General features: G+C 42.0%; 2 protein-coding genes across 2 annotated transcripts; both read right to left on the bottom strand.

The window, feature by feature from the left end:
• Positions 1–56722: 56722 nt before the first annotated feature.
• Positions 56723–65642, bottom strand: LOC134601879 (uncharacterized). The gene is made up of 4 exons (XM_063446382.1): positions 65587–65642; positions 58281–58455; positions 57555–57585; positions 56723–57159 (listed from the first exon to the last, which is right to left on the bottom strand). Exons 1-4 carry the CDS (start codon positions 65640–65642, stop codon positions 56723–56725), a joined length of 699 nt encoding a protein of 232 aa, XP_063302452.1.
• Positions 65643–82206: 16564 nt separating this feature from the next.
• Positions 82207–107523, bottom strand: LOC134601487 (E3 ubiquitin-protein ligase Rnf220-like). The gene is made up of 12 exons (XM_063445987.1): positions 107458–107523; positions 104491–105017; positions 97462–97582; positions 89625–89667; positions 89043–89126; positions 87566–87608; positions 87261–87304; positions 87025–87109; positions 85595–85670; positions 83909–83993; positions 82982–83056; positions 82207–82345 (listed from the first exon to the last, which is right to left on the bottom strand). The coding sequence occupies exons 2-12, from the start codon at positions 104999–105001 to the stop codon at positions 82274–82276; spliced, it is 1239 nt and encodes a 412-aa protein (XP_063302057.1). The 5' UTR covers positions 105002–105017; positions 107458–107523; the 3' UTR covers positions 82207–82273.
• Positions 107524–121896: the final 14373 nt, after the last annotated feature.

Raw genomic sequence — 121896 nt, forward strand, 5'->3', positions numbered from 1 at the left:
TTTCATGCTGTTGTGCCTGTTGAGGGACCCTCGTATAAAAAGGCTGAAGGAGAACGACCTGTACTGGGTGTCCACGCTACTAGACCCCCGGTATAAGCAGAAAGTGGCGGAAATGTTACCAAATTACAACAAGTCGGAAAGGATGCAGCATTTGCAAAATAAATTAAAAAGTATGCTTTACACAGCATATAAGGGTGATGTCACAGCACAACGGGAATCTAACAGGGGGAAGAGGTGAAAGTCATCCTCCTCCTCCCACGACCACGCCGGCAAGGACAGGGCGCTTTAAAGACGTGTTGTTGATGGAGGACATGCGGAGCTTTCTAAGTCCTACGCATCGCCACAGCCCTTCAGGATCCACCCTCAGAGAACGACTCGACCGACAGGTAGCAGACTACCTCGCCTTAAATGCAGATATCGACACTCTGAGGAGCGATGAACCCCTTGACTACTGGGTGTGCAGGCTTGACCTGTGGCCTGAGCTATCCCAATTTGCGATAGAACTTCTGGCCTGCCCCTGCTTCAAGTGTCCTGTCAGAAAGGACCTTCAGTGCAGCAGGAGGTATTGTCACTGAGAAGAGAAGTCGCCTAGGTCAAAAAAGTCTAGATTACCTCACCTTTATTAAGATGAATGAGGGATGGATCCCGAAGGGACTGACAGTGGGCGATACATTCGACTAAAAAAGGCCTGATAAGATGATCTGCCTTGGGCTAAAAATGGTCCACACACTGCTGTATTTTAGCTCTGAATGCCGGTTGACTTGCGTGACTTATCCGCCACCAACTAGGGTTCAAGCTTCAATGTTTTAAGGCACTTTCTGCCTGGGAAACAAACATAATTTTTTATGGCTGCTGCTACAGCAGCGGCTGCAACAATACGTAATTTTTCAGGCATGTGTACATGCCTAATTTTTCGGCCCTCTGGTGCTGAACTGTGGCTTCAAAAACCAAACGAAATAAAAGGCACATAACAGGGATTAAACTGATAGGAATAGTACTACTTAACACACCACTCCTATCTGGTGGCACATTAGATTGCACGCGCAGTGCCCCAAATTTGAAGTAGGAGGACCGACCAAGCATCTTTTTCCATCTCCCGGTTCCTAAAATCGATGCCATATACACGTCCCCTGATAGGGCGCTCGTTATTCTCTTGGGCGCCAGCTCGTTATTCTCTTTTTCACTTCACTAAGGACACTTTACTGCACTATGGGCACTTAGACCCACTCTTTGTCTTGCACACTGTTATTCCGAGCCAGCATCTGTGATGGGAAATCAGGCAGTCATCTAAACGTTTAGATTGAGCTTTAGCTTAGAACACCCTTGAAGGTGTTTAAGGAGATTAGGGCTAGTTAAGAGGATTCTTCTTAGACCTCTCTGAGTCTTTATAGCCCTTCTACCTATCCAGCATTTCTGGAAACTAGCTAAGAGAAAGGGTGGCTGTGCGTCTGTGATACATTTAACTTTATATCACCTTATTGACACTTTATCACTCCGGTCTCCATACTCTCTGCCTATACCCATCTATTTAGAGGGAATTTCCTTGCCCCTGCCAATATTATATAATAGGTAATAGTATTACCATTATTACACAATTAGGTCTCTGAGGACAGGTGTCAATCCATATCTGCCAAGTGACCCTATGTAGGGGGAACAGTCCCTCTTCTGCTCTGTGTCAGTGTGTATCAGGGATCCTTAGGATAGGTGTCAATCCATACCTGCCAAGTGACCCTATGTAGGGGGAACAGTCCCTATTCTGCTCTGTGTCAGTGTGTATCAGGGGCTCTGAGGACAGGTGTCAATCCATATCTGCCAAGTGACCCTATGTAGGGGGAACAGTCCCTATTCTGCTCTGTGTCAGTGTGTATTAGGGTCTCTGAGGACAGGTGTCAATCCATATCTGCCAAGTGACCCTATGTAGGAGGAACAGTCCCTATTCTGCCCTGTGTCAGTGTGTATCATGGTCTCTGAGGACAGGTGTCAATCAATATCTGCCAAGTGACCCTATGTAGGGGGAACAGTCTCTATTCTGCTCTGTGTCAGTGTGTATCATAGTCTCTGAGGACAGGTGTCAATCCATATGTCAATGTGTCAATATGTCATATGTCAGGTGTCAATCCATATCCATTGTGATTTAGGAATGTTAGGTGATTTCTGCCCTTTATGGATTAAAACCAGACTCTGCATCAACTGTGTAATTTTCCATGGGAGTTTTGCCATGGATCCCCCTCCGGCATGCCACAGTCTAGGTGTTAGTCCGCTTGAAACAACTTTTCCATCACTTTTGTGGCCAGAAAGAGTCCCTGTGTGTTTTAAAATTCGCCTGCCCATTGAAGTCAATGGCGGTTCACCTGGTTCGCCGGTTCGCAAACGTTTGCGGAAGTTCGCGTCCGCCGTTCGCGAACCGAAAATATTGTGTTCGCGACATCACTACTGACGATATGTATAAGTGCATAACAGAGCTCAACAGCCATAAAACCAATAGTGTGTAGAAGTGTATTACATAGCTCCACAGCAAGAAACACAACAGTATGTAGGAGTATATTACAAAGTTGCAGTGGCTGATTGCCCTCAGCAAATGAGCTAATCCCTGCACCATTCTGAAAAGGTTTGAAAACGTACATTGGTAGGCACAAGGATACTTGTACCATAAGGTGGGCTGTAGTGGTTATGATGCTTGGGATGTTCTTTTGATTACCAAGGCAGGGACTTTAGTTTTGTAGAGGAAATCAGATATGAATCAACATAAAGGTTATTGTGAAACTTTTCTGTCTTAATTAGCAGAAGCACTTTCATTCCAAAAATAAAAATTAGGAAACACTAGGCAATCAATGACCATGATTTTGCATTATTTTCAGGTCAACTTAAATAACAAATTAATTTAAATTAAACCATAACCCTTCATTTTAAAATAGTAAATTTTAGTGGCATGAAGGCATCTTTACTCATTGGCAGCTGTGATTGTTACTATGAAGATAATCCAGAGGATAAATGTGATAGCGTTAAATGAATGAGACAAAAATTCACATCGTAACACATACCATTAGTAAATAAACTCAAAATAAAATACAAAATACAAAAAAAATTACATTAAAACATTTAATTCTGAATACAAAACTGGTTGGAATGATATGAGCTAAACAAGAAAAATAAGAAATGGATAACCAAAGAGAGAAAGAACAATTCCAAATGAAACAAATATATTAGTGCCAAATAGGTTTGAAACAGTGGCGTACATACCGGGATCGCAGGGGTCGCAGTTGCGACCGGGCCCGGCCGACTAGAGGGCCCGGTCGCCCTGCGACCTGGTATGTATGCCAGTGTGGCCAGCCTCTTCTCCTAAGGGGCCCAGGAGCTGCCCACCTTAGGGCCCTCCGAGACTGGCCCTGGTGTCACCGGGCAGCCGGTCTTGCGGGCATGCGAGGGAGCACTCTCTCCTGAGCGCTCTCTGCCCAGCTTCCTCGCGTGCACTGCACTGATGCTGGAGCGTCATATTCCGGCTCCGGCATCAGTAAGCTGCGCGCGAGGGAGCTGAACAGGAGGATCTCAGTGCTCCCTCGTGCACCCGCAGGACCGGCCGCCCAGACACACCACTGGACCCCAGGGAATACCCTCAGCACTCCCAAAGGTAGGGAGGCTGGGGAATCACAATTAAAAAAAAAAAAAAAATGTGTATGTGTGTTAGTGTTAGAGTGTGTGTGATAGTTTGTGTGTCAGTAAGTGTGTGTGTGTCAGTGAGTGTGTTACTGTGTGTGTCTGTTACTGAGTGTGTTAGTTTGTGTGTGTCTGTTAGTGAGTCTGTTTGATGTCTGTCAGTGAGTGTGTATGTATGTATGTCACTGAGTGTGTCTGTCAGTAAATGTGTGTGTCTGTTAGCTAGTGTGTATGCGTCTGTTTGTGAGAGTTAAAACCCCTTCAGCCAAGGGAGTCCGGTGCTGGGGATCCCTCTGCCCCGATCCGCCTCTCAGCTCTGAATGCGCATGCTTTGCTATGGACGTCCAGCGTCTTATCGCGGAAGCGCCTCTAGCGGCTGTCAGTGAGACAGCCACTAGACACTGGATTAACCCTCAGTTTTCAGCTGCAGGGTTAAAACTAGATGGACCTGGCACCCAGACCACTTCATTGAGCTGATGTGATCTGGGTGTCTGTAGTGGTCCTTGTGACCCAGGTGCCCGCCGCCATGTTTTGCACGGAGGGGGCCCATGGATCAATTTTCACACCAGGGCCCCATGGGTCGTGTGTACGCTACTGGTTTGAATAAAAAATGTTAGTGTATTTGGAACCTGAAGCAGGTAGCAATCCTCCCAGCATTTCACATGGACAAAGAGAGTTAAATTTAGGGCTGTGAATAGGGGAGCTGTGACAAACTTTAGGTGATTTACCAGTAAAAAACGTATGCAACTAAAATTTTATTTAGTACAAGAATGGTGTATATATAGGGAGGTATGTCCTAGTGTACGTTAACTTTTTCCAGACCACATTAAGGATCTGATTGCTCATTGTTTCCACCAACTATAGAATGTGGTAAGTTAGGCTGATACTGCAGTATCTTGCGTGCCTTCATTTTGTGTCTGGGCCTTTCCCTAATCATAGAAACACAGAGCGCTGTTACTTCTCTATGCCATCACAATTACACATGGCAGCACAGAAACAGCCGTAGTGACCTCCTTCCCACAATACACAACATTTTATGCTGTGTTATGCCTATCAGTTCCCTGTAGCAAGTAATCTTTAAAATGCTATTTCTGTGCCAAGACTTACAGAGTTATGCACTAAAGTGTGAATTCAAAATAGATATCAAATTTAGGCCGCTATTGTCAGAAGGGGACATTTCTCTAATCTAGCTATACTTCCAGTCTGACTACTTTATCCTAAAATGTGTAATTTACTTCAAATTTTCACTTTAGTAAATAACCCTATAGGTGAGATTTACTTCAAGCACCATAACCACTTCAGCAGCGTTTAACCCCTTTACTGCCGGAGGTGTAGAGTGTCATCAGCCAGTCTAAAACTAGAGCTCTGGGCTAATGTCAATTCTGTGCAAATTTGATTGCACAGAGTATCATTCATTGGCTGAAAGCAGTCAGCTGACGCTCTCAGTCAGTGAATGACAATAGCATCAGAATCTCTGTAGAAGCTGGATGTACATCACCGAACCAGCAGGGAGCCTCAGAGCCAGGTGTGGACCCAGGGAAGAGGGTAAACCATTTTACACAGGATGCCCCATTGCCAGATTATAGGCCTAGGTACTTCCGGCTTCATAACCACTACAGTAGTTATGGTACCTGGAGTATCCATTTACGAATGAATTATGCTTTTAAAAAACAAAAAATATATTTCATTTTTTTATTACTATGTTGAATGACACAGACTACAATGCAAATGATTTTAACCCCCATGGTGTTGTTGCCGTCAGGGCCATCAGGACCTATATTTGCATATGGCACTATGGAATGTGAGCATATGTCCAAACGAAGTGGCAGCTCATGTGTCAAGGGACAATACACATGGAATTGCTGCAGAGATAAGTATGCTTACCTCTGTCATGGATTTATCTTTCCTAGCTCACCCAATGGGAAACTATGACTGATCGACTCCTGCTAGCACATTAAAGGGACACTCCACTTTACAAATCCAATAAATCTCCACCGTTTAGTATATATTCCCCCAAAGAAAACATGCATACATTTCCAGTTCTGATGCCTACATCCCCACAGAAGGCACTTATGGCAGTGGACATAGGTCATCATAGGTACTCTGACTGCCATGTGGCTGCACAGCCCCATACACAGCAATCTGCGATGCACTGTGTGTTCTGACACCTTTCTATCACGGCCAGCATTATGTTTTTCAGCAATTTAAGATACAGTATCTATTCGGTGTGGTTGAACCAGATGGTTTAGCCTTCGCTTCTCGCGTGTATCAATGAGCCTTGGGCGCACATGATCCTGATGACGGTTTACTGGTTGTCCTTCCTTTTGGTGGGTACTCAGGGCCGTCTTTAACAAGGGGCAAATGGGGCACCTGCCTCCGTGCCCAATTAGTCCTGGGAGGCACAAAGCAGCTGCTCTTTGGGACCCCTGCCTGCGACCAGGACCTGACAGGTTACCGGGATCTGAGAAATTTCCCAGTGGACTGCAGCAGGTGAAGTAATCAGGGCACCCAGCCCTTTAAGAGTGCTCCGGACTGGGCCCCTTTCTTTCGGCCTGCTGGGAGGAAGTGATCTCAGATCAAATGAAAATCAGATGAAATTCAAGAATTGACTGTTCACTTGCTGCCTAATATATCCCATTGCTTGACAGTTGCCATTATACCGATATAATCAATGGGGGCATTATGAAAATTCACACATAAATATATTTATTAAAATAAACAAAACTTACAGACTCATAAAGCAGCGTAGCTATTAAGATATGCTTATCAGAAAAGTATTTAGTATCTAGTTTATTCATAGAGATCTGAATTGTTTATAAATGTTATTCCTTATATAGGCTTTTAATACAGAAATGGTAATACCATTTTTAGTTAGATGGTTATGTTAATTATGTTATGCTAAATTAAATGTAGTGTTTCGACATAACCACAGAATGAGAGTGCGATGGTACTAAAGCAACATTTAAATTAATCTTTTAATGCGTTAAGTCAAAATCAATATTTGTTGGCGTCTTACGAGGCATCCAGAGAAGGTTCTCAGGACTGACTGCCTTCTACTTGCGAATCAGGTTGTAAATGTTTATATGCGTCATCAGTAGATTTGTGAGGAAGAGCTCAACTTATAGAGAAAGGAAAATCACAGAAAATATCATACAGTACAAGCTAAAATTAATGTGTTTTTCCCCAGGTGTTCATAACCAAATGCTTATAAAAATACCCTTTACACTTCTAACCCCAATAAACACTAACAGACGCAATAACATTTATTGTTGGAAAGGATTGAAGAACTATTACCACCAGACAAGCGACAGTTCCTCTTTAATATTTTTGAAGAACTATCAGACATAACAAAAGCATTGTCTGGAAACATACAATCCCTGGTGAAGTCTGGACATTGCTTGATATAGGACTTCATTGGACTGGGCATTGCTTGATATAGGACTTCATTGACCTGTAGATAATTCTTTTTTAAAAATGATACATTTAATGAGAGACGCTGAATTTAAACTTCAACGGACACAGTAAGTTTGGACCAAATATTTGACGAATAGCAGACTTACTGCTGGTCCACGTGACTTCTCAACACTTTCCTGTGTGATTGTGGTGTCACATATCTTTGAGAATGCGCACACAGCATTAAACTGAGCCTCTGTTAACTGAGCCTCCTTATAGTACAGGCTGAGATTTGGGAAGCCATTACAAAATAAGAAATATAGTTTGATACAAACAAAGCAGCAGTGTTGTGGTATCAAAAAATGGAAGAGAACAGACTGTGCCGAATAACAAATATGAATATAAAGAAGACAAGTTTACTGTGACGAAACCAACCTCACCACTGGGCATTGGAGAAACCTGTTTGCCCGCCTCCTACCTTTGGACTATGGCCCTGGGAGATTGGGCCCTTTAAAAACAGTGTTCGGCCCTAACAGAGTGCATGTCACTCATTCTGACCCTTTAATTACTGTGGGAGAAGGATTGGCACTTTTTATATGGCACTTCGGATGCACTTATATGGCACTTCGGACGTCGTCGAAGTGACCGGCATCGGACAAAGGACCACGTGGCGGCGGCCATTTTAACGTCGAACACCGCCGACCCTTACCATCGCCTCCACTTCGACACTTCGACTAAAGCTGAAGTTACCGAAGTTGTCGAAGTCGTCGAAGTGACCGACATCGAGATTGGAGATTGGATGTATGGTTTTAGAGTTATGAAAGTTGGGTAAAAAGTATGTTTTAACTGTACGTATAATTGGGTTTCCTCTCAGGATAAGGGGAGGGAATATGTGGGATGTAACTGTGATATGATTGGTTATTTTATCCTGTATTTGCAACAACTGTAATAAAAGCCAGACTGGGTGTGCTAGCACATCAGATCATCTTGGACCTTCATGAAGTTTCGGCTCATGTTTGGGGGATTGGAGAACTACACTCTGGGGATTGCTATAATCACTATACTCCCCAGGGTATTATCACTAAGCTCTGCTAAGAGCTTGTTTTTGTTTCTGCTCTCTGGAATTCGGAGAGGTCCACCTACTGAAGGCTGGACCCTGGTCTTGGGCCCAGAGTGGGTGGAGACGGTGAGACCCCAACCAAGCTGCGGTGTTTCGTGGGCTCTGCAGTGGTTATGGTGTCGGGCAGAGTGCTTGGAGTCCTCGGAAAGCACTAGGAGCATCCGTCAGCGGAGGGTACCTGGTCAGGGTGCCAGCGGTTCCGTTACATTTACATCTAATACTTTGAATATAAAGAACAATTTAAAATGTAATTCTTTGAACACAAAGCATTGTGGTATCAGCCTGTTTCATAATAAATGTGTGGCCTATTTCGAAGTATGGGTCTGGAGCTACCACTTCAGTAGTCCCTATGTTAACCTGGTGTTGGTGTGAGACTAGGATAGTTATATATATATATATATACTCAGGCTGTAACATCCAACTTAACCCAAAAAAACGAATTACACCAGGTTATTGGACATTTGTTCTTATAAATCAAAATAAAAAGGTTGAATTCTATTAAAATACTTAGCGTGACTTACATCTCGTGCTGGGTACTGTACACTTCAACCAGAGGCCCCGGGGAACGAGACCGTGAGAAAATATAAATCCATTGTGTCCCCAGCACCTTGTTTCTGTTGTCTTTTTATATTCCTTCTCAAAAATAAAACCTGTCCCAGATAAAAAAGGCCAGTATCTTCATATTGGAAAACTTTCTTAAAATAGATCACCCAGAACTGAAGAGGCACACTATGTGTCGACACTTACTAATATGTTTTAATCCATAAGCACTGCCTACATTTTTTTTCCTTTTTGGAATGTAAATTGATATATATTTTTTTGTTATTTAATTGTATTGCATTGGTATATACTTTTCACTCATTATCTATTTCATGGATTAAAAAGGAATGGGTCAACACCACTCAGGAGTATCTAAGTTGATTAATACACACAGTAAATAGCTCTCTCCACTAGATGGCAGACTAGCAGGAACTTAAATTGTAATATCACGTTCTAGTAAGAAAACATTCAATGGACTGCACTCCACAATGAAGGGACTTTCTCCTTTTTATTATAAATAACCCAAGTTTGGATGCATTCCAAATAGTGACCATGAGTTTTACAAGCATTATAATTTCCACCAAATTTTCCACTTCAGCAGAAAGAGTTTACCCAGCGGAAAATCACAGAGGAGTAAAAACGAAAGAGGAAAAGCAGATTTCATAGTTTGTAGTAGAACAGGAACACAGAGGGTTAAACATGACAACACAAACAATGGTTTGAATGTGGGTGGAAGGAGGAGAGGGGAAGTGAATGTGAGATGCTGAGATGGGGGAGGAAAGGTGAATAGGCAAGTGTAGAGGAATAAAAAGAATCGTTGTAATCAAATTATCAATATGTGGCACTAAATGTAACATTGTTGTTTTTTATCTCAGATTCTCGTGATAAATGAGCAGATTCTCAGGGGGTCTCTGGGTGAATAGGTTGATTCTCAAGGGGTCTCTGGGTTAGTGGGCAGATTCTCAGGGGGTCTCTGGGTGAATGGGCAGATTCTCAGTGGGTCTTTGGGCTAATGGGCAGATTCTCAGGGGGTCTCTGGGTGAATGGGCAGATTCTCAGGGGTCTCGGGTGAATTGGCAGATTCTTAGGGGTTCTCTGGGGGAATGGGAAGATTCTCACGGGGTCTCTGGGTGAATGGGCAGATTGTCAGGGGTCTCTGGGTGAAGTGGCAGATTCTCAGGGTTCTCTGGGTGAATGAGCAAATTCTTGGGGGGTCTTGGGTGAATTGGAAGATTTTCAGGGGTTCTCTGGGGGAATGGGCAGATTCTCAGGGGGTCTCTGGGGGAATGAGCAGATTCCCAGGGGGTGTCTAGGGGAATGAGCAGATTCCCAAGGGGTCTCTGGGAGAATGGGAAGATTCTCAGGGGTCTCTGCTGGAATGGGCAGATACCTAGTCTGAATGGGCAGATTTTTCAGATTCTCAAACTGAATGGGCTGGTTCTAAAGCATAAATGAGCAGGTTCTAAAGGTCTCAATGTGAATATGCAGATTCTTTGAGTCTTAGGGTAAGTGAACTGGCTCTCAGGGTCATAGGGTGTTTTATATATTCTCTATTTTCAGGTTATTAGCAGGAATGAGCAGATTCCCATAGTTATTCCCAATAGTGAGAAATTAAGGTGCATTCTAAATAATTTTCAAATGTAAATAAAACATTGCCAAACTGGAAAAAGTATCTAAGTCAGCTATGCGTAGAGCTGAGCTATTCTGGCCTTATATTTGAATTCTCACCATAGTAAATAATCTTGTAAGGTTTTGTTTTTTTCGAATTAACTAGTGATGTACCGAACTGTCCGCCGGCGAACAGTTCCCGGCGAAATTAGCGTGTTCGCGTTCGCCACGGCGGGCGGACACATGCGCAGTTCGATCCGCCCCCTATTCGTCATCATTGGGCAAACTTTGACCCTGTGCCTCTCGGTCAGCAGACACATTCCAGCCAATCAGCAGCACTCCCTCCCTTCCACACCCTCCAACCTCCCTCCCAGCATCCATTTTCGAGAGAGGAGGGAAAGTTTAGCTGCTGCTGATTAGATAGGGAAATTGATAGCTAGGCTAGGGTATTCAGTGTCCACTACAATCCTGAAGGACTCATCTGATCTCTGCTGTAAGGACAGCACCCCAAAAAGCCCTTTTTAGGGCTATAACATCAGGCTGCTTTTTTTTTTTTTTTTCCTGTGTAATGTAATTGCAGGTGCCTGCCTGCCAGCTTCTGTGTGAGGTTCACATTGGATACTGTGCCTACTTTCCCAGTGCCACCACTCATATCTGTTTTAACAATAGGTTAAGCTTTACATTTAAAATAAATATTTTTTTTTCACTGTAATAGAAGAGCAGTTGCCTGCCTGCCAGCTTCTGTGTGAGGTTCACATTGGATACTGTGCCCACTTGCCCAGTGCCACCACTCATATCTGTTTTAACAATTGGTTAAGCTTTAGATTTAAAATAAATAAATTTTTTTCACTGTAATAGAAGAGCAGTTGCCTGCCTGCCAGCTTCTGTGTCAGGTTGGATGCCTTGCCCATTTGCACAGTCAGTGCCACCACTCATATCTGTTTTAACAATTGGTTAAGCTTTAGATTTTAAATAAATAATTTTTTTCACTGTAATAGAAGAGCAGTTGCCTGCCTGCCAGCTTCTGTGTGAGGTTCACATTGGATACTGTGCCCACTTGCCCAGTGCCACCACTCATATCTGTTTTAACAATTGGTTAAGCTTTACATTTAAAATAAATATTTTTTTTCACTGTAATAGAAGAGCAGTTGCCTGCCTGCCAGCTTCTGTGTCAGGTTGGATGCCTTGCCCATTTGCACAGTCAGTGCCACCACTCATATCTGTTTAACAATAGCTTAAGCTTTAGATTTTAAAGAAATCATTTTTTTTCACTGTAATAGAAGATCAGTTAGTTGTCTGCAAGCATCTGGGTGTCAGGCCTACTTCAGCGTGTGCTCTGCAGACCTGTGCCAGCGTGCTTTGACAGTTGCCAATCATATCTGGTGTCTCTTTAGCGTGCTTTTACAAAGAAAAAAGGATTCCAGTGTAAGCTAATACCAGACAGTCAGTGTCCTTCAAGCGGCTCTGTCAGGCCTTCCTTCAGCGTGTGCCCTGCACAACCCTGCCAGCGTACTTTGACAGTTGCCACTCATATCTGGTGTCTCTATAGCGTGCCTTTACAACCAAAATTTTGTTTCCACTGTAATAGAAGAGCAGTTGCCTGCCTGCCAGCTTCTGTGTGAGGTTCACATTGGATACTGTGCCTACTTGCCCAGTGCCACCACTCATATCTGTTTTAACAATTGGTTAAGCTTTACATTTCAAATAAATATTTTTTTTTCACTGTAATAGAAGAGCAGTTAGTTGTCTGCAAGCGTCTGGGTGTCAGGCCTACTTCAGCGTGTGCTCTGCAGACCTGTGCCAGCGTGCTTTGACAGTTGCCACTCATATCTTGTGTCTCTATAGCGTGCTTTTACAACCAAAATTTTGTTTCCACTGTAATAGAAGAGCAGTTGCCTGCCTGCCAGCTTCTGTGTGAGGTTCACATTGGATACTGTGCCTACTTGCCCAGTGCCACCACTCATATCTGTTTTAACAATAGGTTAAGCTTTACATTTAAAATAAATATTTTTTTTTCACTGTAATAGAAGAGCAGTTAGTTGTCTGCAAGCGTCTGGGTGTCAGGCCTACTTCAGCGTGTGCTCTGCAGACCTGTGCCAGCGTGCTTTGACAGTTGCCACTCATATCTTGTGTCTCTATAACGTGCTTTTACAACCAAAATTTTGTGTCCGCTGTAATAGAAGAGCAGTTGCCTGCCAGCTTCTGTGTGAGGTTCACATTGGATACTGTGCCTACTTTCCCAGTGCCACCACTCATATCTGTTTTAACAATAGGTTAAGCTTTACATTTAAAATAAATATTTTTTTTTCACTGTAATAGAAGAGCAGTTGCCTGCCTGCCAGCTTCTGTGTGAGGTTCACATTGGATACTGTGCCCACTTGCCCAGTGCCACCACTCATATCTGTTTTAACAATTGGTTAAGCTTTACATTTAAAATAAATATTTTTTTTCACTGTAATAGAAGAGCAGTTGCCTGCCTGCCAGCTTCTGTGTCAGGTTGGATGCCTTGCCCATTTGCACAGTCAGTGCCACCACTCATATCTGTTTAACAATAGCTTAAGCTTTAGATTTTAAAGAAATCATTTTTTTTCACTGTAATAGAAGATCAGTTAGTTGTCTGCAAGCATCTGGGTGTCAGGCCTACTTCAGCGTGTGCTCTGCAGACCTGTGCCAGCGTGCTTTGACAGTTGCCAATCATATCTGGTGTCTCTTTAGCGTGCTTTTACAAAGAAAAAAGGATTCCAGTGTAAGCTAATACCAGACAGTCAGTGTCCTTCAAGCGGCTCTGTCAGGCCTTCCTTCAGCGTGTGCCCTGCACAACCCTGCCAGCGTACTTTGACAGTTGCCACTCATATCTGGTGTCTCTATAGCGTGCCTTTACAACCAAAATTTTGTTTCCACTGTAATAGAAGAGCAGTTGCCTGCCTGCCAGCTTCTGTGTGAGGTTCACATTGGATACTGTGCCTACTTGCCCAGTGCCACCACTCATATCTGTTTTAACAATTGGTTAAGCTTTACATTTCAAATAAATATTTTTTTTTCACTGTAATAGAAGAGCAGTTAGTTGTCTGCAAGCGTCTGGGTGTCAGGCCTACTTCAGCGTGTGCTCTGCAGACCTGTGCCAGCGTGCTTTGACAGTTGCCACTCATATCTTGTGTCTCTATAGCGTGCTTTTACAACCAAAATTTTGTTTCCACTGTAATAGAAGAGCAGTTGCCTGCCTGCCAGCTTCTGTGTGAGGTTCACATTGGATACTGTGCCTACTTGCCCAGTGCCACCACTCATATCTGTTTTAACAATAGGCTAAGCTTTACATTTAAAATAAATATTTTTTTTTCACTGTAATAGAAGAGCAGTTAGTTGTCTGCAAGCGTCTGGGTGTCAGGCCTACTTCAGCGTGTGCTCTGCAGACCTGTGCCAGCGTGCTTTGACAGTTGCCACTCATATCTTGTGTCTCTATAACGTGCTTTTACAACCAAAATTTTGTGTCCGCTGTAATAGAAGAGCAGTTGCCTGCCAGCTTCTGTGTGAGGTTCACATTGGATACTGTGCCTACTTGCCCAGTGCCACCACTCATATCTGTTTTAACAATTGGTTAAGCTTTACATTTAAAATAAATATTTTTTTTTCACTGTAATAGAAGAGCAGTTAGTTGTCTGCAAGCGTCTGGGTGTCAGGCCTACTTCAGCGTGTGCTCTGCAGACCTGTGCCAGCGTGCTTTGACAGTTGCCACTCATATCTTGTGTCTCTATAGCGTGCTTTTACAACCAAAATTTTGTTTCCACTGTAATAGAAGAGCAGTTGCCTGCCTGCCAGCTTCTGTGTGAGGTTCACATTGGATACTGTGCCTACTTGCCCAGTGCCACCACTCATATCTGTTTTAACAATTGGTTAAGCTTTACATTTAAAATAAATATTTTTGTTTCACTGTAATAGAAGAGCAGTTAATTGTCTGCAAGCGTCTGGGTGTCAGGCCTACTTCAGCGTGTGCTCTGCAGACCTGTGCCAGCGTGCTTTGACAGTTGCCACTCATATCTGGTGTCTCTATAGCGTGCTTTTACAACCAAAATTTTGTTTCCACTGTAATAGAAGAGCAGTTGCCTGCCTGCCAGCTTCTGTGTGAGGTTCACATTGGATACTGTGCCTACTTGCCCAGTGCCACCACTCATATCTGTTTTAACAATTGGTTAAGCTTTACATTTAAAATAAATAATTTGTTTTCACTGTAATAGAAGAGCAGTTGCCTGCCTGCCAGCTTCTGTGTCAGGTTGGATGCCTTGCCCATTTGCACAGTCAGTGCCACCACTCATATCTGTTTTAACAATAGCTTAAGCTTTAGATTTTAAAGAAATCATTTTTTTTCACTGTAATAGAAGATCAGTTAGTTGTCTGCAAGCGTCTGGGTGTCAGGCCTACTTTCAGCGTGTGCTCTGTAGACCTGTTCCAGCGTGCTTTGACAGTTGCCAATCATATTTGGTGTCTCTATAGCGTGCTTTTAAAACCAAATTTTGTTTTTCACTGTTATAGATTGAATAGCAGTTACTTGTCTTCAAGCGGCTCTGTCAGTCCTTCCTTCAGCGTGTGCTCTGCAGAACTGTTCCAGTGCACATTGCCAATCATATCTGGTCTCACAGTAGCTTGCACGCATAGTAACACTAATCCCCCAAAAAATGACAGGCAGAGGCAGGCCACCCCGCAGGGGCCGTCGTGGTCGTGGTGCTGTGATTCCCTTTTGCCCTAGAATAATGCCCAGTTTTCAGAAGCCACGTACCCTGAACTTGAAAAGTTCTGAGGACTTAGTTGACTGGCTAACACAGGACACCCAATCTTGTACAACCTCCGCTCGGAACCTTGACGCACCATACTCCTCCAGCTTAGCTTCAGGCACCTCTCAAGATAGCACTCACCCGCCTGCCGCCACCACCAAAACTAGCACCACAGCCGCTTTACTTGGTATGTCAGAGGTGTTATTCACACACCCGTTTGAAGAAATGAGTGATGCGCAACCATTATTGCTAGAGGATGTAGATAACAGGGATATGTCTCAGGCAGGCAGCATTAAACACATGGAGGTACGGTGTGATGATGATGATGTTGTACCCGCTGCTGCTTCCTTTTCTGAGTTGTCAGATACAAGCGAAGCGGTTGATGATGACGATGCGTCCATGGATGTCACGTGGGTGCCCGCTAGAAGAGAAGAAGAACAGGGCGAAAGTTCAGATGGGGAGACAGAGAGGAGGAGGAGACGAGTTGGAAGCAGGGGGGGGTCGTCGCAAGGAGCTAGTCCCACAGTCAGACAGCATGCATCGGCACCCGGGGTCAGCCCGACAGCACGCCAATCAACGCATGCTGTGTCCACCACCAGAATGCCGTCATTGCAGAGCTCAGCAGTGTGGCATTTTTTTTGTGTGTCTGCCTCTGACAACAGCGATGCCATTTGCAACCTGTGCCAAAGGAAACTGAGTCGTGGGAGGTCCAACACCCACCTATGTACAACTGCTTTGCGTAGGCACATGATCTCACATCACAAACGCCTATGGGATCAACACATGAGTACAAGCAGCACGCCTACTCTAAGCCGCCATCCTCCTCCTGGTCCAGCATCTTCAGCCACGCATTGCAGGCATTCAGCCGGCATTGCAGAGGAGTTGGTGACACCGCCACGAATTGCAGGCAGTCCTGCTGCCACCTCCTCTACTCCTCCTACTCCATCCTCTTCCATAACCTCCTCGGCTGAGTCCTCTTGTGCCACTGCTTCTTGCTCCACATCAACGGCACCACCCCAGCTCCCCAGGTACTATTCCACATCCCGGATACGGCAGTGTCACGCCGTCTTGGGTTTGACTTGCTTGAAAGCAGAGAGTCACACCGGACAAGCACTCCTGTCCGCCCTGAACGCAGAGGTGGAAAAGTGGCTGACTCCGCAGCAACTGGATATCGCAAAGTGGTGTGTGACAACGGAAAAAATTTGATAGCGGCATTGAAGTTGGGCAAGTTGACACATGTGCCGTGCATGGCACATGTGTGTAATCTGATCGTACAACGCTTTGTGCATAAGTACACAGGCTTACAGGACATCCTGAAGCAGGCCAGGAAGGTGTGTGGCCATTTCAGGCGTTCCTACACGGCAATGGCTCACTTTGCCGATATCCAGCGGCGAAACAACATGCCAGTGAGGCGCTTGATTTGCGACAGCCCTACACGTTGGAATTCAACACTCCTAATGTTCGACCGCCTGCTCCAACAAGAAAAAGCTGTTAATGAATATTTGTATGACCGGGGTGCTAGGACAGCCTCTGGGGAGCTGGGAATTTTTTTGCCACGTTACTGGACGCTCATGCGCAATGCCTGTAGGCTCATGCGTCCTTTTGAGGAGGTGACAAACCTAGTCAGTCGCAACGAAGGCACCATCAGCGACATCATACCATTTGTTTTCTTCATGGAGCGTGCCCTGCGAAGAGTGCTGGATCAGGCTGTAGATGAGCGTGAAGAGGAAGAGAAAGAGTTGTGGTCACCATCACCACCAGAAACAGCCTTATCAGCATCGCTTGCTGGACCTGCGGCAACGCTGGAAGAGGATTGTGAGGAAGAGGAGTCAGAGGAGGATTGTAGCTTTGAGGAGGAGGAGGAGGAGCAAGACCAAACACAACAGGCATCCCAGGGTGCTCGTTGTCACCTATCTGGTACCCGTGGTGTTGTACGTGGGAAGAACATACCTTCAATGACATCAGTGAGGAGGAGGAACGGGAAATGGGGCATCCAACCTTGTGCAAATGGGGTCTTTCATGCTGTCCTGCCTGTTGAGGGACCCTCGTATAAAAAGGCTGAAGGAGAACGACCTGTACTGGGTGTCCACGCTACTAGACCCCCGGTATAAGCAGAAAGTGGCAGAAATTTTACCCAATTACAACAAGTCGGAAAGGATGCAGCATTTGCAAAATAAATTAAAAAGTATGCTTTACACAGCGTATAAGGGTGATGTCACAGCACAACGGGAATCTAACAGGGGGAGAGGTGGAAGTCATCCTCCTCCTCCTCCTCCCACGACCACGCCGGCAAGGACAGGACGCTTTAAAGACGTGTTGTTGATGGAGGACATGCGGACCTTTTTAAGTCCTATGCATCGCCACAGCCCTTCGGGATCCACCCTCAGAGAGTGACTCGACTGACAGGTAGCAGACTACCTTGCCTTAACTGCAGATATCGACACTCTGTGGAGCGATGAACCCCTTGACTACTGGGTGTGCAGGCTTGACCTGTGGCCTGAGCTATCCCAATTTGCGATAGAACTTCTGGCCTGCCCCGCTTCAAGTGTCCTGTCAGAAAGGACCTTCAGTGCAGCAGGAGGTATTGTCACTGAGAAGAGAAGTCGCCTAGGTCAAAAAAGTCTAGATTACCTCACCTTTATTAAGATGAATGAGGGATGGATCCCGAAGGGACTTTCACTGGGCGATACATTCGCTTAAAAAAGGCCTGATGAGATGAGCTGCCTTGGGCTAAAAATGGTCCACACGCTGCTGTATTTTAGCTCTGAATGACTTTGACTTGCGTGACTTATCCGCCACCAACTAGGGTTCAAGCCGCCATGTTTTAGGGCACTTTCTGCCTGTGAAACAAACATCAATTTTTCTGGCCGCTGCTACAGCAGCGGCTGCAACAATACCACATTTTTCAGGCATGTGTACATGCCTTATTTTTAGGCCCACTGGTGCAGCACTGTGGTTTCAAAAAACAAACCAAAAATTTAAATCCTCCAAGATGGCACCAATATACCAGTGGTCTAAGCATCTTCCCACCTTGGCCTAAAAAGGGGAGGTGATTCAACAATTAAAAATCTCTGCCATTTACACGTCCACTGATAGGAGACGCGGAAGGTATTAAACTGATATGAACAATACTCCACTCCTATCAGTAGGTCCGTCCCATTGTGATTTATGCCCCCCACCCACCGCGCAGGGATGGGGGCCAGGGGGGAGGAAAGTAGGCCCCCCCATTGTGATTTATGCCCCCCACCCACCGCGCAGGGGTGGGGGCCGAGGGGGGGAGGACAGTAGGTCACCCCATTGTGATTTATGGCCCCCACCCACCGCGCAGGGGTTGGGGAGGACAGTAGCTCCCCCCAGTGTGTATCAGGGGCTTTGAGGACAGGTGTCAATCCATACCTGCCAAGTGACCCTATGAAGGGGGAACAGTCTCTATTCTGCTCTGTGTCAGTGTGTATCATGGTCTCTGTGGACGGTGAACAGTCTCTATTCTGCTCTGTGTCAGTGTGTATCATGGTCTCTGTGGACGGTGAACAGTCTCTATTCTGCTCTGTGTCAGTGTGTATCATGGTCTCTGTGGACAGGGAACAGTCTCTATTCTGCTCTGTGTCAGTGTGTATCAGGGGTTTTGAGGACAGGTGTCAATCCATATCTGCCAAGTGACCCTATGTAGGGGGAACAGTCTCTATTCTGCTCTGTGTCAGTGTGTATCAGGGATCATTAGGATAGGTGTCAATCCATATCTGCCAAGTGACCCTATGTAGGGGGAACAGTCCCTATTCTGCTCTGTGTCAGTGTGTATCAGGGGTTTTGAGGACAGGTGTCAATCCATATCTGCCAAGTGACCCTATGTAGGGGGAACAGTCTCTATTCTGCTCTGTGTCAGTGTGTATCAGGGGTTTTGAGGACAGGTGTCGATCCATATCTGCCAAGTGACCCTATGTAGGGGGAACAGTCTCTATTCTGCTCTGTGTCAGTGTGTATCAGGGGTTTTGAGGACAGGTGTCAATCCATATCTGCCAAGTGACCCTATGTAGGGGGAGCAGTCCCTATTCTGCTCTGTGTCAGTGTGTATCAGGGGTTTTGAGGACAGGTGTCAATCCATATCTGCCAAGTGACCCTATGTAGGGGGAACAATCTCTATTCTGCTCTGTGTCAGTGTGTATCAGGGGTTTTGAGGACAGGTGTCAATCCATATCTGCCAAGTGACCCTATGTAGGGGGAACAGTCTCTATTCTGCTCTGTGTCAGTGTGTATCAGGGATCATTAGGATAGGTGTCAATCCATATCTGCCAAGTGACCCTATGTAGGGGGAACAGTCCCTATTCTGCTCTGTGTCAGTGTGTATCAGGGGTTTTGAGGACAGGTGTCAATCCATATCTGCCAAGTGACCCTATGTAGGGGTAACAGTCCCTATTCTGCTCTGTGTCAGTGTGTATCAGGGGTTTTGAGGACAGGTGTCAATCCATATCTGCCAAGTGACCCTATGTAGGGGTAACAGTCCCTATTCTGCTCTGTATCAGTGTGTATCAGGGGTTTTGAGGACAGGTGTCAATCCATATCTGCCAAGTGTCAGGGTACTCACCAGTGAGACAGACGGCAAGACGTGGTCGCTCCTGGAATTCCCAACAGGGGACTTGAACCGGGGTACTTGTCTATCCCAGTCCTGCTCTCTACCTCTGAGCCACAGCGGCTTTACCTGAGACTTCCGATTCCGGCCTTGTTCATTCTGGCTTGGCTACTACTCCGGGGGCTGCACCAGGACTTGCCTGCTTCTCACCTGACTCTGATCTCCATTAGCAGGGTATTTAAACCCAGCCTCGCCCAGCACTCATTGTCAAGTCTTTGATCTTTGTTCCTGTGTCGTATCAGTGTTCCTGTGTATTCTGCTTCGTGTATTTGACCTCGGCTTGTGACTCGTTTGTTCTACCTCTGGCATCCTTTGACCTCGGCTATCCCTCGACCATCCTGCTGGTTCTGTCCTTGCCTGTCCTGCGAATTTGGTACTGCATCCTGCACAGCCCCCGTGCACAGACCCACAGGCCAGGTGAATTCTTACCTGACCACCTCGGCCTGTGGCTATCTGCAAGGGTGAGCGTCATATCTGCGCTACAGACTCCCAACTCAGGTAAGACCCTGACAAAAGACTTGACCAATATGGAGTCCGCAGAAATGTGCTCACCCTCACTCCAGCAAGTGTCCAGCTTGGCCCAGATTGTTTCGGAGTTGCAGCAGGAACTTTTATCTCTTAAAGGCGCAGTACATCCAGCTCCGGAACCCTTTGTCATCATGCCCGACAGATTCGATGGTAACTACACGTCCTTCCAGTCATTCAGGATGGATTGCGAGGTATTGTTTTCTTTAAAGCCTCGAACTTACGCCACGGATTTCATCAGGGTCAGAGCGGCTATCAACCTGTTGTCTGGACGCATTAAAACCTGGTCTTACCAAATGTTGCAGAGGAAGAGTCCTGTCCTTGTCAGCTGGGAGTCCTTTATTATTGCCTTGGACTCACAGTGCAGGATCACTAAGCCCAAGCCAGCTTCTACTACTAAAAAATCGCGGAGTCTACGTCACCACACCCCAGTGATACCCTCTTATGATTCAGTTCCCAGGAAAACTCCAGAGGTATCCTGTGTTCAACTTGATCCTGAGGAGCCTATGCAAATTGGACGTGTCCACTGCAAAGTCACACCGGGAGAGAGGGACCGAAGGAGAAGCCATGGTCTGTGCTTTTACTGTGGAGAAGGTGGACACTTCATCACCCTTTGTCCTGTTCGCCCTCCTAGACCTCCTGCTCCAGAGTCGTCTGCTGTTACTACCAAAGTTGCTTCCTGTATTACCACCACTACTTCCTACCCACTTGAAAAGGATTTACCCAAGGATTGTGTAATTTCTTCTAATGGCACTACGGTCTGTAAAAAAGACTTGGAAGTGTTCGAAAAAGCACTGCTAGCTGCGAGCACTGTCCCTCCCGAAGTGGTGGAAGTTTTTGTCACCCCTACCCGGAACCTAGACCGATCGTCAGCTGTACCAGAAGCTGGTACTGGGAAATCCCGAACTAATCAGGGATCCCATGCTGAGGACTTTCACTATGGGGACTCGACGGATTCTGAGAGTGACACTGGTGAGACGGATTACTTCGATGAGGAGCCTGCTTACGCCCAGAGGTCGTTTTTGAAGGGGGAGGTACTGTCAGGGTACTCACCAGTGAGACAGACGGCAAGACGTGGTCGCTCCTGGAATTCCCAACAGGGGACTTGAACCGGGGTACTTGTCTATCCCAGTCCTGCTCTCTACCTCTGAGCCACAGCGGCTTTACCTGAGACTTCCGATTCCGGCCTTGTTCATTCTGGCTTGGCTACTACTCCGGGGGCTGCACCAGGACTTGCCTGCTTCTCACCTGACTCTGATCTCCATTAGCAGGGTATTTAAACCCAGCCTCGCCCAGCACTCATTGTCAAGTCTTTGATCTTTGTTCCTGTGTCGTATCAGTGTTCCTGTGTATTCTGCTTCGTGTATTTGACCTCGGCTTGTGACTCGTTTGTTCTACCTCTGGCATCCTTTGACCTCGGCTATCCCTCGACCATCCTGCTGGTTCTGTCCTTGCCTGTCCTGCGAATTTGGTACTGCATCCTGCACAGCCCCCGTGCACAGACCCACAGGCCAGGTGAATTCTTACCTGACCACCTCGGCCTGTGGCTATCTGCAAGGGTGAGCGTCATATCTGCGCTACAGACTCCCAACTCAGGTAAGACCCTGACACCAAGTGACCCTATGTAGGGGGAACAGTCTCTATTCTGCTCTGTGTCAGTGTGTATCAGGGATCATTAGGATAGGTGTCAATCCATATCTGCCAAGTGACCCTATGTAGGGGGAACAGTCCCTATTCTGCTCTGTGTCAGTGTGTATCAGGGGTTTTGAGGACAGGTGTCAATCCATATCTGCCAAGTGACCCTATGTAGGGGGAACAGTCCCTATTCTGCTCTGTGTCAGTGTGTTTCAGGGGCTTTGAGGACGGTGTCAATCCATATCTGCCAAGTGACCCTATGTAGGGGGAACAGTCTCTATTCTGCTCTGTGTCAGTGTGTATCAGGGGTTTTGAGGACAGGTGTCAATCCATATCTGCCAAGTGACCCTATGTAGGGGTAACAGTCCCTATTCTGCTCTGTGTCAGTGTGTATCAGGGGTTTTGAGGACAGGTGTCAATCCATATCTGCCAAGTGACCCTATGTAGGGGGAACAGTCTCTATTCTGTTCTGTGTCAGTGTGTATCAGGGTGTCAGGGTACTCACCTGTGAGACAGACGGCAAGACGTGGTCGCTCCTGGAATTCCCAACAGGGGACTTGAACCGGGGTACTTGTCTATCCCAGTCCTGCTCTCTACCTCTGTGCCACAGCGGCTTTACCTGAGACTTCTGATTCCGGCCTTGTTCATTCTGGCTTGGCTACTACACCGGGGGCTGCACCATGACTTGTCTGCTTCTCACCTGACTCTGATCTCCATTAGCAGGGTATTTAAACCCAGCCTCGCCCTGCAATCATTGTCAAGTCTTTGATCTTTGTTCCTGTGTCGTACCAGTGTTCCTGTTTATTCTGCTTCGTGTATTTGACCTCGGCTTGTGACTCGTTTATTCTACCTCTGGCATCCTTTGACCTCGGCTATCCCTCGACTATCCTGCTGGTTCTGTCCTTGCCTGTCCTGCGAATTTGGTACTGCATCCTGCACAGCCCCCGTGCACAGACCCACAGGCCAGGTGAATTCTTACCTGACCACCTCGGCCTGTGGCTATCTGCAAGGGTGAGCGTCATATCTGCGCTACAGACTCCCAACTCAGGTAAGACCCTGACAAAAGACTTGACCAATATGGAGTCCGCAGAAATGTGCTCACCCTCATTCCAGCAAGTGTCCAGCTTGGCCCAGATTGTTTCGGAGTTGCAGCAGGAACTTTTATCTCTTAAAGGCGCAGTACATCCAGCTCCGGAACCCTTTGTCATCATGCCCGACAGATTTGATGGCAACTACACGTCCTTCCAGTCATTCAGGATGGATTGCGAGGTATTGTTCTCTTTAAAGCCTCGAACTTACGCCACGGATTTCATCAGGGTCAGAGCGGCTATCAACCTGTTGTCTGGACGCATTAAAGCCTGGTCTTACCAAATGTTGCAGAGGAAGAGTCCTGTCCTTGTCAGCTGGGAGTCCTTTATTATTGCTTTGGACTCACAGTGCAGGATCACTAAGCCCAAGCCAGCTCCTACTACTAAAAAATCGCGGAGTCTACGTCACCTCACCCCAGTGATACCCTCTTATGATCCAGTTCCCAGGAGAACTCCAGAGGTATCCTGTGTTCAACTTGATCCTGAGGAGCCTATGCAAATTGGACGTGTCCACTGCAAAGTCACACCGGGAGAGAGGGACCGAAGGAGAAGCCATGGTCTGTGCTTTTACTGTGGAGAAGGTGGACACTTCATCACCCTCTGTCCTGTTCGCCCTCCTAGACCTCCTGCTCCAGAGTCGTCTGCCGTTACTACCAAAGTTGCTTCCTGTATTACCACCACTACTTCCTACCCACTTGAAAAGGATTTACCTGAGGATTGTGTCATTTCTTCTAATGGCACTACGGTCTGTAAAAAAGACTTGGAAGTGTTCGAAAAAGCACTGCTAGCTGCGAGCACTGTCCCTCCCGAAGTGGTGGAAGTTTTTGTCACCCCTACCCGGAACCTAGACCGATCGTCAGCTGTACCAGAAGCTGGTACTGGGAAATCCCGAACTAATCAGGGATCCCATGCTGAGGACTTTCACTATGGGGACTCGACGGATTCTGAGAGTGACACTGGTGAGACGGATTACTTCGATGAGGAGCCTGCTTACGCCCAGAGGTCGTTTTTGAAGGGGGAGGTACTGTCAGGGTACTCACCTGTGAGACAGACGGCAAGACGTGGTCGCTCCTGGAATTCCCAACAGGGGACTTGAACCGGGGTACTTGTCTATCCCAGTCCTGCTCTCTACCTCTGTGCCACAGCGGCTTTACCTGAGACTTCTGATTCCGGCCTTGTTCATTCTGGCTTGGCTACTACACCGGGGGCTGCACCATGACTTGTCTGCTTCTCACCTGACTCTGATCTCCATTAGCAGGGTATTTAAACCCAGCCTCGCCCTGCAATCATTGTCAAGTCTTTGATCTTTGTTCCTGTGTCGTACCAGTGTTCCTGTTTATTCTGCTTCGTGTATTTGACCTCGGCTTGTGACTCGTTTATTCTACCTCTGGCATCCTTTGACCTCGGCTATCCCTCGACTATCCTGCTGGTTCTGTCCTTGCCTGTCCTGCGAATTTGGTACTGCATCCTGCACAGCCCCCGTGCACAGACCCACAGGCCAGGTGAATTCTTACCTGACCACCTCGGCCTGTGGCTATCTGCAAGGGTGAGCGTCATATCTGCGCTACAGACTCCCAACTCAGGTAAGACCCTGACACAGGGATCATTAGGATAGGTGTCAATCCATATCTGCCAAGTGACCCTATGTAGGGGGAACAGTCCCTATTCTGCTCGGTGTCAGTGTGTATCAGGGGTTTTGAAGACAGGTGTCAATCCATATCTGCCAAGTGACCCTATGTAGGGGGAACAGTCCCTATTCTGCTCTGTGTCAGTGTGTATCAGGGGCTTTGAGGATGGTGTCAATCCATATCTGCCAAGTGACCCTATGTAGGGGGAACAGTCTCTATTCTGCTCTGTGTCAGTGTGTATCATGGTCTCTGTGGACGGTGAACAGTCTCTATTCTGCTCTGTGTCAGTGTGTATCATGGTCTCTGTGGACGGTGAACAGTCTCTATTCTGCTCTGTGTCAGTGTGTATCATGGTCTCTGTGGACAGGGAACAGTCTCTATTCTGCTCTGTGTCAGTGTGTATCAGGGGTTTTGAGGACAGGTGTCAATCCATATCTGCCAAGTGACCCTATGTAGGGGGAACAGTCTCTATTCTGCTCTGTGTCAGTGTGCATCAGGGATCATTAGGATAGGTGTCAATCCATATCTGCCAAGTGACCCTATGTAGGGGGAACAGTCCCTATTCTGCTCTGTGTCAGTGTGTATCAGGGGTTTTGAGGACAGGTGTCAATCCATATCTGCCAAGTGACCCTATGTAGGGGGAACAGTCTCTATTCTGCTCTGTGTCAGTGTGTATCAGGGGTTTTGAGGACAGGTGTCGATCCATATCTGCCAAGTGACCCTATGTAGGGGGAACAGTCTCTATTCTGCTCTGTGTCAGTGTGTATCAGGGGTTTTGAGGACAGGTGTCAATCCATATCTGCCAAGTGACCCTATGTAGGGGGAGCAGTCCCTATTCTGCTCTGTGTCAGTGTGTATCAGGGGTTTTGAAGACAGGTGTCAATCCATATCTGCCAAGTGACCCTATGTAGGGGGAACAATCTCTATTCTGCTCTGTGTCAGTGTGTATCAGGGGTTTTGAGGACAGGTGTCAATCCATATCTGCCAAGTGACCCTATGTAGGGGGAACAGTCTCTATTCTGCTCTGTGTCAGTGTGTATCAGGGATCATTAGGATAGGTGTCAATCCATATCTGCCAAGTGACCCTATGTAGGGGGAACAGTCCCTATTCTGCTCTGTGTCAGTGTGTATCAGGGGTTTTGAGGACAGGTGTCAATCCATATCTGCCAAGTGACCCTATGTAGGGGTAACAGTCCCTATTCTGCTCTGTGTCAGTGTGTATCAGGGGTTTTGAGGACAGGTGTCAATCCATATCTGCCAAGTGACCCTATGTAGGGGTAACAGTCCCTATTCTGCTCTGTATCAGTGTGTATCAGGGGTTTTGAGGACAGGTGTCAATCCATATCTGCCAAGTGACCCTATGTAGGGGGAACAGTCTCTATTCTGCTCTGTGTCAGTGTGTATCAGGGATCATTAGGATAGGTGTCAATCCATATCTGCCAAGTGACCCTATGTAGGGGGAACAGTCCCTATTCTGCTCTGTGTCAGTGTGTATCAGGGGTTTTGAGGACAGGTGTCAATCCATATCTGCCAAGTGACCCTATGTAGGGGGAACAGTCCCTATTCTGCTCTGTGTCAGTGTGTTTCAGGGGCTTTGAGGACGGTGTCAATCCATATCTGCCAAGTGACCCTATGTAGGGGGAACAGTCTCTATTCTGCTCTGTGTCAGTGTGTATCAGGGGTTTTGAGGACAGGTGTCAATCCATATCTGCCAAGTGACCCTATGTAGGGGTAACAGTCCCTATTCTGCTCTGTGTCAGTGTGTATCAGGGGTTTTGAGGACAGGTGTCAATCCATATCTGCCAAGTGACCCTATGTAGGGGTAACAGTCCCTATTCTGCTCTGTGTCAGTGTGTATCAGGGGTTTTGAGGACAGGTGTCAATCCATATCTGCCAAGTGACCCTATGTAGGGGGAACAGTCTCTATTCTGTTCTGTGTCAGTGTGTATCAGGGATCATTAGGATAGGTGTCAATCCATATCTGCCAAGTGACCCTATGTAGGGGGAACAGTCCCTATTCTGCTCGGTGTCAGTGTGTATCAGGGGTTTTGAGGACAGGTGTCAATCCATATCTGCCAAGTGACCCTATGTAGGGGGAACAGTCCCTATTCTGCTCTGTGTCAGTGTGTATCAGGGGCTTTGAGGATGGTGTCAATGCATATCTGCCAAGTGACCCTATGTAGGGGGAACAGTCTCTATTCTGCTCTGTGTCAGTGTGTATCATGGTCTCTGTGGACGGTGAACAGTCTCTATTCTGCTCTGTGTCAGTGTGTATCATGGTCTCTGTGGACAGGGAACAGTCTCTATTCTGCTCTGTGTCAGTGTGTATCAGGGGTTTTGAGGACAGGTGTCAATCCATATCTGCCAAGTGACCCTATGTAGGGGTAACAGTCCCTATTCTGCTCTGTGTCAGTGTGTATCAGGGGTTTTGAGGACAGGTGTCAATCCATATCTGCCAAGTGACCCTATGTAGGGGGAACAGTCCCTATTCTGCTCTGTGTCAGTGTGTATCAGGGGTTTTGAGGACAGGTGTCAATCCATATCTGCCAAGTGACCCTATGTAGGGGGAACAGTCTCTATTCTGCTCTGTGTCAGTGTGTATCAGGGCTGGGCTTTGAGGACAGGTGTCAATGTTAGGTGATTTCTGCCCTTTATGGATTAAAAGCAGACTCTGCATCAACTGTGCAAATTTCCATGGGAGTTTTGCCATGGATCCCCCTCTGGCATGCCACAGTCCAGGTGTTAGTCCCCTTGAAACAACTTTTCCATCACTATTGTGGCCAGAAAGAGTCCCTGTTGTTTTTAAAATTCGCCTGCCCATTGAAGTCAATGGCGGTTCGCGCGGTTCGCCGGTTCGCGAACATTTGCGGAAGTTCGCGTTCGCCGTTCGCGAACCGAAAATTTCGGGTTTGCGACAACACTAGAATTAACTTAAGGTTGTTTTCTTGCGTAACATTACACTGAATTGTCTTGTGCTGCAAAGGGTTAATATTAAAGCTTTTCTATAGGGGTTGTTGAGAGAATTCAAAGGGAGCCAGAAAAAAAGACACATGGACTAGAATCTAAATAACACATCATAGTGGGATGTTCTTTAACTCATTTGGTTGTCATAAAAATCTTAAAATGTCTCTGTCAATTAAAGGATTAAAGGAGCACTATAGGGTCAGGAACACAAACATGTATTCCTGACCCTATAGGGTTAAAACCACCATCTAGCCCCCCTGTCTCCCTCATGCCTCCCTAAATATAGTAAAATCTTACTTTTATTCAAGTCTGGAGCTGCAGGCTTTGTCACTGTTTCCTTATGACCTGCCCACTGCCTGCTGCCATCAGCAGTAGTGGTAACCTGATCCAATCACAATCCTTCCCCATAGGATTGGCTGAGACTGACAAAGAGGCAGATAAGGGGCAGAGCCAGCACAATTCAAACACATCCCTGGCCAATCAGCATCTCATCGTAGAGATGATTTGAATTAATGAATCTCTATGAGGAAAGTTCAGTGTCTGCATGCAGAGGAAGGATATACTGAATGTTTGGATGCATTTTAGGCAGCCATGACCCAGGAAGGATCTCTAACAGCCATCTGAGGAGTGGCTAGTGAATTTATTACTAGGCTGTAATGTAAACACTGTATTTTCTCTGAAAAGACAGTGTTTACAGCAAAAAGCCTGAAGGTAATGATTCTACTGACCAGAACAAATTCAATAAGCTATAGTTGTTATGGTGACTATAGTGTCCCTTTAATATGTATATCTTAGAGTAAAAACATAGAAACAAAGAATGTGACGGCAGATAAGAACAGTTTGGCCCATCTAGTCTGCCCAATTATCAAAATACTTTCATTAGTCCCTGGCCTTATCTTAAGTCTAGGATAGCCTTTTGAATGTTTAAACTCCCTCACTGTGCAGGGGTGGATCCAGCACCTAATCTCGGGATGGGCACTGGTAGAGTATTTAAAAAACAATCCAGAAACAACAACCACAACAGCTCCCTGTAGTGGTTATGGTGCTAGGAGTGCTGTGGCTCCCTCCCAGAGTAAATAGTCAAACCGTTTAAGAACAATTTGACAACTTACATGGGGTCTTTCGGGATAGAGGCTGTAGTAGGTAATAGGGACTGTAGTAATTACAGTGTGTGTGAGAGGTGCAGTGTGTTTATGGGAGGCAGTGTGTGTGAGTGGTACAGTGTTAGGGGTTCAGTGTGTGTGTGTATGGGGACAGTGTGTATATGTGTGCATTGTTGTGTTTAAGGAAATTGTTTAAGGGCAGTGTGTGCATGAGAGGCATTGTGTGTATGAGGATGCGGTAGTAGCAGTGGGAGGCAATGTGCGTGTGTGAGGGGTGCAGTGTGTGTGTATGGGAGACAGTGTGTGTGTATGGGAGACAGTGTGTATGTATAGGACAAAGTGTGTGTGAGGCATGCAGTGTGTGTATGGGAGGCAGTATGTGCGTGAAGGGTGCAGTGTTGTGTTTGGTGCAGAGTGCATGTGGGACAGTGTATATATAGGGATGCAGTGTGGGAAGTGTGTGTATGGGAATACAGTGGGGGCAGTGTGTGTATGGGGGTGCAGTGGGGGCAGTGTGTATGTAGGGCAGTGTGTGTATGGGGGTGCAGTAGGGGCAGTTTGTATATGAAGCAATGTGTGTGGTGGGGCAGTGTGAGTATGGGGGGGGCAGTGTGTGTTGGGCAGTGTATGAATGGTGTAGTAGTGTTTGTGTGTGGGCAGGGCCGGCGCGTCCATAAGGCGGCACAGGCGGCCGCCTTAGGGCGCACCAGCTCCGGGGGCGCAAGATTTCAGTGATTAGCAGGAGGAAAGCTCTCCCTCCTGCCAGGCCGCCTTCTGGACCCCCCATGCGGCGTGCGGCAGTGACGTCATATTCCGGCTCCCACGGCATCAGTAGACAGTCCGCGAAGGAGCAGAGCGGGGAGATTAGAGCTCCCTCGCAGCGTCTGATCACACCACTGCCGCACGCCGCCCAGCAGCCCCACTGGACCCCAGGGAATGATTCATCATCCACACCAGCTCTCCAGGTAGGGAGGCTGGGTGGAAAATGTTTATTTATTAAAATAAGTAGTGAGTGTATGTGATGTGTATGTGTGAGTGTGTGTATGTATGTCTGTGTGTGAGTGTATGTGTGTCTGTGTGTGAGTGTCTGTGTGTCTGTGAGTGACTGTGTGTCTGTGAGTGACTGTCTGTGAGTGAAAGTGTGTGTGAGTGCGTGTATGTGTGTCTGTGTGTGAGTGAGTGTCTGTGTGTCTGTGAGTGACTGTCTGTGTGTCTGTGAGTGACTGTGTGTGAGTGTATGTGTGTCTGTGTGTGAGTGTATGTGTTTCTGTGAGTGACTGTATGTGTGTCTGAGTGACTGTCTGTGTGTCTGTGAGTGACTGTCTGTGTGTCTGTGAGTGACTGTGAGTGTGTGCGTGAGTGAGTGTATGTGTGTCTGTGAGTGACTGTCTGGGAGTGAGTGTGTGTGTGAGTGAGTGAGTGTATATGTGTGAGTGTGTGTGTCTGTGAGTGATTGTATGAGTGTTGCATGTGAGTGTATGAGTGTGTCAGTGTATGTGTGTGTCTGTCAGTGTGTGTTTGTGAGTGTCTGTCAAATCAGTGAGAGTATCTTTGTCATTGAGTCTGTGTGTGACTATCCGTGTGTCTGTCAATGAGTGTCAATCAGTATGTGTGTGTCAATGAATGAGTGTGTGTCAGATCAGTGAGTCTGTGTGTTTGTCATTGAGTGTGTGTGACTGTCAGTGTGTATACACCACCGAGTGTAGCGTGGCAGAGCGCAGTACAGGAGCTTCTGTTTCCTGTACCTGGCCAGACTGACCGGAGGTGCTCACTGAGAGAGCACTCCCTGTCAGTCCGGCCAGGTACAGAAAATTAAAACTCCTGTAGCGGATATCCTCCACTCGGCAATGCTACAAGAGAGGTAGGAGGCACACCAGGAAGGGGAGTGCAACCACTAAGGGGGTGGGGGGTGCACCAAGGGACAGGGAGGGTAGGGGAGAGAAACACCAAGGGACAGGGAAAAGAGGGGAGAGGTTAGAAGAACACTAAGGGACAGGGAAGGGAGGGGACCAATAATGGTCGGGAAGAGGGGCTGGTTAAGAGGCACATAGGTAAAGATGTTATTTTGGGGGGGGGGGGGGTGGGGTGGAAAAATACATCTTCACCTATGTACCCAAAAATGCTTGCACCGGCCCTGTGTGTGGGGTAGTGTGTAAATGTGTAGGGAGTTATTGTGTGTTGGGAGGGGGCTGATTAAAACAAATACGTTTTAAATAAATAAATTATATATATTTTATATATATGTTTTATATCTCTCCTCTCTTCTTACCTTATAACAGTCATGAAGCCCCAGTGGTCTGGTGGAGAATCCCTGGTGGATCTAGAGGTTAGAGTGAACTCTAGCCTGCAGGTCTCAGGCTAGAGTTCACTCTGGCGAGAACAGAGTGTTGTTGTAGTAACAGTGGCAATGCTCCGAGCTCACGAGAGGAGACCTGGCAGAGCTGCAGATTAGAACTCTTGGGTCTCCTCTCTCCCTCCCCTGCCGGCTGCCCAGAACTAAGAGCGAGTGGGCCGGTGAGGGAGATCTATGATCTCCACTCCGATCCATGAAGGAACACAGAAGGGTCGGTGCTTGGATTGCGCCAGACCTGCATGGACCGGCAGGGGAGAGGGAGCACCTCAACACTATTTTCAGGTTATGGTTACACATGTTAAATTTAGTCTTACTTGTAATCTGATTTTAAAGCTACCCTAAATGTAGTATCAACCCTTACCATAAACATTATTCCAACCCTTACCTGACTATTTAAGTCCAATTTTAATTTTAAAGCTCACCTTAATTTTAAATGCCATAATTGTTGCACTCACAAACCCTAGTTTTACCTACATTGCAGGACCATGGCCACCACACCTCTTCAAACCTTGTGTGGACACTTCAGAGATACAGTATTGGACGGGTATCTGATATCTACAGGTAACCCGATTCACCGTATGTTTGCTTGCTTTTTACAGAAAATGGACAGATAAGTCTCTGAGCATGATTCAGCTTCTCAATATGAGGAGAACAATGTTTTTGCTCAAGATCATGCTCTCCAAATACATTGGGCACCTGTTAGACCTTTCACTCCATGTCTCTCTTTACTTTTTAAGAGTTCATTTAGATTTATACATTATATGCCCCACTACTCTGATGCTATGCAGATGCTCATCTGACCAAAACATTATCACATGTTAAAGAGAAGGTGGAGAATTTTGATCCAGAACCAGAAAAAGAATGTGGAGTGGAGTGTAATGTTGACCTTATGACCACTTTTTCCGAATGTAGCCCCTTTTATAAACCTATACCATAAAACGACCCTATGACTGTCATCTATAGTAATATACCGTATTTTACTACAATAAAATGTTATGGTTTAAATAAAAAAATGTTATATTGTTCATGTAATGTCATCTGAAACATTAAGGTAGATTATATGTGAGATGTAAACATGGGATTAATGTCCTCTTCTTTACTTACACGTATCACACAATCTGTAAGTTTAATGGAGGTTGGAGTGCAAATAAGGCGCATAGAAGACTAGACTTTAAACTAAGCTGAATAAGATTAAAAAAACAAACAAACATGCAAATTTTCCCTTTGAACAAAACCTAAAAAGGAGAAGTGAGTAAAGCAATCCAGTGCTCGACAGGAACCAACTACAGTTGTTGACATTCTGGCAAAAAAAATCCCTTCCTTCACATCAGCAATGCTGCTCTCTTTGTCAAGTGACTTCTTCCCGAGCATTTTGGGACTTCCAAGCTTAATTTAAGATCTTGTAATCTCTTAACAATAAAATAATAACCTGACAGGCAACAGTGGATATTCTCTGTAGTGCCCCAAGGATCCGACGGACTGGTGTAATTCTGGATTAGAAGTAGTAAGTGGCACGCGCCAAAGTGACTCAACATTCAACTAACCTAAACACCAATTCTAAAACAAACATGGAGGGTGGATAAGAGCAGCATGGAAGAATACATAGAGGCAAAAAAATAAATTAGAAAAACGATTATTAATTTTACCAATGAAAACATGGGGGTGGTGGTTAATACATATATTTTTTTTAGTTAAAAAAGAGTATATGTCTCTTGGAAAATAATTCTAGTTTGTAATTACCTTATATTCTCACCTTATATTGTCATCAGCTCATTAAATACATTATCACTGGCCCTGAGCTCCTGGGTTTAAAAAAACAAACAAATTGTTGATATTTTTATTTAATTTCTTCTTTTCGTATATATGTAAACATCAACGACAAAAAAATATCAAAAAATGACAAAAAAAAACAGGATATACGTGATTACAGACAGATGGGGATATTCTGAGGAACCTGGGGTCACAAGTTGGGAATCTGCATTGGTGAGTTAGGTTTACAGTAGGCATGTGTGCCTCTTTTTATACAGCTTTAAAGTACGTCTATACCCAGTGTTCATGACAAAAAAGAAATAGTGCATATACTATTTACTAAGAGCAATGAATTATTATGAATGAGCAGAGCAGTGACCCATAATGAAGGAAGTCCAGATCTCTGCAGCCTAGCTATTTGATATTAGAGAGTTGAAATAAGAGTATCTTAGAAGAGCTAAGAATTTGGATCCTTCTCTAGGTTTGGCTATATCTGCAGTAGTTTTTTTTTTTAAACACTTCTAATTACAAAATTCTCCATCACGCTCTCTCCCCAACATGCTTTTATCTCCCGTGCACCACTCTATTATATGGACAATCCCTCTTTGGCAACCACATCTCTGTACTCTCGGTAGGTTGTGTAGTTTGTCGATGGATCGATTATATTTATACCAAAAATAATGCTTACTTAATGTAACATATATATGTAAATGAGCTGGGTAAATATTTTATTTTGGGCCTTTTCTTCAAGACTTCGTTCACTTCGTAGACTAGGGCCTTGATCACAATTTACAATATGATAATCATCAATATGTTTATTTATTTATTTATAAAATGGTGTACCAGGATGGATACATTGAGATTTCTCTCGTTTTCAAGTATGGCCTGGATCCACAAAACATTGCAGTGATACAATAGGGTGGAATATTACAAAAAATACAATATACAAACTATAAATATATATACACACATACACACATATATACATTTTACACATAACAGGTAATAAATATATTCAACCATGACAGGTGCATTCTGTACTGAGGTATATTGCCATACATCTCTTAAAAGATTTTAGATTGAATGAAGATTTTTAACATGTCACAATGGTGGATAACATTCTAGTACAAAGCGGCAGAACCAATTATATAACGTATTAAGTTTATTAAGGTGTGTTTGAGATGCAGGTTTATACATGACATCCCCATAATCAATGACTGGCATCAGGGCTGCAATCAGGGGGTGACAACCATAACGGTTGTCACAGGGCCTATCCACCGGGGCCCGCACGCTGATGGGGCCTATCGGGTGGCCCACGCACTTAGGGCCACCCAATAGGCCATATATCTTCAGGGGCCCAGTCAGCGCTGAGGCCGTGGTATAGCGCGACCGGGCCCCTTTAAAAAAAAAAAAAAACGCAGCCGCAGCAAGTGCTGCTGGGAGGAAGTTGTCACTTCCTCCCAGCTCACTCCGCGCAGGAGGAACGCAAGCCAGGCAGTGAGGGAAAGCCGCACCAACTCCCATCAGCCCCAACCACCTTCATGCAAAGAAAAGGTAAGAAACAGGAGGGTGGCTTGAAAATGAGCTGTGTGTGTCTGTCTGTCTGTATTCAAGTATCAATGTATGTCTGTATGTCATTATGTATGTCTTTATGTCTGTCAGTATGTATGTATGTATGTATGTATGTATGCTAGTATCAATGTATGTCTGTATGTCCTTATGTATATATATATATATATATATATATATATATATACCTCACCCCTCTGCCAGTCCTTACATTGGCTTCCTGTATGCTATAGGAGTCAATTCAAGGTACTAACTCACACCTATAAAGCACTGAACAACTCTAGCCCCTCTTATATCTCCTCACAGATCCATAGGTATGTCCCTTCTCGGTCTCTCCGTTCTGCCCGTGACCACCTCCTGTCCGTTGTCCGCACTCGTACGGCCAACTCGCGCTTGCAGGACTTCTCGCGGGCGGCTCCCTTCCTATGGAATAGCCTGCCTACCGCCATCAGACTCTCCCCTAGTCTTGCATCTTTTAAGAAGTGCCTTAAAACCCATCTCTTTAGGAAAGCTTATGGCCTCCAAGACTAACCCTTACCTCACATACCTGTCTCTTGCCCTCTCCAAAAGGGCAGCCCACCTTATTTGATTGTAAATTCCTGTCCTAATGTGTTTTACACCCCACCTCCTATAGAATGTAAGCTCGTTTGAGCAGGGTCCTCTTCAACCTATTGTTCCTGTAAGTTTATTTGTAACTGTCCTATTTATAGTTAAATCCCCCTCTCATAATATTGAAAAGCGCTACGGAATCTGTTGGCGCTATATAAATGGCAATAATAAATAAATAAATAAATATATATGTATGTCTGTATGTCAGTATGAATGTATGTCTGCATATCATTATGAACGTATGTCTGTGTGTATGTGTGTATTGATGTCTGAATGCATGTATGTCAGTATGTATGTATGTCTGTCAGTATGTCTGTATATATGCATGTATGTCAGTCTGAATGTATGTATGTATGTCTGTATGCCATTATGAATGTATGTCTGTGTATGTCTGTATGCCATTATGAATGTATGTGTGTATGGATGTCAGTGTCTGTATGTCTGTCAGTATGTCTGTATATATATATATATATATATATATATATATATATATATATATATATATATATATATATATATATGTATGCCAGGATGAATGTATGTATGTCTGTATGTCATTATGAATGTATGTCTGTGTGTATGTATGTGTGTATATATGTCGGTGTCTATATGTATGTCAGTGTGTATGTATGTATGTGTCTTTATGTCCTCATGCATGTGTGTATGTATGTATGTTAGTATGTGTCTGTCTGTCACTGTGTATGCCTGTGTGTCTGTATATGTATGTATGTCTCAGTATGTGTGTGTCAGTATGTATGCCTGTATGCGTGTATGTCTGTTTCAGCAGGGCCGGACTGGGAACAAAATTAGGCCCGGGCATTTTTCAATCAGAGCGGCCCCCTAAGAAGGGGGCGGGGCCAGAGAGGGTGTGTTTTGTCATCACTAATGACAAGCACGCCCCCTCTCAAAGTGAGCAAGTTGGTTCAATGCGCAGAGCCCCGCTGAAGAGCTCTGGCATTAGAAAAAGGCCCTGTATTTGTTCTGCGCAGCGCAAGCAAATTTAATAACATGCTTGCGCTGTGTTTGCTTTCAAATTGTCTCTGGTGTCTCCACAAGTGGGATACCAGAGGACAAAAGGGCCAGGAAAGTGTATGGTGTGTGTGTTTGGAGCCTGCTTGTGGGATTGCGTGTGTGTAGAGTGTGGTGTGGTATTGTGTAAATAGGTCAATTTAATTTGTGATTGTGATGTAATATGTGTGGCTAGGGGCTGTAGAGAGTGTGTGTACAGGGGGCATAGTGTTATAGGGGATGTAGCGAGTGTGTGCCTACTGGCTGTAGTGTGTGTGTGTATAGGTGACGTAGTGTGTGTAGGGGTTGTAGAGCGGGTGTGTAGGAGATCTAGTGTGTATAGGAGATTGTGTGTGTGTGTGTATAGAGGATTAAGAGTGCATATAGGGTAAGGGATCTAGCGTGTATCTGGAGCGTAATGTGTGTAGTGGTGCAGTGTGAGGGGTGCTGTAGTGTGTGTGTGTATATATATATATATATGTTTGGACGTATTGTATGTGTGAGGGGCGCAGTGTGTGTGTATGTAAGAGGGGTGCTGTGTGTGAGGGTGTTTTTATCTGCCGTCACATTCTAGGTTTCTAATTTTCTTTGTCTGTTAACTTACTGAGGGTTATTTTATATATTTTATATATATATATATATATATATATATATATATGTATATATATATATATGTGTGTGTGTGTGTGTGAGCGAGGGTGCTGTCTGTCTGAGGATGCTGTGTGTGAGTGAGGGTGCTGTGTGTCTGAGGGTGCTGTGTGTGTCTGGGTGCGCTGTGTGTCTGGGTGCGCTGTGTGTCTGGGTGCGCTGTGTGTCTGGGTGCACTGTGTGTCTGGGTGCGCTGTGTGTCTGGGTGCGCTGTGTGTCTGGGTGCGCTGTGAGTGTTTGGGTGCGCTGTGAGTGTTTGGGTGCTGTGTGTGTCTGGGGGTGCTGTGTGTGTCTGGGGGTGCTGTGTGTGATGTGTGTCTGGGGGTGATGTGTGTCTGGGGGTGCTGTGTGTGTCTCGGGGCGCTGTGTGTGTCTGGGGGCGCTGTGTGTGTCTGGGGGCGCTGTGAGTGTTTGGGTGCTGTGTGTGTCTGGGGGTGCTGTGTGTGTCTGGGAGTGCTGTGTGTGTCTGGGGGTGCTGGGGGTGATGTGTGTCTGGGGGTGCTGTGTGTGTCTGGGTGCTGTGTGTGTCTCGGGGCACTGTGTGTGTCTGGGGGCGCTGTGTGTGTCTGGGGGCGCTGTGGGTGTCAGGGTGCTGTGGGTGTCAGGGTGCTGTGTGTGTCAGGGTGCTGTGTGTGTCTGGGTGCTGTGTGTGTCTGGGTGCTGTGTGTGTCAGGGTGCTCTGTGTGTCAGGGTGCTCTGTGTGTCAGGGTGCTATTTGTGTCTGTGGGTGCTGTGTGTGTCTGGGGGTGCTGTGTGTGTCTGGGGGTGCTGTGTGTGATGTGTGTCTGGGGGTGCTGTGTGTGATGTGTGTCTGGGGGTGCTGTGTGTGTCTGGGGGTGCTGTGTGTGTCTGGGGGTGCTGTGTGTGTTTGGGTGCTGTGTGTGTCTGGGGGTGCTGTGTGTGATGTGTGTCTGGGGGTGCTGTGTGTGTTTGGGTGCTGTGTGTGTCTGGGGGTGCTGTGTGTGTTTGGGTGCTGTGTGTGTGTCTGGGGGTGATGTGTGTGTGTGTGTGTGTGAGGGGGCTGTTAGTGTGATTTTTTATTTAAATTTCAATATTTTTTTTTATTAATAATTAAAAAAAAAAAGTTATATCCCCCCCTCACTTCTTACCTTTATCCTGGGAGGGGAGGGGGGATCCATTCTGCCTGTGGGTGGGGTGCCATGCTGCCATGGAGGGTGCTGCAATCCTTCCCTGGTGGTCCAGTGGTGAGAGTGAACTCTAACCTGCCGGCTAGAGTTCACTCTCGCGAGATCTGAGCGTTGCCGCGGTAACCGGTAACCGCGGCAACGCTCAGACCTCGCGAGAGGACCCGGCGGAGCTGCTGGATAGAGCTCCGCCGGTCTCTCTCCTGCCTCCCTTCCTCCCCTGCCGGCGGCCGCATCTCAGTGCCTGTGGGCCGGTGAGGGAGATCTTTGATCTCCCCACCGGCCCATGGAGGCACAGAGCAGGGCCGGTGCTCGGGAAGCGCTGGCCCTGCAGGGGCTGGCAGGGGAGATCCTGTGATCTCCCCTGCCGGCCTCGGCCCCACGGCCATCGCGGCCCACCGGGCATTTGCCCGGTATGCCCGATGGCCAGTCCGGGCCTGTGTTTCAGTATGTGTCTCTGTTAGTATGTATCTGTGTCCTTTTGTATCAGTGTGTGTGTTTGTGTCTGTGTGTGTATTCCTGTGGGCGGTATTTGGAGGCGGACCCTGTGGGCAGGATTGGAGGCGGCCCCAGGGGGCCCAGACACTGAGCTGAGTAAGGGGCCCCAAAATTTCTGGTGTCGGCCCTGACTGGCATTAGCATTTGTTTCCTTACTGGCATAGACAGGATTTGTTTCTATACAGGGCACCTAGTTTTGGGGAATGTTAATGGCTGCCAACGCTTTCTGCCATTTTCTGTTGGGCAAAACATAGCCTAAACCTACTGCCAAGCAGATTTCCCTGTTTGAATTCAACACCCAAATGGACTAGATAAACTACTGGAAAAAACTTTCAACAAATTAACAAACTATCTTGAGGAATGCAATAAAAGAAACATATAGCTGTCAGTATACCTTGAATCATATTATCTTTTAAACACTCACACCCAAGATGTGTTAGAAAATATTCGCTACAAACTCCCTACATGGTGGATTTGAAAATCATGCAATTATTTTAATTACTTTTTAACAGGCAACATGTCTTAATAGCTTTATATTCTGTAAACATTCTGTGGATTTCAACGGACAGACAATAGCATTTGTTTGATAAGTAATATCGGACTGCACCTCAGCCACCACTAGAAGTGGCCTTACCACTGATTTATTTTTTTATTATCCACACATGCCTTTTAAGGCAGAATTACAGAAATTGTTGAAAACTGATGACTGTTTAATGATAGCTCATTAGGTGAGTAAAATAATTGTAGGCATGATTCATGAGTCACATCTAAAAATATGGTAGAATATGTCTCATGACTTCAAGTTGCATCATCCTTGTAAAATTAAATTAAAGTTGCACGTATATAAAGGATCCATATGCAGTGGGCAGTTTTTGAAATGTAATTTTTCATATTACACGTGTTAAATGGTTACAGAAAAAGATATTCAGATTACATTTCTCTCTACTGATAGTAAGGCAAGTAAGGCAAAATGCATTGTGGTAAACAAAGTAAAGTTTATGTATATATTTTAAACAGTTTAAGCAAAATTTAGAAAATGTAAACACAACATTTTTGGGTGAAATATGCAATATATAAATCATACATAATTACAGAGCCTTGACTAATCATCGAGGGGTATGTAGCAATCAACAGGAGGGCTGCCATCTAGGGGTACAACCCTTACACTTCTAAGGGGCTTGCAAGGGTCCTGTAATGCTATGTGGTACAGTCTCTCACTCATCCGGAGCATGGCTGCACTGGAAGGAAGCAATGTCTTTTCACTTCCTCCCAGCAGTCAAAAGGAGCACCATGAGAGGAGAAGACCACTCAGTACAACTGGGAGTCAGATTCCCACTGGACCACAGGGATCCACTCTCCTGGCAAAAGGTAGACAATAGGAGGGTGGATACAGCATCTTAAATGTGTGTGTATATGTGTCTGGTGGTATATGTGTGTGTATCTGGCAGTGTATGTATGCTTGCCTGTGCATGGCTGCCAGTAGTGTGCATGGCTGCCAACAGTGTATGTGCCAGTCTGGTGGTGTTCCAGTGAATGGTTGCCGTTTTGTCTCCCAAACACATACATTGGTACATGGTCATTGAATGCCTGGATCTATTTACGGCCACGCAATCTCACGAACACAGGCAAAGATTACCGCTGCCCGTTCAACTTCCCGATCAACTAGACAAACGATGTTCGGGAGATAGGAACTACTGACTGGGGGAGTATTTGCTCACTAAAAGCCAGTGGTAGCGTTCGTCGATGTTCGCACAGGAACCCCCAAATAGAGACTGGCCGTTGTCCTCAATTCTCTGGAACTGTTTTGGGCCATCGCCTTGTGGCCGGCCAGTCAGAACTTTTCCAGAATGGCGATCTACCAAATGGATCTGAGCATTATTTGGAAATGTTGCACACTCAGATCTGGGCTATTCTGGGATATAAAGCATGTGTGGTTCCTGTAAAATATGAATATGTTTTTGGGGTCTTTTATGTATGTTTCCTGTATTTTCCTGTAACTGAGAGATAATTAAGTTGCTCAGTTTTGACTCAATTATCTCTTGGACAATGGGTCGCCTGGGAGGGGCTTGTGTATATTTTGTGTGGGGACCTCATGCTAGGGGTCTGTGCATAAAAGGCTGTGTTTGAGCTGAATTAACCAGTTGTACTCCCATAACTGTGTGTTGTCCAGTTACTGGGGAAGGATAGAGCTACACACATTTCAGCGCCTTGTTCCTGAGTTCCTGTCTTCATGGATCCAGCGGAGGAAAAGTCCTTGTCAGGACTAGCGCTGCACTACAACTAGGTCATAAATATTTAGTTTGACTTCATTAACAGTTTAACTCATACAACTGATTACTGTATCTTTTAAGATGTCATCTTCAGTGGCTAATGTGGTTACAATAATAGCAATATTTGTTGATGAGGTCTCCATGCTATCTGAATCATAACCATATTTCACACTTATTTAGTGTGGTTTGACTAGAATTTTTCTATAGTTAGATCCCAAATAAGATGAAGCTCTAGGGGGAGTTTTAGTAAAGTGCTGTGATCTAAAAAGTGGTGCAAAGTTCTAAATGTGGGGCAATCACTTTGGTAACCTGAAGAACTAGTGGGCACAACTGATTTTCTAATGATAGAAAATCCTCCTATTGTCCTGGCTCAATTGGCTCTTTTCTTGGTCAATGTATGAAATAAAGCAAAGGAGAGGTATGTGCTGTTACTCAAACTAAGGGAAAAATAAAAAATAAAGAAATGTAATGTAATGTAGCCCCATGTAGCCTTGACAGGGGTTAGGAGGCGGGCTTAGGAGGAAGTAAGCAAGGGTTGGATTATGGGTAAGTAGGATGGGCTATTTAAATGAGCAGCCATCTTAGGTGAGTCATTCTAACATTCTACCCGGTTGAGTTTGTGTTCACCTCGGTGGGCGCGGACTTTGCTCGGTTGGATTTTCTTTGTCTCCTCTGCAGGACCAATGGACGACGTGGAGCGATTGCTGGAGGGGATCAGGTCGGCGGCACGGCATCAGGGTGCGGACTGGCTACGGGCACAGCTCGGCCCTGCCCTGGCGGAGGCGGCGGATCGGGACGGCGATGGCGGGAGACCGGTCAGGGCCCGGAGGCCCCCGAGGAGGCTGAGCCCGGGCATGGGGCCCGGTGAAGTTGTCCCCGGTAACAGTGGGGTTCCGGTTGCGACTGGCAGCAGGCCCGGGAGCCGCGTGGTCGAGGCCTTGCCTCCCCGCGTGCGGACGGAGCCTCGGACGAGCACTCGGAGGCAGAAGGATTTCGTGGACGGGGGCGCTGCTGCTGTCGGGTCGGAAGTGGCCGGGCGGCCCCCTGGCGTTGCAAGACCCACGGAGGGGAGGTCCGGGCGGGCTTCCCCCCCATCGGAGAGTACCGAGGATGACGAGGCCGGAGCCGGGAGACCGCATGACCGGCCTGGGAGGCAGCAGGCAAGTGCAGGGGGCTCCGGCCGGGGCCCTCTTGGCGGGAAGGTTGTTAAGGGGAGCTCTGCCACGGAGAGAGGCGGGAGTAGGCCAGTGGGGGGTGCCCAGGCCTTAGTCCCAAGGGGGGAGGGTCCCGGGGCCCCTAAGCGCAAACGTAGATCAAAAGGTTTGAGTTCCAGGGGCGGGGGGGGGGTCTCGAGAGGTGGCCGGGTCAGATAGCGGGTCCCCCGTAAGGGTGGCGGGTAGGTCCGGGCTGTCGGGGTCTAGTCAGAAGGGGGGTAGGGGTAAAGGGGCGGGGGGAATAGGCGCAGGAAAAAGGGTTACGGAGGTGGCCAGTCGGAAGAAGGCAGGAGGTCGGGGACCGGGATCCTCGGTAGAGGTCGGGCGGCGGGGGGGCCCGGATTCTGAGAGTGGTAGCGATAGTCCATCACCCGTTAGGTCGCAGGGGCACTGCTCCCCCTCGGACAGCTCGGCAGGGGAATGTGCGGCAGCCCCTAGGTATGGTCGGCAGGGGCGGCCTACTAGTAGAGACGGGAGGAGTCGTAGCCCCAGGGGGTCCAGGGTGCCACGTGGTGGTAGAGGTCAGCGGGAGGCTTCGGTGCAGAGCAGGCGCTCCCGGGGTCATGACGGGAGGGGTATTGATGTCCGTTACACCCTACCCAGGACTTCTTCTCCTTGTCCTAGGTCTCGGAGCCGTTCCGCCTCCTCGCAGGCTGGGCACCGTGGGCTCCCCGGTCGGCGAGACAGCAGCGGAAGTTCCTCTTCCTGGATGTCGGGCGATCCGCAATGCAGCCCCCGCCGTCCCGGTTTCGGGGGGCTTGGCCGGTGAGTCCAGTGGGTCACTACACTCTAACGCATTAATTACCACACTTCAGGCACTACTCCACTCATTGGGGGCGGGGGGTGACACTAGCGGCATCGGTCAGGTGTGGGCTCCGGGCGTTGGGGCTACGGGCTCTCGGGTTGGGAACTCCACAGGGCCTAGTTCGGGCGGGGATATGGTGTTGCCGCAGGAGGTGGGGGAGCTTGGGGGCGAGAGGGCTGAGTTGACAGGGGGCATTCCCGACGCGGCTAGACAGCACGCGTATGTGTCATTTGCGGGCCCGTTGGGGGTCCATTTGAAGCAGGAAGTAAAGGATAAAATATGGAAGGGGGAGTTTTGTGAGATCTTCTCCCTCCTCCCCTTGGAGGACTTTATAGACCTCAAGGAGGAGGATAAGAAGGACGAGAAGAAGGAGGAGGAGGAGAAAAGGAAGCGGTATCGCAAGATTCCGAAATCCTTCGGGAATTGGCTGAGGGCCTTTTGCGTACTGGCTAGCGTGCTCGGCGAGAAATCGCCGGGGTTATGCTCCTCGCTGTTTTGTTATTTGGATGGCATTTGGGAAGCGTACCGGACTTACGGAGGGTTGGCGTGGTGGCGGTACGATGAGCAGTTTAGGCAGCGGCTGGCGGCTAACCCGGGTATGCGGTGGGACCAAATGGACCTGCCGCTCTGGATGAAGTTGATGATGGCGCAAAAGGCGCAGCCCTTTCAGAACTCGGCCGGCGCTAGGGGGCAGTCCGCCTCGTCGGCCGCCTTACCAAAGGGCTTATGTTGGCTCTATAATGAGGGCCAATGCAAATGGGGGACCGCCTGTCGCTTCAAGCACGAGTGCTCCGGCTGCGGAGGCGCTCATGGGCTCAACCGCTGCTTCAAGAAAGGGAAGTCCGGTGGCGCCGGTGCGGCGGCCGCGGCCGGTGGAGGGGGAGCATCCGCTTCCCCTGGGCTTAACCCCAGTGAGACTAAGCGCGATGGAGCCATGGCTAAGCCGCTACGTTAACAGGGCGGACGCCGCTGTGCTCCGGGCGGGTTTTGAGAAAGGGTTTTTCATTCCGTTTCAGGAGCGGGAGGGGGGATCGGGAAGGCTGCGCAACCTGAAGTCTGTGGCTGACTTCCCGGACGTGGTTAGGGAGAAGCTGGGCAAGGAAGTCGGGCTCGGCCGCATGGCGGGCCCATTCACAGTGCCTCCGCTGGGAGGCCTGCGGATTTCCCCACTCGGGGTAGTTCCCAAAAAGGAGCCGGGTAAATTTAGGCTCATTCATCATCTCTCGTACCCAAAGGGAGAGTCGGTGAATGACGGTATTCATAAGGACTTGTGCTTGGTGTCTTATGCGTCTTTCGACCGGGCGGTCGATTTGGTCCGGAAGGCCGGGCGTGGGGCTCTGATGGCGAAGGTGGATATTGAGGCCGCGTTTCGACTGCTGCCGGTCCACCGGGACTGTCATCACCTGCTGGGGTGTTTCTTCGAAGGGGACTACTTCGTGGACTTGTGCCTGCCCATGGGTTGTTCCATCTCGTGCCCCTATTTTGAGAAATTTAGCACTTTTCTCGAATGGGTGGTACGGGTGGAAGCAGGGAATCGTTTTATTGTACATTATTTAGATGATTTTCTGTGCGTGGGGCCGGCTGATTCCTTGGAATGCCTGCGCCTACTGCGGACGGTTGAGTGGGTGGCGGGCCACTTCGGGGTTCCGCTGGCGGCGGATAAAACTGAAGGCCCGACCACGTGTCTGAGTTTCCTGGGTCTGGAGATTGACTCTGGGTTGGGTGAATGCAGGCTGCCTCGAGATAAGCTGGACAAGCTTCGAGGGGCGGTGGCCGCTGTAGCGGGGGCGCGCAAGGTTACTCTGCGGCAGCTCCAGTCTTTGATTGGGCTGCTCAATTTTGCGTGTCGGGTAATCCCGATGGGACGGGTTTTCAGTCGCAGCCTGTCGGCTGCTACTGCGGGGGTTCGGTCTCCGCACCATTTCATCAGGGTGTCGGCGGCCATGAAGGAGGATTTGGGCATTTGGGATGCCTTCTTGCAGGATTTTAATGGGACGGTGTTGTTCAGGCAGGAGGGCCAGTCATCGGCCGAGCTTGAACTTTTCACGGATGCTTCGGGCAGTGTGGGTTTCGGGGCATACTTTGGGGGCTGTTGGTGTGCGGAGAGGTGGCCGGACTCTTGGGGTTCGAGCCCTCTTATGCGCAACTTGGCTTTCCTTGAGTTATTCCCGTTGGTAGTTGCGATGGCACTATGGGGCGACAGGCTGCGTAATCGGAAAGTGGTCTTTTTCTCAGATAACATGGCGGTGGTTCACGCGGTGAATCGTCAGTCTGCGGCCTCGAGGCTGCTTAGGCGATTGGTGTTGCTGTGTATGTCTCGGAATGTTGTTTTTCGCGCGCGGCATGTTCCCGGTTATTTGAATGAGGTGGCTGACGCTCTGTCTCGTTTTCAGTGGTCCCGATTCTGGCTGGTGGCGCCGGGGGCTTCGAAGGACGGGCAGGCTTGCCCGGACGAGATTTGGCAGCTGGGAACATCCTGCTTGGAGGACTTGTGAAGGCTTCTCTGGCACCGGCCACTTGGGCCTCGTACAGTAAGGTTTGGGGCCTGTGGGAGCGGTCGCTGGACGGGCTGGCCATGGACAGCGGGGAGGTCCTGCGGGATGCTTTCCTGTGGTACACTTGTCAGTTGCTGGCGAAAAGGGCGTCGCCTGCCATGGTGGACAGGTCTATGGCGGCGATGGCGTTTTGGTTCAGATGGCATGGGAAGGAGGACTTTACTAAGACCTTCATTATCAGGCAGGCCCTGAAGGGATATCGCAAGGGACGCAGGTCGCCGGATACCAGGCGCCCGGTGTCGGTTCGACTACTGGGGGATTTGGTGGGTTTGTTGCCCGAACTCTGTTTCGATGGGTTCGAGGCTTCTCTGTTTAAGGTGGCGTTTATTTTGGCGTTTTTTGGGGCATTTCGAATTGGGGAATTGGTAAGCGCTAATAAGATGGTGCACGGGGGCTTGCAATTTTCAGGGGTTCGTGTCTTAGATGGGAAGGTGGTGGTGCACCTTGGCAGGTCCAAAACGGATGTCCGCGGCGTGGGCCGGGACGTGGCACTGGGGGCCTTGCCGGGCTCGGCTTTGTGCCCGTTGGCTGCTACGACGGAGTACCTGGCGCGGAGGCCAGTGATGGGGGGTTCCCTGTTGGTGCATGCCGACGGACCCTCCCTCTCCCGGTTTCAGTTCACGAAAGTTTTTCGGTTGGGCTTGGGGAAGTTAGGGCTTCATGCTGAAAGATTTGGAACACACTCGTTCCGTATTGGGGCTGCCACGGAGGCGGCTCGGTTGGGATTGGGGGACGAGGTGGTGAAACGGATCGGGAGGTGGGAATCAGTAAGATTCCGTTCCTATGTCCGATTGGGTCTGTTGGAATAATGAATTTGGGGACCGTTTTATGCAAAAAAAAAAAAAAAAAAAAAAAAAAAACTGTATATATGTTGGGGTTGAGCGACTTGTACCTGGCTGTACTGTAACGGTTCTCTGTGTTATTTGGGCTGGGGTGGGGGTCTCTGTCGGACTTCCCTCATCATTTGTTTTTTCCCCCCAGGGCGTGAGGCATGGATTGTGGGCCATTCGTTTGTCTTCTGGGCCGAGAGGAGGGCCGCAGCTCGAGCGCAAGGCCAGCAGCTGGGTTTTCCGAGGGGCCAGTTGGCAGTTCGCTGGTTTGGGTATCGGGGTTTCTGCTGGGGGGATGTTTGTGGTAAACTGTTTAGGATGCTGGCGGCGGGATACGCGCCAGACTTACTGGTCCTGCATATTGGGGGTAATGACCTGGGGATTACGCCGCAACGGCGGCTGGTGAAGTGGATGAAGCAGGACATCAATAAGTTGAGGGGCCTGCTTCCGGGGGTCATGTTGGTGTGGTCAGAGATTGTCCCGAGGCGCCGGTGGCGGCACGCTCGGGATCCGTTAGCTATGGATAGGTGCAGGAAGAAGGTGAATAGCTTGATGGCAAGCTTTGTGCGGAAGGTTGGGGGCGTGGTAGTAAGGCACTCGGAGCTGGAGGAAGGGTTGCCAGGATACTACCGCTCGGATGGTGTTCACCTCTCGGAGGTTGGTTTGGACCTGCTCAACTTGGGTTGGCAGGATGGTATCCGGATGGCTCTGTTTCTTTGGGGTGGCGGAGCTCAGACAGCTTAAGGGGTCAAAGTCTGAGCTTGTGGCGGGACGGGGAGCCGAAGGAGAGAAAATAGGCTCCCCTGGATGAACGTGAGGTGGAATAACAGATTGTGGTCATCGGTGGTTGAGAGGTTTCGAGTCCTGGAGGTGACTCAGAACCTGGTGGGGCAGGGGTATCCGGGTATACCCCTGCCGTGGTTAATGGTTGGTTGGTACTTTGGAATGTTGGTGGATGTTATAAATATGTTATAAATATGTATAGGTGTTATTATATGGGGGTCATTGCCTTTTGTATGGTAGCCGAAGGAACAGGATGCCAGGGGGCGGAGTATGGGGGGCAATGACCCATGTTTAATATGTTAATTTATTATTGTTATTATTATTATTATTATTATTATTATTATTATTATTATTATTGGTTAATAAAGCTGTGGACAAATTTCCCCATAATACTTAGTGTCTGTGTGTTATTGGGTTAGGTTATGGGGGTGGTTTGTCCTGGATTCCGACTGCCCAAATGGCGACTATACACCTGTCATGTAGCCCCATGTAGCCAGAGCGCAGCTAAGCGGAAAAAGGCCTTGACAGGGGTTAGGAGGCGGGCTTAGGAGGAAGTAAGCAAGGGTTGGATTATGGGTAAGTAGGATGGGCTATTTAAATGAGCAGCCATCTTAGGTGAGTCATTCTAACATTCTACCCGGTTGAGTTTGTCCCACCCACCCTCCCTTTGTTTGTTATGTGTTTATTTAACCCGTTTCTTTCACAGCGGCGGGACGGGGAGCCGAAGGAGAGAAAATAGGCTCCCCTGGATGAACGTGAGGTGGAATAACAGATTGTGGTCATCGGTGGTTGAGAGGTTTCGAGTCCTGGAGGTGACTCAGAACCTGGTGGGGCAGGGGTATCCGGGTATACCCCTGCCGTGGTTAATGGTTGGTTGGTACTTTGGAATGTTGGTGGATGTTATAAATATGTTATAAATATGTATAGGTGTTATTATATGGGGGTCATTGCCTTTTGTATGGTAGCCGAAGGAACAGGATGCCAGGGGGCGGAGTATGGGGGGCAATGACCCATGTTTAATATGTTAATTTATTATTGTTATTATTATTATTATTATTATTATTATTATAATTATTGGTTAATAAAGCTGTGGACAAATTTCCCCATAATACTTAATGTCTGTGTGTTATTGGGTTAGGTTATGGGGGTGGTTTGTCCTGGATTCTGACTGCCCAAATGGCGACTATACACCTGTCATGTGTTAATAAAAACAAGTTTACAAAATGTCACAAAAGCTGCAGGAAACAAATTGCTCATGGCAGTAAATGTGCTCCAAGTTCTTGGTGCCAGCAGCAATGTTCTCCAGTTCTGAAAATTCTTACAAAATAGCAGTACTGCACTCAAAAGAACTGAATGGAATAAAAAGAAGAGATATCTGGAGAACGGGTATACTTGTAGTTCAGGTTTATTACAATATTGTGAATATGACATGCCACCATAATAAGCAGCAGTGATAGGATAACACATCTCTGCTCTGGACATTAAAAAAAGAGGGGGAGGGGGGAAGAAACAAAAAACCAAGCTGTTATTGGTCTCCTGTTTTTTTCATTTATACTGCCTCTCTTGGCAAACTTATTCATTATTTTTTTCTCTACCACCTGTATGACAATGACACCCAGATATATTACTCCTCCCCAGATCTCTTCCGTGCTGTCCTTGAGTGTGTCATTGATTGCCTTTCTTCAATCTCTGACTTTATGTCCTCCCACTTTATGAATCTCAGTCTCTTTAATACTGAGCTTCTTGCTTTTCCTCTTCATTATACTGACCCTTCTCTTTCTCTCTCACTGCAAGTTGATGGTACCTGCATCAGCCCATCCTGGCAAGCGTGCTGTCTTGATTTTATCTTTGACACCTTGAAAGCTTATCCACCCCTTTCTTATGCAAAATGCTGCTAAGGAGCTTGTCCATGCTCTAGTAATTTTACGCATTGATTACCGTAATTCCCTCCTAATTGGTTTCCCCAGATGATGTACTGCCTTGCTACAGTTTGTAATGAATGCTGCCGCCAGGCTGATTCTTCTCTCCAGTCACTCCTCTCGCACCTCACAACTCTGTCAGTCCTTACATTGGCTTACTGTATCCTATAGGAGTCAATTAAAAATTTTCCCCCTTTTTATAATATTATAAAGCACTGCACTATAGTAATGCCAATAATAATAATATTTATTGATTACTCTAGATTTTGAATGGTGCAACAATGTTTAGAACACACTTTTTTGGATGTAGTAGTGTCCCTATAGTGAATGACAGGTTAATCTCATTATAACTGATATTTAAAGAAATGTTGAAGATCCCAAGCTAACTGGATATTTAACTTTGAATTCTATGTACCGTATTGCTCAGAAATGCTTTAGACTTGAGAAAGGGAGGTTCTCCCGAAAGCTTGTCATTAAAAAATTCTATTAGTCCAATAAAAAAAGGTTTTATATATATACACACATATACCTATCAGCTACAACAGTAAAACCACCTACCTAAAATTGTGTAGATTCCCCTCGTGCTGCCAAAACAGTTTTAATGCATCGAGTCATGGACTCCAGAAGACCTCTGAACATGTCCTGTGCTGAAAACAAAATAAATGCAATGGTGAGAGCACTCAAAGAAAAAATTACCCACAGTAAACGTAGTCAATCTAAAAAAGATAAAACAAAAGAGAGAACATAAGGTAATATAGTAATGCTGAGTGGAACTTAGACAAAAGTTGGTCTCACTCACATGGTAAAGAGACACTTAAAAAGCTGTCTCAAACTGAATGCCTTCAGAATATAATGATCAGTATAGGACTTCACTAGTAACTCTCCAATTTCTTTGTTTCAGACCTCCCAAGGTCATTCCAGGATGCAGGATGTAGGGGGTAAAAAATGTATTAATTGATAAAATCAAAGAAATAAAACATAAACAAAATTGGTTAAAAAGAGTCCCACAAAGTAAAGTTAAATCTATCAAATTACTTTACGTGTTTTGGCTGCTGCCTTTTTCAGAAGTGAGAAGTCCGTTCTGGGCATTCAGTCTTTTATACTATCAAAATTTGGCGCCTTTCAAGCGCTACTCGTGGTCCCATCTGCTTCCGGCGTGGACGTCAGGACGTCAATGTGCATCCTTATGGTCCAACGTTCTGGTTCCGGTTTCCTGTTACGGCATGGGCGTTGAGACGTTCACGTACATCATCACTACTCGACGTCCCCATCCTCTTCCAGTTCCTCCTATTATGTAAAATTAGGACGTCTGCTACTCTGGCGTCCTGACATCATGTGCGAAATTTACATGTCCAGCCCACAAGTGTAATAATATTAATAATGTCCTGTGGTATCAGGCACCAAGTCATTAGCAGCAAATCCTTTAAGTCCTGCAAGTTGCAAAGTGGGGACTCCACTCATTGGATTTGTTCTTTCAACAGATCCCACAGATGTTCAATGGGATTGAGAACTGAGAAATTTGGAAGCCAAGGCAACACCTTGAACTCTTTGTCATATTCCTCAAACCATTCTTGAACATTTATTTCAGTGAGGCAGTGTGCATTATCCTGCTGAAGAGGTGACTGCTATCATAAAACACCATTGCCATGAATGGGCGCACATGGTCTGCAACAATCTTCAGATAGGTGGTACGTGTCAAAGTAACATACACATGAATGCCAGGATCGAAGGTTTCCCAGCAGAACATTACCCAAAGCATAACACTGCCAACCTGCCGTCTTCCCATAGTGCATTCAGCTTCCCCAGATAAACAATGCAGATGCACCAAGCCATCAACCTGATCTAAAAATATATGTGATTTAGCAGACCAGGAAACCTTCTCCCGTTGTTCCATGTCCACTTCTGATGCTGACATCCCCATGAAGGCCCTTTTGCTGGTGGACAAGGGTCATCATGGGCACTCTAACTGGTCTGCGGGCTACTCAGCAAACTGCAATGCACTGTGTTCTGACACCTTTCTATCATGACCAGCATTAAGGTTTCAGCAATTTGAGATACAGTAGATCTTATGTTTGATTGGATCAGATGGTCCTTCCTTTGCTCCCCACATGAATCAATGAGTCTTGGCGCCCATATCCTTGATGCTGATTTACCAGTTGTCTGTCTTGCACCTCTTTTCTTAGGTTCTAACCACAGCATACTGGGAACACCCCCCAACACTTGCTGTTCTTGAGATGCTCTGACCCAGTCGTTTAGCCATCACTATTTGGCCCTTGCCAAGGTCACTCAGATATTTTTACTTTCCCATTTTCCCTGCTTCCAACACATGCAATTCAAGAACTGGCTGTTCACTGGCTGCCTAATATAAACCATCGTAACAGTACACTCAAGGTTATTCACGTCACTTGTCAGTGGCTTTATTGTTGTGGCTGATCAGTATATACATATGGCAAATGTGCAACTTATGCTATGAATTTGGTTGAGTTAGGATAAAAACCTGGGAATGATTGTAAACATACATACCTGGCAAAAAGCTCAATATTAGTAAGCGGCTTAATTGCTGATTTTTTTTTGCCTGTTTATAACCAGTGTTAGGACCCTCAATGAATGTGCAGTGCACCAGTTTCTAACATTTACATTCCAGAGCTGGAAAAAAAGTGCAGATGTGGGCAATACAATGAATACGTGGAAACACGTTTTAATTATGTCTCATTCTGTTAAAGCAGATATGGTAGCATTAGATAAGCATTTGTATGTGGGACTATTACAAACAGCTCTCTGGTGACCTTCTCATTAACAGAACTGTACAAAAATATAGAGAGCATGCATTAACATCTGAGGAAAGAAGATTCAGTTGAACATAGAATAGCAGCTGTCAAAAAGTATTTTTAAAAGCAAAATTAATTATCTATTTTTTTATTATTCTTATCAAGGTAATCTGTATAGAATTCTAAACAAAAAAGTGGACACTGGCTTGTGGTCCCTAAGAAATACAATCCAAATTGAAACCGTATGCAGATTTATTAGGAAAAAATGCAACGTTTCGACCAACAAAGGTCTTTTTCAAGCTTGATTTATTAGGAAGATTTATTAAGAAGAAATGCAATGCCAAGCAACGTTTCGACCAACAAAGGTCTTTTTCAAGCTTGATTTATTAGGAAGATTTATTAAGAAGAAATGCAATGCCAAGCAACGTTTCGACCAACAAAGGTCTTTTTCAAGCTTGATTTATTAGGAAGATTTATTAAGAAGAAATGCAATGCCAAGCAACGTTTCGACCAACAAAGGTCTTTTTCAAGCTTGAAAAAGACCTTTGTTGGTCGAAACGTTGCTTGGCGTTGCATTTTTTCCTAATAAATCTGCATACGGTTTCAATTTGGAGTGCCTGTGGTCCTTTCTTCTTTCGTGTATAATTCTGGGATTGCTGGTCCTGATCCGGAGCACCCTTGGCCGTTGGGATTGAGTGCGGTTCCCACCATCTACTTTGCCTAAGAAATACAATGACATTTTGGAATCACGTAGTGTAGTTTTACATTTTGTGACAAAAAAAAAAACATAATTTTGCACTAGTGCTAAGTTTGGACACTGCAATATTGACTTATGACATGAAGCAGGACTGTTTTGGCCAGACAAGTGTAGATAGATAGATTTGAACATAAGTTAATAGAAGTTCAAGTTAAAGAGATTTTTGAGATGTGTCTCCTGTTCTACTTACCTAACCAAACATTTTTATCATTCACTATCTGTGAACACTGTAGAAATCATTGTGGATTTACAGATATGCATCTAACTCAGACATACACACACACAAACACACACACATGTACTGTCTGCCTCTCGAGTGGGAGGATGTGGTGACATTTTCTGCTGGTTCACACTTTGGTTTCCTTTCCATCTTGGAAGAAAGTTTCTGTTACATCTGAACATCGGAACTTAAAAAAAACAAAAACTTTTCTAATGACAAATGAGTTTCATGCATACATTGACTAAAATTGCTTTAATTGTAAATAACTATACAATGTTTCTCATATTATATGCTAATTAGTGAATGTCTCTGACAATTAATATATTAATAAGGTTTTGTTGGTCTACTCTACATTATTTGAACATTATGCAATATTCTAAACAGCAGACTAACTGGAGAGATTTATAATAATTCAGTTTATACTTCTTGTGCTAATTCACCAGTGGTTTTATGGAGAAAAAGTAGTATTATTTAAAAAAAAACAGAGATCTCAGATGCACTAACTTTCTCCCAGTTTACAATTGAAGTCACCTTTTTATTATTATTATTATTATTATTATTATTTTACAAGATGCATTATATTCTCAATTCCTCAATAACCCAATCAGCCAAGCCACTAAAGGGAAAATATGGGAGATCTATGACACCTTTGGCACATGTCCCACTTATACTTCAAACTCAATTTTCAGTATCTGATCCAGATCAGAGAGGCAATGATGTATTTATTCTGTGATCTCTATACAGTGCTAAACATCAAGTTGCAGAATGCAAAGTATTGCATTTAGTTTGCATGTATCCAAAACTAAGAATCTACAAGATGTTCTACAGGATTCTATCATTAAGAAAAAACAACAACTTGTGAGCCCTTTAAATATGACTCAAATTGTTGTTCAAAGACTTGCTATCAGAGTTCCCTGATTTCCAATGTGATCTTCGACTATGAAACATATCAGTTGAGGCAATACATATCAACACGTTTAGGAACGCTCTGTGTGTATATGTGCATATCTTGTATGTTACTACATGATTCTCTACAATATAGGTCAGTGTGTTGGCTTAAGGTCTTAGAGGGCTGAAAGAGAGAATAACTCTAAACCATGGCTGATCGTACAACTTGGACCCTATTTTCATGGACGCCTGTATGTATATGATGTTAGGGAAAGATCTGGGAGAGTGCTCTATATAGAAAATTGGTACTAGATGACCAATGTCTTACAGACCTGCATTTTTCATTCTATTGGCAAGCTTGTTTAGGGTGTAATGTCTTACTAATGTGGTCCCCTAACACAAGATAACACCATACCATAGTCCACATTCTGAAAATATCCCTAGTAGACTATCTGCAATAATTACTCTCTCCTTATCACTGCTAGTTGTATTTCTTACATAAAAAAATATTGTTTGTCTTTAAAAAACAAAAATTGTTGAGAATCAGGCTTCTAAATTAATGTTTCAACTGTGACCTATAACATCTTTCAAGCAGATGTTCTTTATTCCAAATTAGAGAAAAATGAGGTTGTACCTAATGTTTCTCGTATTGACCTGTCCACCATCAAGTAGACTTGACAACATGTTGACTAATAGGAATTCTTGTCAGGGGTTGAAAGCTGGGTTTCCAGGTTGATGATGTAATAAAGAACATTTTTTCATTAGTTTTATAGCTCACTTATCTAAATTCTATGATTTGGGTCTGTGAGCGAACACTTTGAGGATTGCACTCCCATCTTATGATGAAGTATACATTGCCAGTCTCCTTAGTGATGCTTCCTAATTGGGGTATCTGATCACCTCAAGTAGCTAAACACAATCTGATAATATCCTAAATTTAGGGAAATTGCCAAAGTCACACCTGTTTTTCTTAACACTTTGAATACTAGAGTGCATTTCAGGCATTTACACTATAAACACTTTATTCCAATCATATACTAGTACCTTCAATAATAACCAAAACATGAATTAAAGTTGATAAATATTTAATAAATATATTTAAAATATAACAGGCAAATAAAATAAATACAATTTATTTAAAACAAAAAAAATATCTCATTTTTGTCTTGCATAAAAAACATTAAATAAATAAATATTTGAATAAATAAATAATGAAATAAACACTCAGTTTACAAAAAAAGTGGCAGATAAATAATAATTAGAGAAAACAGGGAAGAGGTATTGTGGAAGTTATACTGGGGCAGATGCCTTCAAGTAGATGTAGCAAATTATATAGAGATATGAGATACTGCGGTAAAAATGTGCTATATGTATCAAACAACAAACCATTTTATATAAATCATGGATATGTATTATGAAGGCAATAATTATTGTATGTTTTACTTTTTTTTTTCAAGAGGTGTTATGTCAGTGTTATGTTTCAGTTCATAGGGTACTTAAAAGTCGAGGTGCCTGTTGATTTTTATCAGCAAGATCTGTACATAAAAGGCACTACATGAACCATTAATGAAAATAAAAACATATCCAAGAACATATTGAACATTTTATAAAAAAAGAAAAAACATACTTTACAATAATTTTTTATTATTATTATTATGTGTCTATAGAGTATCTTATCGAGGTGCCTGTGATGATATATTAACTCTTCATAGTTGGCTTTAAAGGCATCTCTAAAAAGACCCTACAGACATCTATAAATGGACATCTACCCTACACATTTTATGTGACCTTTGTCTTTGTGTTAAGAATCAGAAAGGCATTTTAAAGCTGATTACATGTAATTATTATCGTGTGTCTACAGGGTATTCATCGAGGTGCCTATAGTGTACTCGTAAGTCTGTACATAGAAACGTATTTATCAAGGCAAACAGGTGCTACCAATGAATTCAATGCTGATCATTACTTATTGTACAGATATGCCCTACATTCAGATATACCTAGATTATGCCCTATTTTTGCCTTGATTAATAACTCTAAATTGTGCTTTACAGGCATATCTTAAAATATCCTGTAGACACCAATTAATAAATAATTAACATCTTGTTTAAGTGACAGGGGCACCTGCCCATCTTATGTTTATTGCTTACAAGATATTTTATCGAGGTGCCTCTTGCATCCCTTAAAACACCATGTAACAATCCAAAAAGAAAAAAACTATCCAATTTTATACATATATATGTTTAAAAAAATGATTACTGTAACTTTATTCTTAATGGATATTTTATCAAGGTGCCTATTGCATCCCTTAAAAGAATCCAATAAGAAAAAAAAAAAACTATCCAATTTTGTACAAAACATTTTTCATTAAATTATTATTGTAACTATTCTTAATGGATATTTTATCGAGGTGCCTCTGGCATCCCTAAAAAGCATCCAATAAGAAAAAAATCTATCCAATTTTATTTAAAAACATTTTTTTTGTTAAATTATTATTGTAACTGTATTCTTAATGGATATTTTATCGAGGTGCCTATGGTATCCCTTAAAACATCCAAGAAGAAAAAAAATATCCAATTGTATACAAAACATTTTTCATTAAATTAATATTGTAACTGTATTCTTAATGGATATTTTATCGAGGTGCCTATGGCATCCCTTAAAACACCCTGTAAGCATCCCATAAGAAAAAATAAACTATCCTTGTTTATATAAACCAATTTTTTTACTGTCACTGTATTCTTAATGCACTTTAATAGAATGGGGATAATTTGTGAGAGATAAAGTATAATCCATAGTAGAGACAGATCAAGTAAGAAAAAGAACGAGACAGTGAGAAGTGAAAACCTGGGTAAAAAGACTGGTTAATGAGACCTTCTTCTCAAAAAGGCAATTTTTGGTCTTTTCAATCAAAAGGAGGAATTTGTACTAAGCAGTGATACATTAGAGTTCCTTAAATCAGTTGAAAACTCTTGTTCTTATTAATCAATGTTGTCTTTTAGTTTGTAGGTATTCATTGTTCAACTAGTGTTATATAGTTTGTGCACACCGCTTACATATGAAAGAAAATACCTGTCCCTACCTGAAAAAGAAGGAGGAATACAAAGAAAAAAAAATTGTAACGTAAAAATAGGAAAGCAAAAACATTTTTAAAAATTGGAATTTAGCTCATTATCGGAGCTACTTTCCTATTTAGAGACTTAGACACTTTATAAAAGCCTTAGTTTGATCTCCTGTGGTCTACCTGTAACTAGATTATCACACTAGACACTAGTGTGAATGGTCTTACCACTTCTATGGCAATTATCACACAGTGATAACAAAAACAGCCAGGACTGTATCTCTGAACCTTCAAGGGATACCCAAGCTCCTGTAGACTGAGAATGATCTAGCCTACATATATTATATAGAGACTTCCCAGTAGTGCAAAATTCTTGGAGGTTCTCTCACATTAGAGAAGTGTTCATCGTATCAACCTTTCAGTGATCAATGGGAGAGTCCCATACCACTTATGTCACTGACCCAGAAGAGTCCTAGAAAGTTGTTTTCCTTCGCATCCAAATGCCAATCTTCATGTTCCTGGTCAGTCCAGAGATGGGAGCTCAGGCGATCACCACTAGACAGATATTTTAAACGCCCGGAGAAAGAAGTAGGGATGACATTCTTGGATGATTCCGAGATTTGGACATTGAGCTCCAGGAGAGGTTCATCCTTATTTCCATTTTTCAGTACAGTGACGGACACGGATCCTGTCTTTTTGCATTCATCTATGTCTACACATCTCAACTTCATCTGGGAGTAGATGTAATAAAGGCCGGATCTGGTAACCTTTAACTCTTCAGGAGCGTCCTTAAAACCGGTTCCGACTAACATATCTCCAACTCCTTTAGGATTCCATTCCATGGTTGTGTTTTGTAAGAGAACTGTAAGGAAAGAACGAGAGATGTTATACGCCTATTGTTATTATTATATTTTGCCGAGTACTGTGCATATATATTACTTTTATGTGGTGAATACACTTGGGGTGACTGTATGTACACTGGCAAATATCTCCCAGATGCTTTTCTTTTGCAGTATAATCCCAATATAGTTTAATGCATTGATAGCAAACTTTCACATCCAATATATTTGTGATCTACAAATCACTCAGCACTCAACCTGTCTAAAGGCTAAGAGGCTATTATAGGAAATAACACCCGGGCACTAAAGCTAGCCATTACAAATGTATTGTTTTCTTCCATTCAGTCTGCTGTTGGGAGCTATTAAAAATACATCTTTAATACAATATATATTTCAAAGTATTTAAAATAATCCTTACCATTTTTAGCCACAAGATGAGCACTGCTTTTCTGTAAAAAATATATTAAAAAAAAGAGAACTTGTTTTAACTCAGGAAGTAGATATGCAGTACAATTACCATTCACATAAAATAATAAAATGATCCATAAAACATAGATAAAATTTTATAATGTTTTGTTTAAGACAGCATCGCTACAAACCCAAAGCTGCATTTCTACTTTGCTTGTTGTTCCATTTAATAATTATCATGTCTCTCCAAATAGACAGACAGATAGATAGACAGACAGATAGACAGGCAGATAGATAGACAGATAGATATAGATGGATGGATGGATAGATAGACAGATAGATAGATAGATAGATAGATAGATAGATAGATAGATAGAGAGAGATGGATGGATGGATATATAGATAGATAGGGATGGATGGATGGATAGATAGATAGATAGATAGATAGATAGATAGATAGATAGATAGATAGATAGATAGATAGATAGATAGATAGATAGATAGAGAGATAGATAGATAGATAGAGATGGATGGATATATAGATAGATAGGGATGGATGGATGGATGGATAGATAGATATATAGATAGATAGATAGATAGAGATGGATGGATGGATAGATAGATAGATAGAAAGATAGATAGATAGATAGATAGATAGATAGATAGACAGAGATGGATGGATGGATGGATGGATGGATGGATAGATAGATATCTATATCTATAAAAATTCACTCACCTGTGGGTCTTTGATTTCCCTTATTTGATAGCCCAGACTGGGTTTCTCCCAAACAAAATACAGGGCACATAGTGATCCTACCGCCATGGTCAGCACCACAAGAGAGATCACAAGGCAGTAATCCAGGCAGCGGCCCCTCCTGTGTGAGGTTCTTTGGCTTTCTGGGTCCGCTGAGCTTACTGAAGGCATATTAGTCATTTTCTAGTAGCAGAGAAGTGAGTGTCAGCCAGTGGAGCTTGAGAGCATTTGTCACAGAACTCTGCAGTTGGAAACTTATATACAAACAGAGAGAGGAAGTTCAGAGTGGGGTTTCCAAGTCATAGCAAAACATAAAATATAGTGGAGATTTCCACAATGTGACTGAGAGTGAGAGAGCGAAACAGAGAGAGAGAGAGAGAGAGAATACGGAGAGGGAGACAAAGAAAGATGGGGAGAAAACTAAAAGTAGATACAACCAAACTAAAGGAAAATACATTATTTATATTTACACAAAAATCTATTGCGCTAAAGTGAAAAATCGTCCTATTATATTGTGTGCAATAATCCATTTTATATGACATAGGTGGCAAAGTCTTCTTATTTTTCCTAAATGAGAATCGTTTTTTTTTTTAAGTTTATTTTTAAATAAATATCAACAGAGTTAGACAAAGAGCACTCTTGTGTTGAAGAAGTAACACATGAATAGTATATTAAAATACTCTCTATTATTAAACTGGAATCCCATTGTTGATATTGACATTTTACACTTTATACAGAGCTGGAACATTGAATTTCTGGGTTCCTACATTTCAAGCACTAAAGGGGGTTATGGAAATACTTGTCTAAAAAAATTAAAAAAAAAGGATACACAGACAAATAGTTAGGGATACAACTAAAAAGACAACAATATATACACTAGCGTAATACAACTCCCCTTCACATACTTACCTCTGCTGCATTTCCGCGTTGCTGTGACTCCTCCACCCCATGATGTCTCAGGCAGGAGGCACATGTGTGCTAAATCATCTAACAGAATATACATGCAAGCAACACATTTTTTCCAGCAGTGCCATAGACGTCATATTGTGTTTACAGCACAAGCGTTAACTAATTTGAGTAAACCAACAAAGCATCTAAATTAAATTTACTTTTTATTTTTATTTTTCAAATTGTGCAACCAATAGCTAACTTTCAGTTAGCCATAAGGTTGTACTAAAATTGGAAAAGTTACCTATCCCTTTTAATGTGGAATGACTATAGCCAGAGATGATGAAGAACTATTGGGAATTTTTTTCCTAATTTACTGTCATGTACACAATGTTCCATGTCTCCCTTCCATAAAACCCTATCGTTTTCAAGATATCTGTAACACATTCTTTACTTCTTATATGCTATTTTTTTCAACACCCATTTATCATCAGGTGCCCTTTTTTTACCTTCTCACCTGTTACATTATTTCTCATAACTTTTTTTAATTTTCACCATTTCATTTTTACTTGGATTCATAGCCACATCTTCCCTTCTTGGTCCTATCTTTTTTGACCATCTATATCACTTATGACTCCTACCTTATTGAAGTGGTGAGTTGTGCAGTTCTTTGCAGGTTTACAAACAAGTCACAGTATCATGAATTGTGATATACAGCATTGATGGATATTTTGAGCATCCAGTTATGCCCCATTCAGCCTGGATTTGACTCTAGCAGATGACCACCCTCCCTCAGCCTCTCCATGTGTCTCATCCTCCCACCAGCCCCTCCATATGTCTCATTCTCACCCCAGCTTCTCAATGTGTCTCATTCTCCCCCAGTCTCTCCATGTGTCTCATCCTCCACCATTCCAGTTCCTCCTGGGTCTCATTCCCCCAGCCCCCTGTGTGTCTCACCCTCCCCCGGTTCATTCATTGACCTATTTAAATTCTATGTACACAGTTACTTGAGCAAGCAGCATGACCATAATATTGATATAAAATAACTGTTTAGTATTTAACGTGCTCTGGTATTGGATTTTATGATGGACTGAGACCACTCTTCATTCATTAACTATTACACCCTATGAGAATACAAACTGTAAACACACTACCTCTACATCAAATACATAGAGATGCTAGTGGCTAGAGAAGCACCTCTAATGACAAATGGAATCTCCTTGGCATTATTCTTAGGAAATTCCTAAAATTTTCCAAGGGCGAAGTCTGACTCACGATATACCTGTCTGTGCTAATTTCATGTCGAGCTTGAAATTGTTTGGCAGTGTATGACACGATTTTTCTGGATTTCTGCACCTAAGGTGGGCTTCCAAATGACCAGCTTGAGATTACAGGTGATGAACAACATTTGTTTTTGTATTTGCATAAAACTGTGGTTACTTGTATCGTGTTTGATCTCCCAACATATTATTTGGCACCAAAAAAAAATAAATGCTTACAGACTTGGATGGAAATCCTCTAAGCTTTTCATACAGAATCCCCTAATTTTACCACATGACAGGAGGCTTCATATTTTGCATTAAACTCTGTTTACCGAATTCCAGCAGTTTAGATCACTATAAAAAACAAACACACAAATGGAAAAGAGTTAACATGAGATAGATGGCTATTTTCATGGATGCCTGGGTTCTCCAGGCATTGCAAGAGTATGTCATTGAATTCCACTTGCTTCCCCGATAGAGATCTCCTCCTCCTTATTAATCGGTCTTCAGGGAACACAAGAACCTAATCAACGAGGAAATCCATACCCTGTTTTACAAAAATGTAGTTCTCACTAAATGCAAATTGTTTCTTCAGCAACATTTTCTTAACTTTGCTTGGCGAGACGGTCCGTACAAATTTACGTGTCTTCCCTTCAGGCTCGGCTCTGCCCTCTGGTGCTTCACAAAGCTGCCGAAACCAGTTATGGCTCACACGTGGTCCAAGGGCATTCAGTGCCTTATTTACCTGGATAACTTGTTGAGCTTCCCGACTGTGCTCACAGATGAAATTCATCATTCACTTTCTGGAGTCTTTAGGTTTCATAGAAACATAGAAACATAGAATGTGATGGCAGATAAGAACCATTCGGCCATCTAGTCTGCCGAATTTTCTAAATACTTTCATTAGTCCCTGGCCTTATCTTATAGCTAGGATAGCCTTATGCCTATCCCATGCATGCTTAAACTCCTTTACTGTGTTAACCTCTATCACTTCAGCTGGAAAGCTATTCCATGCATCCACTTCCCTCTCAGTAAAGTACCATATATACTCGAGTATAAGCCGAGTTTTTCAGCACATTTTTTGTGCTGAAAAAACCCAACTCTACTTATACTCGAGTCAGAGTCTGTATTATGGCAATTTGCATTGCCATAATACAGACCGGGGGAGAGGGGGGCTGGCAGAGCTGTACTTACCTGTCCTGCAGCTCCTGTCAGCTCTCTCCTCCTCCGCGCCGTCCGTTCAGCACCTCGGTCAGCTCCCAGTGTAAGTCTCGCGAGAGCCGCGGCTCTCGCGAGACTTACACTGGGAGCTGACAGAGGGAGCTGCACAGACCGCGCGGAGGAGGAGGGAGCTGCAGGACAGGTAAGTACAGCTGCACAGACCGCGCGGAGGATGAGGGAGCTGCAGGACAGGTAAGCCAGCCCCCCTCTCCCCCCCACTGAACTGCCAATGACACTGGACCACCAGGGAAGGAGCCCCCCTCCCTGCTATGTATCAAGCAGGGAGGGGGGACGAAAAAAAAATATAATAAAACATTTTTTTTTTAAATAATAATTCAATTAAATAATAAATAATAATAAAAAAATATATAATAATATTAAAAAATAAAAAATTATTAATAAAATAATTAATAATATATCAAAATGCCCACCCCCACCAACACATACACAAACACACACTGCATCACACACACTCACACTTCATTCATATACACACACTGCACTCACACACACACTGCACTCACACACACTGCACTCACACACACACTGCACTCATACACACACACTGCACTCACACACACTGCACTCATACACACACACTGCACTCATACACACACACTGCATTCATACATGCACTGCACTCATACACTGCACTCATACGCACGCACTGCATTCATTATATACACACACTGTAAATAAATATTCAATTAATATAATTTTTTTAGGATCTAATTTTATTTAGAAATTTACCAGTAGCTGCTGCATTTCCCGCCCTAGTCTTATACTCGAGTCAATAAGTTTTCCCAGTTTTTTGGGGTAAAATTAGGGGCCTCGGCTTATATTCGGGTCGGCTTATACTCGAGTATATACGGTAATTGATATTATTTTTAAACCGTTGATTTAAGACTATGTCCTCTTGTTGTGGTAGTTTTTCTTCTTTTAAATATGGTGTCCTCCTTTACTGTGTTGATTCCCTTTATGTATTTAAATGTTTCTATCATATCCCCCCTGTCTCGTCTTTCCTCCAAGCTATACATGTTAAGATCCTTTAACCTTTCCTGGTAAGTTTTATCCTGCAATCCATGAACCAGTTTAGTAGCCCTTCTCTGAACTCTCTCTAAAGTATCAATATCCTTCTGGAGATACGGTCTCCAGTACTGCGTACAATAGTCCAAGTGAGGTCTCACCAGTGTTCTGTACAATGGCATGAGCACTTCCCTCTTTCTACTGCTAATACCTCTCGCTACACAACCAAGCATTCTGCTAGCATTTCCTGCTGCTCTATTACATTGTCTGCCTACCTTTAAGTCATCAGAAATAATCACTCCTAAATCACTTTCCTCAGATGTTGAGGTTAGGACTCTATCAAATATTCTGAACTCTGCCCTTGGGTTTTTACGTTCAAGATGCATTATCTTGCACTTATCCACATTAAATGTCAGTTGCCACAACTCTGACCATTTTTCCAGTTTACCTAAATCATTTGCCATTTGGCTTATCCCTCCTGGAACATCAACCCTGTTATATATCTTAGTATCATCAGCAAAAAGACATACCTTACCATCAACAAGCCAAAGCTTTGAATATACTCCATTGACTACAACCCTTTTTTGCCTGTCACTCAGCCACTGCCTTACCCATTCAACAATATTGGAATCCAAACCTAAAGACTGCAATTTGTTGATAAGCCTTCTATGTGCAACAGTGTCAAAAGCCTTACTGAAATCTAGGTAAGCAATGTCTATTGCACCAGCCCGATCTATTTTTTTAGTTACCCAATCAAAAAAATCAATAAGATTAGTTTGGCATGATCTCCCTGAAGTAAACCCATGTTGTCTCTGATCTTGAAATCCATGTATTTTTAGATGTTCAACAATCCTATCCTTTAACATGGTTTCCATTACTTTTCCCTCTACTGAAGTAAGGCTTACTGACCTATAGTTGCCCGACTCCCTATTACCTTTCTTGTGAATGGGCACAACATTCACTAACTTTCAATCTTCTGGGACTACTCCTGTTAACAATGATTGGTTAAATAAATCTGTTAATTGTTTTGCTAGTACACCACTAAGCTCTTTTATAACTTTGGGTGTATTCCATCAGGTTCCATTGACTTATTTGTCTTTACTATTAACAGCTGAAATAGAACCTCTTCCTCTGTAAACTCACATGTAATAAATGACTAATTTGTCCCTTTTCCTAACTGAGGTCCCTTTCCTTCATTTTCATCTGTAAATACTGAACAAAAATATTAATTGAGGCAGTCAGCTAGACTTTTATCCTCTTCTACATACCTTCCTTCTTTTGTTTTTAATCTAACTAATCCTTGTTTTATTTTCCTTTTCTCATTTATGTAGCTAAAAAATGTTGTCTTCCCTTTTTTTTACTGACTGTGCTATTTTCTCTTCTGTGTGTGATTTGGAAGCTCTTATAACTTGCTTAGCCTCTGTCTGCCTAATCTTATAGGTCATTCTGTCTTCCTCACTCTGTTTTTTTTTTTATAATTATTAAATGCTAACTTTTTGTTTTTGTTTTGGCCACATCTGCAGAGTACCACAGTGGCTTCTTGATTTTTTTGCTTTTACTGACAAGCCTAATGCAATTTTCTGTTTCCTTCAGCAGTGCAACTTTTAAATAATCCCATTTCTCTTGGACTCCATTTAAATTGCTACAGTCTGATAATGACTCCTTTACACATTCTAATTTTAGAAAAGTCTGTTTTTTTTTAAAGTCTAAAACGTTTGTTATTGTGTGGTGTGACTCAGTCACTGTTCTTATATTAAACCACGCTGACTGATGATCACTGGATCCTAAACTTTCACCTACAGTAATATCTGATACAAAATCTCCATTTGTTAACACTAAATCAAGTATGGCCTCTTTACGAGTTGGCTTCATCTTCATGCTGACATTGTGGTCCTCCTGTCTTTCTCGATTGAATCTATTTAACGCAGCCCTCTTCATTACTGTAATGGCTGAAAGTGAAATACCTGTGCTTGGGTAGGTTGTACGACCACTGAGTGCCTCTCACTCCAGAAGTCTGAACAGAACTGTGATGGTGGCATCTGCACATGCAGGCTTGGAATGTCAAGGTGATTTTTGGCCCATCGACATATTTCATTGGGAAGTTAGATGCCAGCCATCGGGGCTGAGGAACTCTTGGTATTTTCCGTTATCTATATATTTTTTCCATTGCTCTTTTACATCTTTCTCTAACCCTGCTCTTCTTTTGGCCTTTGACTGGTTTCATTACATTCAGCTATCAGCCTCGGATCTTCCTCTCAGGTATGCTAAGCAGTTACGTCTTGGCTTGCCTTTTTGAAACATGTATCAATAATATCACTGCAGCCACGAAGTGGCCTATCTATGTATTTTGGCTTCAAGTGCCACAGTAGCTTGGCATATGGAGTTGGGAATCTATGTAGTGAATACAGCAGCTCAGTAGTTTATATTTCTTATACCAGTTCTTATCTGTGTTTCAAGTCAGTCATGTTTTATTGGCAGGGCTGACAATCTACCATGCTCAAAACTTGGTGATATCTATCTTATGAATCCTTCTGATGTTGTCTCCATTAATTCTACTACTACGGTGGTGTTTGTGTTAAAACCCGCTAGATCTGAATACTCACTCCAAGTATCAATTCTTCACAGTTATTTATAATTGCATTTCTATTTCTATATCCCTTAAGAAGATATTATCTATTAGAAGAGACAACAAGAATTTGAAGCACACTACGTGTGTATTTTTATTACTGAAATGATATATAACCTAGCTAACGTTCTTACAGGTGAGTGTTTAGATTTGCTGTTGATTTACTAGAATATACTTTGTGAATTATCAAATGTACAAATGGTATACATGTCTAGAAAGCTCAGCAGAGCAGCTGCATAAGATCAACATAACCAAAAATGATAACCTTAAAGGTAAGGATAGACCTTTTTTTATATTATGCGATGGTAGACTTGCTGACATTTGTATGTGTTGCCAGATCAAACACTTTGGGTTCAGGGGAAGATAAAACATATATTTAATCAAAACATCTGTTTGGTGATGTCTATGTATTTATGGATTTGTTGATCTCTATGGGTTGCATAAACAAGAAGTACAGATTGGAGAGACCTGTAGGAGTCCTACAAATTGGGAATATGTTTTCAAGGTCGCAATAAAAGCAGCCTCTCAGTATGGCGCCGGAAATGGACGATCTTTTGTCTTTTTCTGGAGATTCATCTCTCAATACTGTTAATAAGTTTCTGTGGATCAGACAAATGTTCTCCTCTCTTCTTCTCTCAGCAGTAAATGCTTCTATGCTGACTACAAATGGGATTTACATGTGTCGGTGTTCTAGGAAGAAATGAAAGGCCTTATGGGCCGAGTGAACACGTTGGAAGAGGATGTAGGGATCAGCAGTCTCAACAGGCCACTTTGGTACAGAAACTCACACAGTTCACGTCCTTTCAGCAAGATACTGCAACATGACTAGGTGCCATGGAGGATAATCCATGACCTGTTGGACTTCTTAGAAGGTTATTAAGAATAGTTCTTACACCTAAACAAGTCAAGCTTATGTAATTCAGCTGCATGTTCTTGATTACCTTATCCCCTGCAGATCCTGGTAATACTCCTAGGGACTTAATTGCCAAAATGTAATTTCAGAATGTCTTAGATAAGGTGACTTTTCTCTAAGATGTTAGGGACATTCACCGCTTTGAAGGACATTCACTTTTTACACAGACCTGTCAAGAAACATGACCACTTGGAGGCATTCTCTCCAACCGCTGACCTTATTTCCAAGATCCTTCTACTTATACTAAAGTCAGCAGAACACATGCTAATAACCTGAAGCTCTCCAGGCTTGTCTGCAAACCTTTTTTGTTTGTTTACTATCCCTCTGTTTGATAGTTTTTTTTTATATATTGTGCTTCTGCTACACACTAAGACGTAATTTGTTATTGCTCTATCTCTGAGGTTTGATGCCCTTGGCTCCAGATAACCTTACCTGTGCATTCCCACATTCCCACATTACCATGTGCCTTTTGCTTATATGTCTACTATCTAGTAGAGGTGTTTTTTAGCCTACATGGAGTCTTATTTTTGTCTTGTGGATAACACATTTGTCCTTTCCTCTTTACATCTCCTAGAGCCACTAACTTCCAATAGGGGTTATTTTATTGTGGAAAAAGCACAAGTGGCGTAAGTGTGCCTTAACCATAGCTGAAATAATAGCAAACTTATGGTGCCTTTCCCACAACAAAATAACCTCCATTGGCAGTTTGTGATGTCCAGCCTTCTTTATATTTGTTTAGTATTAGAGACTGACTGTGGATCCCCGGCTTGAAGCAAAGTTTGCCTGGAGAGGGCTGTGTTTGGGATCCCAGAGCTCTCCATGGATTCTTGGTTTCTGTTGTTTTCTTTTCAAATATGTTTAATTGAAATTATTTTTCATATAATAATAATAATAATAATAATAATAATAATAATAATAATAATAATAATAATACAAAAAAAATGTATGATATAGAAAAGTAAAATAATAAAGAAAATAATTAAAAAAAAAATATTTGTATTCATACATTATGTTTGTATAACAATAAAATTATGCCATTATATTATTATCGTACACACATATATATATGAATGAATAAACATTTTATATGAGGGAAAAAGAAAAACAAGTTATGGGGAAAAAGGGAAATGAAGGGTAGAAACATAAAAACATGGAATGTGACGGCAGATAAGAACCATTCGGGCCATCTAGAAGGGAGTGGAGAATATAGTTGAGCTGTTGTATTCATGCATCATGCAGAGTCATTTAAATCTGTAGCATAGCACATGAATAAGTATTGCATTACAGAGTAGGTACATCACGAATATCTATTATGTATTGATTATTATTAACACAAGTTGTCTTTAAACCATAAAAAATATTTTCCCACAGATTCCTAATTAGTCTCAATTTTGTCAATAATTGTGATGGTTGTCTTATGGACATTTAAAAAATTTTATTTTATTTTATAAAGGCTAAAATGTCATGATTTGGGGGTTACTAAAGGTTGTTTCCAATATCTTAGAAATAAAGCTGGAGCTGCTATTAGTATATGTGAGCTTATTATTATTTAAGATTTATTAAGGAATCCAATTTAAATAGTCCCATTTTAGGAAACAGGACCGTTATAGTAGGGGCAATGATTTGAATTAGTGATAAAATATAGTCCAAAAAGGGCATTGCCACCATATGCCATACATGTTATCCACAGCACACACATTTTCACATTTTTGGTCATTGAAAGGAAATGTAAAAATGTTACTTAATTTAGAGGAAATAGTTTGATGATGTATAAGCATAGGATCATCTAGATTGTATTTATTTTGTAATTTGTGAAAGGATAGCAAATAATTTCATTCAAAAATAATATCATCAAAGTGGGTTATATTATAGGAATTCCATAATTGTAAATCAATATGTAAGTCAGGGAATAGTTTTTATAGAATAGAGAGTGGCTCTGATTTTCTCTCTGATTTTATACAGAACAAATAATTCCAACCATATAGTGTTGTCATAGTGGTAGGAACTAGTTTGTCTTTTCATGGTGTTTCTGGTTTTAGGCAACCACAGAAGCTCCAAAAGAGATTGGTATCATAATACTTCACTCTCCATCTGTAACCATTTAGGTATGTCTTGAATTAAATTTGATATCCGCAGAAGCATTTGTGGCAATGTAGTAATCAAATCCAGTACTCCCAACCCTCCGTAAAACTATATTTGCGATATTGGCGATTAATTTATCTAAAAACACTAACAATATGATTTACATTTGGAAAAGAAATGGCCTAAACTAAAAGGAGAACTACATAGATGGGGGAAATTTGAGCTCTCACGGCTTAGGAAGAAGTGTTGCTCTTAAGATGAACATCTTTCCAAAAATACTTTATTTGATACTTACAATTCCACTGAATATCCCAAACTCCTTTTTTTTAAAGCATATTCACTCTCATATGATTAAATTCATTGGGCAAAAACAATAAAATTGGCAATGTTACAGAGACACAGGAAGTACGGAGGTCTTGGAGTACCAGATGTTTCTATTGTTTTCCAACATTTTGATTTCTCCTACATTCAATTTTTTTTTCATTGTCTAATCAAAAGACATGATTTCTGCCCACTGTTCTTTTTTTTATACTTTCCTATCTACATTACACAATGTCTGTATTTTGATTGGAATGTGCATACAAGTAAAAAAACACCTAAGCAATTTACTGTAAAGACCAAAGACCTGAACCAACTAAGAACTCCTTCTAGTAGGAACTCCACCTTCAGAAACTTAAAAATAGATCAATTACCGCATAATTCATTTGGATTGCATAGAAAGAAAGGGGAAGAATACTACGGAAAGAGGAACAGAGCTAGGACAGTACAAACAACACAACCGAGTGTAAATAAGTATATTTGGCACTCATTATCAGACACCAAGAAATTATGAGATGAATATTCTTGTTCTTGGGTAGAACATTGGTTAAGGATAGAGTACAACGAGTTGTCATTAATGGTAAATTTTCAGGCTGGACAAAAATGGTAAGTGGTGTCCCTCAGGGTTCTGTTTTGGGACCACTTCTATTTAACATATTTATAAATGATCTTGAAATAGGCATTGAAAGCCATGTATCAGTGTTTGCAGACAGGGGCGGACTGAGAACCCTCAGGGCCCCCGGGCAAAATAAATCAAGGGCCCCCTTACAGGCCCCACCCATACTCCGCAGCAAGCACCACCCATGTCCCGCCTCCATGCACCGCCTCCAGCCACACCCTACACAATCTTTAGACACAAGGAACAAAAGTGCAATAATCCCTTCAAGGCCCCAGTAGAGACTACAATTGAGGGCTAATGGGCCATGGAGGGGGGGAGTATTCTAGCAGAGGCTATCTCAGTGTCCTTTAGAGAGTGTGTTAGAAAGAATTTCCTCCAGGTCCCATTAGAGACTACAATTGAGTCTAATGGGGTCTGGAGGGGGGTCTCTCCAACACTCTGGTTCCTATTCACAATATAGCAACACAACATAGCTCGCTGATACCTAGGCCAAGTTGGCTCCTCTTACCTTAATTACTGTTGTTGGCTGGCAGTCTGTGGGCTTGCTGGAAGGCTGTGGGCTTACTGGCTGCAGCTGGCAGGCTGTGGGCTTGCTGGCAGGCTGTGGGCTTGCTGGCTACTGCCGGCAGGCTGTGGGCTTGCTGGCTGCGGCTAGCAGGCTGTTGGCTTGCTGGCTGTGGCTTGCTGGCTGGCAGGCTGTGGTTTGCTGGCTGCGGTTGGCAGGCTGTGGGCTTGCTGGCTGTAAGCCTAACTGGTGGCCTGTGGGCTGGCTGGCTGGCTACTGGCCAGCCTGTGGGCTGGCTGGCTGGCCGGCCTGTGGGCTGGCTGACTGGCCTGTGGGCTGGCTGGCTTGCTGGCTACTGGGGCACTTGGAGATTATTTAAATAAATAATACATGCACAATAACCACTACTGCTCTGTGTAGTCGTTATGGTGCCAGGAGGGCCGGGCCCCCCTCCCAGAGTAAGTAATCAAACCGTTTAAGAACAGTTTGACAACTTACCTGGGGTCTGCTGGGATATGAGGCTGTTGTAGGGTATAGGAGCAGTGGTGCAATGTGTAAGGGGTGCAGTGTGTGTGAAATGTTCAGTGTGTGTGAGGGGGTGTAGTGTGTGAATGTGTAGGGTGTGTGGGGCAATGTGTGTATGAGGGGGCTGTGTATGTGTGTGGCAATGTTAGTATGGGGGGGCTGTGTGTGTATGGGTGGGCAGTGTATGTGTGTGTGTGTGAGGCAATGTGTGTAAATGTGTATGGTGTGTGTGGGGGCGGTGTGTGTGTATGGGGGGCAGTGTGTGAATGTGTATGGTGTGTGGGGGTAGTGTGTTTATGGGGCTAGAGTTCACTCTCACCACTGCAACCACCAGGAATCCCTGGTGGTCACAGTGTTGAGAGTGAACTCTAGCCCGTAGCTCCAGGGCTAGAGTTTACTTTCGCCAGAGCCGTAACGTTGCCGTGGTAACCGCGGCAACGATCTGTGCTCATGCAAGAAGGACCCAGAGGAGCTGCAGGCTGAGCTCCCGGGTCCTCTCTTCCTCCCTCCCCTGCCGGCTGCCCGCACGGTGCCTGCGGACAGGGGAGGGGGCAATTGCCCTCCTCTTACTCCCCCCTACTCCTCTTCTTACCCCCCTCCCCCTCTTCTTACTCCCACCTCTTCTTACTCCTCCCTCTTCTTACTCCCCCCTCTTCTTACCCCCTCCCCCTCTTCTTACTCCCCCCTCCCCCTCTTCTTACCCCCTTCTTACTCCCGCCCCCTCTCTTCTTACCCCCCTCCCCCCTCTTCTTACCCCCTTCCCTCTTCTTACTCCCCCTCTTCTTACCCCCTCCCCCTCTTCTTACTCCCCCCTCCCCCTCTTCTTACCCCCTTCTTACTCACGCCCCCTCTCTTCTTACCCCCCTCCCCCCTCTTCTTACCCCCCTTCCCTCTTCTTACTCTTCCCTCCCCCCTCTTCTTACTCCCCCCTTCCCCTCTTCTTACCCCCTTCTTACTCCCCCTCCCACTCTTCTTACCCCCTTCTTACTCCCCCCCCTCCTCTCTTCTTACCCCCTCTCTCTCTTCTCACTCCCCCTCTTTTTACCCCCCTCCCTTTCTTTTTACCCCCCTCTCTTCTTACCCCCTCCCTCTCTCTTCTTACTCCCCTCTCTCTTCTTACCCCCCTCCCTCTTATTACCCCCTCTCTCTTTTTACCCCCCTTTCTTTTTACTCCCTCCCCTCCCTTTCTCTTTTTGCCCCCCCTCCCCTCCCTTTTTCTTTTTGCCCCCCTCCCTTTCTTTTTTTGCCCCCCCTCCCCTCCCCTCCCCTCCTTTTCTCTTTTTGCCCCCCCTCCCCTCCCTTTCTCTTTTTGCCCCCCCTCCCCTTCTCTTTTTGCCCCCCCTCCGCTCCTCTTTTTGCCCCCCCCTCCCCATCCCTTCTCTTTTTGCCCCCCCCTCCCCTTCTCTTTTTGCCCCCCTCCCCTTCTCTTTTTGCCCCCCCTCCCCTTCTCTTTTTGCCCCCCTTCCCCTTCTCTTTTTGCCCCCCCCCTTCCCCTTCTCTTTTTGCCCCCCCTTCCCCTTCTCTTTTTGCCCCCCTCCCCTCCACTTCCCTTCTCGCCCCCCCCTTCTCTTTTTGCCCCCCCACCCACCCACCCACCCCCACCTGTAGCGTGACTGAGCTGCACTCCGGTATGCGGTGCCGGCCGGAGTGATAGGAAGGTGCACACTGAGTGTGCACCTTCCTGTCATTCCGGCCGGGTACAGGAAACAGAAACTCCTGTTCCGCGCGGAACAGGAGTTTCTGTTTCCTGTACCCGGCCGGACTGACAGGAAGGTGCACACTGAGCACCTTCCTATCACTCCGGCCGGGCACCGGACCGCACAGCAGCTCGGCCACGCTACAGGGGAGGGGAGAAGCTGCAGCCGCCTGAGCGCTGAGAGCGCTCAGGCGGCTGCAGCATTTAAAGGGGCGGCCGGGCCCCCTGATGGCGGGCCCCCCTCCCGGCCGGGCCCTCGGACCATGTCCGAAGTGCCGACCGGTCAGTCCGCCCCTGTTTGCAGATGACACAAAACTTTGTAAAGTAATAAAATGTGAGCAGGATATTGCTTTGCTGCAGAGGGAATTGGATAGATTGGGGACTGGGCACTAAAATGGCAGATGAAATTTAATGTAGAGAAATGCAAAGTTATGTTAAGAATGCCCAAGCAATTTACACCCTAAATGGTAGTGAACTAGGGATAACCCCACACGAGAAGGATTTGGGAATTTTATAGACAACAAATTAGGCAGCAATATGCAATGTCAATCTGCAGTTGCTAAGGCCAGTAAGGTTTTGTCATGTATAAATAGGGGCATAAACTCTCGGGATGAAAATATAATTTTGCCTCTTTATAAATCTCTAGTAAGGCCACACCTTGAATATGCTGTGCAATTTTGGGCACCCGTTCTAAAGAAAGATATCATGGCACTAGAAAAAGTGCAGAGACGTGCTACAAAATTGATAAAAGGAATGGAGCATTTTAGTTATGAAGAAAGGTTAAAAAAATTAAATCTGTTTAGTTTGGAAAAACGGCGCCTGAGAGGGGATATGATAACATTATACAAATATATTCAGGGCCAGTACAAACCTTTATCAGGAAAACTATTAATAAACAGGGCTATACATAGGACACAAGGTCAAACATTTAGGCTGGAAGAAAGGAGATTTCATCTAAGGCAAAGAAAAGTTTTTTTTTACAGTAAGAGCAATAAGGATATGGAATTCTCTGCCCGAAGAGGTGGTTTTGTCAGAGTCATTACAGATGTTTAAACTGCAACTGGATAAATACTTGCAAAAACATAACATACAGGGATATAATTTCTAATTAGTGGGGTAATAGCTGCTTGATCCAAGGAGACATCTGACTGCTATTTTGGGGTCAAGAAGGCTTTTTTCCCTAGTTTGTTGGAAAATTGGAAGCGCTTCAGACTGTTTTTTTTTTTGCCTTCTTTTGGATCAACAGCAAAAACAAATGTGAGGAAGGCTGAACTTGATGGACGCAAGTCTCTTTTCAGCTATGTAACTATGTAACAATGTAACTATGTAATTGCTGATATTGTTCAAATGCAAACAAATGATGTCCAGAGATTGCTTCATAAATACACACAGTCAAAACATTGCCAATAAAGGGATATTTCTTTGGCACAATACTATCATACCTCAGAGCCGGGACTGCAAGACTCTGAATAAGGTGAGCACTATACTTATTCCACCTTTTTATCCAATTTTTAACAGACTACACATACACTACACTACACACTAGACTTTCTCTCCTATGTTTTCTCCTTGAGATATACCTTACAACGAATTGGAGGTGTGATGCTGCCCTAAGAGCATAAAAGCCCAATTACGGAGCCAGTATTTATACACAGGCTCCTTTAAATGTGAGTGTTCAAACTTCACCATCATTTATTTTTTCTTACCTTGCGTACCGTCTGTACTATATTATATATATATTTTTATATTTTGTATGTACTTCAAGTAAAGTTCATCACTAATATAAGTGGGGTGATTTAACCTCACTATTGCACAATCATTTTTTAAGCGCTCCACTTAAAAGTGTAGGTTTTTACTTATACCACTCTGCAAATTTTGAACTTTTTGGTGAACACAATATTCCTCAGAATAGACAATTTCTGTAGAAAATATATTTTTACACAGAAAACCACAGCTTATCTTGAAGTGAACTTGCAAGAACTGCCAAAGTGTGTATGTAACACATTATCCAATGATAAATCAAATAAAATAACATGGATCAGCACAATTTTTTTTAATACCAGTGCCTTTACCTGTAGCGGCTGTCAGTTCAAACGCTGAGAAATAACATGACAGACAATATTATAGACATTAAAGGGACACTATAGGCACCCAGACCACTTCATTTCATTGAAGTGGTCTGAGTGCAGTGTCCCTGTTCCCTTAATCCTGTCTTAGAGAAACTGCAATGTTTCCTTTGCTGCGTTAGGACTGCCTATGGTGGCTATCTACCAGACAGCCACTAGAGGCGCTTCCTGCTGTTTCACGGAGTTGGACTCTGGATGTCCTCACACTGTGCATGAAGACATCCAGCGTCAAGCAAAATCCATAGGAAAGCATTCAGTCAATGTGTAAAGGCCTTTCATTGATCCATAGTAAAGGTTGAGCAATTATTTGCATAGCCACCAGGGTCCTGTGTTTTTTTTCCCTGCCATAATGTTTAGTGTTATCTCCTTGTTAATTTAAACCATAGGTTGTCAACCTGGTCCCTACTGCCCAGTGGGCGGTTTGAGATTTCAGGTGGGTGGTGGTGGGTTCTGCAGAAAACGCCCGGGGGGACCTCGATGGCCATGGACCATGCAGGGCCAGCCTTGCTGTAAGCCCATTCGGGCTGGTGAGGAGATCAAAGATTTCTCTCACTGGCCCGCTTGCACTTAGTTCCAGCAGAGGGAGGGAAGGGCCTGGCTCTGTGTTCCCCCTGCGAGCAGAGTGGTCAGAGCATTGCCACGTGTTATCATGGCAACGCTCTGATATAGTGCTGTACTCGCAGGAGGTCAAGAGAGTTAGCTTACAGCCGGAGGCTAAAGTGAACATGCAACCACTGGACAACCAGGGCTTGCAGCATTATGTCCCCTCTTCCTGGCAAAAGGTAAGAAAAATGCAAGGGGGATATTAAGATAGATTTTCACATCTCACCCACCTACACACAGCACATACCCTATGCACCCTTCTCACATACTACACCCCCCCCCACACACACACACTACACCCCTCACACACACACTGCCCTCTGACACACACACACTACACCCCTCACACACACAGACTGCCCACCTTACACACACTACATCCCTCACACACACATACACACACTGCACTCCTCACTCACACTGCACTCTACACACTCACACACACACTATCCTACACTGCATCCATCACACACACTGCACCCTTCAAACACAACACTCCTCACACACACTGCACCTCAGCCACACACACACACTGCACCTCTCACACATACACAGCACCCTTCACACGCAACACACACACAGCACCCTTCACACACACACATAGAAAAAAAGTAGAATAGAAAAAAAGGAAAAATAAATAGATACATTTGAGTACATTAAAAAAAAAACTCTCCTTTCTGTGGCACTGGTGGGCGGTAAGGAAATTTTACCATCAACAAAGATACAAAAGTGGGCGGTGGATACAAAGATACAAAAGGTTGACTACCCCTGATTTAAACAATGCTTCCCTGTTAATGTGATATTCTTCACTTGTGGATATTATTCATTTTATGGCTACCTTTAATTGGTTCACTGGAGATCTGTTTATAAGGACCTTCCCACAGGAAATATTTCACGTTGATTAGGTCTTAGAAAAGTCTGAGACACAGGCGAAATACTAGACAGGTTATTGTGCCACTTCGCAGAGTGCTTTCACCCAACCTTGTTCCCATGGATCAACTTGTGATGGTAGTCACCGTCACTGGGAGCATAAAATGGACACTTCAAGTAGGTCCCTTGATGGCTTTTCCTTTTAAATCACCCTGTGCCCATTATAGATGCAGGGTGTGTATTATTTGTTAAATGTCTTATGGAACACTGCAGCCCCCGAGAAGTCTTGAAGGAAGTGCGAAGGAAGATAGACGTAAGTCTTCGGCAGAGCGTAAGGGCCTAGACTTGTGTATTAGGGAGGATAGATAGGTGGGAGCAGCATTATATAGAGATTTGAAAGCAAGAAAGAAGAGCTAGAAAGGATGTGGAAAGTGAAGGTAGTAGTAGTCTCAGTTGTGATAGGAGCACATGGGACTTTGACTCCCAAGTTGGGGAGTGCAGTTCTAGGAACAGCTAAGATACTGCGCAGAACCCTCAAACTCCCAGGCCTCTGGTAGAGAACCCGAGAATGAGGAATAAACATACCACCCAGGAGGGGTGAGAAAATCAATTTTATATCTCCTACTTAACCTCTATTTGTATTTACTGAGTGCATAGTAATAATTAATCTTACATAGTTCAATAAAAAAAAAAAAAAAAAAAAAAAATCAGGTAGGTCTTGGTGGACTTACAGACCACCACAAGTATGCAGGGAGATCCTACAGTTTTCAGTTTTCCTTTATAAATAAAATATACACTGAAAATAAGAATACTTTCTCCTTCTAAAACATGTCTTGGAGATAAATAAGGCAGCTGTTGCAGAGAGCCCTAAAATGACATAAGAGGCGTTTCCCAAATCCTAGAATTTAGCTGCCTGCACATCATTTGGTGGTGACGTGGCTGCTTACTCAACTGCTCTTAATTTCCATGTGTGTATTTATTGATAGAGTGATTAAGAACAAAGTGGTATGATATTTAAAGAGGACGTATAATAACACTTTGGCTTGCACAATGCATAGGAGAATATTTTTGTTTGTCAATGTTACATTCGACTCGGATGTTTCTTAAGCATAAAACGAGGCTCACATCTGGATTTCAATTCCATCAAACAATACGTTGTAAATAGCCAGTGACCAAGCTGATCTGAACGTTGTGCTAACTCGTTAAAGGTCTGCTATCGTCAGCTAGACATGTGATGGGGAGAAAAAAAAAACAATTCCGCACCTGGAGGTAATAAAAAACAGCCAAAAGGATCACTTTCAAACATTTTATTTTCTGTTAGGTTGGTGGACAGTTCATTAATATTTATACCAGTGTTGACTAGCCCTGGCACTGCAGCTGTTTGTGAACTGCTCTTCCCACGACGACTGGTCAAGCATTAGGGCATCATGGGAAAAGTAGTGTGCGCATGGGAAGTTTAGTTCACAAACATTTGTGTTGTCCGGTTTAGCCAACACTGTTTTATAGGTTTTGCAGAACAAAAGGATAATGCTCTGGTAATTTTAAACTAGAAATATCCTCTATATCATGAAATATATTTTGTGGCGAAACCAACCTCACCACTGGGCATTGGAGAAGTCTGTTTGCCCGCCTCCTGCCTGCTGACTATGGCCCCTGGGAGATTTGGCCCTTTAAATACATTATTTGGGCATATTGTATTTTATTATGCTGCTGCTGGCCCTTTTAAGAACCATCCAGGGACATACTGTGACTTTTGGGAACAATGCCCCTTTAAGACTGTGTCCCCTGTCCACCTAATATACTTTGTTTTTGCCCTTTTCCCACTTGGTTCAGTAAATAGGGCTTACTGAACCAAGTACCACACAGGCGGACCACCCAGAAGTGGAAGCGTGCAGGCAATTTACCTCCCAGGCTGGGAGCCTGCTGTAGGTAAATTGCCGACCGCTGGGTGGCCGCCATTCGTGCAAACAAACACGTGCCGGCGCCATCTTTTTTCATTCAAATTCGGTCAGCGGTGTGTGTAGCCAAATTCATGGGACTGAAATCGGCTACACAGTTCCACGAACACAGCTGACCCTTACCTTCTCCTACACTGATTTTTCAGCTGCAGAGACTAAGTCCCGTTTGGCAATTCGAACGCACGTCATTTTTTCAGTGTGAAATAGACCGACCGCACAGCCTGATTCTCTGGAACTGTTTTGGGCATGAAAGTGTGCTTGCGGTCGGTCATAAAAGGAGCATCCTTCAATGGAGTTCCCCAGTCGGGGTGCCAGGTGACCCGTTACATATTTCATGTTCATTTTAAAATTGGGAAACAAAAAGAATTGGGAATATGGGTGACAGCAGTATTTTCAGCTGCTTGTAGGCCCGGATGTCAATAATCGGAAGAATAGCAAGGTTGATCAATGTTGCAAGTTGAATATTTTGAGTTGAATGTTGCAATCTATTTGCTAGTGAATTATCCCCAAGAACACAGCTCTATATTGCACTTTACTGGAATGTTCAAAGTCCGATGTCAGAACTCGAGGTCCTGCATTGGTCGTTGTAGAAATTAGAATATGATCACCATGGGTTACTAATTTCTTTTGAGAAGGCTTTGAATGGGAAAGGTTCCCAAAAAACTCAGCGACCCTATTTAGGAGGGACAGTCTCTATATTTGGCCCAATTACCTCTGTCCTTATTTTATACTCTTATTTTCCTCTTCTCTAGGAGCTTCACATTGTTCTTGTATAAGTATAATACATTTCTCAGAACAGCCCCACTCACATTCTAAAATGAAAGTGTCATGCCCCATTTTCCATTTGAAATGTTGGGAGTTATTTCAAGTATAAGAGCATCCAGACGTGATGAAGAGGTTTTTGTGATTGCTTAAACCAAATATTGGAATGGGGAAGAAATGTGGTAAGTGACTTTGACAGGGAAATGATTGTTTGTGTAGTGGTTTGGTCATCTAAGGAATTGCTGATATCTTATATTTTATGCAGTATGGTCTTTAGAGATTACAGAAAATGGAGTAAAAACAATGTATGTCCAGTATGTGGCAGCCCCATGAAAAATGGCAAACTGGTTCAATTTTGTTTCAATTGTTATCACTAGCATTTTATATCTATACAGCCCCTGCTTAAACAAGCTTCCGATCTATGAGGATTTGAGGTAGGCAGTTGTCTTTCCCAAGGACACTTACTGGTCAGGTGGTCTGACCACGGTACAAACTTGTGCTTCCCAGTTCAAAAGCAGTGGCATTACCACTGCTGTAACCAGTCGAAGTAATGCAATAGAAATAACCACATTACAGGGTTTTGCAGACGAGCATCTTTGAACATATATAACATCACACCCTGAAAATGATAACTGGCACAGACCCATAAAACAGTAAAATATTTAAAAATGTTGCAAGTCTGACAAATCTTAATGTCTGCTTCAACATACAGATGGTAGAGGCAGAATTTGACACGAGCAACATAAATCCATGGACCCATCTTTCCTTTTAGTTCTGGCTGATGTTGGTATAACAGTGTGGGAGATATTTTCTTGGCACACACCAAGCCCTTTAATATAAAAAAAAAAAAAGTAAAAAAGAATATCCTATCTTACAATGTCCAGAACATGGACCTGCTCTGGTATATACAGGCTTGGGTGGAATTATCCCCACCTGTGGATATACTGGATGTCCAGGGAGCCAATCTAGAAATGCAATATAATTCCAAGGACTGGATATTTATAATTTACAAAGTACTTTATTAACAATATTTAAAAAGTGATATAGATAGATAAAAAGTACCATTCCACAATGGAATTCAACAGTCTTTGGTTCCAGGTCCTCACTTAACGCATTTCGCTGTGGCTTTCTCAAAAGTGATTCACCTCATTATTGTATTCTTAGATGGGGATTATACCGTCCACGCCTACAAAAATAGAGCTATATTAGCTCTAGAAAGTGTGAGTGTTCCATTGGCATTGCTAAAATTTTTTGCAAATATTATCTAACTGTATTGCACCATTATGTTTTTCTGTTCTTTTTATAAAGACACACTGTACAGAATTTTTGTTTATCAACTGTATGTAACTATATAGTTTTTTTCCCGTTACCTTTTCATCTCCAGCTCGGTCCACCACAACCACTGTTCTTCTCTGTCTGTTTTTCACTAGGTTGGAGGGATTCCTTTTAGGTAGATTGCTGCTTATTCACAGATAGAGAGCACCTCACACATACCTTTTTTCCTACTAATAAAAGATGTTCTTTGAACAAAGAGGTGCCCTACCCTGTATTGTAAAGGTATACCCAATAAAGTGCCACTAAGGGTATGCCACAGACTCGCAAACAAATAGAAATTATATGAATACTTCTCATGACAAAATAAGTGAATTGGTGTATCCTTACTGCCACCCACCAGTGTTCCAATTGGGAGTACAACTTGTGCACGCAGCATACACCAAAGGGAAGGCTATTGCTCTGTTCTCGGGGGAGATAGCCAAGCTATTGACTTCACATGGTCCATGGCTGAGATGATAGTAAAACACAGCCCAGTTTAATGAATTGGCCTGTGTATAAACTGATGGCATGGCATAGTATTCATCCTATGTCATATTAAACAATGGGTTTATGAGAAAATAACAATATTCATAGTTTAGAATTAGAGGCTTTTGAGTGTTTTTGGGGTTTTCCTGCAGCTGCAAACAGATTCAATAAACAGTGTTTTTTTCTTTTACTAACTTCAGTTTTTCATTTTTAATGCATTATCAACCTTTTTAACCCAGTCTAACTCTTTAACTGGACAGTCTAAGCACCACAACCACTAAATGCATGTGCAGTGGTTGTAGTGTCATTAAGCTATGGGTGCTCACATCATTTTCAAGCAGAAGATCAAAATTGGGGTTCACTAGAATCGTTCCAAAAAAGTTTTTGATTTCTAGAAATTGTGGATCTCCTTTGTAACGCTTACCCTTATTTCTACATATTTGATTGGAGTGTTTTAAAGTAGTTATTTGAACATTTTTCACTTCTGTATTTCTGTTTTCTTGTTTATCTCTATCAAAACTATATATTATGTGGATACTGGTAGTGATGACTGGATTAGAGAGAAGAACAAATCGAAAAATGTTATAACAAATCAGATGAAGTCTTTGGGATTTGTTCAGATCAATTTGCTTAATTTTAGAGCCATGTAATAGTCATTTTGGAATATAAAGTCAGTTTTGGAACAAGCAAAGTCAAATGAATTGTCTCATTGCAAAGAATGTATGCCTTCATTTTAACATTTTATCAAATAATTACCCTGAGTGGAGTGTCCAAGTACAATTTCCCTTTTTGAAGCACTTATTAATTTACGTGGACAAGCAAGTATGAGTGGTCACCATAAAAATAGAGGTCCTGCTAAGAAAATATGGTAGCTGCCTCTGACCTCCTGTGATAGCTGCATCTGACCTCCTGAAACTCTATCTTTCTTTTGTGAAGAATGACATAGTGTCATTACCTAACCATCTACTTTACACCTTTATGAGATTTAGCTCAGCCAGCCAGATGGCCATCTGTCCATCCATCCAGCCATTCATCCATCCATTCATTATCATGACCACTTCTATAAGTAGGATTCTGTCTGAAATGCTACCATTTATTTACCTGAATGTAAAAAGATAAAATCCAGACATAACGTAATATGTGCCTTGTTTATTTTGTTATGTTTATTATCTAGACAGACTGAAACAGCACAGCTATCTGATACCTGTATCAATACCAAGAAGTGTTTCTTCTAGCACTTTACATATATCTGTCACACTGTCTGGATAAGGTGGAAACAAAATAAACAATAAAAGTGATAATTTGGTAAACTTCATGTGAAAATCTCAACTACCTATGCAAGACAATATCCTGAAAGCAATCAGTTTTAAACCAATGCTTAGTTTGTCTATTAAGGCATGTGTCAAGTGACCAAACTCATGGGCCACACGTCGATTATTTTTCCAGGTAAGTATCCATAAGGTAATATTTCATTAAAAAATAATCCATAATGAGGTTTTTTCTTATCCATTATCTGTCATTTCTGCTATTACACTGATAATGAAATACCCACTGTTGAAATCAGAAGAACCTCGTTTTCTATAAATACTAGAGCCTGGCAATGTGCATTATTCCACCATGTTCTGACATCCTAAATGTCCCTACTTAATCTATTTAACATCTGTTTTGCAACCAACAAACCCTTATCTAAATCTTAATCTCCCTTTTTGTTTCTAAAGAAGAATCAAATTGATCTAAAAACATCTTCATGAAGCGTGAAGTTTCCTGTCCTGCTGCAGGACTTGTAAAAAAAATATAAGGACAATATTCATTATAACTATTAGAATTACAATCAAATAATTCAACGTGAGCACTCCTTATAAATCAGTTTATGCAGCTACGGTCCATAAAATTCAATGCATCCAGCACCATCAAGCAGATTCCCACTCGCCGTCTTCTAGTGCAAATGTTTAATCAGAATATCAAACATACTAAATATAACTGAAAAATTACAGGTAATATGTTCTTCCTTTGGCAGTCAGTAGTACATTGTTCTGCTATGCTTGACCATGGAAGAATATTGCTTCAGGTTCTGTTGCATTCGTCATTAAAAGGATCTTCATGGTCATATGAAGAAGAACAGTCATATGCAGACTTCTTTCTGAGTGTGAGGGTATCTTTGTTGTGCCCTGCAGTTTATAGGTATACTCTGCGGAGGTCACTTGGAGACGTTATAGTGTTACACTGTGGACACAACTTTTTAGCACCCTGGAAATGAGAGAAGGGAGAGTATTAATAATCATATTAAAACACTCAAAGCACCAAAACCGCTACAAAATACAACAGACTGTAATGGTTATGGTGCTAGAAGTGACCTGACACCATCCAATGGTAAAAATTCAAATTATTATAGTACAATTAGGATGCAGCAGACATGGTGAGGGCACCCAGTGGGACAACGGTAATTTGTCAAACAGTTACATGAAAGCACCAGGGCACTCCTGGTACCATAACCACATCACTGGACTGTGCTGGTTATGGGACTTAGACTGTTCCATTAAGGTTGTTCATTGCACCATGAGCAGAAAGAGGCTCTTGTGTTGAAATTGGGTAAGTAGGTTGTTGCTATTATGGATTGACTATAGAGTTAGAACAGTTAGAAACAAATTGTTCTGTGAAAACATCAAAAATATTTATGCAACAAGTAATCTTAAATTCTTCCAGCAAATAATTGTTATAGATGAACTGAAAGCATCCCCAACTATTTTGACCTAATATTTGGTGGATGTGGGGTAAGACAAAAGATCCCAGGTGCTGGAGAAACATGGGCTGAGGTTGCCTAATTTTCCATGGGTTTTGTGTTGTAGGCTTTGTAGTTGAGGTCCCATAAACCATAATAATTACCAGAGCACGAAGCCAGCAGCCCTCACAGTGAATATGCCAACACTGGATGGAGGTTACAGGGACACTGTATGAATCCTTCAAGGAGAAAAAGAAAAAACGCATTATCAATAGTTAGTGATGTGCGCGATAAACACTACAAGCGACTGTTTCTTCTTTGTCTGGTAACGTATGCTCTGACATTTCTTTGTAGCACATTTCAGCGAGATGGTATTATACTGGTTTTCCATGTATTAATTTTCCTCCCTCTTATTACATGCACATGTTTTCCAACGCTTGTTACGGGACGCCCGATCTACCAACCAACTGGAAGTATTTATAGCGAAAATCTCCAGTGGGTTATCACATGACCCCATGCACAAGTCTACTTTTAACTAGTTACTTGTATTTCATTTTGATTTGTTTTCCGGCATACCTTGGTGTATATTTACTATTTCAAGACTAATTTCTTTTATTTTCTTTCTTTGTGAACTCTGCAGTATATTTGTGGAATCAGTGCTAGTTAGTTTATTCATTATTGCTAGTTTTTATTACTATATTTTTAATAAAAGATTTCCTTTTTATTAACCTTAGTTTGCATTAAGTTCCTTATAATCCCTATTAACAGTAAATATCCCAGTCTTGAAAACAGTTAAACATGTAATCTTGAAAATCTCAAGGTGCATCAAAGCTTTGTTTAAATTACTCTCTGATCCTCACAATTAAGTTCTTTGGGTGCCCTGAGGTCTTGGTATTTAACCATAAGGAGTAAAACCATTTCTGTGCTCTCAATGGCACTGGTCCTCTTCGACCCCCTACCTTCTCCTCCTGCCCTAACTTTAATGCTTTAAAAATGTAAAGTGGACCTTTGACTATTCCAGAGCTGGATCATGGTCATAGAAGTGGTTCATAGAACAGTTCTCATCAGATGCAGTAGGTGTGAGTACTCACAAGACAGATGTGGCAAGTGTGAGCGTTCCGTAACTTTTCTGTCAGATCGTGGATTTTTTGCCTCATTGTGTCTAAGCTCAAATCCCTAAAAGTAAAAGAAAGAAATAAAAGTTCATTGTAAAGCAATTTTTAAATGTCAGCATGTCAAGCCTGCAAACCCACTGCTTACTGATAGGTCCAGAAAAAGCATTTAGTTGTTGTCCATCCACATTTAATCCAGAATTTGTCTAGAAAAATCATAATTATAAACTAAAGCTGATTTGCACCATACGGTCATAGATCGCTGCATGGATCATTACTGCCTTGCATTATGCATTTAAACAGAATTTAAATTTAAGAAATATCATGTCCTCTTTAATTTAAGAAACATGTAGTTATAGGTTAGTGAAGAGCTTGACCAAGTCCTGGTTACCCAGTGGATTGTCCATCCTTTCTTTTTTTTAAGAAAAATGTCTTTGGGTCTATTAATTAATTAGGCTGCATGGTGCACTTTTATACAACTCTTATACAATACCAAGCACCCAAATTTGGGTAGAAAATCTAGCCTTAATGGCACACTTCTAAATATCCTAGTAAATGTAGTACTTGTAGAAGTCTCTAAATAGCTACAGATAATAGACTTTAATCATGGAAGATGATTGTAGGCTTTTTTCAAGAATAGTCTGGTATACTACTTTAATTTTGTTTGGCTTCAATTTTTGACACTTCTATAAATGTCATATGTAGCCTGCAGAGCACTCAAACTAAGACTACTCCCTGCTTAAGGACCAGCTTAAGGACCAGTGATCCTAGCCAGTACTATACTTAGCAACTTCAAGCTAAGTCTATTTATCGTCTGTAGCTGTCAGAATTGACCTACCATGATTAAAGTCTATTATCTGTAGCTATTTAGAGACTTCTACAAGTACTACATTTACTAGGATATTTAGAGGTGTGCCATTAAGGCTAGATTTTCTACCCAAATTCGGGTGTTTGACCACTAATTTGGTTATGTTTGCTATATGACTCCTTATGTTTAAATTATTTGGAAGATCCCATTTTTTCCAATTCCAGTACTTACTTTGGACACCTGGGTATTTTATCCAGATGATCTAAGTAATCTTTTCTTTCTATTTCTAAATCAGGGTTAAACCCCAGGACATTTCTGGATTGTCCGTATAGGTGTTTTTCTACCTGTGGAGAGGGGTTCCATCAGTTGGCCCCACCGACAAGGGTAGAAATTACTTTTCTGACTTATACAATACCAATATGAGGATAATTTCTAAGGTACGGGGTTTCCTATCTAGATATATCTATCATGGACAAATCACCATGGGCATTCTGACAAATATGAGTGCCTACCTATTTCTTCCTGTTAACCTACAGACTACAAAATAACTTTGAAAGGACTACTTAGAATGTATGATTTTACAAACTTTACAAGCTGCATTCCATGACACGTAATAATATATCCTTTCTACACTTAATCTAAAATAGATGTGTTCTCTCTCTGATCCTTGTAAAAAAAAAAGCACTTCAACATGACATGAACATTACTAAATGGACTAAATAGACTAAATGGACTACATTCATGTGTACACCATAGATATAAACACAATACAAGCAGCCCCTCTGTCCTACTCGGCCCACCAGCAGGATGAGGGCATGACAAGGCAGAGGCTTGTTCATATCATTTGTATAAACCACCTTGATGGGTTAATGGCTTCGTTGTCTGATTCATCATTGGGACTGTGGATGCTGCTTCCAGGGGATGTTTGACAATCTATGGGAGAGGAATAGGACAAAAAGAAAAAAAATTGTACACGTTAGCAGAGATTTACAGAGAACAAGGACAGTCTATCGAAAAGTCTGTTATTAAGCCTGTGATTCTTTTTTAAATTATCTACTAGGCTGTTGTTGTTGTTACTAGATGGGCAGACGTAAACGGCAAATAGCAACTGTTAATATATCATACACGTTTATTTATAAAGGTCTTACAAAGAATTATACATTGAGATTGACCTTGTTTCCAATTATTCGGTCATTTAAATACATAATGGGCTCTGCCTCATTGTCCCAAGTTTGTTCTCTGGAGTTGTTACTTGGAGACAACATAGATCGGTCCAAAATAATCACTGATAAGCTAAAAATGTGGTTGCAGACTGCCATAACCCCTTTTCAGTAGAGCATGCCTTTTTACTCTCCACCATTGACTGACATTACCTCATGGGCATGCTCCTACTAGTCTGTACCATCCCTGTGCCACTTGCATACATCCAAATGTTGGAAGACACAGTATGTAAGGCAGCCAGCCAATGAATAAATATTATCACTGGTAAAGACTGCTGGCCTGCTAAGGGGAAAGGGATGTTCACCTCAGATGACAGTCAGACACGAGGTGCTTTTTCTGCAAGACTGTGCTGTAACCTCTCATTACTTGGATAGCATGGCAGGATCAGATAATACTTCCTGTGCAACGATATTTCCAGATGTGTGTTATTGACAATCTGGCATGTTGTAAAGTAGAGGACATAATACAAAGAGGAGGGGATATGTCTCATGCAGGACTGCAGACTGCAAGATAAGAAGACCATGCTGTACATGCAGGTATGCAATCTGATCATAACTGGCCATGCTGTCCTAATAATGTATACAAGAATGATATTTAAAGACATAAAAATGGGTAACTGACTTTGGTGGGAGGTGTGGATATTTTAGGAATATTCAGTAAATGTGTGTATGGGGTGTAGCACAGGCAGGGTAAATTGTGACATTCATAGGATAAAGGTATAGTGAATGTTAAATACATTTTTGGGGCTGGAATTTTGCAAAGTAAGAGGCGATTTTTGCATTGGAATGAAAAATTAGTAAACAAGGCTTGCTCTTTGTATGTATGATAGGTATCGTAGTATTGCTAAGTTTTATATTTTCAAAAGATAGACACTGCAAAGATTTGAACTCAGGATCTCTTACTAGATCTGGTTACTAGACAGGACCAACTTAGCCACAGAGCTTCATGTGTTGCTGTTAAACACCTTTTAACAGTCACAGTTAGGCCATGTTCAATGTTCATTTAACAATCCTTTATACCCAACCCTTTTTCACATTTCAATCTGTCTTCTGACGTAACACCTCACCTACTTCACGTGACAGCGGTTTTCCAGGGCTTCGTACCTCATCCTCTTCCGAAATTTCGGCATCTACAGGAACTATCTTTATTGGCTGTGAAATAGAAATGGTGTCATATAAGAACCACAACAGACAAAAGAGATCAATAAAGAATTATCATCTGTATATATTGACATTAATAGACAATAATATTATAATATAATATTAATATAATAATATGGCTATCCACTAAGAAATGACTCACCTCCTCCATATTTGCTCTGCCCTTCTTACATTTCCCAGCACGTGCTGTTCAGACAGAGAAACAAAGTTAATAGATGTTGACTACATGAATCTAACATTTTTCATATTTCACAGGAAGGTATAGTTGGCTAATCTCTGACCAACGTCTTCGGTTTCCTGACCAGTGTTGAGATTTACTGCTCATAAGTGCATCTAACTTCCATGCTCCAATATTTATATATCCCATCCTCATAGCAAGATGTCATGGGCAGATGGAAGAGGAAAGAGAATGAGTGGTCCAAGAAAAGCTGATTTTAGATGTCTTACCTCCAAGACGTTCCTCTCGATTCAGTTTAATTTGCTGGAAAAGCTGAAATATAAAGAAAACTGAATCCATTACTTATTAAGCAAATACATGTAATAGGAGCACATGAAATTCTGATAATGGACTATAAGGGAAGTAAAAGGAAATGTTCTAGATGTCTCCATCACCTAATCAAAACAAGATAACATCAAGTGGATCCAGGGCACAACATGTATTAACTATAAATGGTGAAAAACACAACTTTTTTGTAGTCTTGAAATATCTTCAGGCACTAAACAGAAAAAAATAATTCTCAAAACTATTGAAATGTCTTTCAGTTATCATATATGTTTAAGAGGCAAGAGTTACATAGTTATATAAGGTGGAAAAAAAAAAACTTGCGTCCATCAAGATCAACTTTTCTCGCGTCTTTTTTGGCTGCTGATCCAAAAGAAGGCAAAAAAACTGTTTAAAGTAATTTCCAGTTCTTCAACAAACGAGGAAAAAAATCCTTCTCATCCCCAGAAAAGCAATACATTTCCTTGGATCAGGAAGCTGCTACCCCACATATTAAAATTGATTCCTAAATATTAGGATTTTGCACATATTCATTCAGTTATTGTTACTGAACATCTATATAGACTCTGATAAAACCACTTCTTCAGGCAGATAATTCCACATCCTTATGGTTCTTACTGTAAAGAACCCTTTCTAAATGTGTAACCTCGTATCCTATGTATAGTCATGTCTATGAATAGATTTCCAGACAATGGTTTGTATTGGACACACAAATATTTAATATAATGCTATTATAACTCCTCTGAAGTGGTGTTTTCCTAAACTAAGAAGAATTACATTTAAGAGGAATGTGGAAAAATACAACAATATAATGCATTTACATTATCTAAAAAAGCAAGTATATTTTAACATCTCAACAGTTTTGAACCCTTTAGTTAACTAATCTGAGTGATACGTAAGCTTGCTTTAAAATGTGTTATCATGTGTTTGTATAGTGGCAAAAAAATCTGCACCAACCAATTCATTAAGTAAAGTAAATAACAGGAATTAACTCGACTGGAAAATTGTACAGTGGTTTCTGAGAGCCTGTCCGGAAAGCTTACACAAGACGGATAAGATGCAAAGTAGATGTAAAGACAAATAAGTGCTAAGTGGAGTGACTTTTTTGAAGGAACATATTAGATGGGCAGATAAGAGTTGATGATCAGTTAGTTGAGAAGGGCAGACAGATATAGAATAGGGCAGGAAGATTCTTGAAAATTATTATTCTTAGCTGATGAGGATAGTGGAAGATGAAGATGGGACTACATGGTAATAAAGGCAGAGATGAAGGAGTCTTCTGGATGAACTTTGTAAGTCGTTGTAAATAATTTATATTGGATGCCAACCAAGATCTATCTAAAGTGGAGACATCAAATTATGTCATTAGTGGACTCTTTAATTTTACTCCATTGTGATTTGCTGCAATCCCACCCAACTCACCTGATGTCTGTCTAGTTTCTGTACATCCTCAGAAGTTATCAGTGATGAAGACTCACTAGGGGAACTCCTTCCTTGTGCTGGCGACTAGTCAACAATTAAAAGGCCATATGAAGAAAGTTACGACTACCATATTTTATAAACTCTACAATTATACAAATATGCGATATATTCACCCAAATCCTATTAATTATTTATCCATACAAAACTGGTTTATTGCACTAACTCTTTACAAGTCTAATAATAAAAAGCCATGACATGTTTTTAACCATAGGGATTCATTAGCGAAAGCCTCGTGTTTTGTTTTAGTTACTAACCAGTGAGTTCTACATGTCAATCACGTCTTTGTGAAGTAATTTCACCATATGTATCTCTGTAGATGGCCAACATGCGCCATATGTTTCACCCCAACTCTAAGACTTTTCCTATAACATGAATCATAGTAGACAAAGTGTCAGCTAAACATCTCACCATTGTTTTTTTTTATTAGAATGTCTCTACCATGAGCTATAAAACAAACTGATGCAACCAATTGTGATAATTTACTTTAGAGCATCTATTGTCTGCAGCAAATGTTACTTTTACCTGGGATATATGCTGTGTTGACTCCTGCAATGTGTCTGGCTCACTAAAAGAGATTAAATAGAAAATTATGAAATTATTTTTCAAACATATAATAAAATAATACAATAATCTAATGATGCAATTGAATTTGATATCATCAGCTTTTACTCCCCTCTTTCTCCAGAATTCACAGTAAAAGCAGACTGTTTGCTAAATGATTAATACGGTCTAAAATATATGTTGTCAGCTGTTCCCAATGAGGAACTGTATCATTGCCCAGTGATTTTAATTTTTGAACTGATCAAGTTTGCTTTTCTGGTGGTATTGTAAATAAAAGAACTAAGATGTCTCAAATGGGTAATGTGGCTGCTCAGAATCTATCCACCGAATTTCAATGATCAGCATAACTGGTAGTGTACGAGTCTTCACACATGAAGACAAACTCCTAAGACAATACTAAATGATGGAATAAAGCTTTATTCCAACTAATAAGGGTCAAATCTCTACTTAACTTGTTATTACTTTAAGGTTTAATATTATGTTTCTAATAATTTATTTATTTATTTATAAAATATTTTACCAGGATGGATACATTGAGATTTCTCTCATTTTCAAGTATGTCCTGGGTCTTTGTCCACAAAGCATTGCATTGTTACAATAGGATCCAATATTACAAAAATTCAATATACAAACTATATATATATATACACACATATATACATTTAACATATAACAGGTAATAAATATATTCAACCATGACAGGTGCATTCTGTGCTGAGGTATATTGCCATAGATCTCTTAAAAGATTTTATTTTGAATGAAGATTTGACCGTGTCCCTGAGGTTATTCCATAATTGCGGTGCTCTGTAGGAAAATGAGGATCGAGCCACTTTATTATTGTATTGCGGTATTCTAAATATTGTGCTAGTACTGGATATCATCATATGATATTTCTTTCTCATTGAAGTTAAACTGTCTATATAATTAGTGAGATGACTTTGGACATTCTAAAATTATATGAGAGACTATACTTTTGTTTGAAAAGTACAAACAAAAGTACGTAAAGATCAATGCATGTTTTAAGATTGCATCAAGGGCATTATGAAATAATAGCAGTGCGAAAAATCCCTTCGCTCATTATCATCCCAATCCATGAGTGAAACCAAACCTTTTACTCCTCTCGAAAAATGAGTCACTGTTGACCTTATAATCAATATAAAACAGAAAGTGTATGAGGAAGAGCTATCGTGTTTATTCCCAGATTACAGTGTTTTAGAGGGCTCAATCAGAGCATTGATAATGCCATGTTCCCAGTGTACCATACACCAATAATACTTTACAGAGTACTACAGATGCACATGGTATCCAGTAGATTTGAGAGCATTGGTACCCACTTAGGGCTCGTTATGGCTGTCATGCCCTAGGCTGTTATTCAAAGAAATCAATGACACCTTAAGCAGAAAATTGACAAAGAAATACACATAAGAGTGGGGATGAAGTTTACTTGCAAAGGAAATCATGTAGACAAGAGGAAAAGATCACTGAATTGACCAGATGGGCAGAGTAATATAGAAGGAAAGCCAGATACGGCGACTAGTGAAAACTGGAAAAGATGACCTGGTTGGGATCTTGGGACAATAATCTGAATTTCAAAGTCTTGGATACTAGAAGCAGAATGAAATGAATATCAGTACATAAAAAACGTCATTATGGTGCAATGTAAGATATACATAAGGAATCCAAAATTAAGAACAAACTTGTGTACAGCAAAAAAATATTTATTTCAACCAAACCACTTCCTCCAAAAATATTTTTTTATTTTTCAGATGCCTGATCTTAAGCCGTATGACAGTTTCATTAACAAAGAAAAAAAGATTTAAGAAAATGAATCAGATGAACCAAAAAAACAAGAATATGGACAAATCAATGTGCTGCAAAATATATAAAAAAGCAAGACTATGGACAAATCAATGTGCTGCAAAATATATATTGTGTATATATTTTGTAGTACATTTTCCTGCAATTTGGCTCCCAGATCGAATGAGAAAAAGTAGTCAATAGATGGAAAAGAGGAGGAGCGGCAGTGTTAGTAATTGCTTTGTTGGTCACGTGGGAGACCTTGCTTAGTGGTGTCAACACTCAGAAATGGATGAATTTTGGAAATATTGCATAGATGGTTCCAGCAAGATGAAGACATAAAATGGATGTGGGGGATAAAGGACAAATAGAAGTCAAGTGTAACTCTGAGTCAGCAGACTTTGTGTTTATGGGAACATAGTAATGTCGTCGACAGTGATGGAAAAGTCAGAAATCGGAATAGTGATAGAGGGAGGAATTAGAAGGAGCTCGGTCTTGGAGATATTGATCTTAAGGTGGCAGGAGGCCAATTAGAAAGTAATGACAGTTAATCAGTCACTGATGCGAGAAAAGACAGAGGGTGAGACCTGTGTTCCATAACTGTTGATAAGTTTACCTAGAAAAGAATTATAAATGGAGAAAGTAGAGGACCCAAGACAGAACCTTGATGTACTCCAACTGACATAGACATTTCAAAAGAGGAATCACCAGCAAGTGACACAGAAAAGGACCTGTTATAGAGATAAGAGAAGATCAAAGAGAGGGCAGTTTCACAGAGACCAAGAACTGAGAGTATGTAGGAGGAAGGTTGGCCAACTGTGTTGAAGGCAGCTGAGGTCGTCAGATAAGTACAGCATAGTGGCCATTACTACTGTCCAAAAGGTAGATTGCAAAAATTCAAGCAGGGAGCCTAAGAACAGGAAGTGGGTTAGGCGGTTGTAGACTTTTTTTTCCAGGAGTTTTGATGTTAGTGGAAGCAGAGATGTGAGACCGTAGTTTACAGGAAAATCGTCTTTTTTTTTTTTCTTTGTGCACTGGGCAGAATTCTGAATCACAAATGAAAACTAACATTCTCATCCATTGCACAATCCATTTCGTTCGTGATTCAGCCAAATTTTTACGTATTATGCTATTCATGAATTCATACAATTGCCCAATCGGTCGAAAACATTGCATTCCCTCTACTAGCTAGTCTCTAAATACAAATGTGTTCTAGTGATGATATCAATGAAAACCTAGACCACTAATGGCCTTTGAAGGCTAGTTTCAGAAGTACTACTTAACCAAACAATTGCCAAATGCCTGTGGAGATAACAGAAAAAAACATGTTCTTCTGGCCTACAATGCAGAATTTGAAGGTTGTCACATAAGGAAATCTCATCTAGTTTATTCCAGCTTATTTTTTTAAATAGCTAACTATTTCTGTTATGATCATTCTTTTTCAAGGTGTGAAATGACGCGTTTAACTAAGCTTTCCATAAGTACTTCCTTTTCAAAGAACGATTGCCAACGAGAGATTGTGAGGTGATATAATTATTATTCTAGAGAACATTTCAATTTCCTGAATGGGCAAGGAATAAACATATCACTACTTGTCAGCAATCTTTGTAAAATATAGATGATCCAGCTTTCTTTTTTTTTTTTGTAAATTCAGAATTTGCATGAATGTTACTTATTTTGTTAAACAAAGTTTTTTTTAAAACCAATCATAAAAACAGTTGATATACAGTTATGTGTATTTTCTTCTGTACAGATGTGACAGACTGTGTAATATTACCTGATGTGCAGGTGAGTGAAACTGTATGCTTTGTCTGTTGTATATATGAGTCAGACTTTGTGTATTGCCTATTATACAGGGAACTGTCACTTGTTTGGAATTTACACTATTGAATAAAACACTGAAAAATCACCAATACAGCAACTATCTTAACATTTTTTTTTGTGAATTCAAGTTTTATTATAATTTTTCATTGAACGTATCAACGTTTCGAGTTGCAGTAAAGAGTTAGGACTTGCAGATCCATGGCATTCAAATGTACTTCCAGTATGCTAGCCATGCAGGGCTTCGATAGGCAAGTCAAGCATTTAAGGAAAACAATCTATACTATATAGCATAGACACCATAAAGGTTACAAACCAGCATTCAGTGCAGAACAAGAAAATGCTACGTATGTTTAAGTATCATGGATAGTATCATGGTGTATCCTTTGGAGTCTTATATTAGTGTACTGTTAGCGGGATCGCTGTAACTGAAGGTAGTGGTGTGGCTCCCAGTTTCAGCCTCCCTACCAGAAGCGCACCCACAGACACTATAGTTCACCAGCTAGCCTCTGTCACTGGCCGACCAGTCGGTTCGTGTGTGGGCCCTCGTTCCTACCTCCCTTTCCCGCCCTCTGTATGTGGTGGGTCTGGATGGAGGAGTGTCGGTCACCAGCTTGAGTGGACCAGTGACCCGAGTGGGTCAAGCCTGAGTATCGTCCTCCCCATTCCCTGTGTCCTCCCCCTGTCGGCTATATGTCAGCATGCTTTGGAAATCAGGGCGGTATACTTCTACTAGCCAATGTTTCCAGATATCCAAGTACGTTTGCGAGTAGCTCTGTGCTGTGAACGTCAAGTCTTCAAGTCAACGTAGCTCCTCCATTCTCTCAAACCAGGTCGTTAGCAGAGGGTGTGTGTCTGTCTTCCAATATAGGGGCAAGATATGTTTTGCTGTGTTCAGTATCCGTATAGTTAGGGATTTCTTATATTTGGCTGTCGGGGTAGTAGGTGGAGATATGCAGTAGGTTTGAAGGGGGGTGGGTTATCAGAGAGCTTTTGTAGCACCCTTCTGATCGTTTGCCAGTAGGGGACCACTTTTAGGCATTCCCACCATATGTGCAGGAATGTGTCCAGCACGAGATAATTTTCTGTAAGATTGCTTCGTTATGTACCATAGGGTCAAAACTTTGTATGCCGTCTCTTGAGTTTTACTTGCCAGTGCACAGTGGTGCATAAGGTTGCATATTTTGACCCATTGTTGTTCTGTAGTGTATTGTCAGTCTGTCAGGACAAGGACTCTTGCCCGGTTTCGACGTCTTGATTGCCAACGCCAGTTCCTCCATAGTCAGTGGAGCTTCCAGAGCCTTGGTCGCCGCGGCCGAGATTTTCATGTGAAGATTATCGGCTAGATATGTTCGTATGGTCTCGGTGGTCTGGGAGGTATCTGCAGTTGAATCCTTTGAGTACAGTTATTTTAAGTAGTCGAGTGCTACTTTGGCGATGTGTGTCGGCATTCTCTGTTGCTGGCCCTTGGTATCACGTAGGACAGTAATGTACGTTTTGTTCCGTTTCTTATTTATGATTGTAGCAAGAAGTTTGCCGCATTTATCACTGTTTCCGTAAAAGAATGCCTTGGTGTGCTGGAGAGAGCGCTGGAGACGATGTCGGAGGAGAGAGGGTTGTTGTCCCCTCACGTCAGCTAGTTCTTGATACGTGTCCAGAGTGTGGGTAGTTTTATGTCGGGTTTCTAAGTCCTGGATTTTGTTCGTGAGGTCTCTGATCACAGTCTGCCTGCTTTTTTTCAGTGTGGTGCCCTTTGCTAAGAAGAATCCCCGTATTGTGTATTTATGGGCCTCCCATCAGCGTAGTGTGTGCGTCTTTAACCAAGGTTGTGTCTGAGAAGAGAGTTTCGTTAAGGTGCCAGTGGGTGGTTCGGGGTCGAAGGAGAGAGGAGGTCACAGTCTTTGTCTATGATGCATGGTCCGTCCATGTCATGGGACCTATGTTTACCTGGCTGACCTGGGAGAGGTAACAGTTTGGTACGAAAAAAGTAATCCAGGTGGGAGTATCTAGAGTGGGTAATGGAGTCAATGAGTAGTCAATGAGGCGGTGGGTATGAAGGGTGTGTCTGATTGTCAGGAGGATCTGCTCCGGTATCGCTGATGTGCCAGTTGAGGTGTCTGCCCGTGGGTCTAGGACACTGTTAAAGTCAACCCCTAGGATCAGGAATCTGTCAGTAAAGGACATTGGTTTCTTAAGTGTGGATTTAATTTTTTTTCACTGTTTGGTGTTCGGTGCGCAGATGTTAGCTAGGATGATGTTCTGTCCCAGTAGTGAACCCTTAACAAATATATAGTGGCCATTACCATCTGTTTTGGTCTCTGTCTGTAAGAATGGGATCGATTTGTGTATTAGTATAGTGGTTCCCCTCAATTTGCATGCATGTTTTTTCCCATAGTAGCCTTGTATAAAGATATGGTTGGTTAATTTTGGTGCGCTGTCTTCCCGAAAGTGAGTTTCCTGTTTATAATCTATATGGGCCTTTTGAGCTTTTACATATTTTAGAGAAAGCAAGTGTCTCAGGGGTCTTAAGCCATTGGGCGTTAATCGAGAGGAGCTTGAGTTCCACTGGGGAAAAGGGGCTTGGTCCCAGGTTCATTCTGCCTATGCTCGCGGGCGTTATCGGTCGGGTCTGGTGTCCTTGGTTGTTTCAGGTCACTAGTCCACCTGTTTGGAGTGGGGCTGAATGCAGTGAACTAGCATGGGTGGGGCTGCCTCTGATATCAGGGATGGAAAATAAACTAAAGGAGGTGTCATGGTAATTCTCATGTTTCGTCTACCTCGGTATGTCAGAATAAGTTAACAGAGGGTGAAATCCCAAACCTTGGGTCAACTAAAGGAACTCTGTATGTGCCCTATCCCAGTGTCCTGACCCTGGAGACCAGCGTGCTTGTCTGAGTGCGCATGTGTGGTAACTAAAGAAGTGCACCTGTAAGTGACATGTGTAAGTGTGTGCCGTACAGCATCACTCATGGCTCATAGTATCACTGCAACCGTGCGACATTAGCAATAGTCTAAGAGTTCTTGCAAGAACATAACGTTGACAGGTCAATCAGACAGTCCAGTGACTTTGGTGTAGGTGGAAATGCAGCAGCAGTCCGCGTGGGGCGTGCCCGGCAACATAACGTGTAGCGGGCCCAGTACAGGTAGGTTGGCATGTGCAGTTGTCACCATGGTCAAGGTAAAGTCCAGCTGTGGATCAAGGGGGTTCCCCGCTCGATTTTCGTGGCAGCATGCGGTTGCCGCCTAGATGTTTCCTCAGTGTCGTAGCCATCGCCGTCTTCGCTGCCCCCACCAGATGTGTAGTCGTGTGGTCTGCTACAGTCCCATCTGTCGGCTAAAGAATGATGCCCACAGAATGCTGAGTTGCATGTCTCCTTCATCCTGCCAGGAGCCGTCGACCTCCACATATGGAGGATGAAAAGGGGGAGGGGAGAGGAGGTTTAGAGGGGGCAGGGGGAGGAGAGGGAAAAGGGGAAGGAGAGGAAGGGGGAGGGGGAGAGGTGGTGGAAGAGGGGATAGGGGGGAAGAAGGAAGGGGAGAGGAAGGGGGAGGGGGAGAGGTGGTGGAAGAGGGGATAGGGGGGAAGAAGGAAGGGGAGAGGAAAGGGGGAGGAGCAGGGGGGAGGGGAGAGGAGGGGATATCTTAACATTTTTTTGTGAGATGCTCTGTTTCTTTTCTTAATGAATATTAAAGATTTAGCAAATGAAAGCATAATCCTGTTCAGACTAGGCAAAGCCAGGGCATGCATTACAAACAAAGAGAAAGAGAACCATCGTAGTCTTCTCTTTAGGCTTTCTCCATGCTCACTGCCAGGTACAGTGGAGATAGCTTTTAGTTTAGGGAGATAAGATGGAGGTAAGCGATTCTACATTTCATTTTATATTTCACCCCTCACTAATACATATTTGTTAAATTTATGGATATGTAAAGAATTCACAGCATAAGGTTACTTCCCTGATGTCCTGGGAAATGACAGTTCCCCTAAACGTTTGTGTCTGTATTGACTGCTGTACAAATGAGTCAGACTAAGTATTGCCTGCTGTACAGATAAATCAGATTAAGTATTGCCCACTGTACAGATGAGTCAATCTAAGTATTGTCTGTACAGAACAGTCTCAGAAAAGTGAAAGTGTTTGTAAATGTTAGGTAAATGTTAGGTTAGTTTGACTGGATATTTTACCTGTCCAACAGGTGTGATAGAAGCTCAATCTCTTCTTGCAAGTGGTGTGACAGCTCTTCTTTCTGAAGGTTTTTGTGGCACAGAGGGCACAAAAGGGGCAAAGTAAACAAAGCTTTTTTATCTGCAAATTAAAAAAAAAAGATGAGAAGAAGATTTGACGTTAGTTTGATACTGAAAAGACACTTTTAGTGCTGGGAATCCTAAGAGAAATAAAAGATGCGCTTGTGATACACTACATGTGATCCACTGCATTATATTTATATTAGCAATGGGTTAAACTGGCACCAGCCTGTATTTTCATTATAGATGTATTTATTGATGGTATTGAAACTGTTAGTGCCATGGTAGTCGGACATCTCCTGGAATTCTGTTAGTTTATTTGTACGAGTCCACATGGAATGGGTACAATCCTAATCTATAATTATATTAAAAATATAGATTCATTTAGTTCCAAACTAAAATCCATCCGAATTTTGGCCGATCAGGTGCTCATATTCAGAGCCAAACTGTAGTCAAATTACTCATGACATGATTGAGCCTTTTAAATCGTGGGTGTGAATTTCAAACGTGATAATTAATGAGGGAAAAAGATGATTGATGGCTAGGGGAAAGTCACTAAATGTTGTTTTTATTCATGGATCAAGTGAGAAGTAAAAATAAAATCTATATTTATACATTCACATTTCATCTATTTTATAAATATATAAACATGGATTTTTTTTTTTTTTTTTTACTGCTTCTACTCTTTTTTCCTCTATTGGTTACTTTTTATCACTTTGCTCTGTGAGCTAAATGATGGGAAAAGGTTTCTATGAGTGCCCTGCAAAATATATACATAATATATGATTAGGTACATTATTTGCAGTAAACTCATAGAAACTAGTTATCTCACAGTGCACAAGTCTAATTATTATATATGGCCATGGGTATGCCAAGCATATGCTGGTCAATTGAGCTCAGCCACGCAGAGTTTGTGCGCTGTACAGTACTGATTAAGGTAGCTCATGTTGGAGTTTGTCATTCATTACATCACTTCCTATATCGCATGTTGTACACTACTCCAATTATTAGTGCTGCTGGTGGATGAGGCTTCCCCCGTGGCAGAGGTATGCAAATAAAGGAAACCTCTATCCTTTGGCAGGATAGAGGAAGAGTATGAGGTACTAGATTTAAAAGAGAAAGAAGAGGAGAGATGGCTACTAGCTATGAATGGTGAGAGAAGGGGGAATGGGCTACACGACGCTTCTCACCATCCGACATCCAAAAGAAGGGTACTGCATAGCAGCATCCACTCTCATTATAATCATAATCCCTTCTACTTCCCTTTCCCTTTTCTGCTTATAGAAGGTGTAGACAAGTGGTCTGGTTGGGGTATGGGAGGTGCTAGGAATATCACATATCATAATAATACCCCTATCTTGCAGTCCAGGTGATTTGGTGTGTGTTCAGAGAGAAGCTTTGTCAATTTCCAATTCCAACAATTCATATTTTAATTTCTAACTGACAGGTGTATGCAACCTTCGGCACTTAAGATGTTGTGGACTACATCTGCCACAATGCTGGCAAAGCCTCGAGGGAGATGTAGTCCACAACATATGGTGAGGAGATAGGAGGTAGACAACCTGGGTATTAGATTAGCACCACAATTCAGTTAAAAAGTCACAGAAGTCAGAAGAGATAGGGAGAGAAGGTGCAGCTCCGATATATCTACATATTCTCTGCCATTTGCAGAGAGACTTAAAAATGGTTCTAGTTGTTGATTTGGTGGAATTCAGGTTTTTTTTGTTTCTTCATTTTGGCTCAAAGTATAATGTCTCTCAGCCGAATTAAACAAACTGAATAGCCCTGAGTTGTGACAGCTGCAAATGTAGACTTTTGTGAATAACCCTCTGGGAGGAAGAGGTAGAACTTAACAAGTAGGAGTCAAGAGTCTGGCATTCCTAGTGTTTCCTGCATGGACTGACACAGGTTTTGCTAGAATTGCTAATTTTCTGCCTTGCTGGAACCCATTCATGGAGCAGATCTTAGTTGTCCCTGCTCACCCACCCATCAGCTATTAGTGGCTAGAGCAATTAGCGTATCCTGGGGAGGCTCTGACCTTTTAAACAGGGAACTGTGACCCTGAATAATAGCACCACATTGTACAATAAACATCTGTGTGGGAGATAGATCTTCCTATAAATCTCTTCCTCTGTCTGTGGTCACATAAAAAAAACACGTTAAAGATGCAGGTCCACATGATGACCTTTTAGGTGATTGATTCAGATTGGAAGCAGATATTAACATAGAGATTGGCATGAGGTGAATATCTATCTATCTATCTATCTATCTGTTATTATTATTATTTTTATTATTATTATTATTGGTATTTATATAGCGCCAACTAATTCCGCAGAGCTTTACAATATTATGAAAAGGGGGGAAATTTACAATAAATTAGACAATTACACAGTGACACAGGAACAATTGGTAGATGGGCCCTGATAAAAACGAGCTTAAAGTCTCTCTCTCTCTCTTTCTTTCTATCCCTCTCTCTCTATATCTATCTATATCTCTATCTATCTCTATCTCTTTATCTACATCTCTCTCTCTCTCTCTCTCTCTCTATCTATCTATCTCAAATTCCACACCTATGACCATCACTCCCATTAAGCTATGGAGGCTGAGATTCCTGAAATCCATCGGAGTTTTAGACAAACAACTAATTTGAGTATCATCTATCCGTCTATTAAAATTATTTGCAAAAATATAAAATATAATTTCTCTACATCCATTTTCTTCATTCCATCCATACATTCATCCATCCATCGTGTAAGCACTAATTTATTTCTTTAATGGTAAATTTGTGAATTACGGTATATATGGGGCTAATTTCCTTTTTCCTTTTTGGCTTAATACCCCGGCTAAATATTGCGCCCTGAGTGCTGTTTAGGAGGGATCATTTTTGAGGGAACTCAAAGAAGCCATTGTGATGAATACATGGATTTCCTTTTGCAAGCTATGTAACACATGGGAGCATTATTCATGTACCACTCAACATTGTCCATCCTCTCTCTACTTATTGTATCGGTGTATCTCCATGTCATGCTGTCTAAATATCTGTATGTATGTCTCTTCACATAGCTCAATGATCCCCTAACTTACCCTGCAGACGTGTATTCATTTATTTACGAAACAGTGACTTTGGGAAAAAATAACTGACTTTAATTAATTTTCTTAGTTGTTTATTTATTTAAAACTTAATTCAACATTTTTTTTTTTTTTTTTAGGATTCCACAACCCTCTATCTATGGAATAAATCCCCTACAGATGGGAATTTACCAGCAGGGGAGGCCAGCTTTGTGGTTATCAAACAATTAGGGAGGGGGCAGGGAAGGTATCGGTTTCCATACACCCCGTGTAATTGCTGTGCCTGTGTTTAGTGTTTATTGCATTTGTAATGGACTTGACATTGTGTGGGTGTTTTACCTGCTTCCTGTTTCAATGTCGAATAGCTTCATTTGAAGCGCATTATTTGCTTAGTGATATCATACTGTGAGCTAGTGTATTCTGAATACACTACAGGGAATGACATCAGGAAGTATGCTTATTCTTTGGTACTTAAAGGGTAACAAAAAAGTACTGGGAAATTTGTGTCATTGTATTGTTGGTCAGAAAATACATAAAGGGAATCAACACAGTAAAGGAGGAGACTATATTTAAAAGAAGAAAAACTACCACAACAAGAGGACATAGTCTTAAATTAGAGGGACAAAGGTTTAAAAATAATATCAGGAAGTATTACTTTACTGAGAGGGTAGTGGATGCATGGAATAGCCTTCCAGCTGAAGTGGTAGAGGTTAACACAGTAAAGGAGTTTAAGCATGCGTGGGATAGGCATAAGGCTATCCTAACTATAAGATAAGGCCAGGGACTAATGAAAGTATTTAGAAAACTGGGCAGACTAGATGGGCCGAATGGTTCTTATCTGCCGTCACATTCTATGTTTCTAAAACAACATGCAAAAATGAACAAGACTTTGTGGGTTGAAAGTAGATGGGGCCGACCAAAACAGACCAAATATGAACCAGAAATGAGGAAAATCCTAATCAGGCAAAATTATGGCTCTAGAGGTTATGGATTTAAAAAAAAATCTGGATCCAGAATAACAAAATATTAAAAAAGTGTAACAATTAAAAAATATGTTACTGCCAAAACCACTCTTTCTAACTGCTATGTGTTGTTTGAATGACATTGTAATAGAGTTGCATTGAGAAAACTGTGGCATCAAATCTGAACTTCTGTTTTATAGGGCTCGCTAAGATTAGGGTTTAGGGCCGAGATTTAGTATTATTGGATGAGGTTTTCAAACAATTTAATGTTTTTGGATAAACTTTTAAAAATTATTATTTTTTTAAATGTATTAAAATATAAAAGAATATATCAAATTAAAAAATATATATATATATATAAATATATCAAAACAGAAAAATCTATAAAAAAAAATTGTATATTAAATCATTTTCAAAGTTTCTCAAAAAATATTAAAAAAATCTTAACCAACAATATTTAATTGAGGCCTAGGTTAATGGTTAATTAGTGTTAGAGTTTGTATTATCATACTGACATTTAGTAGTTTTCTTTTTAATATGTACACCACACCAGTACGCAGTGAAAAAAAAGCCACGAGTGAGCTCAACTGCACTGTAAGGGATTAAGGAAATTCGACTGTGTTGGGTTAGGGATTGTGGGATTAGAGCTAGAAATTGGGTGAGAGACTTTAAGGCTTTAAGACTTTATTTCCCTTGAAAATGTGAAACATCTTTGAGGCCCTAATCCTGCACCGATCTGCCAGCACTGTAAATAGAATGTTTAAGACCGTCTTGATATTGTTCATGACCTGCGCATACAGCATAAAGTGTGCTTTGCTTTAAAAAAACAAAAACAAACTATAAAACATTGATATTTATCCTTCGACGCTCCTGGTACTCACTGAGTGAAAAACACTACATATCCTTCACAATATGCCATTGCTTATGTCAGGGGTAGCAAAAGTTAGCTCCAGCAGTAGAACTACAGCCCCTTAAACTGACAAAGCATCATGGGAATTTTTACCACAACAGTTTAGGACTTTATTTAATTCTTATTGTCATATGGCTATATGACTGGTTGACCGGGCAATCTTACGCAATAAGATATCTGAGAAGCCTAAGTCCATAGCTGATCAAGCTACCATGAGTCCTCTAGTCTTGTTCCAATTAAGCTGCAGGTGTGCGTAATTTCCCCCCTAACAATGCATCCTGCAGGTGGTCAGCCCTGCCCCTCCCACCCATCCAATCTCCATGAGAATGGGGGCTTCTGTCCATCAGCTAACAGAGAAGTGTTTGCAACTGGTGGCTTGGGGAAAGCTGGAATGTGCAAATGGGATAGATCCCTATGCACCTCCCCCACTATTTCTTACTCCAAATCTAGTGGTTCCCCATCTCCCATGTGTGCTCTATTGTCTTCCATTTCATATCGATATCTTCTAATCTGTCTTCGTTGTTTGTTATTCCGTCTCTTGGGATCCAGAGAGCAGCATCTGCCTAACTAGTGAATCCTTCCTCCAGATACAGAACTATTGACCCTGCTCTCTCTCTGTTATAACCAAAGCTGTGGTTCTGAATGCATTGAACATATTAACATTAAATACAAATGGTAATCTGCTATTTATTAAGCATGCAAGCACTCTTGGAATTGATTAGACAGGAGCACACAAACAAACACACACAGAAAGAAAGAAAAATCCATTGTGATTCATTTCTTGTTGGCCTTTGATAGGCAACCAACGGTTTTTGAGATATTCTGTTAAGTTCAACATGAAAGTATGATATGGTTTTGGGGCAGTTTCTACAAAAGGAAATCTTTCACCTAAATCTGATACAAGAGTTAAATGTCTTTAACTATATTTTTAAAGTGGGCCCACCATCAAGGTGTGGATAGTAAAGGTGGCATTTGGTGGGTGTTTAAATGTAATATATGTAATGTCTTAGTATAATCAACAGCAAAGATATATAAAAGTTTGCACCTTATCTATCATGACTGAATATGCCTCTGAGCGATCACTTGACTGCTCCCATAATGCCAAGTGCAATATCCCAAAATGCTTTGTACACACCTTAGTGGCTGCCATAATTGTCGAGGGGCACAGGTGCGTTACTGTAAGATGTTATTAAAACAAAGCTTTCGCCAAGATTTTGTCTAATGACATTGTGGTTAAACACAGTCTAACTACAGTGCAGTGTAACATCCTGTTTGCAAACAATACAAGTCTGAGGTTGCAAGTCTTATCTCCTCCGCCCTTCATATACAAACAATAGTTAACTCTGTTAACACTAAATTAGCTTTAGTTTATTGAGCACATTGAATCTTATTGTTATCTGGGACTCAAATAACTGACCCACAGGGTAAAACTGGCCACTTTGCCTGTTGCACTTAAGCATTAAACGTTTAACTCTTTCATTATCACTACAGTGAACAATTAACTGCTATTATCTGCTACTTAGCAGAAATGTTCACTTTGGAGAAAGACAAAGGTGGCTTCAATATCAGGTTATGCGCATAACTAATCCTAAGGCTGCCTGTCATCCCCCTGATTATTTGTCCCATGTCAGTCTAAATGCCTATTGATTTAACCAATCAGCAATCTACAGCTGCCAAAATGCTAGTGATTAAAACCTTATTCATTAGTCCGTCACAATTCCCCAAACCGAACACATATAGCAAGTCATCTAACTCAAATACTAAGTATTTGTCAAGAAGACTCAAAGCGCTATAATGCACATTCACAGATTTTCCCAACTCCATGGGACTAAATTTGGAGTGGTTCCATTTGTGTTTCTTTGGGGTATGTCTCTACAGAGAAACCCCAGCAACTATGTTTTTACAGGGCTCTTATATTTAGGAAAAGAGTGTAATAAAGATATACAGCTAAGCTTTGGAAAATCACAAACAATAATATAAGAAAACTAAAATCTCAGATGTAAAAACGTGTAAGGTTTACAATATCACCTTTTTTGTGGGAGCTTGATCTGGGTTTTGGGGATTTCCGATGAGTTGTTGGAGGGATCCCCGAACCTCCAGGAACATGAGAAATGTCCATCCCTGCTTCCATTGATAGATAACGTATTTGGAGGGGATCTGACTCCCCTTTCATTCTCTTGGGGTTCAAAAATCCAGACTGAAGTCTCTCTACTCCCTCTGACAGGCGGAAGGCACCAAAAGGGTGCAGTGCACTGTACCCTAAAACGCCAACATTTCCCCTGTCCAGGTGGTGATGTCCATATTGTGGGGGGAGAGAAAGAAGCTGAGGGGGGCAACTAGAATTCATGTGTTCCTGAGAAGGGTACAAGAGAGGGTAGGCTGGGCTCAGGTAGGTGATCTGAGGGGGCTTTTCCATAGACATTGGTACTGTATAATGGGGTGGCTGCTGTGTAACCCCTAGAGGACCATCTGAAGATGTCACCATAACCAAAAGAGCTGGAGATGTCAAGCTGTTGATCAGACCTGGATTGTTATCCATTTTCAAATGAGCAGTTCTGAAAAATTAGAAATAAAAGGTAACTCAATAGCACGCAAAGCAGGACACAACATCTCTAGTCTAATGAAAGTTCCAGATGATTTTGATAGGAATTTACTAGTGAGAAAAAAAAGCCAAATTAATTTAGCACCTGATACTAAATAAATAATAAAATAATAATAAATAATAATACTGAATTCTCACAATCTACTGGACTGTTTTTTTTGTTTTTTTTTTTGAAAATTCTACTGAAATCCCAATTACGATTTAAGTAATTAGATATTGATTCTGACAAATTCATGCAAATTATCCATTGTGTAGATTCTGTAAAAAGAATACGTTTTTCTAGGGTTTAACCCAGACACTAACGTTAAAGTGAACAAGTGGCGCTTCTCTTTGTTTTTTTGGGTTTTTTTTTTTTAAAGAATTACAATATTTAAGATATTCAAGTCTGTCAAATTTCTAGCCTTACAACTGCATAACCAACTGAAATAGCTCTGAACTTGTCAAGACCTTAATTTGATATTAAATTCACAAAATGTATAGAATTCTTCACTCCCTAAATCTATTCACACTCACTAGGTACGAGTGTGATATAGTGTGATATTCTTTCATACCATTGTATGGGTTTTTATAGAGTTGACAAAGTGTACTAAGTACTGTTGAAGAGTAGTACTGATATAATACATGGAAATATATAATGTGGAAATGTTGTCTGAATGTTTTCAAACCAGGCTTCAAACATCATATATGGCATTAGCAATATCCCCATTGGGGCAGATCTAGGTAAAATGGTTATTCACTAAAGTGAGAATTGCCAGATAATGAAAGCAAATTTCTAATTGAAGACCAAAAAAGAATTGCTGAACTAGAAAAATTCTCCAACTATGCTTCCATTTCAGCTAATTTGGTTTTAAATGGCCTTACTAGCTGAAAATTAATTCTTCGTAATTCTCAGTTTATTGCATAACGATGTAACTCTTGGGGGACATTGAGTTTAAGAAGAAAAGGGAGTCTGTCCATTGAAAAGCAAGTTGACAACCAAACTTTAGAATGTAGGTCAAACTCGCCAAGTTGGGACAAAAATTTCCAACTGAATCGAAATATTGAATCGGCCTAAATATTGAAGTCGGTTGTCAACTCAGAGTTGACTTCTGTTACTAGAGTAAAGTTTAATTGTATTGCCCCTATTGATGTCCATGAGGAAATTGCTTTCAATAATCAGAGGGAAACATATCTCTATTAATTAAATCCAGCATCCACTGTCTATTACATAATACCCTCAATTGCCTCTTTACATGACACATTCTTGAAAATTATCTCTGAGTGTACCGAGGCATTGTTCATTAAAACAAATAAATAAAAAAAAACAAAAAAAAAAAAACACATGTACATTTTTTCCCACACATTAGGAAATATAAAAATTTCCCAAAAAGTTAATGTAAAGTAATACGGATAGAATTATAATTTAAACTCCCAGCACCCATTTATTACTTCTCACTTTTATCAGATACGTTCTCTAACACTGGGATAGAATGGGAATATACATACAATGAAATTAAACACTTACTGCCTCAAAAGCCCTTAAACGATTCACTTAGCAGTGAGTAGGCAGCCATTATAAACCATGTTTAATCTACATCCATACAAAATGTGTACGTGATAACTATTGCTAACTATTGTTTAAAAAACAAAAAAACTTTGTCAAATCAACTATAGCAACCGTGAATAAAATATAAATACATGGACATAAAAAGGTTGTTCTAGTGCCCTGTTATGTTTCCACAAGTCATGACCATATTTATCTATCTATTAATCCCTGGAGTTTAAAACAGTCACCATGGCAACCAACATAAGTCACTTGATTCATTAGAATTGGTCCAGTTTTGCACTAATTAATGCGGCCTGAAGTAAATATTAACCACGTTTTTCCAAATAATCTGCACATTATTCACTTAGAAATAAATTGTGGGGAATTGAAACCCAGGTTGCAAAATGCCTGAGAAAAATAGCCACGGTTTGACCACAGCTGAGCTGCAGATATTTTTGAAAAGCAACAATTTTGACTTCATTTTATGGAATTCGATCTTCGGGTCTTCGGGTATTTTTTTTTCAATAAGCAGTAAACGGTGCTGCTTTGAAAAACTACGAACTAAATTTAGCCCCAAGGTTAGTCATACTGAAAAAGTAGCCGAGTTAAACAACTTTTGATAGTTCTGCTATTTTGGCCTGAATTTTGCCATTTAGGAGATGCCCTTCCTGTAAGAGGGAAACATACAATGACACAGAATAGGTTGGGGAACCACTCCAGCTGCTATAGACTGCAACTACCAGCATTCTCAGCCAGCTTAGCGCTTAAAGTTGTATGGCATTTGTATCAGTCACTGTATCTTGGTGATGGTGCTGGGAGTTGTAGTCCACTCTAGCTGGAGACCCCGAAAGGTGAAGTCGATACTCACAGTCCAAGTGATTCTGCTTCTTATTGTCCTCTTGCCCTTTTTCTTTATCCCACTATGTCCGTCGTCTCGCCTCTTATCCTGTTATTATTTCGTTTAATATTCTTATAGTTATAGCTTTCTGCCTGCTCTCTGACACCTCTTCACTTGCCTATTTCATTCTTTCTTTCTTGGCCTCTACTCCGTCTTCCTTTGTTGCTTGTGTTCTCTCTGTCTTTTCCTCTCTGTCTTCTCACACTTTGACTGACTGTCTCATGCTCTCTCCTCTCTCTGATTCTTGCTGTCTCTTCCTGTCTGCCTTTCTCTCTGCTCACACTTTGACTTTCCGTTTTACTCTGTCTCTCTTTCTCTCAGTCTGTCTCTTGTGTCCTTCTCTCTGCCTGTCTCTTGCTCTGGTTCTGTCTTGACTCCTGTCCTCCCTTCTGTTCCCAGGACATTAAGATCCCATCAGTATTGCCCTCCCTGTCCCTCCTCAGCCTTTTCTCTATACATTAGCATTTCTATGGCACCTGCTTCCTGCCCCAGTGAAGCTTTTCAACTGGGAGAGGGGTCACTGACAAATCATGAGCTTTAATTCATCGCTCAATTGACAAAGAGTTTAACAGCTTCTCATTGATGACCACCACAGAGAGACCACACTGAGTGCAAAACTGAAAGAACCAACTACACAGAGTGCTGGCTAAAAGTTCTACTCAAAATACAAAGTGCACATCATCACCCTAACAAGCGTTTCTACAAATTTTTATGATTCTTCAGGATTTGCATTTGCTAATAAAAATCACTAAAATAAGTTCTAAGGTAACAATTTAGTTTGACTTTACTTTTTTCCCCCCAGAAATTAGACATATTAGAGCCTGTACAGATAACAGTCGGAAAAAATAATAATAATAAAAAAAATACCAAAACAAACCTTCTGATGTAAGATCACAACAGTTTATCAATGTAATGTATTGATATATACACTGATTCTTTTAATTGTTGATTATATGAGTTCTATTCATTTGTGTGACAAATTAGATTAAAAAAATATATAATATTACTACAAAATTCTCATCTGAAATGTTCTAAAAAATAAAATCACACAAAAACGTTTTTATTCATGGTCATTATTGAGAGTATTCACATATTATGCAGAATAGATAATCCGGGAAAATAAAACTATAGCTCGGCTATTTTGTTAGTTTTATTACATTAGCCAACGTTTTGTAATTTCTCCATAATTTCTCATTAAGAATTCATCAGACTACCAAAGTTTGAAGCTGGCAGTGTGGTAAAAATGTTTATTTAATGTGTTACTGTTTTGTTACCTAAACACAAATTTCTTTCTTTTTGACGTTCTTTATTTTTGCAGTGCACAGATTATTATTATTATTATTATTATTATTATTATTATTATCGCCATTTATATAGCGCCAACAGATTCCGTAGCGCTTTACAATATTATAAGAGGGGGGATTTACCTATAAATAGGACAATTACAAGAAAACTTACAGGAACGATAGGTTAAAGAGAACCCTGCTCAAACGAGCTTACATTCTATAGGAGGTGGGGTGTAAAACACAATAGGACAGGAAATAATGACAGATGATAATAGAGACATAACATTAAGAATATATATGGTGATAAAGATTATCAGCATATTTCAAGAATGCTGCACTTATTTTTTTTTTTTTATATAATAATGGTATAAAAATTATAGTCCTAGATTAAATTTTCAATACGAATGGTCATTCACTATTCTTTGTATTCATGCATCCCTGACAAACCTTTTGCGTAATTTAAGATGAAATCTGCAAACGTTTGTTTTTTTGGCTTAAATATTGCTATTCTGTTAGTTCACCACAAACCACAGCATATCAAAGTTATTCATTGAACCAGGAATTGGGGAGGATTTACGAGGAATTTGCCAATTGTAGGAAGTTGCAAAAAGATCTGTGTTTGAGAATGGTTGTTCTGCATTTTGGCATACATTCTGAAACGTTATAGTTATTTAATCACAACTCACAGTTTTGTGAATAATTTTTTTAATACGCTCAACCTAATGGGACTACTTACCCATAGAAACATAGAAACATAGAATGTGACGTCAGATAAGAACCATTCGCAGGGCCGGATTAACATAGGGGCTGATGGAGCTGCAGCTCCAGGCCCAGGCCCATGGAATAGGCCCATTTAAAAAAAAAAAAATTTTTTTTTTTTTTTTTTTTTTTTTTTTTTACACACACTACTCTTAGGTTTGCCACCTGACTGGTATTTTCATTGTTTGCCACCTGACTAGTATTTGAGGCTGCCTGGCCGTGCCAGTATTGCAGTAATACCGGCAATACAAATGCAGGTATTTTTCTCAGAATAAATGGAGATTACTCTGCAATACCAGCACCGGCCAGTAGGGGTCACTGTGTGTGGAGAGAGGCAGGGATAGGAAGTTACAGCATATCCCTGCCTCTCTCTACTACTTGCTGATCCATGGGGGAGCAGCAACACAGCACAGAGTCCAGACAGCAGCTCTACAACTCAGGTAAGAGAGGGATGGGGGGAAAGGCAGCAGGGACACACGGGGACACTGAAACACTAGGGGACACACGGGGACACTGAGACACTGAGACACACGGGGACACTGAGACACTGAGACACACGGGGACACTGAGACACTGAGACACTAGGGGACATATGGGACACAGACACTAGGGGACATATGGGACACAGACACTAGGGGACACAGACACTAGGGGACACAGACACTAGGGGACAAATGGGGACACAGACACTAGGGGACACTGAGACACTAGGACACATGGGGACACAGACACTGGGAGACCTGCAAACACTGAGACACTTGGGGGCACTGGAAAACATGGGGACACTGAGACACTAGGGGACACTGAGACACTAGGGGACACTGAGACACTAGGGGACACTGAGACACTAGGGGACACTGGGACACATGGGGACACTGGGACACATGGGGACTCTGAGACACATGGGGATTCTGAGACACATGGGGATTCTGAGACACATGGGGATTCTGAGACACATGGGGATGGTGAGACACATGGGGATGGTGAGACACATAAGGATGCTGTGAGACATAGGGACATTGGGAGACACTGAGACATTGGGACACGGAGACACTATATCCCCATTTCTCCCAGTGTCCTCATGTCCCCCATCCAGTGTCGCTAGTGTCTCAGTGTCCCCAAGTCTCCCAGTGTCTGTGTCCCATGTCTCTCAGTGTGCCTAGTGTCCCCATGTGTCCCAGTGTCCTTATATGTCCCAGTGTCCCCATGTCTATGTCCACAACTGTCCCCATGTCTCCCAGTGTCCCCAAGTGTCCGTCTCCCAGTGTCCCTAGTCTCCCAAGTGTCTGTGTTCCCATGTCTCTGTGTTCCTAGTGTCTTAGTGTCCCCAAATGTTTCAGTGTCCCCATGTCTCCCAGTGTCTGTGTCCCTAGTGTCTCAGTGTCCCCATTTCTCCCAGTTTCCCTAAATGTTTCAGTGTCCCCATGTCTCTGTGTCCCCATGTCTCTGTGTCCCCAGTATCCTAGTGACATGGGGACACACCGAGACATTGGGACACTGGGAGAAATGGGGACACTGAGACACTGGGAGACTAGGGGACTGGGCGACATGGGGACACTGACACTGTGATACATAGGGACACTGAGACACTGGGTGGCTTGCGAGACTGAGACACTGGGAGAAATCCATCTATACAGCAGAATCAAACTGAGTAGTTTGTTGGTGATTTTACAGAATTTTCTCTGATGTCACTCCTTGTGATTATGCAAATGATTAAGGCTGGTATTTTTTTCAAAGAAAAGTGGCAACCCTAACTACTCTTCACATACTCTTGCTTAAAGGAGCACTATAGGGTCAGGAACACAATCATGTATTTCTGACCCTATTATGTTAAAACCACCACTCTGGCCCCTTCTTGCCTCCCTAAGTATAGTAAAATATAACTTGTGTTCAAGTCTGCAGCTGCTGGCTCTGCCTCTGAACTGACTGTCTGCTGACATCATCAGAAGTGGTGGTCTGAGCAAATTACAATACTTACCCATTGGATTGGCTGAGACTGTCAACTAGGCAGATCAGGGGCAGAGCCAGCACAAGTCCAACATAGCCCTGGCCAATCAGCATCTCCTCATAAAGTTAAATTGAATCAATGCATCTGTATGAGGAAAGTTCAATGTCTGCATGCAGAGGGTGGAGACACTGAATGGCAGTGCTGCACACTAGGCAGTACTGCCCCAGGAAGCACCTCTAGCAGCCATCTAAGGAGTGGCCAGTGGAGTTATTTTCTCTGAAAAGACAGTGTTTACTGCAAAAGGCCTGAATGGAATGATTCTACTTACCAGAACAAATACAATAAGCTGTAGTTGTTATGGTGACTATAGTGCCCCTTTAAATTTGGAAGCTTAAGAGAGATGTATGGGAACAAAACTTGTGTGGACTGGCTGACAATGAAATTAGTTTAGGTAATGCAGACGTTGGTCTCTCTAACATTGTGGCATGTTCCCTTTCTTCTACACTCACTACAAACACCCTTTCTCTGTCTCAGACTATATACCAAGAACTTCTGCCTGCTAGTAAGAAGGTAAGGAGACAAGTGGACATGTGAGTGCTAGGGGACAGTCCTTAGAAAGCATGGAGTGAGCGCATCATTAGAAGCATTTATGTCAAGCTCAGGGTGCTGCCTGCATTGTATGCCCTTAGTTGGACAGCCTGCAGGATTGGCGGGCAGCCTGACATGCATTCATGCCAGGCTGACCTTCCAATTCTTTGGACAGATATGCCCCCTTTTTGGGCATGTTCTCCCCTTTTGGCAGGTCTGGTCACGTGATTCTCACCAGTGTCCCACCCTTTTACCCCGCCCATTGACTTCCTGCTTCACTGGACACTGCTGTTAGGGGTTATGGATTTACTTGAAAGATGAAAGCATAAATTAGAGAGAGATTAGCATAGAGTATGGGTTTTCTTATATCCTCATCCTATGAGTTTCCCTCCAGCACCATCTCCATCAGATACATGACGCTTGGGAGGTATGAGTGTTTTAGTGTTTTTGGTCAATAAGATTCCGTAATTAGGCCCATCATAATTGTCAGCACCAGGCCCAGTGTGCTCTTAATCCGGCCCTGACCATTCGGCCCATCTAGTCTGCCCAATTTTCTAAATACTTTCATTAATCCCTTGCCTTATCTTATAGTTAGGATAGCCTTATGCCTATCCCACGCATGCTTAAACTCCTTTACTGTGTTAACCTCTACCACTTCAGCTGGAAGGCTATTCCATGCATCCACTACCCTCTCAGTAAAGTAATACTTCCTGATATTATTTTTAAACCTTTGACCCTCTAATTTATGTCCTCTTGTCCAAATGTCCCCAAATCTGAATTATTATAAGTATTCATCAGAATAATTTAGTTCAAATGAATTAACAGATGGTTGAATTAAATTTAATTTGTAGATAAACTGTGGCTAATTCTTATATAAGATAAACTACTGCAAGAATGCGTCACTAGTACAATTTAGATTACTAATACCGAGGTAGAAGGATTATAAAGATACACAAAGAAGTACATTACACCCCAATAATTCAAATATAACATTTTAGGTTATTTGATTAGGTATTCATTCAATATTTGTATTTTTTTATCTTTTAACTCTTTGCCTGCCGGTTGCTGCCAGATATAGCAGGTTGCTATAGATTTACATGCAAAAAACAGGTGAATGTATTTATATGTGTTTGATACATATTTAAATATTTTTGCAATGTTTCACTTGTAAGAATTCTTGATTTGAAACCAGACATTGCATTGTAACTTCTGAGATGTGCTCATTCGGTTGAAATAACTGAATTTTAAACAGATTGGCGTTTAGTAACTATGAGAATTACGTATGTAATTAAAAAAACGGTTATTTTAAAGGGACACTATGCATACAAATCACTTCATCCTAAAGAAGTGATTTTAGAGCAAAGCTGCTGTCCCCGTAGCCTTACAAATAAAGACATTGTCAATGCATTTCTTGTGCATTTGCTTTCAAACTAATTGCAAAATGTCTAAACCTAAATCGCCATATGGACGAATCATAAAACAAACAAAATGGATAATTAATTAACCATTTTTTTTTGTTTCATGATTTAGAGTTTTGTTCCTGATCCTGATGCCAAAAAAATGAATGATGGCTAGAGGGACTAAATGTGGATTTTATTCACAGATCAAGTAATAAGTGACTAATAGAGGGACACAAGAGGAGCAGTACATCACAATATATTTTTATATATTTAATAAATGTATAACATGTAACTATATAAATACAGATTTTTTACTGCCCTACTTTTTTCCCCTCTGTTGGTTACTTCTAAATTGACCTGTGAACCAAATAGTGGGAAAATGCACCCATCAGTGTACTGCAAAATACATACATAAAATCTTTATATCATTTATATATTTTTCAGTACACTGATAGGTGCATTGTTTAGCCTTTTTGATATGTCAGATTGTTTTTTACTGAAACGATTGAATGGACAAAATTAGTCCGTACTCAAATGCTACATAGATGAAACTTAAATCGCCCAAGACATTTTTTTTTCACACACAAATCCAGAAATTACACTTTACATTTTGCAATTTCCACTTCTGCTAGCGGCAGTCTGTGGACAGACATTCACTTTTGGCTTCCGACAGGAAAAGGTTCAATAGTTGCATTCATTTGATGTCTGGAGTCTGCATGCAAAGGTCGTGGGTGTCCAATTCTTCTCTATGTTCATTTTAAAAACCCTTCACCATGTTGAAAAACATTCACAATTAATAGGTAATTGAGCTCTACTTACGACTAAATCACTCTGGGTTATCAAACCCTTGAGTTTGGTGGATACTATGTGACCCTTTGCTTTAAGGGTAATGGCTGGAATGTTGACCAGAGTGTAGGGCAATTCATTGCAGTTTAAGTGGCTTCATGGCCTGGAGATCTCTAACTATGTATTATCCCCTTCAGTACTTGGATAGATCTTTTGAAATTGGGACATGTCATCTAAAGGGATTGATCTTGCAAACATATCTTCTACAACCTAAAAACTTACCTTTTCATTAGCTTCAGAATGGACTCTTCACGTAGTGAAAATCCACCACTTTTTTTTTACAAAGCCCTTACTTCATTTTTAGAACTGGGCATCAAACACTTTTTCGTAGAGAATCATTAAGGACAATCCTCCAGTCCAAAACTTCTCATAGATATGGTTGGTTTTATGGAGATCTAGGTATTTGTATGGGGCTACATTAGTTCAAGTGTCAATTTGAAGTATTCCGTTTTAAATGTGACTTGCTATGTAACGCTAATCTGGACCACAGTTCGCAATACAACTAGATTAGGTTGATTTGAGTTATATTACACATCCATATTTTAGAAATGTTTGCCTCACTATCCCATTACATCAAATGTAGATTTTACCTTCTCACTGTTCGTAATTGGAGTTGTAGTCAAGTATGGGCAGACACCTTTTTCCTCACAATTTTATGGGACATACATTCCCAACAGAGTGACATATATTTTTTTCCTCTGACCAGAGCACCTAGGATGGGCTGAGGTAAAAAAAAACAACAACAACAGAAGAGAACCAATTTATGTTAGTTTTTATTTACCAGGGAGTAAGCAAGTCCAAGTGTCAGGATCGTTTACATTATGAGTATAACAAGCCTATCCATCTATCGATGGTGGCTGGGTTGAGCATGCTAGGTGTACAGACACAAGAACTGTACAAAACCGATATTGGTAGCCAGGAAGAAAGTATTACAGCTGGCTGATTGGCAGTTCAGGGAGGTGGTCCCCCACATAGTCAATTAGAGTATTTATCTCTACCATAAAAAAATTTTTAAGGAAGGAATAGGATATTTTCACCATAACAACTTCAGTAAGTAAAACTTCAACTTTGATTAAATCAGATTTGTTCCTTTTCATGTGTTTTGTTCATATAAACCACCGTCTGACCTCTGTGATTGCCAACAAGGGTTTTGCCACTAAGTACTAAGTCGAAGAGGTCACATACTTATTTCACTCATTGACATGCAAATCAATTTATAACTTTTTTGACATTTTTTCTGGATTTTTTTTTTGTTATTCTGTCTCTCACGGTTAAAATACACCTACCTATAAAATTATAAACTGATCATTTTTTTTTTGTCAGTGGATAAACATTCAAAATCAGCAGGGGACCAAATACTTTTTTCCCTCACTGTATACAGGTTTATTGACTAATGATGTTTTAGAGAATTTTGCCAGTCTGGCTATTTTGACCTTACAATTTAAATTCACTTTTCACTCACTTTTAATTCTCACTTTTATTAATAACCCTGATAGGCTTTCAGCATAGGTTTTCAGCATTTAGGCAATATGTGAAGCGGAACTTGAAGAGAAATCCTTATATCACGTGGAAAAAAACCCTAACAAACCTGGTTCAGAATGTTGACATTTTCCTTAAGGGATTAAAAGGGCATGGTTATGAACACACACACACACACACACACACACACACAGACACAGACACACCCATACACAGAGCTCTAACAACACATAAATACATATTAAAATCAGCTTTTGTGAATTCCCTCTCTTCTTCACGTGAGAAGCAATAAAGAATATAATAGAATTTAACTTTTTTTTTTTTTTACTTAGGACACACGTGATATACAGGTTAGGGGATTAGGGAAGTGGGGTGTCGTAAATATCAATAAATGTTTCTAAAATTTGAAAGCTACAGAGGGGTTGGGAATAACCAAAATAAGCAAGGCAGGGGAAAGATTAAGACACTTACTCTTTTAACTTGTAATCTCACTTCAGTGATAAAACTACCCCTGTTTACCGTAAGAATCCATTAATTTTGGCATCTGAATGCTAAACAGTTTAGAAAAAACAAAACAAAAAAACATTAGTTAGAAACAACACAGTAATCAAAGCATATTAATAAAGACACACTACTTGAAGCAGCTCAAAGACCCAATTGCATACTGCACCTTTATGGGAAACGAACTGGTTAAAGAGACTTTTAATTGTCTGATCTATTTGAAAGAGCTGCAGTAAACCATCATTGTACTAACACACTTAATGTGTTACGCTCATTTCAAATGAGCTGACAAACTTGGGCACGCAAATCAATTTGAATAAAGAAACCCATTATGAGCGTTTAGGGAGGTCAATTTGCATACAAATTTGACTATTGTACCTGAATTTCCATATTGATTAGGGGGAATTGTTTCTGAGAATGGTAGTAATTCACTATTTAGCAATGAAAGTGCTTGCCCTTGAATTTCTATCAGTTCAGTTTCAAATGTGAGGATGTCAATTTGATATGAAGGTCTCAATTGAAATTTGAATAAGTTGCTATAAGACATTAAAAATAAGTTAAAAAAAAAAAAAAAAAAGAACACATCACAATTATTGTATTGGAGAGATTTGCAGGATTTGGACCAAATATCACTTTCCTTCTTTATATGAACCCATATGGGATCTTTTTCACTTCCTCCCAAAAAGGTTTTACCCTCCCACTGCCCTTTTATTGATTAATATTATTTTTATTGTTATTTTATTATTTATATAGCGCCATCAGATTCCGTAGCGCTGTACAATGGGATGACTTTGTATTATAGATTTGCCACTTTGATTCTTTCTCTCCCTTGCCTTTGTTTATCCGACTTCTTATTGGGTCTATTTACTTAATATTGAATTTTCGTAGGCATGTACTGCTGGTTTCATTCAGGTCAATTCTCCTGCAACCAAATTATTCCAAACTGATCCCTTCAAATTTCAAATGGATCTCACTGCTGCAGTGAGAATCATTTCAATATAGTTCAACCAATTTGTAGCCAACTTGTAACCAAATTCCTCTCCTACTTTAAAAAAAAAAAATGAGCTATGAGTTAAAGGACCCTCAAATGCACCCAGAACACTTCATCTCAATTAACTAATGTGGGTGCATTGGCTCCTGTAGTTTTAACCCTGCAATGAAAAACATTCCTGTTTTGTAGACCCGCCACCTTTAGAGGTGCAACCAGTTGAAAACTCGGTTATATGACCAAATGCAGCTCATACGAAAGAACGAATCTGAATGTAAGAGGGACTACAGGTTTGTATTCCTAACATTATAGCGTGGCAGTTTCCTTATAGGATTAAGGGGATTTGGTTTAGAATTAAGAGGTTTATGATTAGAGAGGCTTAGAGATTTAGGTACATTTGACTGGTCTGTATAAGGGCAGTTGGAACAACCGAATCAAACCAATGTGGATGCATTTCAGATGTTTGTGAATAGCCAAATTACACATGCTATGTAGAGATTCAACTGATTTCAACTGATCACTGGACAGTAGCAGAACTGGAGGGCAAATTCAGTTGAATTAACAAATATTGCCTTTTGTAAAAAGAAGGAGAGATCCACAATTTCGCTTCTCCGACCCAATGCAGGCCAAGTGAAGGAAGCAAACTATGTGCTTAGGGATGTTTTTTATTAGAGAAAGGTAAAATGCAATTTTATCACCCCATATGTGGCAGATAGATATTCTTTAATGTCCAAATGATGCAGTTTCATTTCCTCTTCTGAGGTAGCATTAGGATAAAAAGAAGGTAAGACCACTTCTTGATTTAGATGAAACTGTGATACGACCTTAGGTAGGAATTCTTGTTTTGTCCTCAGACCTTATCATGATATATCAGTGTACAGGATTCTTTGGCCGAAAATGCTTGCAGAAGTAACATCAATCAAGAATAAAGTCTTGTAAGTAAAAAGAGTGATATCCAAATCTTCCAGAGGAGCAAATTACTTTCTGTTAAGAAGTTCAAAACACGAGGAAGATCCCAGGGAGGAGAACATAATCTTGTAGTCTAATTCTCAAAGCCACTTGGAAGAAACTTGTGATCAGTAAATCTGAAGCCCAGGAAATGTTGCACGGAGTCCATAATGATGCAGATTGAATGTTTAAAGTGCTGAGATTAAGGCCCTTATCCAAGTCTTCTTGCAAGAATTCCAGAACCTGAGTATTAAAGTTTGGTAAAAATCAATGTTCTTACTTTATGCCCAATTCTTGAAAATATCCCAAACTGTGATAATTTGAGCTATAACTCTTCCTAGATTTCAAAAGGGTATTTATGACTGCTATTGAAATACCTAATTTTTGGTGTCTCTTTTCAAAAGCTATGCTACTAGCTTGAGATGTCCTGGATTGGGGTGGAATACTGGGCCCTGGCTCAGCAAGAACTATCCAAGTGAACTTTACCAAGTGTTTCCCAACTCATCTTAATCAATAGAGGGAACTATGGTCTCCTTGGACATATTGACCATATTGAAATTATTGCAATCACCTTCCTTCTGACCACACTTTTCTTAGAAATCGATGAATCATTGGTAGTGGAGGGAATGCATACCCCAGATCAAAGATACAAGGCTGTGATAGGGCATCCTGACCTGCAGATAGCCGATCCAGAAGGAGAAAGTAGATCTTGGGAACCTGACAATTTTGTTAGGTTGCCATAAGATTAATCTGCGGTTTATCCCACCAACGAGTAATCCATTTGAATGTTGTTGGATCCACATCCACTCTCTTAGATGTATCTCTGATCTGCTCAGGTAGTCTGCTGTTATTTTCTCTGTACCTGGAAGATATACAGCTTTCACTCCCTAAGACTGGTTTTGGGGAGCCAATTCTATCAGCTTCATGTACCACCTTGATTGTTTACATACGATACGCTCGATTTTCTGTTTTGATCAAAACCCATAAATTTACAATGAATGGAAGGAATTCTAGTATAGCTTTGCAATGAGTTAATCTTTAATTCCTTCAGGTTATAGTGTAGATGATTTTCTCTGTAAGTCCACTTGCCCTGTTTCCATATTGAATTGAAATGGGCTCCCCATGCATATGAACTTGCATCTGAGGTACGTTGTTTCCTCCAGAGGGAATCCTTGAGTCAGGTTCTTGCTGTCCTCCCACCAGTTTAATTCGTGTTTGATAGAATAATGAATCATCACCTTTTGTTCCCAATTCGCTTCTTTTGTTGAATTGTTGGAGAAAACGCCTCTGAATGGGTCGAGATTTCCATTGAGCCCAAGTCCGATCATCGAAGTTCGTGAACCCAGAAGACTCATGAATTCTCTTGCAGAGCTAAACTTGAGGCTTCTGATATTTTTCCTGAATTTTAAATTCTGGTGACAGGAACACAGAAATGGTGTATTTTACCGCACCTAAGAAAACTATTCTCTAGGAAGGGATCAGTGAATTTTTCTCTGTATTTATCAACCATCTATGCTTCCTTGAAGAATCTTCTTTAATTCTCAAGTATTGAGAGACACTGTCTGACGAGAAGGACCTACTATAAGAATATCGTCCAAGTAGTGGAATATATTTCTTATTCTTATAAATGCCATTAAGGTTATTAGAACCTTGGAGAAGGTTCTTGGAGTCAAACTCAGTCAGAAGGGAATACCCCTGAACTGATTTTTTTTCCCCCCGAATCCAGAACCTTAAAACCTTTACGTGATTTTTGTGGATAGGGATCTCATAATACAATAAAGATACCAAATTATTTGGTATATAAAATATACTAATTATTCAATCTAATTTATTATTGTCCTGTGACAGGGAGGAGCTACCCTTAAGTGATGCTGTATTTCTTAGCCAGGTAATAGTTTTTTCTATTTTGTTTTTTACATATAGTCCTTGTCAAAAAACAACAACACATTTGCTTTCCAAACATGAATTATTACGTTAATAAAATAAGTTGTTCTTTAAGGTGGTTGGCATGCTGTAATCGTGTTATGTCCATGGAATTCCTAATAACAGAAAGGGAATCCATTACTTCCTCCTATTTATTTACTCTACATGAAGTCATTATAAAAGTAGTGTCAATTTTGTTTTTAGCCTGCAATACCATATATTGCCACCTGGTGATGCAAGAATGAATTGATTCATTAATGACAGCATACTTACATAGCTTATGAATGTATAAAGTAATGAATGAATGGTGATATCATAACAGCTTTTTTTTTTCTTCCCTAAAAAGAATATGTTGAGATCACTTGTTTTAAATGATGTGCAGGAAAATAGATAGTATCATGTATATCTAAGGGTAATTCAATAAACAATGAATATGGCCCAAATTGACCAAATGTGGTGAAAATGATCAAATTACAACCAGATTGGCAATTCTTATATTTTAAAGTTCAGCCGTAATTCAGCCAACCCAACCGAATCTGCACCAGTGCATTTGGTGTCTAATCTAAAATCAGTGATTTTTGCATCCAAACCTTATACAAGGTATACGACTCGGAATATGTACAAATAAAAAAAAAAAAATCAGAACCAAATGATGCACATTGAATAATTATCATTCACTTGCTTTTCGTTAATTTGAAGGACTATTCCCTCTGGCAATACTAGCAGCAGTTTAAAAAAAAAAAAACCTTGGTGGCGAAAGGATTAATTATGTAATTAAACATAAACAAAATTTCAGCCAACGAGAATGGCCAAATTGCCTGGAATTCAGACAAAAATGTATAAATCTGAAAATGAATGGTTAAGTCTAGTAAAAACATCTAAAAATGCAAAAGGTGATGATGATGTGTTTGTTGTAAAATATCTCCCCCTAGTGGTGTTTTGTATTACATACAAGCAGAAGCAGCTTTATGAATAATAACATTGCATTGCAATATAGTAGGCAGTGCTCAGGAGGACAATATTTGTAAGTGCAAATATTACATTGTCTGCCTACCTTTAAGTCATCTGAAATAATCATCCTAAATCCCTTTCCTCAGATGTTGAGGTTAGGACTCTATCAAATATTCTATACTCTGCCGTTGGGATTTTACGTCCAAGATGCATTATCTTGCACTTATCCACATTAAATGTCAGCTGTCACAGCTCTGACCATTTTTCTAGTTTACCTAAATCATTGGCCATTTGGAACATCAACCCTGTTGCAAATTTTGTATCATCAACAAAAAGACATATCTTACCATCAAGTCTTAAAAATGTAAGTATTTAAAATGTAAAGGGAGCCATCTGCCTTAGTGAATGAAAAGATGTGACCTCCTCCACAAAGAAGTCCAATGAATGCTGGAGTCCAGCCTCCTCCAGCCCTTTAAAATGTGTAGCAACCATTCCTGGAGGAAAAGCCCCACATTGAAGGAATAGAGACATAACAGAGGACTGTATAGCGGGTAAATAAGGAAATCTTATTTTATCTCACAGAACCTGATCAGGCATCATTTCACTCTCAAGACAGGTCTCAAATAAACATGTACAGGGTGAACAGTTTTGGTTCTTCTTTTCAAATTGTTTTTTATTGAATTTTGGTTCTTCTGACCTATTTCGGCAGAAAAAAAAATTTGGATCACATTGCTGTTCAGCTTGGCTGAATTATATTACCAAACAAAAATCCAGAAAAACAGTTCAAACAGT

The sequence above is a fragment of the Pelobates fuscus genome, chromosome 3, assembly GCF_036172605.1.
Source record: "Pelobates fuscus isolate aPelFus1 chromosome 3, aPelFus1.pri, whole genome shotgun sequence".
NCBI classification, from domain to species: Eukaryota; Metazoa; Chordata; class Amphibia; order Anura; family Pelobatidae; genus Pelobates; species Pelobates fuscus.

Excerpts from the sequence above, each read along its gene's own strand:
- LOC134601879 (XM_063446382.1), bottom strand. The coding sequence starts at position 65,642 with ATGTCAGCAAGTCTACCATCGCATAATATAAAAAAAGGTCTATCCTTA. Across the intron at positions 57,586-58,280 it reads GGGAAATCAAAGACCCACAG|AAAAGCAGTGCTCATCTTGT; the intron begins GTGAGTGAATTT and ends TATTTTTTACAG. Across the intron at positions 57,160-57,554 it reads TCATCTTGTGGCTAAAAATG|TTCTCTTACAAAACACAACC; the intron begins GTAAGGATTATT and ends CTTTCCTTACAG.
- LOC134601487 (XM_063445987.1), bottom strand. The coding sequence starts at position 105,001 with ATGGATAACAATCCAGGTCTGATCAACAGCTTGACATCTCCAGCTCTT. Across the intron at positions 87,609-89,042 it reads AGAAACTAGACAGACATCAG|CTTTTCCAGCAAATTAAACT; the intron begins GTGAGTTGGGTG and ends TTTATATTTCAG. Across the intron at positions 87,110-87,260 it reads GCAGAGCAAATATGGAGGAG|CCAATAAAGATAGTTCCTGT; the intron begins GTGAGTCATTTC and ends TCTATTTCACAG.